Here is a 144,179-nt window from a genome sequence, read left to right as displayed (position 1 = left end):
TTGTAGACCAAAACAACCAACTGCTCCAGAAAAACCACGTAAACAACATCGTCTATTTAGATCTGATCAGTAAATCACAAACACATACATACTCACAATTGTGGTAAATAAACACACGCGTGGTGTCTGCGCGGTGGCGGTGACGGGACAGCGATGACATGCGCGGCGATTCGCGCGGCGCGGTGGTGACCACCCACTCTCACACTCTTAGTCGCTGAACCGCTCTATAACAATTCTGTCCCAGATTCGGTCTCACACACGGTTTGTCCCAGAAACCGGTCTCAGGTGCTTTGTCCCAGAAACGGCAATAGTATACCACTGAAGCCTATGTATTCTAATTAATCTTAGAGACGAAATGTTATTGCAGCCTTTAAAACAATTATTTACATTGACTTTTTATGCTGACTTGTATTGTTTATTTACAAGTTGTTTTCAAATAGTACATTCCTTTTACTATAAAACTATATTTTTTACTAGTTTAGAAATAATACACTCTTTAATAAAACACTGCAAACAGGAAGATTTCGCTTGTATCGCTGTAGAAAGATTCAAGAGTATAATATATTAATAGCTTAAAAAACCATATACTGGGTGTCCCACGAAGAGGTTTAAACGTTTGATTTAATATTACTTGCCCATTTATTCACCGAACATTTTCAAACTCTACACAATTCATTAAATTGGTTTTATAAATATGCTGTGAAAATTTCAGCTCTAGTTAATTTTGAAAAAAAAATGGTGGCATTTTGAATAACTATACTTTAAAAACAGTAAAAAAACAGAATTTGTGGTTTTGTCAATTGTTTATTGTCAAATTCTATATAAATAAAACATTTCAATCAGAAAAGTACAACATAGCATATTAAAAAAATTACAAGTACAGTCCACAATTATTCGAACTGTAATCCATCCACAGCGACATACTGATAACAGCGTTTAACAATAATGAATCGTAAGCTCTTACAAAGTAATTATGTGAAATTCCAGATAAGTTCTTCTTTAATTGATTGTTTTAATTCCTCATCATTATTGAAGTCACGAGTATAAACTAGTTCCTTTAAGTAACCACATAGAAAGAAATCACACACAGTTAAACCTGGGGATCGGGGTGACAATTTAAAAAATCACATCCACGACCAATCCAACGGCAATGAAGGTAGTAATTTAGTAATCGCTTGACAGGATTTGTGAAATGAGGAGGAGCACCATCTTGTTGGAAGATTGCTTGATCCATTCCTGGAACCGTAAAATGAGGTGAGACTTGTTCATTTAAAACCTGTTCACAACTATTCCCAGTCATTGGACTGTCTGAAATGTCGTAAGATAGCACCCCCATTTACAACTGAAAGCTGCCCAATCAGTAATTCCTTTTGATTTCAGTAAAGCCTGTTCAAGAATATGTGGATTACCGGTGGTGTAATAATTACAATTATGCCTATTTACACCATTGCGGTAGAAAGTGTACTCGTCTGAAAAACCAATTTGAGTATACCAATTATGATCTAGCTCATGGATCTCAATAATATGAGAACAAATTTACACTCTCTTGTCCGGATCATCTTAAAGAAGGTTATGGACTAGTTGACTTTTGCAAAATTTAATTGAGTTTATCTTAATTATTCTCTGTACGAAAGACTTTGGAACACCAGTTTCAAGTTCAACCTTCCTTAGTGATTTCGGTTTACCTGGAGAGCGGAGCATTGATGCGCATACTAGTACTTCTCTTTCCTTCATGTGACACTCCAGAGTACTTTTTACGACACTTCCAGTTTCTAACAAAAGCTTTTTCACTTAGTTATTGTTAGATTGCTAGGTGGTTCATCTTCTGGGTAGGCAACGTGAAATTGTCTAATTCCTTATGTAATATTGCCAAAAGCAATAGCCCACGCACAACACTTCACTTTTAGTTCAACATTAAAAGCCGGAGGAGGTTAGGTTATGTTTTTTATAGCACAAGCAATATTCTTCAATCAAACAGCTGTTTTCAACAATGAGCGTTATTAAATAGCTGTTCTTTAAAACTGCAACGCAGTAATCAAATCAGGTGGGGGGTGGGGGGGGGGGGGGGTGGGGGGGGGGGGGGGTGGGGGGGGGGGGGGGTGGGGGGGGGGGGGGGTGGGGGGGGGGGGGGGTGGGGGGGGGGGGACACCGGCACTGTCAGTCACAGCTCACAGCCGTAGTGTGAAGGTGATGCGATGTCGCTGGTGTAGTGATGCGGTCGGCGAGCTACCTAGCCATGGTACTCTTTGTAGTCGGGGGACAGCGGTCCAAGGGGTTGTCCGACCATGACGACGACCTCCTGGAGGACGACTTTGAGCTGAATATCACCGGTAAGTCCGGCACTCACCCGAGCATAGTACGAACATCAAATAACATTTCTGATGTGATGGGGCAGGGTTCAAGACGGCATAGTGTTTTTCTGATTCTGATGTATACCTAATAATCTTTAACTGGATTTTCATTCAACAGTATTAGAATATAAAACAAATACTTTGCAAACAGTAAATCTGTTTATTTTATTCGATTTCCGGGCTTAAAACGGATATTAGTCAAATAATACTAGAAAGTTGAATTTTCACTGAAGGATTTACCTCTACAGTGTGTAATTGAGTAATGTACTAGTTAGCATATTTAAATACCAGTAATATAATATAGGCGTGCCAATGTTTAGTAATCGGGTAGGAGCACTTTTAGAATAGTATAGAGGGCGAAAATCAGGCCTACCTCGAGATTTAAAGACGGAGGCTTGAACCCACTGACTAGGACATGCAAGTATTAGTGTGCAGGAGACGACGCGATAGCTAGCAACAAACACTGGTAGTCGATACCCAGAGAGTGCTTGAACCCACTGACTAGACATGCAAGTATTAGTGTGCAGGAGACGACGCGATAGCTAGCAACAAACACTGGTAGTCGATACCCAGAGAGTGCTTGAACTCACTGACTAGACATGCAAGTATTAGTGTGCAGGAGACGACGCGATAGCTAGCAACAAACACTGGTAGTCGATACCCAGAGAGTGCTTGAACCCACTGACTAGACATGCAAGTATTAGTGTGCAGGAGACGACGCGATAGCTAGCAACAAACACTGGTAGTCGATACCCAGAGAGTGCTTGAACCCACTGACTAGACATGCAAGTATTAGTGTGCAGGAGACGACGCGATAGCTAACAACAAACGCTGGTAGTCGATACCCAGAGAGTGCTTATAAACCCTAAGTGTTCTGAGGTGAACGCTATTTGTTATCATTCGTTTACGAGTATATCGTGATAACAGGTATATTCGCATTCATTTGAAATAAATTTTCACAAAATAACTATTACTCGCGTATGCCTAGCTAGCTAACCCGGCTAATGCGCGTAATACTGCAATAACTGAAACGCGAATTTAATTAAATCCGTCATCTCGTGAGCATTACTCTTCCCCTCGATTGTTCTCCAGCTGTGGCATAGCATCGTTGAATCGTTGGGTCGTGTTGAAACTGACTGTCAACGAGCTGAGGGAAGAATCAATTAAAATATTCGTTTACTAACACTTTCCATATTTTCCTTACATTACTTTTCTGTACACCTCTTTTCACTATAATTTGTGTTTCGCATATTGCAGTTTTGATGTTTCCTTTTCGGCTTGAAGGTAGACGAATTGTACACAGTCTATTGGCCGATGTTATTGTCTAATGTTGCTCCTATAATGGCTAACAGGGTATGTGTAATATTTTGTACATCGACTGTGACTGTACAATACAGTAACAAGTCTCGTAACAACGGCTATAACCCTTATTTAGTGAACATTTCGATATGTCGTGGCCTACTTATTGGTGGGGTAGAGCCACCTGAGCTCTGAACAATACGTGATATAAGTGCGATAGGACTTAACTGAGAGTATACGATATCTACATCTGAGTGAAAAAGTGAGGGGGCGAGTCCACGGCTCGATTCCTCGAATCTTTCTCAAGTCAACTTGACACGTCCCGTTAGTTTTAATTTAAATTAGTTCATTTTCAATAATAAAAACAGAACTTTAGAGGACATACTCGATGGTTACGTTTAGCCGAATACAAATCTAATTTTAAAATGTTTTTTTCTACGGCCACACCGCTACGAACAAACAGATAATAACCCCTATTCGTGTTTATACAACGATTATATGAATAGTGATAATCTTTTTCATGAAATGCAGCTGTTATTAAAACTGCAACAATTAACCTTCCTTGGTTATCTAAAAGGTGTTATTCAAATAATATAATTAGCATCTTCCATTAAATTTTCGTTGTTGCAGTTTTGTGTAAAACTGATTTTAACGAGCTAGATGATTTCTATTCGTGAGACATGTAATTACTATTAATAAAACTGATGCATCAACAAGAGTTGGGATAATTATCTGTTACTGCACAGCGATAAAGTCATATAGTCGATTTTGTATTCTATTTATATAGTTAATTGTACTTTAGACTAATTCAATTAATTATATAACAGTGTAATAATTTTTAAAATACTACTAATAAACAAGTTTTTTCTTCTAACGCAAAAATAGTTACTATTAGAAGCAAAAATAGTTTAAACGCAAAATTAGTTTGGTTTGCAAAAAGGAACAGACTTAAGTAGCATATCATGTGTCTTATGTTTGAATTTAAATTTTCGAAATTTTATAATTATAAATGTTTCAAACATTTGGCTTAGACCACAATAAGAATTATATTTGGAAATTATCATGCTGAATACTAAAATAAATTTGAGTTAGTTCTGAAAGTAAAGATGAAAATAATTTCTTTTAGACAGCTACTCTCATTGTAGTGTCATATGGAAGGTTTGATTTCACGGTTCTTTTTTTCATTAAAGTGTTTGGTTTACATGCTGCTTAAAACAATGTATAACATGACATATATTTATATTTGACAAATTCGAGAATTAATTCTCAAACCTATGGATTTTGGGACACCACTTTAAACGTTAATGTAAATAATAAACAAGGGTTAATTTGTAGGGAAACAGTTCACTATTCTACGAAGAACCCGTTCACTCACAATCGATTCGATACAGCTTGTACTCTGTGTTCTGTTTAATAGATCGTACACTCCTATTGTCACGAATAAATAACGGCCACTTCGAAAAGACCACTGTAGTCAGTAGGTTGTAATGACTTCCTTTTCCAAAGTTGTTTGTTGCTTAAATGTAATATAGTTGTTGGCATCCTCTAATAGTTTGGAATAAGGAACTGCAATTCGATAAGACTACTTCAGTCAGTAGGTTGTATTAATAATAATAGTAATATTTATTGACGTTTGACAATATGTACATTGTATTGCAAGCGTAATTTGTTTTTACTCCTACAGCTAAGGCATTCTCGCATACAGTCAAACGTACACAAGTGATCATTCATTCTCTCATTCAGTACTATTAGGACCGTCAGACCAGCACAGAAATAGAGACTAATTATCCCAGCGGTTTGTCAGGAACCCACGACAGAGTAAAAGGCATTTGACACCAAAAGGTGTTTCAACTGAACTTTGTAATTATTAAAATGTTGAGTGCGTTTTCGCTCTTCAGGGAGGCCGTTAATTAATTTGACGCTAACTCTTTGGGAAGGTTCGCAAAAGTAAGAGGTCTGTGTTGCTGAGGTGTAAGATATCCCTGCCTCTAGTCCCATAACTGTGGACCTCCCTGCCCTGCACTAAAGTGCACCGTGAGATGCAGTATAATACCACTTCAAGAATATAGAGGCAGGGTAATGTCAGCAACCCAATCTCCGTGAAAACATCTCTACACGACTCTCTGTAGTTTAACCCAGAAATAATTCTAACCGCTTTCTTCTGAAGTCTGAATACTCTCAACAATTGTTGTTGGGAACAGCTTCTCCAAAGTATATCGAATTGCGTACGAAAGTTGAGAATAAACAAGGCCAAAATGGCCCATTCGTAAGAATTCCGTAGAAAATGTTTTTGACTAGATGCGCAATGCCTGACGTTACCTGAGCACAAACTTTGTTAACGTCATCATTCCAAGTCAGGCCTTGATCAATGTGCATTCTTAGGAATGTTGTGGAGTCTGTAACTTCGAGGACAACATCTTCCACAAACACGCAAGGTTCTGTTGAATTTTCCTGACGGTTTTGAGTGAACATCATAACTTTTGATTTTGATTCGTTTGTCTTCAGTTTAATTTCGGAAAGATTTTGAACGCAAGAATTTAGTTCTATAACAGAATCAATTTCCAAATCTTGAATAGTTTTAGATGAAATACAGAGAGTCGTATCATCACAGTACTTAACCATTCGTCCATTTTGGATCGAGGATTTAAAATTGTTTACATATATCAAAAACTAAACTGGCCAAAGGATTTATCCCTGAGGGACATCGTAAGGCATATCAACCTTTTCTCATATGACATTCCAAATCATATGATCCCTGTCTTTGAGATAAGACGAGAGCCATGCAAGCGGCAGACCACGAATGCCATACGATTCAAACTGGAGCAGCAGTGTCTCATGATGCACGCAGTCAAAAGCTTTTGACAGGACAAGAAATATGCTTAGCACATGTTTCTGCCTGTCCAGGCCATCGGCAACCGATTCTATAAGATATGTAATTGCATCTATAGTCGACCTGTTTTTCCAAAATCCAAAGTGTTCCGGTTCAAGCATGTCCAGGTGTTCAAAAAAACGCAACAGTCTCTCAAGAAAGACCTTCTCATAAACTCTACTCAAAACAGAAAGAATTGAAATTTGTCGATAGTTACATGTTTGAAATGAAACGCCCTTTTTAAATATTGAATTTACTTTAGATAATAAAAATTGATGGAAAAATTTCTTTTTCAAAAGAACCATTTATCAATTTTGTCAGCGGGACTAAAATGTGCTTGTAGCATTATTTGAGCAGCCACACATACATACCAATTTTGTCACAGGATTTTTTTTTACTTCAGTCCCTGCACAACACAGGACACCTCCACCTCGATAACAGGATACAATGCCGTGGATGACAAATGAAAAAATCTTTAAAAAAGGGGGATAGGATAAGCAACCGATGCAAAAACTTTGTTAAATTCATTTACCACTTATTTTGGCTCATCGGTAAATTTTTTGTTGACTTCAATTTTAAATTTCACATTTTTTGAGAGATGGGAGGTTTTTGTAATGTTTATTAATAATGTTCCAAGCAGTTTTAGAAAAGTGTTCAGCCTCTTTGATGACGCGACTTATCTCATAACCTTTAGCATTCCTGATGAATTTTCTGTATACTCTCTTATAGGACGTATGAAAGGTCCTGAAATTGTTGGCCTTAATTTTAATAAAGAGAGAGTGATTACATTTGAATTAATCCCGTGATAGAAGAATACCCCGATCGATCCAGGTACTTTTGAAGTATTTTTGTATTTTTAACATTTATGAAAGAAGATATGTCCAAGTAAAAGGTTAACATTCATAAAATAATTAAAAATGATCGTCTGGAGTTACATGTTCGTTAAGACAATTCAAGTTTACAGCTTTAAGACAACTGATTAACTGTCGAATGTTCATTGTATGACCTCTACTTAAATGTGATATAATTGATGGCACTGTCTAATTGTCAGGAATAAGGATTTGGCAGTTCGACAAGACCACTGTAGTCAGTAGGTTGTATGACCTCTACTTAAATGTGATATAATTGATGGCACTGTCTAATAGTCAGGAATAAGGATTGGGCAGTTCGACAAGACCACTGTAGTCAGTAGGTTGTATGACCTCTACTTAAATGTGATATAATTGATGGCACTGTCTAATAGTCAGGAATAAGGATTGGGCAGTTCGACAAGACCACTGTAGTCAGTAGGTTGTATGACCTCTACTTAAATGTGATATAATTGATGGCACTGTCTAATAGTCAGGAATAAGGATTGGGCAGTTCGACAAGACCACTGTAGTCAGTAGGTTGTATGACCTCTACTTAAATGTGATATAATTGATGGCACTGTCTAATAGTCAGGAATAAGGATTGGGCAGTTCGACAAGACCACTGTAGTCAGTAGGTTGTATGACCTCTACTTAAATGTGATATAATTGATGGCACTGTCTAATAGTCAGGAATAAGGATTGGGCAGTTCGACAAGACCACTGTAGTCAGTAGGTTGTATGACCTCTACTTAAATGTGATATAATTGATGGCACTGTCTAATAGTCAGGAATAAGGATTGGGCAGTTCGACAAGACCACTGTAGTCAGTAGGTTGTATGACCTCTACTTAAATGTGATATAATTGATGGCACTGTCTAATAGTCAGGAATAAGGATTGGGCAGTTCGACAAGACCACTGTAGTCAGTAGGTTGTATGACCTCTACTTAAATGTGATATAATTGATGGCACTGTCTAATAGTCAGGAATAAGGATTGGGCAGTTCGACAAGACCACTGTAGTCAGTAGGTTGTATGACCTCTACTTAAATGTGATATAATTGATGGCACTGTCTAATAGTCAGGAATAAGGATTGGGCAGTTCGACAAGACCACTGTAGTCAGTAGGTTGTATGACCTCTACTTAAATGTGATATAATTGATGGCACTGTCTAATAGTCAGGAATAAGGATTGGGCAGTTCGACAAGACCACTGTAGTCAGTAGGTTGTATGACCTCTACTTAAATGTGATATAATTGATGGCACTGTCTAATAGTCAGGAATAAGGATTGGGCAGTTCGACAAGACCACTGTAGTCAGTAGGTTGTATGACCTCTACTTAAATGTGATATAATTGATGGCACTGTCTAATAGTCAGGAATAAGGATTGGGCAGTTCGACAAGACCACTGTAGTCAGTAGGTTGTATGACCTCTACTTAAATGTGATATAATTGATGGCACTGTCTAATAGTCAGGAATAAGGATTGGGCAGTTCGACAAGACCACTGTAGTCAGTAGGTTGTATGACCTCTACTTAAATGTGATATAATTGATGGCACTGTCTAATAGTCAGGAATAAGGATTGGGCAGTTCGACAAGACCACTGTAGTCAGTAGGTTGTATGACCTCTACTTAAATGTGATATAATTGATGGCACTGTCTAATAGTCAGGAATAAGGATTGGGCAGTTCGACAAGACCACTGTAGTCAGTAGGTTGTATGACCTCTACTTAAATGTGATATAATTGATGGCACTGTCTAATAGTCAGGAATAAGGATTGGGCAGTTCGACAAGACCACTGTAGTCAGTAGGTTGTATGACCTCTACTTAAATGTGATATAATTGATGGCACTGTCTAATAGTCAGGAATAAGGATTGGGCAGTTCGACAAGACCACTGTAGTCAGTAGGTTGTATGACCTCTACTTAAATGTGATATAATTGATGGCACTGTCTAATAGTCAGGAATAAGGATTGGGCAGTTCGACAAGACCACTGTAGTCAGTAGGTTGTATGACCTCTACTTAAATGTGATATAATTGATGGCACTGTCTAATAGTCAGGAATAAGGATTGGGCAGTTCGACAAGACCACTGTAGTCAGTAGGTTGTATGACCTCTACTTAAATGTGATATAATTGATGGCACTGTCTAATAGTCAGGAATAAGGATTGGGCAGTTCGACAAGACCACTGTAGTCAGTAGGTTGTATGACCTCTACTTAAATGTGATATAATTGATGGCACTGTCTAATAGTCAGGAATAAGGATTGGGCAGTTCGACAAGACCACTGTAGTCAGTAGGTTGTATGACCTCTACTTAAATGTGATATAATTGATGGCACTGTCTAATAGTCAGGAATAAGAATTGGGCAGTTCGACAAGACCACTGTAGTCAGTAGGTTGTATGACCTCTACCCAAATGTGATATAATTGATGGCGCTGTCTAATAGTCAGGAATAAGGATTGGGCAGTTCGACAAGACCACTGTAGTCAGTAGGTTGTATGACCTCTACTTAAATGTGATATAATTGATGGCACTGTCTAATAGTCAGGAATAAGGATTGGGCAGTTCGACAAGACCACTGTAGTCAGTAGGTTGTATGACCTCTACCCAAATGTGATATAATTGATGGCACTGTCTAATAGTCAGGAATAAGGATTGGGCAGTTCGACAAGACCACTGTAGTCAGTAGGTTGTATGACCTCTACTTAAATGTGATATAATTGATGGCACTGTCTAATAGTCAGGAATAAGGATTGGGCAGTTCGACAAGACCACTGTAGTCAGTAGGTTGTATGACCTCTACTTAAATGTGATATAATTGATGGCACTGTCTAATAGTCAGGAATAAGGATTGGGCAGTTCGACAAGACCACTGTAGTCAGTAGGTTGTATGACCTCTACTTAAATGTGATATAATTGATGGCACTGTCTAATAGTCAGGAATAAGAATTGGGCAGTTCGACAAGACCACTGTAGTCAGTAGGTTGTATGACCTCTACTTAAATGTGATATAATTGATGGCACTGTCTAATAGTCAGGAATAAGAATTGGGCAGTTCGACAAGACCACTGTAGTCAGTAGGTTGTATGACCTCTACTTAAATGTGATATAATTGATGGCACTGTCTAATAGTCAGGAATAAGAATTGGGCAGTTCGACAAGACCACTGTAGTCAGTAGGTTGTATGACCTCTACTTAAATGTGATATAATTGATGGCACTGTCTAATAGTCAGGAATAAGAATTGGGCAGTTCGACAAGACCACTGTAGTCAGTAGGTTGTATGACCTCTACTTAAATGTGATATGATTGATGCACTGTCTAATAGTCAGGAATAAGGATTGGGCAGTTCGACAAGACCACTGTAGTCAGTAGGTTGTATGACCTCTACTTAAATGTGATATAATTGATGGCACTGTCTAATAGTCAGGAATAAGGATTGAGCAGTTCGACAAGACCACTGTAGTCAGTAGGTTGTATGAACTCTAGTTACAAAGTTGTTTGGTGTTTAAACGTCATATAATCCCTTTATGTACTAAAAAAACTACTCTTTGCATTAAAAGTATTTGCTTATTTTAAATATATAACCTAACCACCTTTATAAAAAATAAAATTTTAAACCAATTGGGATTCTAATGATTTATAACGTACTAACGACATCGGTTATATGTTTATATTGCTACTGAAAGCATTTTTAGATATATGATGTAATGTATACAAATATGTGAGTATGAAATACACTTGCGTTATCTTAACACTTGTGAGTCATTAGGAACTCGAGTTGTTTCCAAAGAACTTCGATCATTTTTAAAATTTCTAAACTCCTTAAGCAGCTAGATAACTTTAATGACATATACAGCATTAAGAAAAAAATTACATGTAAAAATAGTGTCGGTTTGATGTGAAGGACATCAATAAAGTATTTAATATCACTAAAACACCTTGGAAAAGTTAAGCGTTGATTGACACTGATTTGTTATGGGTCGAGAACAGTAAATATCCGAACACATTATAGTATTAAAATTGCAGTAAAATATAGCTTATAAACAGTTTGATAAAAAGGAATAGGGGTGAATGATTTAAAATTTACGATTGAATACGATTACGAATTTTCATTGAAATCATGGGCTCTGACGCTTTATGTAATCTACTCTCTCAGACTTTTTAGTCTCTTGGTGATGTTCTATGTCTTTAAGTGGCTATTGTCGGGCTCTGACGTTTGTAATTCTCTATGCAATGTATTCTCTTAGACGTGTTTGTCTCTTTGCGATTTTCTGTGTCTTTAACCGACTCTTGTCAGGCTCTGGCGCTTGTCATTCTCTATGCAATGTACTCTCTCACACGTGTATGTCTCTTTGCGATGTTCTATGTCTTTAAGTGGCTATTGTCGGGCTCTGACGTTTGCCATTCTCTATACAATGTACTCTCTTAGACGTGTTAGTCTCTTTGCGATGTTCTGTGTCTTTAACCGACTCTTGTCGGGCTCTGACGCTTGTCAATCTCTATGCAATGTACTCTCTCAGACGTGTATGTCTCTTTGCGATGTTCTGTGTCTTTAACCGACTCTTGTCGGGCTCTGACGCTTTCATTCTCTATGCAATGTACCCTCTTACACGTGTTTGTCTATTTGCGATGTTCTACGTCTTTAAGTGACTATTGTCGGGCCCTGACGTTTGTCATTCTCTATGCAATGAACTCACCAATACGTGTTTGTCTCTTTGCGATGTTCTATGTCTTTAAGTGGCTCTTGTCGGGCTCTGACTCTCGTCACTCTCTATGTAATCTACTCTCATAGAGGTGTATGTCTCTTTGCGATGTTCTATGTCTTTAAGTGGCTCTTGTCGGGCTCTGACGCTCGTCACTCTCTATGTATTCTACTCTCTCAGACGTGTTTGTCTCTTTGCGATGTTCTATGTCTTTAAGTGGCTATTGTCGGGCTCTGACGTTTGTCATTCTCTATGCAATGTACTCTCTCAGACGTGTATGTCTCTTTGCGATGTTCTATGTCTTTAAGCAACTCTTGTCGGTCTCTGACGATCGTCACTCACTATGTATTCTACTCTCTCAGACGTGTTTGTCTCTTTGCGATGTTCTCTGTCTTTAACTGACTCTTGTCGGGCTCTGACGTTTGTAATTCTCTATGCAATGTACTCTCTCACACGTGTATGTCTCTTTGCGATGTTCTATGTCTTTTAAGTGGCTCTTGTCGGGCTCTGACGCTCGTCACTCTCTATGTATTCTACTCTCTCAGACGTGTATGTCTCTTTGCGATGTTCTATGTCTTTAAGTGGCTCTTGTTAGGCTCTGACGCTCGTCACTCTCTATGTATTCTACTCTCTCAGACGTGTCTGTCTTTTTGCGAAGTTCTGTGTCTATAACCGACTCTTGTCGGGCTCTGACGTTTGTCATTCTCTATGCAATGTACTCTCTCACACGTGTATGTCTCTTTGCGTTGTTCTAAGTCTTTTATTGGCTCTTGTCGGGCTCTGACGCTCGTCACTCTCTATGTATTCTACTCTCTCAGACGTGTATGTCTCTTTGCGATGTTTTATGTATTTAAGTGGTTCTTGTAGGGCTCTGACGCTCTTCACTCTCTATGTATTCTACTCTCTTTGACGTGTCTGTCTCTTTGCAATGTTCTATGTCTTTAACTGACTCTTGTCGGGCTCTGACGCTAGTCATTCTTTATGCAATGTACTCTCTCAGACGTGTATGTCTCTTTGCGATGTTCTGTGTCTTTAACTGACTCTTGTCGGGCTCTGACGTTTGTCATTCTCTATGTATTCTACTCTCTCAGACGTGTTTGTCTCTTTGCGTTGTTCTATGTCTTTAAGTGGCTATTGCCGGGCTCTGACGTTTGTCATTCTCTATGCAATGTACTCTCTTAGACGTGTTTGTTTCTTTGCGATGTTCTGTGTCTTTAACGGACTCTTGTCGGGCTCTGACGTTTGTCATTCTCTATGCAATGTACTTTCTCACACGTGTATGTCTCTTTGCGTTGTTCTATGTCTTTAAGTGGCTCTTGTCGGGCTCTGACGCTCGTCACTCTTTATGTATTCTACTCTCTTAGACGTGTCTGTCTCGTTGCTATGTTTTATGTCCTTATGTGGCTCTTGTCGGGCTCTGACGCTTGTCGCTCTTTATGTAATCTACTCTCTCAGACGTGTTTGTCTCTTTGCAATGTTCTATGTCTTTAACCGACTCTTGTCGGGCTCTGACGTTTGTCATTCTCTATGCAATGTACTCTCTCACACGTGTATGTCTCTTTGCGGTGTTCTATGTTTTTTAGTGGCTCTTGTCGGGCTCTGACGCTCGTCACTCTCTATGTATTCTACTCTCTCAGAAGTGTCTGTCTCTTTGCGATGTTCTATGTCTTTAAGTGGCTCTTGTCGGGCTCTGACGCTCTTTACTCTCTATGTATTCTACTCTCTCAGACGTGTCTGTCTCTTTGCGATGTTCTATGTCTTTAAGTGGCTCTTGTCGGGCTCTGACTCTCGTCACTCACTATGTATTCTACTCTCTCAGACGTGTTTGTCTCTTTGCGATGGTCTGTGGTTTTAACCGACTCTTGTCGGGCTCTGACGCTCGTCGCTCTCTGAATTCTACTCTCTCAGACGTGTCTGTCTCTTTGAGATGTTCTGTGTTTTTAACCGGCTCTTGTCGGGTTGTGCCGCTTGTCACTCTCTATGTATTCTACTCTCTCAGACGTGTTTGTCTCTTGGCGATGTTCTATGTCTTTAACCGACTCTTGTCTGGTTCTGATGATTGTAATTCTCTATGCAATGTACTCTCTTAGACGTGTTTGTCTCTTTGAGATGTATTGTGTCTTTAACCGACTCTTGTCGGGCTCTGACGTTTGTCATTCTCTATGCAATGTACTTTCTCACATGTGTATGTCTCTTTGCGTTGTTCTATGTCTTTAAGTGGCTCTTGTCGGGCTCTGCCGCTCGTCACTCTTTATGTATTCTACTCTCTTAGACGTGTCTGTCTCGTTGCTATGTTTTATGTCCTTATGTGGCTCTTGTCGGGCTCTGACGCTTGTCGCTCTTTATGTAATCTACTCTCTCAGACGTGTTTGTCTCTTGGCGATCTTCTATGTCTTTAAGTGGCTATTCTTGGGCTCTGACATTTGCCATTCTCTTTGCAATGTACTCTCTCACACGTGTATGTCTCTTTGCGTTGTTCTATGTCTTTAAGCAACTCTTGTCGGTCTCTGACGCTCGTCACTCACTATGTATTCTACTCTCTTAAACGTGTTTGTCTCTTTGCGATGTTCTGTGTCTTTAACTGACTCTTGTCGGGCTCTGACGTTTGTCATTCTCTATGCAATATACTCTCTCACACGTGTATGTCTCTTTGCGTTGTTCTAAGTCTTTTATTGGCTCTTGTCGGGCTCTGACGCTCGTCACTCTCTATGTATTCTACTCTCTCAGACGTGTATGTCTCTTTGCGATGTTCTATGTCTTTAAGTGGCTCTTGTTAGGCTCTGACGATCGTTACTCTCTATGTATTCTACTCTCTCAGACGTGTCTGTCTTTTTGCGAAGTTCTGTGTCTATAACCGACTCTTGTCGGGCTCTGACGTTTGTCATTCTCTATGCAATGTACTCTCTCACACGTGTATGTCTCTTTGCGTTGTTCTAAGTCTTTTATTGGCTCTTGTCGGGCTCTGACGCTCGTCACTCTCTATGTATTCTACTCTCTCAGACGTGTATGTCTCTTTGCGATGTTTTATGTATTTAAGTGGTTCTTGTAGGGCTCTGACGCTCTTCACTCTCTATGTATTCTACTCTCTTTGACGTGTCTGTCTCTTTGCAATGTTCTATGTCTTTAACTGACTCTTGTCGGGCTCTGACGCTAGTCATTCTTTATGCAATGTACTCTCTCAGACGTGTATGTCTCTTTGCGATGTTCTGTGTCTTTAACTGACTCTTGTCGGGCTCTGACGTTTGTCATTCTCTATGTATTCTACTCTCTCAGACGTGTTTGTCTCTTTGCGTTGTTCTATGTCTTTAAGTGGCTATTGCCGGGCTCTGACGTTTGTCATTCTCTATGCAATGTACTCTCTTAGACGTGTTTGTTTCTTTGCGATGTTCTGTGTCTTTAACGGACTCTTGTCGGGCTCTGACGTTTGTCATTCTCTATGCAATGTACTTTCTCACACGTGTATGTCTCTTTGCGTTGTTCTATGTCTTTAAGTGGCTCTTGTCGGGCTCTGACGCTCGTCACTCTTTATGTATTCTACTCTCTTAGACGTGTCTGTCTCGTTGCTATGTTTTATGTCCTTATGTGGCTCTTGTCGGGCTCTGACGCTTGTCGCTCTTTATGTAATCTACTCTCTCAGACGTGTTTGTCTCTTTGCAATGTTCTATGTCTTTAACCGACTCTTGTCGGGCTCTGACGTTTGTCATTCTCTATGCAATGTACTCTCTCACACGTGTATGTCTCTTTGCGGTGTTCTATGTTTTTTAGTGGCTCTTGTCGGGCTCTGACGCTCGTCACTCTCTATGTATTCTACTCTCTCAGAAGTGTCTGTCTCTTTGCGATGTTCTATGTCTTTAAGTGGCTCTTGTCGGGCTCTGACGCTCTTTACTCTCTATGTATTCTACTCTCTCAGACGTGTCTGTCTCTTTGCGATGTTCTATGTCTTTAAGTGGCTCTTGTCGGGCTCTGACTCTCGTCACTCACTATGTATTCTACTCTCTCAGACGTGTTTGTCTCTTTGCGATGGTCTGTGGTTTTTAACCGACTCTTGTCGGGCTCTGACGCTCGTCGCTCTCTGAATTCTACTCTCTCAGACGTGTCTGTCTCTTTGAGATGTTCTGTGTTTTTAACCGGCTCTTGTCGGGTTGTGCCGCTTGTCACTCTCTATGTATTCTACTCTCTCAGACGTGTTTGTCTCTTGGCGATGTTCTATGTCTTTAACCGACTCTTGTCTGGTTCTGATGATTGTAATTCTCTATGCAATGTACTCTCTTAGACGTGTTTGTCTCTTTGAGATGTATTGTGTCTTTAACCGACTCTTGTCGGGCTCTGACGTTTGTCATTCTCTATGCAATGTACTTTCTCACATGTGTATGTCTCTTTGCGTTGTTCTATGTCTTTAAGTGGCTCTTGTCGGGCTCTGCCGCTCGTCACTCTTTATGTATTCTACTCTCTTAGACGTGTCTGTCTCGTTGCTATGTTTTATGTCCTTATGTGGCTCTTGTCGGGCTCTGACGCTTGTCGCTCTTTATGTAATCTACTCTCTCAGACGTGTTTGTCTCTTGGCGATCTTCTATGTCTTTAAGTGGCTATTCTTGGGCTCTGACATTTGCCATTCTCTTTGCAATGTACTCTCTCACACGTGTATGTCTCTTTGCGTTGTTCTATGTCTTTAAGCAACTCTTGTCGGTCTCTGACGCTCGTCACTCACTATGTATTCTACTCTCTTAAACGTGTTTGTCTCTTTGCGATGTTCTGTGTCTTTAACTGACTCTTGTCGGGCTCTGACGTTTGTCATTCTCTATGCAATATACTCTCTCACACGTGTATGTCTCTTTGCGTTGTTCTAAGTCTTTTATTGGCTCTTGTCGGGCTCTGACGCTCGTCACTCTCTATGTATTCTACTCTCTCAGACGTGTATGTTTCTTTGCGATGTTTTATGTATTTAAGTGGTTCTTGTCGGGCTCTGACGCTCTTCACTCTCTATGTATTCTACTCTCTTTGACGTGTCTGTCTCTTTGCAATGTTCTATGTCTTTAACCGACTCTTGTCGGGCTCTGACGTTTGTCATTCTCTATGCAATGTACTCTCTCACACGTGTATGTCTCTTTGCGGTGTTCTATGTTTTTTAGTGGCTCTTGTCGGGCTCTGACGCTCGTCACTCTCTATGTATTATACTCTCTCAGAAGTGTCTGTCTCTTTGCGATGTTCTATGTCTTTAAGTGGCTCTTGTCGGGCTCTGACGCTCTTTACTCTCTATGTATTCTACTCTCTCAGACGTGTCTGTCTCTTTGCGATGTTCTATGTCTTTAAGTGGCTCTTGTCGGGCTCTGACTCTCGTCACTCACTATGTATTCTACTCTCTCAGACGTGTTTGTCTCTTTGCGATGGTCTGTGGTTTTAACCGACTCTTGTCGGGCTCTGACGCTCGTCGCTCTCTGAATTCTACTCTCTCAGACGTGTCTGTCTCTTTGAGATGTTCTGTGTTTTTAAACCGGCTCTTGTCGGGTTGTGCCGCTTGTCACTCTCTATGTATTCTACTCTCTCAGACGTGTTTGTCTCTTGGCGATGTTCTATGTCTTTAACCGACTCTTGTCTGGTTCTGACGCTTGTCATTCTCTATGCAATGTACTCTCTTAGACGTGTTTTCCTCTTGGCGATTGTTCTCTGGCTTTGATCGTTAGTTTAGAATAATACATTATAATAATGCTGTTTCTGCATGCCCTTCTCAGTACAACTGCTCTAGAGAATAATATTCATGTCATCTTACACTAAAATGTCACATCTTAACCGATAGCGTTAATAAATACTAAAAACCAGTTCAACAAAGATGTATTATAGTACAGTCATAATTTTTATCTTATTATTAAATACTGGTAGAGCAAAAATTTACAGTTTTCTGTGGAGGCCATTTTACAACCTAGGGTCAAAGTAGGAGAAGCCTCTTCTCCCAAACCCATCCCTAAAACTGGAAAAGCGAAGCAGATCGCCATGGCAGATATTACGTTGAGAGACTTCCTCCCGGAAACGGAGTCTTTCGCTCAGGTACTGCCGTTTGTCTTGCACAAGTACCTTGTGGATCGTTCCTCATGTCAGGGACCTGCATTCATTTTCCATTGTGGGCAAACTGACGGCATCTCGGAAGGGTGACACATGATCGAACTGCACAGTTTTGCAGCTTTTGAATTCGATCCATTACTCCCGTAGGCAGGAATACAGTAAATAAATACAGATAAATCAAGTGAACGCATGAGCTGGAGCTTAGCGCATTCTGGCAGCAGACTTCTAATTCTGTACAGACCCTTCAGCCTAGCAAGGGTACGCTGGATAGCAGTAGTGACAAGATCAGAGAAGGTGAGCTCAGTGTCCAGCACAACTCCGAGAATACTTACTGACTCAGAGACAGACAGGCTCTCCCCACCGAGCCTGACTTCCACCCCTCTCTGACCAAGGGCCTGCACCGGATTGTGTGGGGCAAGATGAAGGATAGAGCACTTAAATATATTCAGACCATTGTTAACCTTCAACGTGTTAATGTTCACTAGATCGAAATTTATTTTATCGATAACCTTATCAATGGAGTCAGGCTCGTATGACAAGTGCAACTGAAAATCATCTGCGTACAGGTGTGCTGTACAGCTTTAAATACAACTGGGGAAGTCAGACGTGTATAAGAGGTACAAGACAACTACCCTGAGGCACATCTCGCCGTTCGACAAGTGCAACTGACAATCATCTGCGTACAGGTGTGCTGTACAGCTTTAAATACAACTGGGGAAGTCAGACGTGTATAAGAGGTACAAGACAACTACCCTGAGGCACATCTCGCCGTTCGACAAGTGCAACTGACAATCATCTGCGTACAGGTGTGCTGTACAGCTTTAAATACAACTGGGGAAGTCAGACGTGTATAAGAGGTACAAGACAACTACCCTGAGGCACATCTCGCCGTTCGACAAGTGAAGTTGATGTCTCACTTTCCATCTTTGTAGCCTGACTTCTGTCTCCTAGGTATGATTTTACCCTCTTGATTGAACTGTCATAAAAGCCATCAAACTGCAGCTTAGCACATAACAGTTCATAGTTGAGGGAATTAAATGCTTGAGAGTAGTTTAGCATTACCAGTGAATTACAAATCCCTTTATCTTTCATATCAATTAAGTCGCTAAACAGATGTACTAGAGCAGTGCATGTGCTATTCTTTGTAAATCCAGATTGTGTTTGTGCCAATATATTTTTCTTCGTTCATATACACGAGGTGTAACTATCTTCTTCAGAATATTTGATAGTGCTGGTAAAATCGAGATTGTTCTCAATTATTGGGCACTTTTAGGATACATTACTTTTGGCAATGAATGAAAAATACTCATTTTCCATCTCTGCGGAAACACCCCGTTCTTAAATGATTAATGAGATGAGTAATGAGACACCCAAGGCATAGGGAGTTACGGCTTTAATAATTTGGATGGGTGTTTCATCGCTAACAACTGCTCTTTATTATATTTCATTTAATGCTGATTTTACATAATCTTCCGTGACATTAGAAAAGTTAATTTTATTCGTCGATTCAGTTCTCTTACTAGTTAAATACTTAAATTTCTTCAATATTGGCTTCATTTCCATTCCCCACATCGACACAAATACTGATTGATGTTATAAAATTTCAGCTAGTGCGATGCTTTCATTTATGTTTTACATTACTGCTTTAAACTATATCACACTGCTTTAAAAACGTCCAAAATCTTTAGGGTCCTTGTAAGTGGATAAGTTTCTAAGCGAAAAAAAGCTCACTTTTATTTCTATACCGATCCATTTAATTCATTCCATGTTCATTTATAGTTCTCCCAATCTTTATTACTCTTAGATTTTTCAATATATTTTACTGAGTTTGTTTTTTAATTTAGCCTCCTTGTTTTTACATAAATTCTCCACAGATACCTCTTTTTGATTGCTTTCTTACATTCGATTGGAGGACGTGAATCAAATACCTTTTGACATAGGTAGTGATAAAGCGCTCAATATTATCCACTCCGTCATCAATGTGTAAAGCTCTCTCCCAGTCAATCTCAGCTACTGCTAAAATAACACATTCTGGGTTGATTTTTGAAACACCAAGAGTCAAGTCTCCCAGTCGTGTTTGCCTCTAGGCGATGTTTTGTGGCTTTAACAATCTCGACCCTTGCTGTGACTCTCGACGTTCAGCAAGAGAAAAGCCTCCCAGTCGTGTTTGCCTCCAGGCGATGTTCTGTGGCTTTAACAGTTTCGACCAGGGCTCTGTCGGTCGACGTTCGGCAAGAGTGAACTCTCTTAATCGAGGTTGCCTCTTAGGTATGTTCTGTGGCTTTAACAGTGTCTAGTCATGCTCTGTCGCTCGACGTTCGGCAAGAGTCAACTCTCCCAGTCGTGCTTGCCTCTAGGCTATGTTATGTGACTTTAACAGTCTCGAGTCAGGCACTGACCCTTGACGTTCAGCATGAGTCAACTTTCCTAGTCGATTTTCGCCTCTTGGCTATGTTCTGTGGCTTTAACAGTGTAGACTCATGCTCTGACGCTCGACGATCGGCAAGAGATAACTCTCCTAATGGTGTTCGCCTCTAGATGATGTTCTGTGGTTTTAAAAGTCTCTAGTCAGGCACTGACGCTCGACGTTCGGCCAGAGTAAACTGTCCTAGTCGATTTTCGCCTCTTGGCTATGTTCTGTGGCTTTAACAGTGTAGACTCATGCTCTGACGCTCGACGATCGGCAAGAGATAACTCTCCTAATGGTGTTCGCCTCTAGATGATGTTCTGTGGTTTTAAAAGTCTCTAGTCAGGCACTGACGCTCGACGTTCGGCCAGAGTAAACTGTCCTAGTCGATTTTCGCCTCTTGGCTATGTTCTGTGGCTTTAACAGTGTAGACTCATGCTCTGACGCTCGACGATCGGCAAGAGATAACTCTCCTAATGGTGTTCGCCTCTAGATGATGTTCTGTGGTTTTAAAAGTCTCTAGTCAGGCACTGACGCTCGACGTTCGGCCAGAGTAAACTGTCCTAGTCGATTTTCGCCTCTTGGCTATGTTCTGTGGCTTTAACAGTGTAGACTCATGCTCTGACGCTCGACGATCGGCAAGAGATAACTCTCCTAATGGTGTTCGCCTCTAGATGATGTTCTGTGGTTTTAAAAGTCTCTAGTCAGGCTCTGACGCTCGACGATCGGCAAGAGATAACTCTCCTAATGGTGTTCGCCTCTAGATGATGTTCTGTGGTTTTAAAAGTCTCTAGTCAGGCTCTGACGCTCGACGTTCGGCAAGAGATAACTCTCCTAATGGTGTTGCCTCTAGATGATGTTCTGTGGTTTTAAAAGTCTCTAGTCAGGCACTGACGCTCGACGTTCGGCAAGAGTAAACTGTCCTAGTCGTGCTTGCCTCTTGGCTATGTTCTGTGGCTTTAACAGTGTAGTCATGCTCTGACGCTCGACGATCGGCAAGAGATAACTCTCCTAATTCGTGTTCGCCTCTAGATATGTTCTGTGGTTTTAAAAGTCTCTAGTCAGGCACTGACGCTCGACGTTCGGCCAGAGTAAACTGTCTAGTCGATTTTGCCTCTTGGCTATGTTCTGTGGCTTTAACAGTGTAGACTCATGCTCTGACGCTCGACGATCGGCAAGAGTAAACTCTCCTAATCGTGTTCGCCTCTAGATGATGTTCTGTGGTTTTAACAGTCTCGAGTCAGGCACTGACCCTTGACGTTCGGCCAAGAGTAACTCTCCCAGTCGATTTTGCCTCTTGGCTATGTTCTGTGGCTTTAACAGTGTAGACTCATGCTCTGACGCTCGACGATCGGCAAGAGATAACTCTCCTAATGGTGTTCGCCTCTAGATGATGTTCTGTGGTTTTAAAAGTCTCTAGTCAGGCACTGACGCTCGACGTTCGGCCAGAGTAAACTGTCCTAGTCGATTTTCGCCTCTTGGCTATGTTCTGTGGCTTTAACAGTGTAGATTCATGCTCTGACGCTCGACGATCGGCAAGAGATAACTCTCCTAATGGTGTTCGCCTCTAGATGATGTTCTGTGGTTTTAAAAGTCTCTAGTCAGGCACTGACGCTCGACGTTCGGCCAGAGTAAACTGTCCTAGTCGATTTTCGCCTCTTGGCTATGTTCTGTGGCTTTAACAGTGTAGACTCATGCTCTGACGCTCGACGATCGGCAAGAGATAACTCTCCTAATGGTGTTCGCCTCTAGATGATGTTCTGTGGTTTTAAAAGTCTCTAGTCAGGCTCTGACGCTCGACGTTCGGCCAGAGTAAACTGTCCTAGTCGATTTTCGCCTCTTGGCTATGTTCTGTGGCTTTAACAGTGTAGACTCATGCTCTGACGCTCGACGATCGGCAAGAGATAACTCTCCTAATGGTGTTCGCCTCTAGATGATGTTCTGTGGTTTTAAAAGTCTCTAGATTCATGCTCTGACGCTCGACGATCGGCAAGAGTCAACTCTCCCAGTCGTGTTTGCTTCTTGGCTATGTTCTGTAACTTTAACAGTCTCTAGTCAGGCTCTGACCTTCGTCGCTAAGCAATAGTCAATTTTACTGACATATCAGAGCTGCAGTCTACTCAGAACACTAAGTTGTACCAGTGAGGTTTAAGGTGAGCATGGAACCCGTAAAGCAATGGCTTACACTACAGACGTAGATACCAGCACTTGCTGGAGTTACTAAATTAATAAATCGGCGAATAAAGTAAACACATACTTTTAATTTTGCTAAAACAGAACCAGGATAAACACTGAAACAACTAATAAATCTAAAATGTCGGCTTATAATAAAATAAAATATTTCATGAAGTACTTTTGTATCTAGAAACACGAATAAGCAATACGTTTACAGATATTTTTCCATCACTACGGCTGATAAATGAAGGAACGGCGCGTGGCGCTAGCGCAGGCCGAGTGGCGCACAACCTTTGTGAAGGCGCTCCTTGTTTTCTCGGGCCAGCGATCAAAGGTTTTTAGTTCGGCTCTGGTTTTATGTGGAAAATACAAAGCATCGTTATCTTAATTTGCTCCATCCCACAAAATTCTAAAATTTCTCTTTGAATTTAATAAAATGTACAACATTACAATAGTCTTTAGTAGTGTACCTAGCTGGATATCATATTATAGAATATCCTAGTTCATATTCAGAGTGAGTAGAAAGTAGGAAAACTGCAATGGATTATAATTTGTAAAACATACATTTGAATGCATACGGTTTGAGTGGGATACTCCACAATTATGCACGAGACATGTATAATGCAATCTATTTAGTCACTTAATTTAAGTAGGTGTCACTTCATCTAAAATTCAAAATATGACTGTTGAAAAACTAATAAAAACCTCTCACAATTACAGAAATATAATTCTAGCATAATCTGTACTGAATAGAGGGAGTAATCAAGATTACTTACCTTTCTATTGGAGAATTAATGCAGATAACTCGGACATAGGCTAAAATTTTGTTATATTTAATAAGTTTTCGGTGGCTGGATCTCTGCTACTTCCAAATCAAATTTCTTGTCCGATTGGAGGTTCATTATTTTAAAAAACTGCTCAAGATGGATTTTAAATAAATACGCTTTATAATAATAGGGTGTCATCAAAATAGTTAATAATAGTAAGTATGATAGTTAATATTCATAACAAGAGCAGATGCAACAATGACAGGGATGAAATTTAATAATACAGTAACAATACAATAAATATAAAAGATACAAAAAAAAAAAACAGTAATAAAAGCTATAACTATCCTGACGAATCTGACTTGTACTCGCTTGATGTCCTTCAAGCTGGTCATTTTCAGATAGGTTAAAATTGAGAACAATACTTCAATCACGAATAACACGCCAGTTGACAAATAGGCACGTCTCTGAACAGTAAATCTTGAAGTATTTAACTATCCTGAATATGCAATCGTTCAAACATAAGACACACAGACTCTCTTAATACGCTGTGTGAGATAAAAATATAATTGGTTGAGCATTAGTGAGGCCTATCTCTCGACGGTCTAGGCAAATGTTATTTTTTGTCTTTCTCTGCTCATTTCTATACAAGCAACATCGATTTCGATGGACTACGAATATAATAAGTGTAATCTAATCGAGCTTATTAGATAGTGCACGTAAGTTTATATTTTCTGTGACTTTTGAAGTCAATATAAACAAAGAGGTTTAGCAGAATGTTTATGAAGTTTTACTTTGACATTAGGGCGTTTACTGATACCATGTTAACATGTAACTATGTTATCATTAACAAAACATGTGACACCTCATGCCCTATATGTAGTATTACAATTAGAAAACAAATCATATCCAGATATTTTGTAAAACATAACTCTTCAGTAATGATCAGTATTACGCTCAATACAATAAAACTAATGTTTTCTCTTACGCGGTACAGTTCTAAACAAAAATTATCAAGTTTCCTCTCATGTTTCTAATATTTGTGTAAATAATATTAAAACCATTAAACCGGTTATAAAACTTAAGTAAAATCCAATTTAGGAAAGAGGGGCAATACATCGGTTAAGCTCACGAAAGTATGGTAAAATGTAGCCGCTAGTTGGTATACAACCGAGCAAGGAAAGATAAAACAATTCTTTGCATCAATTATACATTAATTAAAGACAATAATCTACAGATTATAGCTACTTCATGAAAAAAGAACAGCCGAGATTAAAAATACAAAAACAGAATACCTATAATTTTGAGCATGATGGCAAACGAAATAGAGGGCCTATTTGAGTGAACATCAACAACTTTTTTTATATTTTTCACCTTGACATCTTTACACAAACAAGTTCCCGTTCCTGCACTATGCACAAGAATAAACAACCTCTTGACAGAAATGCCTTATGTTCTGTGGACAATATTAGAATATCCTCCGAGTATACCACTGTATGCTGCCAACTTTAGTCACGCTGTAGGTAGAGGAACTAGTTTTTATTCCCGGGTAGTTTAAGGTCCTACGATATGAATAACACCTTGTTAGTTACAAAATGCCGAAAGTAATTTACCGGTCCTTAGTAAATTAGAGGTTGTGTAGTTTATTCTTTTACTACTATTTGAGTAAGGGAAGTGATTTAATTTGGGTTACAAGATTATTTGTTAAAAAGATGGCATATTGGATACATAATTCCTAAAATGTATGAATTCACTATGCTTGTTTGTTTGAGTTTTCAAACTCCATAAATAAGATTCTTTTAACATGAAAAGACAAGTTTTCCTATCAAAGTTCTTAAAACAGTTTTCTATGTTAATAACTCTTACAGCCAATAGCGGAGCTAAACATCGGATCAAACCGTACCCGAATACAAATTATTTTCAAACAATTGAATTTTGATCTCGTTCGGAAATTAAATTGAATTCGTAAATTTAATCGCATCCATCAGCAAATGTAGACCATCCATATTTCCAGGACATTTTCAAAACGATGTACAGAGTGTCCAAAACGCATCAGCCTTAACTTTCAAAGGATTCAGAATTTTCAAATCTCCTTTGCAAAATGTAATGTCATTACATGAAGGCATGTTTCATCAAGTCGGAACATGTGTTGCCAAGTTTTACGTTTGCAATGAGCATTTATACAACAGTAGATACTTAGTAGTATACTATACTCGTACTAGGTACTATACTTTGGCTCTGTATTAGATTATTCACAATTTGTTGAATTATTTAAAAAAATTCAAGCCATTGTTAAGGACAAACATATTTGATTCAAATTTTAACTTCTCATTCAAATTTACTCAAAATAATGTTTAAATATTTTTATGGGATGTACATCCACGCCATTTTAATGTGTATGCATATGGGTTTTCACAACAATTTAAAATTTGTCTATGTATTTAATAATAGAAAATCGCGGTAGATTTAACGTTAAAAATGACCTTAAAATGTCAAATTTAAAGATTTCAGAGATTTTCTGTTACATGAACTGCTATTCGCATCGGTGTACAAAGCTTCAACTCGTGGATACAGCATATGTTGATCATGTATATTATACAGTGATTTAATTCAAACAATATTTTTTGTCATTACTTTATCTGTAGTCTGGTTGTGCATTCCATTAGTAATGGCTGCAAACACCGACGCCAAAAGCCCGTTCAATGTTTTCCTTTTTGTAAATCAGAAAACATTCATATTAGGATGTTGTGTATAGTATATAGGAACCCATCGATAAATAATCTGTAATTTGTTGGGACCCAAGATTGTGAATGGTAATTGTAAATATATTTATTGATGGAAGTAACCAAACATTCATCCTAATAACTTAATGTTTTAGTGATCACAGCTCCATGTCAAGGCATAAGAGCAGCATATATTCCAAATGTCGTGTCTTACGTCAGCTATTTTGTACTGAAGTAGTATTTTTCTCATCTGAGAAAGTGTTTGTCCGTATGTGCCAGAAGTATAAAAATAATACATTTTTATTTAACTATACTACTCCTTGTAGTTAACGATATACCTTCTGTTTTTTTTTTTCAGAACAATTCGGCAATCAAAAGGTTTACACATTTTCTTCTGAATTGAACTCAAGGAACTTTTAAACCCCTATAAACTTTCAAATAAAGCTCATTTAACATTTCCTGGTCATAAGTAATAAAGTCTTGAACATTCTTTCAGTAACACTTGGCAAAGTTATAACGCCTTAAATTATATTTACGTGGTAACAAACTCATAATGTACTAGAATAGAGAAAACCGTTAAATCCTTACATTTAACGTAGGAATGAACGTTCAGAGGCAACACAGTATAACATTAAAATAAAATTAATTTGTATGAATCTAACACAATATTTGCACATGCATAATGCATAAAAATGTACAGTGTATAGAGCAAAGTCTGCACATCCACTAGTCTATTTATGAAGAAAACAGTTTCTCTGTCGTTGCAAAATAGGGAAGGATGGGTAGAACGTGGAATCATGCAAACTTTACAGTTTACTCTCATCCAAGAAATAACAAAGGATGAGAAGTCGTGTTTCTTCGTAATAGTATTTTATAACAATCCCGATTTCCTTGTTACGGCTCCCTCGTATTGTTTGGCGGCCCACTCCCACGGGACCCGAGTATAGGAGAACATGAACAATCCACACCTGTTCCAAACAAACCTTTCTTGTCTTATACATGTCGCTTCCGTGTATCACGGTCCTCGGGTGACCTGTCAGTCTATCGCGGCAAGTCTGAGTTTAAACTAAAATGTGTGAAAAGGCTACGGGATAGAACTTTAGATTTAGTTTCTATAAATTGTTCCTTGTTAAATCTATTATTTCCTCAATATGTCCTGAGTGAATCAACACAGCTAATGTAATTTTATTTTAAGTGCATTTTACACATACGTCCAGTAAACTATCATACCCAGTTGTTTTACTGTTTTGTTGAACATTTGAGAGAAATAGTTTATGTTCAGATAATACATTTAAATGGTCTTTGAAAGATTGTTTTAATACGTGCTCCATAGTTGCACGAAGACTTTTCGGATATGAGGGTTAATATTATAAACGGTTTCATCTTTAACCTTAGACTTTATAAATCGTTTTAAAAATGCTTACGACGCATATACGTTTGTAAACGTGTATATGTCCATAATGATTGCAGCGACTACCGCGGGATACTGGCTGCCAACCTCCACAAGTGGGGCATAAGTTCGCACTGCATTAACCAAACAATGTTCTCAAATTTTTCGCAATCGGAACGGGAATCACACTAATGTATATATTTAATATAAATACATCTTTATTTCAATTTAAAATGGAATCAAAATCATTCCACATTGATTCCCACATTTGTCAATATGTACAATTGGATTGCAGCAAGAAAACTGAAACGTTAGTTCAAAAACTATTACTTTTAGCCAAAGGTATAATGTAATATGTATAGATTGATGCACGGATAAAACTCGATGTAAGATAAATAAGATTTCCTAACGTTTAAAAGACATCCTGTTACACCGATAAACGTGTGCACTGTAGGTGCCACAGGTATGTAGGTATACATAAAGACGTTCTGTTACACTGATAAACGTGTACTCTGTAGGTGCCATATGTAGGTATACATAAAGACGTTCTGTTACACTGATAAACGTGTACTCTGTAGGTGCCACAGGTATGTAGGTATACATAAAGACGTTCTGTTACACTGATAAACGTGTACTCTGTAGGTGCCACAGGTATGTAGGTATACATAAAGACGTTCTGTTACACTGATAAACGTGTACTCTGTAGGTGCCACAGGTATGTAGGTATACATAAAGACGTTCTGTTACACTGATAAACGTGTACACTGTTGGTGCCACAGGTATGTGGGTGTACATAAAGACGTTCTGTTACACTGATAAACGTGTGCACTGTAGGTGCCACAGGTATGTAGGGTGTACATAAAAGACGTTCTGTTACACTGATAAACGTGTACTCTGTAGGTGCCACAGGTATGTAGGTATACATAAAGACGTTCCTGTTACACTGATAAACGTGTACTCTGTAGGTGCCACAGGTATGTAGGTATACAGAAAGACGTTCTGTTATACACTGATAAACGTGTACTCTGTTGGTGTTACAGGTATGTAGGTGTACAGAAAGACGTTCTGTTATACTGATAAACGTGTGCACTCTGTAGGTGTTACAGGTATGTGGTATACATAAAGACGTCCTGTTATACCGATACACGTGTGCACTGTTGGTGTTACAAAGGAGTGTAGGTATACATAATGACGTCCTGTTACACCGATAAACGTGTGCACTGTAGGTGTTACAGGTATGTGGGTGTACAGAAAGACGTTCCTGTTATACCGATAAACGTGTACACTGTAGGTGTTACAGGTATGTGGGTGTACAGAAAGACGTCCTGTTAAACCGATAAACGTGTGCACTGTTGGTGTTACAGGTATGTAGGTGTACAGAAAGACGTCCTGTTATACCGATAAACGTGTGCACTGTTGGTGTTACAGGTATGTAGGTATACAGAAAAAACGTCCTGTTACACCGATAAACGTGTGCACTGTTGGTGTTACAGGTATGTAGGTGTACAGAAAGACGTCCTGTTATACCGATAAACGTGTGCACTGTTGGTGTTACAGGTATGTGGGTGTACAGAAAGACGTCCTGTTATACCGATAAACGTGTGCACTGTTGGTGTTACAGGTTATGTGGGTGTACAGAAAGACGTCCTGTTATACCGATAAACGTGTGCACTGTTGGTGTTACAGGTATGTAGGTATACAGAAATGACGTCCTGTTATACCGATAAACGTGTGCACTGTAGGTGTTACAGATATGTAGGTATACATAATGACGTCCTGTTATACCGATAAACGTGTGCACTGTTGGTGTTACAGGTATGTGGGTGTACAGAAAGATGGACAGATAAACGGACAAATATGCGCGCTTTGTAGGAGAACCTATTACGTTAAGGACAAAAAGAGTGATAGATGTATCGTTAAAATGTACACTGTGTAGCTTTTTTAATGTTGTGATTCACTTATAGTATATATATATATATAATATATATATATATATATATATATATATAATATATCTACTATTACTATGTATCTGCTCACAGCTTATCTCAAGTAAATCAACTTGTACATTCATGTTTTACTAGTACAAGGTGTATTTCCATTCATTCGATATATGACTAAAAGTGGTGAAAGCACAATGGAAGCTTGAGGAGACTATTACACAAAGCCCCTAGCTTTCATTCTGTCCTTTATAATTGTGAATCACACATATTCGAAACAGATGGAAATGTTCACTTAACACTTTAGTATATGTTCAATCAATTAGTAATTATGCTGCATAAACCATAATAATCAAGTAATAATAAAGGAATATTCTAAACTAAAAAAGAAAATGAAATTAGACTGCTGAATAAACTGTGAGTAGCGATGGAAAAAATAATTGAATTGTTTATTTTGTACTTCCAAGTACTATATAAAGCACAAAAAAAATTATTGTGCTTACAAATTGACTAGTTATATTTAGTTTTATTGTTAGTAGGTAGATAATCAAGGCCTATTGTACCATTATAATCAGAAGAACAAAATAATTTTAAAATTTAAAATAAATTGTGGGTTTTTAATCGTTTGAGTGATACTGAGTGAAACTTACAATATTTATACATTTTAATCTTTTATTTTAATCAATTGAATTGATATAACATCTATAACAGTTATAAACGGGCTAATGTTGAGTTTAGATTCATTTCAACTTCCGCTTAATGCAGGGTCTGTAAACCGATCAAAATTCGCTTTGAATTAACCCTTCCCACTACAGCTACGATATGTGTTATAAATGTCTTACAAAATTCCATTTTTACGTCAATGATTGAAAATCAATAATTTACGATTAGTTAGTGAATCTGCTTACATTTTCATAAATATCTTTTGCGAGTATAACTTTGAAGTAGTCGAAAGTTATAGTTCTTTATTATTGACAATGAACCGTTTGAAAGTAAAATAGGATTTTGGATATTTGCCATAGTTGTATGTTACAAAGTGTATAGCACTATATTTTGTACCTTCGTCTTCTGGTGTAAAAAACTGGATGCATAAATATGTACTTAACGTGCTATGAAGTGCCGCTCAGGTTTTTTATCCTTCAAAGAGAGGGCCTCGAAACATAGCGTCATACATTTTGTATCAGATACCGATGCCAAATGTCCGAAAGTGTATTATATTTCCAGTAACGTAGAAATTGAATCAGTGATCATACATTTTGTATCATATACCGATGCCAAATGTCCGAAAGTGTATTATATTTCCAGTAACGTAGAAATTGAATCAGTGATCATACATTTTGTATCAGATACCGATGCCAAATGTCCGAAAGTGTATTATATTTCCAGTAACGTAGAAATTGAATCAGTGATCATACATTTTGTATCATATACCGATGCCAAATGTCCGAAAGTGTATTATATTTCCAGTAACGTAGAAATTGAATCAGTGATCATACATTTTGTATCATATACCGATGCCAAATGTCCGAAAGTGTATTATATTTCCAGTAACGTAGAAATTGAATCAGTGATCATACATTTTGCAATAACTATGATATTGTTTCATAAATTAGACACTCTTAAGAATATATGTCCTTTAAATATGAAAGTGCAGTGTTTCCTCACCCAAAACTAAGAAAGATGCTTTTAGACTTTTTGTGTCCAGTGTCAACAAGCATAATTATAACCATCTCGTCAGCTTCCAAAGTGTGCAATCTGAGAACTAATGTACGTACAGAATAAATCAATTAATATCGTATAACTTATATAAATAACGTATAAGGTTTTGTAGCGTTAAGTAAAAAAGGTTTGAGTATTAACTCTAGAGTGATATATAGGAGCAACTAATACCACTGTTCCGTTGTTTGTTTTGTATTATTGAACAGAACGTCGATAGTTAGTTATTGTGTTAAAGATACTATTACTTCTGCTGCTGTGCGTGTAAGGTCACCCGATCAGCGACTCCGCTAAGAGAACTTCAGATCACGTGTAGGTAAATAAATAAATAAATAAATAAGGCCTTTATTCTTGAGCGGATTTCAGTTTACAATCTGTTTTACAAATCGACTCACGTCAAACTAATCATAACAGTACAATTCGTATTTTAAAACTGTGACACCCAAATATTGCGTGCTGGTAATTTACATAGAAAATTCATACTTAAACAACAATACATCATTAAGGTACCTATACAGTTTTAACTTCCTTTTTGAAAGTTTTAACAGACAAAGTCTTTATAACTGGTGGTAAGGCATTGTACTCCTGGGGTCCAAAGTACGAGAAGGACCTTTTTGTAGCCTCCAACCGCACACGCGGCAGTTGCAGCTTGTCGTCCTGTCGAGTGTGCCGTTCTCTTAGAGTCGCTCGCGCCACTAGTTTCCGTCTCAGGTAAGAGGGTTCACCAGTTACCAAAACCTTATGCACCAATGTCACAGTTTGGAGCCTACAAACATCTTGAACAGAGTGTAAATTTGCTCTTTTGCGATAAGGTGAGACGTGGTCAAATTTTTGTAGATTATAAACAAACCTCAGCGCACTGTTTTGTATCCGTGCAAGGATGACATTTGCCTCTTGAGTTAAGCAGCTACCAAACACTGGAAGGGCGTAATATATTGATGGAAATACCAGAGAATTTACAATATGCAGCTTTGAAAGCATTGGAATTAACGCTCTGTATCTATTCAAAACTCTCAATTTACACATTGCACGTTGAGAAATCAATTCAACATGTTTAAGAAAGTTTAGCTGATTGTCAATTATAACTCCCAGGACTTTAACAAAAACACGATCCTCCAAACAAATACCCTCAACAGAAACAGAGAGAATACTCCTGTTCATGGTCTCTTTAATGGATGGTGAGCAAAAATGCACCACAGAACACTTATCTGCATTCAACTTTAGGCCATGTCCCTCCGACCACTCTTTAACCCTACGCAGATCAGCATTGAAACACTGCACCGCTTCATGGACACCTGGAGGGGGATATGTTAGAAGCATCTGAGAGTCATCCGCATAGGAGTAGAGTGAACACGAGGACAATGCAAGTTCAAGATCAGCAGTATATAAAATGAACATAACAGGCCCCAAACATGACCCTTGAGGAACCCCTGTATCCTTCGACAGCGAGGAAGAGCAGTTTTCTTTTACCTTCGTCACCTGACTCCGTCCGCTCAAATATGAGCCAAACCATTTTATAGCGATTTCATTAAACCTATAGAAATTTAATTTGGCAATAAACAGTTCATAATTCACTGAGTCGAACGCTTTAGAGAAATCAAGCGTCGCCAAAATACTTCCAAAACCCTTATCTTTCGCTACATGCAGCTCATCCATAATGTTTATCAAGGCGGAGGTAGTGCTGAAAGACTTCCTAAAACCAGACTGATGTACAGGAAGAATATTTTCAGCCTCAATGAAAGCTGTCAACTGATTCACCACTACCTTCTCAAGGATTTTTGACATGGCTGGAAGGATCGATATCGGCCTAAATTGGGAAATCACACTTGGATTCTTTATTTTGGGTATGGGCGTGACAAGACTTTGCTTCCAGCATGATGGAAAACACCCAGAAGCAAGGGACAGGTTAACCAAATGCGTAATAGCTCCCAAGCAATATGGGCTCATGGCTTTCACTAGCCTGATAGATATTCCATCAGTCCCCACAGCCACTGACGTAATGTTATTCATTATGCATCACCCTCAGTAACTGGCACAAAATTGAAACCATGCGCTAGATCCTCACAAACATTGTTTCTGTAGAAATTCAGTTTCTCGAGGCTAATCCCGCTTCCACCACCCATGCCTGCAAAGTACCTGTTGAGGTCATCAGCTGAGAATTTTATATCGTCATTATTACGGTCATTTTCCAGCACTCCACCGGACCGTAAAACACCCCAGAATGATTTAGAGTCCTTACAATTCAGCTTTTCGTGAAAGTAATTTCGTTTTGCTCTTCTGATGGCGCAGTTCAATTTATTTCGTGCCTTACAGTACAACGTTCTAGCAGCCGAAACATCACTATCATGCAGTCTGCGTTTGAAATATTTTTTTTCTTTTGTGAGCTCTCTTATCTCGTCACTCTGCCATGGGGCTTTCTTCTTGGTGACTCGCTTTCTTGTTAACGGTACGCAGGTGTCAAGCAGTTGGACAATGTAGGTAGTTAACAATTGACTAACTTCCTCGACCGAGGTCTTTGTCTCAATATCATCCCAATCAATACGTGACAATAAAGAAACATAAAGAGACACATCGAAATTGGAAAAATTTCGATAAGTTATAAATTTCTCCTTTGGCCTATAGTTGCCATACCTGAGATCACAATATACCAGGTGGTGGTCCGTAATTTGTTTACGTCTTGAATCAAGAATTTTGGACGTATCCACTAAACCAACTTTGACTATGTCTAGACCTTTATTCACAACAATATGGTCGATCAATGTCGAGGAGCTCTCGGTGACACGAGTGGTCTCTGTTATGAGTTGTACCAACCCTAACGATTCATACAGGTTTTTCAGGAATCTACAATCGGCCTTACCAGTATCCAAAAGATTTACATTAATGTCACCCAACAAAACAACATCATCAACATCCAACATCTGATCAATAAACAAAGAATACAAAATAGAACTCAGGGTGGAATATATAACACAGGGTGGTTTATATACCACGCACACACACAGCTTCTTGTTTCTCAAACTAAACTTGCCACAGATATATTCTAAGCGACTATCAACATTGTTCAAATAAACCTGCGTCATTTGCAGATGATTTGCAACCAGGAGTGCCACTCCTCCACTAGCGGCTCCCGGGAGACCCTCAGCGCCCTGTCTGTCCTTGCGCCATAAAGAGTAGCCATCTACAATGAAACAATCTGAGGAAACATCTGGAGTCAACCACGTCTCCGAGAGACCAAGAATGTCAAATTTGAAATAATCAATAACCGCACACAGCTCCTGGAAACCTGTGTTCATTGATCTCACATTTAAGTGCCCTACTCTGGAAAACAACTCGCCCCTCTGATGCCGTTTCCCGACTCCTTATGCTGAACAGAAGCCTGTGACACCTCAGGAACAGCTCTAAAGTCGCCAGGAACTGCGGAAACCGGCGAACATCCACCCGGAAAAGTTGTTCTCTCGTGCAAACACCTGAAAATAAAATTCCCGAACCAGAAATTTCCTGCCCTATTTAAGTGATGACCATCACGAGCAAGGTGATACCCCCTCACCAGGCGGTTCGCGTCAACATATGTGACATTAAAATTAATGCACATAACTTCTAGCTGTTCATTAAAATTATAAAGTGGTAGTGGTGCAATGTCTCGCCTAGTTAAAACACTACTCAACATAATGTCAGAAATTGGAAAGTGTTTTTTTGCGGTACTCAACAGGTCCGCCATGCTATGAAGTGCCGCGCGCTTCCCCCAACCGCCATTGTACCCAGGTCGTCCGTTATAACCATCAACAAGATTATTGGTGCCAACATGAATATAAATAATTTTTGGCTGGTTTGGCACATACTTCAAAAGCTTTTGCTTAATATGCTCAATTTTTGCACCTGGATTGATATCTAAGGTGGCCCCATTTTTCAAGCAGAGATTCCCAGCATATCGCAACAATGAGTCACCGATGACCAAGACATTCTTTAATGTCCCACCGCCAACCTGCCGATCAGTACCCCGCGACCGCTCAGGAGTACAACCCTCACTTACAAGTAATTGTTGGTGTTCACCGTTTGATCCCATTACAGAACATGCATAGGGTGAAGCCGGCTTTTCGGTTGACTCTGTTACTACATTTGCCCTCAGTCGTTTTATTCGCTTAAAACTATTTCTAGACTGAGATTTCTGTTTAGGTTTTTCTCTCCATACACCTGATACATTTTTAATAACTCTAATATCATTTTCACATGTTATATTATTTGAACCATCTAAAACATGATATCGATTTCTACATAGCGGCCCAGGCCTCTTTTTTACACAGTATGTTTGGGATTTATGACTAGTAGTCTTATTTCGCTTTCGTTTGACAACATTCCATTCACTGGGATCTAAATTGTATGACTCATAGTTTTGGCTATTTTTACATTCAGGTTGTGTTTTACTTAAATCTACAGTTCTATTTACATTATTTACAGGCAATGATTCAACCTTGCTAGGGCTTGCACAACACAGCAGGGGTAGCACTAAAGAACCATCAGGCAGTCTGTCACTAGACTCCCCGTCAGCAGTAAAGTCCGGCGTAAAGAAGTTCCTGTACCAGTCCATGAAAGAACATTGAGACGTGGGCCCCCGAGCACAAAACCCCTCAGTTACAAGTCTAGTGTTCACTAGCACACTTATACACAGCATTCAAAACTGTTCTTTTGTTGCATACAGCTAATTGCAGTAAAGTTACATTCTTCCACCCCCAACTTTGAGGCCGTTAACTTAGCAGATAAATTATTTGACTGGTTTAGGGAATCAAAATGATAAGCTGCTCCCTCAGCAACATCCACAAATAACAAACTCCAGTGCGTCCCTGAGTCGTCTTTCAGGGTCGCGACGTTGTTACTAACACAACAGAAAACATAATGCGAAGATGAAAGGGACACCTGCGACAGAAGCGCCTTAGCATCATCTTCTGCCCCCAATTTTACCATCTGAACAAGAGTTGGGCCCAAAAATAAGATTTTACAAGGTAGATCAGAAAAGGCTTTTGCAAATGTTTCAAAGTATGAGTCTAGGACTCTATCGTCTACCCATCTATTCATTAGCCACGTCCCGGCTTCTGCCGATTTTAGTTGATTTTTCAATGTATTTACCAAAGAGGATAAATCTGCGTGCTTTCTGTTTAACTCATCAATGTTACAATTAAGTTGTTTAATTAACATATCTTTTTCGGACTGCAATGCATTTACACATGAATAATCATTCATAAGTTCATCTAACTTAGACCTAAGTTTACTAGAACTAGTTTTTAACATTAAGTTCACACTTAAAATAGCGTCTTTCTCTTCTAAAATCACATCTTGAGCGTTCAAGGAGTCATTCAGCTCAGAACGTCTTTGACATTTCTCATCTTGGAGTTTTTTTTTCCAAGGCACCAGTATGCAACTTTAAATGTTCATTTTCAGAATGTAAGGTTTGACTCAAAATATTTGAGTCATTCAGCTTTTTTAATAATTCGCAAAAATCAGTTTCGAGCTCATCAAAATCTACGTTGGGAAAATTTACTCGCAATCTTTTTAATTGCGTACATATACGAGTAATCACGCACTCAGTAGCGTCGTCAAAACCCGTTGCGTCATTTAGAACAGCCTCAATTAATGAAAGCTGCGCTAAACTTGAACGGGTATGAATCACCATGTCGCCCGATGCGGAGCGATGCACGGCGCAGGCAGCGATGTCAGGCGGGACGTATTCAGTCAGCGGCAGGCGCAGCAGTAAATGCTCCGTTCCGCCAGCCGTGAGTTGAGCAGGTACAGGTCAGGCCGTGCGCGTGGCAGCAGTGGTTCACCGCGGCGCATGCGCCACAGATCAGTTTCGCCGATCAACAGACCAGCTACCTTCTACTGCATGCAGATCGATGATAATGTCGTAAGACAACCATCAGCAAAGTCAATAACATATTATGCACCAACTACTCACAGTTCCTCCGATCGACGTTCAAGCAGATTTCGATCGTGCATAAATAACCAGTTCCAGACAGCACGAATACAACACCCAACAGTGAGTAAAAACCACTCTTAATCAATAAAATTTCAGACACATAATTATGATTGTATTCTTCAGGCAATCAGTGTTGCCAACCCTGATTGTATTCGCGGGGTACTGATCGGCAGGTTGGCGGTGGGACATTAAAGAATGCAGTGACTGAGCTGTCTACCAGATCGGCTGTGATACTCGTAGAGAAGTTTCCATTCTGCAGTAGACCATCAGAATGTATCCGCTAAAAGTGTGTGTCAGATATCGAGTGATACTATAACAGTGCAGTATGAACAGGGGCTAGAGCAAACCCAGGACTCCGCTGACCGATGCTGTGTTGTTATTAACCATCTTACTGGTTCTCTTCGAGAGAAGGTCGAGTTTTGACATCGTCGTTGAAAATAAGGAGATGGGGAAGTGAAATCCTAAGATGACAAATTCACTCCGACCATGAATCCGTCTAACACCCGCACCCGACTACTTCGCAATAGCCTTGTGTGTTGCATGTTCTATCTAGCAACCGTGAAATGTTACCACTTCCACTCGAAATAGTTCAAAGCCTTCCTTCAATAAATTTAGTTTTAGACAACGTGACCAACAACTGAGACCAATTGTGTTTATGGATAATTTACTGATAGAGAAAAAAGAATCCACCAAATTTTTTGGAGTACACATTGATCGTGGGGTAACCTGGAACGATCACATTAATACCGTCTGTGCTAGAGTTGCCTCAGGCATTTATGCTTTGCGTAATTTAGCAAAGTATTGCTCCCTAGATATCTTAAAACTGGCCTATTCTGATGTGGGTTACTCACATCTGTCATACGGTGGGATTTTATGGAGATGTGCCAAATACAGACTGTAAAGGTTTTTCAGATCACAAAAAAAGAAATTAGCATTATGCTGAAAGTAAATTTTAGAGAGTCGTGTAGGGATGCGTTCAGGGAACTAAAACTGCTTACTTTATGTACTGCTGGACCAGGTGTACAGGGCCGAGACATCCACCAGTATGTAACGAGAGGCAGTGGCAACTTGCGAGTACAACAGCACAAGACGGCAGTATTTTCCGTCTAAACTTGGTGTTAGATTGATTAATAAACTCCCTGGATGCATCAAACAAACAGATAATCCAAATCACATTCGAGCTCGACTGACGCGCCATCTGTTGGCGAATGCGTTTTACTCGGCTGACGAGTTAATAAAGAGTCGCTGGGATAACTAATTGGTATTGGCCTCAAATCAGCCAAATTATGGATCTGGTGTACCAAATTGAATGAGTGTGCGTGTGTGTGACGCTTGTAAGTATGAATGGATGTAATTATTAGATTAGAATTATAAATTTCGAAAACTGACGTTGCAAAACAATGTGTTTAAGTTGAATTTGAATTGTAAACGCCAGCAATAGGGGATGAAGAGATAAGAGTGTTGCTGCATTCAGCACTTCAAAAATCGACTATACCGGTGCAAACACGCAGCTCAGTACGAGTAAATGGTCACAGAGTTATGGATTTTTTTATCCCTCTTGCATTTTCTGCCCAGAGTCTCATATTAGAAAACGCTAACACAAAACAAATACCGGAAACACAACTACTTTTCAGTTACTACTATCAGTTACTATATCAACTCCAGAATTATTACTCAAAGATCTTTTACTTAGCGTTGGAAAGCAACTTTTTTGCACTTTATCACTGACCGAAATAAGCTTTTATTTTGTTATTGAACGATACTTAAACTATTACATAAGTTTTAGTTTTAGCAAGTAGTGATTTCGTTCCAAAAATATGCAAGTGTACATTTAATAACTCTGTACAACATAAAATAATATTGTTTAGATACTTTGTTCGTCACGAAACCCGTGTACCAGAGGCAAGACAGTACGCTTCGTCAATTTCTTGACGCACTTGACAGTCATAATTACAGAGTCTTGTGACATTGTATGTTAAGGAAATAAAATTGGGATTATAAGACATTAAGAAATATGAGATATTCAAATCACTCAACGTTAAAATTTAAATTAGTATAATTATCTCTTTGCATTACATAATTATAGTAGGCCTATATATTTAAGTATAATGTATTCATGTTTATATTCCTAGCGTTTCCCAGGCATTTTTCAGGAGAAAACATTGTGATTATGAAAATAAAGTTTTTAAATGAAAATGAAAAACGTGTAAAATCTTTAATGATTTAAATTTATTTATTACCGTTTACAGTCCACTAGGTGACTATAAACGGTACATACTAAATCTCTCAACATTCTTGTTAAAACACTGTGAAAAATTATATCGGATAGTTATATCGGTGACCATGTTTTTTTTAAAATGTTTCCAATGTATATTTTGTTATCAAGTTACAAGTGCCTTATTACCAGTTCAATTTTTATCTTGTTATCTTCTCTTTAGTTACTTGGTTACTAGATCTAAGCATCAGTTACTATATGTTATTGCTCTTGATATTTCGTTCTTTATTCTAGTATTTTGGAATGCATTACTGTTATTCGTTCTATATTTATTACATGTATTTTTATGTCTTATTTTTAGGCGCCATGATACTAAAGACATTAAAATTCATGTATTTATTTTGTAATTAATGGCGTACCCATTAAAACGAACTAATTAAATAAATAACATGAAACCGCGACAGAGGCAGTTAGGAGTCCTTCATTGTGGCGCGTTATCCCCTGGAAATGTAAATATACATGTATAACGTAGAAGTGGTGTGCTATACAACATCGAGTATGTACAGGGAGAAAGTTTGTGTAAGTCTACTAACAATTAACTCAGTATCTCCCTCAGTGTCACACACTGTGACTGCGTGTGTGCGTGTAAGCGCGTAAACGTGTAAGCGTGTAAACGTGTAAGTGTGTAAACGTGTAAATGTGTAATCGTGTAAGCGTGTAATCCTGTATGTGTGTAAACGTGTAAGCGTGTAAACGTGTAAATGTGTAATCGTGTAAGCGTGTAATCCTGTATGTGTGTAAACGTGTAAGCGTGTAAACGTGTAAATGTGTAATCGTGTAAGCGTGTAATCCTGTATGTGTGTAAACGTGTAAGCGTGTAAGCGTGCATGTCCAGCTTCCGTTATTGCCATGGTTCTGTGCAAGTGTTCTTCATGGAAAGTGGCTATGAAAAATATTTACCTTACAACCGCTTGGACGCCAATCGGAAAAAAATTTAAACTTAATTTTATCACTTCTAGTGATAAGACACATAGAACAACGGCTCGGGATAACGATGTTAACATTGTACAGTACGTACATAACTGTAAAATACTTCCTAATGAAAATATCAAGAAACATATTTTCTTAAGTTGTCTTTATTAAAAAAGTTATTAAGTAATAAGTACTTAACAAATATGTCAGCTGAAGCTCTATCGCATATAAATACTGCTATACTACTATTGTGTACTGACTATGAATTCGTCTGTTTCCTGTGTTAAACCCTTGTAATACGTGGACCCGGGAACTGATGATGAAAACGATACCAGAAAAATTATTAAACAATGAAGAGTTACCTGAACTAGAATTTATTATTTGATAGATGCTGATTTACTCAATTATTACGAGTTTCTACGAATTTATACGTAAAAATTGCATATTTACATATACGTTAATATTTCATGTATAAAGTTTTGCTATGACTATCATTCTTCTAGAATGCCCACATCACGTTACAGTTAAAATTAACTGGTTTAAAAAAAAAAGGTAGAAGCGGTATATACTGACTTAAGCTGCTATTATTACTTTTCGTGTGACTTCTAATTCTCGATACAATTGCGTTGCCTTTGTCTGAACAACGGTGAGGCAAGCGTAAAATAAATAAAGAATGCTTATTACTTTGTCATATTGATTGTTAGATCTACTTGTTGTATTATGACCAAAACGTTTTTGTTGTGGTGATGTCAAGTTTGATTGTATAAGCTAATTATAGTTTTATTTCAATTTGCAGACTTTACCTGTAATGCACAATACCCACGTACAATCGAAATGAATCATTGCATTTTTTGTGGTACAGGATTATTTCTATAAAAATCTTTGAATTCTCGTTATATTTCACACCGCAATGGCGAGAGGATGTTCTGATTGCGGAAGTGCTGGTGTTCCCGACATGCAACTCGGGAGTGATATCAGTTGTAACTTCCGATTTGGAACACGCCACTGGTAACAACTACGTCATGTCGCTTATCATTATCGTTTAAATTTATTCTAAAATGGGCTAATGTGAAAACTTGCTATTGATAGGAAAACCCCAATTTCGCAGCAATGCTGTTTATTTAAAGTTTGTTATTGACGACGGATAATTTGAAAGGTCATTATGATTTCGGACATTTACCATCGTCGTACGTAACAAAAAAGTAAAACACTCCGTTTCAAGGATTGAAATCTACCCTCTTCTTCAGATGTAAAAATCCTAATACACTAAAAAGTGCGGCAATGGACTGCCACTAAAACATATAAACGTACCTCGGCAAGCAGTCCAGACTGCAGAGAGTGAACCCAAGCGATGTCACTGCACAGGAGCCAAGATCACAAACAGCACGTCACCAGGTAAGTCAACAGAGATTTATCAGCCAACTGTCTGTTTTCAGGTAGAGTATTACATCATATCATAGTAAGCCCAATTTGATGTGGAGACAAGGCGTTAACAAGTGGAAAGTTAGAGGGGTTTTGTTCAGGTAATAGTGAACAGTCGAATCAGGTAAGAATAGAACCAGGAGAGGAAAGAACGAAAGGAATGTCGCCGATACTAGCGGTACATCCTCACTAGAGTTGTATCTGTGAGTTTGAGTATTTAACTAATTATTGTAACTCTTCCGAGCAGGCGGAATAAAAGTAAATTCCAATAAGATCTAGTTATCTAGACGCTCTTGAAAAATACTTTAATAAATTGACAGGTATAAAACGATGGTAACTTGAATCAAAATTTACGTATAGAATCTGTTGTACTTTGTAAAGCAGCACTCGATTACAGTTTTATTTTTGTTCAACTTGAAGGATAGTAGTCTATCCGCCTGGTGTCGGTGAAGGATAGTAGTCTATCCGCCTGGTGTCGGTGAAGGATAGTAGTCTATCCGCCTGGTGTCGGTGAAGGATAGTAGTCTATCCGCCTGGTGTCGGTGAAGGAATGAGAAAACAGTACATGAAATACAATAATCAGTTCAAGAGTTGTATTTCTGCTGGAGGATCTTTAACTTTCCTTCTCTGCAGTATTCACATCACGTTTCTTAATATTTAAATTTTGAGGTTCGCTCTAAGAAAAGTAATTTATTTAAAGAAGTGAAATTAAATAGCTCCTGTCACTCGTGTTCACGGCTGTTTAGCTCTTGTGAATGAAATTATTATAACAAGTTTCCTGCCTCTCGTGTTCGTACAATTCCATCTAATATTCGTTAACTTTATAATTGAATTTGAAATCGGTCCCATCGTACTATACGTAAGGTCACTGACTGAGATGAAAATTTCGAAATATTCTAAACTAACGAACAAATTGATTTTCACCCCACTCTATACGTTTGTACATCGCCTGACAAGGCCTCAATTTCAAAACTGTGTTCGGATTATTGGTATTTTTCCCCCTGATGTTGACATAGGGTAGGGACCGGGATCCTGAATTGACATCTCTTACACGGTTGTGGTACTTATGTAGATCTATTGCTCGATAATAATACATGAATGTTCCATTCCCACAAAAGTAATTAATTCTATATCTTACGTATGTACGAAAGCTTAACAAATCCATGCGACATAGCCGTGGTGGGTGGGAATGGTTGATTCAGTATAAATGTCCAGTTCACCTTCCTCTTAGCGCAGTGTCTGGTATCTGACGCTGTCACAGACTTGACTCCTGGAATCTGGAGTCATATTCGTCTGAAGAAATAAAAAAGCAGGAGACGAAGAAGATCAAAGCGACGTCTTTTTCATCGTTTCGAAATCAGACACACCTGGGCCACAAACTCAAGTGTAATCTAGGTGAAGAAGTGTTCTCATTGTCTCATCAGGTGCACAACCCTTTATCTCTGGATGTTTTAGTCAAGATTCGAAAGCAAGGCGTAGCAACCTAGTTTTCTAACGCGCTCATATTAATTGAACTCTTATTTAACTAATTACATATGCATTTAGCTAAGAATTAAATACTTTACATCCTACTGTAGAAACTATAATTAATTTCATTATATCTAACTGTAGTATATTTTGTTTAATCGCACGGCTTAATTCATTGTCATAAGCATGAGCTGGAGGATCGTACAATATACCTAACACGGTACACAGTTGTCTATTGATAACTTGGGTGAAAGATCCAATTTCACGAGAAAACCGAGGCTTTGGTATATATAGGAGACCGGGGTAATACCCATATTCTTGACCATGAGCAAACAGTGTTGTGAACTCATACTAATAACCAAAATAACTTTATCAATGTGACAATACGTTCTATACCTTCCTAGCCATAAGTGGTAAAATGTTACATATAAAAATCTTGGATTGTCGGAATTGTCGAAAGGGGTTGAAACGAAGAGTAAATTTGTACATTTTATCAGTTTTATTGCAACTACCCTAAACCAAAGATCTAGCCCTAAAATTGTAGAATTTAAAATAAATATATATTGAAATTGAAGCTATAATGTTCAATGCCATTTTGGGCTGCTGGAAAGAGTTATTGAGATATGGAAGGTGGGATATGAAATAAGTCAGAAAGAAGAAATGCAAAATCGTAGTTCTCTCTTTAAGTTTATTAAATGCATACGGCAGTTTGATTTCACGAAGTTACTGACTAAGTTGTTCTATCTTCGTGTTACCTATTCATCGAGTCTGTTGCATCTTTCATTGGAACGAAGTGTGATGTGGTGCAGATACCAGATATTTTATCCATGAAGGTAAAATCTTTTGCTTTACCCTTGTTGTAGGATGCAGACTTCAAGGAAATGTGGGATAGGGTGAGATATTTGATAGCCCACCCGATGACCGCCAATGATGTCAGAGTGCACAGAGACATTAACTCATAGGTTACTATTGAGGAGAGTAAGAGAAACCCTCTCTTTAGCAACTCTGTTCGAACAGTCGAGAATTACGGACCTAAGGCTGCCAGATGGGTGTGGAGTTTCCCTCCAGATATCTCAGTCACATATCTCAGAATGGTTTCAGAATCACCCATATAGAGATATCCAATGAAGCTTCTGCTAATGATGACCTCTCTGAACTACTGTGGCAAAGCACATGTGATTTGGAGAGAGTTCTCTCAATCGTCGCAGACAACAAAAATGCTAAGGTGATAAAGGCTTTACGTTAAGGCGATATAACTTCTGAAAAACTATTATCTTGTCGGCCCGTAAAAATAGGCGATGATATTCCTGTTTAAAACTAAGAGCTCTTGTTATATATAGAGAAATCGCGTATGTTTGGGTGAACTAAATGGATTTCAATCATCGAAAATTACTATCTACAGAGATGAATGTAGTAATTTTGATGTTTCTTCTGAAACTTTGTTTAGCAAATTTAAGCTTGCTATGGAGGGAAAAAACGTGTTACAGTGCCCTTGACTGATCTCTGGACTGTCAATACTTTGTGGTGACACCCCCTAATAATATAATGGTTCTCAAGATCTCAATTACACTATGAAACAGTAATCTGCGCAGAGAGGGTCCTGTTACAGTTTACTCGGAGTTATGGAGATTTGAATCAAAGACCATAACTCACTTCAAAGCGTACATGGATTTATCATGCTGTCCAGATAATAATCTATCTTACGTTTTTCTAGAGACTTTAAAATTTTATATGACATTCAGCTAAACAGGAGATATTGTTTTATTGTCTTTCCGATTATCATCACCGTCTCAGAAAGAGGGATAGCCGATGAAATCCGGTTGCCACCCGGAGCCTCCAGGTTATAGCAAGTGAAGCGCAAGAATCTAGAAGTGGTTGTATATTTTTATAGTAATTCATATATGCTTTACAGTTTTACTACAATGTGTAATTAATTATTATGAAAACAATATCCGTTTATACACTTAATTTCTTACTCAAAATAACCACAAATAAGTTTCCTTTTAATTTATGTGTGAAATTTAAAAATACATTAATATTAATTAATATTAGGATTATTTAAGTCTTTAACAACAGCATTCACAAGGCTTTATTTATTTAGAAACGTTACTAATAAAGTCTTAAGAGTTGTTCTCGGTTTGAATTGGGAACATCAGTTAGCTTACAATAGAATACACTCATTCTAAATAATATTAAATTTTAACACGACTTAATATGGCTTGGTCGGCTTTAAATTTTTACTTTAGTTCCCTATAGTATAGTCTAAGAATTTCAATGTCAGTACGTTTAGTCTCATATGCACTGAAGTGTGAAAGACTGAAGCCTGCTAACAAACGTGATCAGTACAAGCCACAGTGTTGAATATTCACAGCGTTTGTAGTGCTGAACCTCTATGCATACTGTTCTGTGAGATATCCCTGATTCGCATCATCTATGGATGCGATGACACATAATCTAACTTATTATCTTTAATTAGATTTAGATGTTACTTGATTTGCAACATTGTGTTATTTTGTTCCGCATCTCATAAGAGTCGTTAAGTAACGACTTTGTTCAAATAATGGTAGATCTGAACCAAAAACTAAATGCATTATGCAGTTCATTACAAATATACATTTGACTATACTAGGAATTGAACCGAGTGTTTAGAAAACGAAAAGATTACGATTTAACAATTAGAGAGCTTGTCTTGATAAATGGTGCCATAGCATTAATAAATTATTTACATCCGTGTCAGAAAAGAATTGACAATGTCTTAAGTAAGAAATGCAGCCACAAAAAAACCTAAAAAGTTTTGTTGTTTATTCTGGTTGATATGCTTATATTTATACACAAATTGTTTACAAGGAACAGTATTATTCATTGGAAATCCCTGTCGATTGTTTCACTGATCAAGTAGTTTGTTACATGTTATGTGAATTGCAAGCGGAGGTGAGAAACTCGAGCAACTGATACTGGAAAAACAGTGTAACCGTTGTGAATGTCAACGTACAATTGTATGAACACAGTTTCAAGTACGTTAGGATGAATTTAGGGAGAGAATAGTTTTATAATAACAAATTCGTTGACCTTTATATAGATGAAACTGAATTAGTACGTTATCATGGCAAACTCTCAGATTAGATCTTCTGGAAGAAAGCCTCTGGTGTAGCTTCATCGTATCTGTATTTCCTGTCCGTCTGTAAATAATATAAATAGTGAGAGTTTGAGATGAGGACAACTGATGACAACCACGCAATGAGCAACAATGCCGGTGACGTTACTGGAAGAGTTTGATATTAATCTATTTTAAAACAAGCAATGAATGAATGAAATGGAGTGCTGATGTCCACGACTGTTTATTCACATGTGTCAACTCTTCCAATGCGAATACTGAGTTCAACTAAACCAAGGGAAATCTAGATGAAAAGGTGTTCTCATTGTCTCATCAGATGTGATACACTGTTTCAGACACGACACGAAGGCACGGTGGAGCTTTATATTCGCAACGGTCGTCTAGATTTGTAGTCTTGTATACTTAATTTTGTAGTCTAGGTGTCTCTGATGTCGGAACGATATAAAGAGTTCGTTTAGAGCTTCTTCGTCACAGACCGAGAGTATCAGATACGAGACGTTGCACTGAGCGGAAGGTGCAAAGGAGCTGAACTCGACTTTGGCATTGAACCAACCCTTCCCACCATAGCTACTCTCTTCCAGATTTGTATATTACACGTTAAAATAATATTTAGGATGCTAACCAAACCTTCTATGCTACTCGTAAATTATATACAAAATTAAATAAATACTTCCCTTAATATTAATAAAGTAAATCAGAAGTAAACATAATATATGTATGATGTAGTCCTACTAAAATAATATATCTAACGTAATTAAATTGAAACTCTCATTTGAACTGAGGACAGGATTGGACATGGATAGGTCCATCCGCAGTAACTGAAGTGATACACTTAAAACAAATTTCAAAAGATTAGTGTTAATATTAAATTAATCTAACATGAATACGACAACAGAACACACTTGTCGTTAAACAAAATTTTAATTTATCACTGTAGATTATAAATCTCTGTCCAATTTGGAGATTTTAAATTTGGACCTCCATCTACTGACAATTCGCACATCCAACAACTGCAAAGCGCTGGTAAGTACATGGACCTGATTCAACTGCGATCAGAGGTAACTAGATACCAGGCAAATGTTTGTTTCGGAAATTAAAAACTTCAACATGTTCCCTGCCACATGAAATTTTAAATATTTACAAGAGATATTTTTACTTTATACAATCCATAGTAGGAATATGATTGTTACAAATGCCACAATGAAATATTTAGGAGCAGGTTATTGGAATAACAGAATAATTTCAATTTATATTTTAAAATGTTATATTCTGTTAAATATGTATTGATGAGATGAATTAAATGTTTTAAAGCACAGCAATCTTTATTTACTACAAATACTGTATAAATTGTTGTTAAGAAATAGCCATATGCCATCTAGCGTTAAAAATAAAACTTCTTCGATTACTTAAGACGAAGAAATGCTAAGTAATGGAATTAAAAAACCATTAAAAATTGCAATTAGTAATTATCACAAATATTTGGCGGTGATAAAAATGGTCATAATTGGTTCTGTTATCAGAATGATGAGTAGTGATTTGCTCTTAGCTAGGTATAGCTCGAGACCGTACCACAGTTTTTCGTCACACAGCTCCGACCTCATCTGCTTGATTTCACACTGATAATTAAAGGTTTAACAGCTTGACCTTTACAACCACGTTTGCCTCCTTCAGAGATCGATAAGAGTACCTCTACATCTAGACCTGCTTGTATTCACGCTGGGCATTACAAGTTTAACACATCAACCTTTACTTTAGCACCGCCTTCGCCTCCCTCACAGATCGATAAAATACCTTTCCAATCTGGCCTGCATTTATTCACGCTGGGTATTAATAGTTTAATATATCGACCTTTACATTAGCACTACCTTTGTCTCCCTCAAAAGTTGAATAAATATTTCTCCAATCTGATCTACTTTTAAACACGATGGGAATTTAAAGATTAACAGATCGACCTTTATTTTAGCACCAGCTTTGTCTCCCTCACAGGTCGATAAAACACCTCTTAATCTCAACTGCATTTATTCACGCTTGGTATTAATAGTTTAACAGATCGACCTTTACTTTAACAGGGCCTTTGCTTGTATCACGGGTCGATAAAATATCTCTTAATCTGAACTGCATTTATTCACGCTGGGAATGAAAAGTTTAACAGATCGACCTTTACTTTAGCACGGCCTTTGCCTGTATCACAGGTCGATTAAAGACCTCTTAATCTGAACTGCATTTATTTACGCTGGGTATTAATAGTTTAACAGACCGACCTTTACTTTAACAGGGCCTTTGCTTGTATCACGGGTCGATAAAATATCTCTTAATCTGAACTGCATTTATTCACGCTGGGAATGAAAAGTTTAACAGATTGACCTTTACTTTAGCACGGCCTTTGCTTGTATCACGGTTCGATAAAATATCTCTTAATCTGAACTGCATTTATCTACACTGGGAATGAAAAGTTGAACAGATCGATCTTTACTTTAGCACGGCCTTTGCCTGTATCACAGGTCGATAAAAGACCTCTTAATCTGAACTGCATTTATTTACGCTGGGTATTAATAGTTATCAGATCGACCTTTACTTTAGCACGGCCTTTGCTTGTATCACGGGTGCAGTTGAGTTGCACATAGTGTAATGAGCACATGAAGGCTCAAGGAGTTGAGTTAAGCTTAATGTAAAGCGCACAAGAAGGCTCAGGCAGTTGAGTTGGACATAGTGTAATGAGCACATGAAGGCTCAAGGAATTGAGTTAAACTTAGTATAAAGCGCACATGAAGGTTCAAGCAGTTGAGTTGGACATAGTTTAATGAGCACATGAAGGCTCAAGGAGTTGAGTTGTACTTAGTGTAAAGCTCACATTAAGGCTCAAGCAGTTGAGTTGGACATAGTGTAATGAGCACATGAAGGCTCAAGGAGTTGAGTTAAACTTAATGTAAAGCGCACAAGAAGGTTCAAGCAGTTGAGTTGGACATAGTTTAATGAGCACATGAAGGCTCAAGGAGTTGAGTTGTACTTAGTGTAAAGCTCACATTAAGGCTCAAGCAGTTGAGTTGGACATAGTGTAATGAGCACATGAAGGCTCAAGGAGTTGAGTTAAACTTAATGTAAAGCGCACAAGAAGGCTCAGGCAGTTGAGTTGGACATAGTGTAATGAGCACATGAAGGCTCAAGGAATTGAGTTAAACTTAGTGTAAAGCGCACATGAAGGTTCAAGCAGTTGAGTTGGACATAGTGTAATGAGCACATGAAGGCTCAAGGAATTGAGTTAAACTTAGTATAAAGCGCACATGAAGGTTCAAGCAGTTGAGTTGGACATAGTTTAATGAGCACATGAAGGCTCAAGGAGTTGAGTTGTACTTAGTGTAAAGCTCACATGAAGGCTCAAGCAGTTGAGTTGGACATAGTGTAATGAGCACATGAAGGCTCAAGGAGTTGAGTTAAACTTAGTGTAAAGCGCACATGAAGGTTCAAGCAGTTGAGTTGGACATAGTGTAATGAGCACATGAAGGCTCAAGGAATTGAGTTAAACTTAGTGTAAAGCGCACATGAAGGTTCAAGCAGTTGAGTTGGACATAGTGTAATGAGCACATGAAGGCTCAAGGAGTTGAGTTGTACTTAGTGTAAACTCACATGAAGGCTCAAGCAGTTGAGTTGGGCATAGTGTAATGAGCACATGAAGGCTCAAGGAGTTGAGTTAAACTTAGTGTAAAGCGCACATGAAGGTTCAAGCAGTTGAGTTGCTAAGCCACTAGTCCAATTAATAAATCAGTCATTCGAAGAAGGAGTTTTTCCCTCGCTCCTAAAAATGGCAAAGGTGAGCCCAATCTTCAAAAAAGACGACCCATGCTCTGCAAATAATTATCGGCCTGTCTCTATTTTGCCTGTTCTGAGCAAAATTTTTGAAAAAATCTTTTTACAAAGAATGCTTCAGTTTTTGAATAATCACAACCTTCTTTCTGAACACCAATTCGGTTTCAGAAGGGGCAAGTCGACAATTGATGCAATTGTGAGTCTTGTTGAAATGGTGGTAGAGGGATTAGAAAGTCGAAATCTCACTTTAAGTGTATTTCTCGACTTAACTAAAGCATTCGACTGTGTCGACCACGTGAAGCTGCTTGACAAACTTGAATCCCATGGCATCAGAGGCGTGCCTCTTCAGTGGCTTAGCTAATTTCTAAGCCGCAGAAAACAGCTTGTTCAAATCTCAAACAAATTTTCCGAGCCGTTGCAGCTGAGATATGGAGTCCCTCAAGGATCAATTCTCAGTCCAATTCTTTTTCTCATCTATGTCAATGACATAGACTCATCACTACTGCACGGGAAACTTGTGCAGTATGCTGATGACACAACACTTTGTTTTACCAGCAAATCCAAAATGATTCTGGAACAACAAAGCTTTCTCGACGTCAACAGTTGTGTCCAGCACTTCAATAGCCTCAACCTCAAAGCAAATTCTTCAAAGTCAAACGTCCTGACTTTCGCACTGCGATCAGGAAATCTCAATGACGGTGCAGCCGTATTATTGGAAGACACAGTGCTGGATGAAGTCGAATGTTCAAAGTTTCTGGGAATATTCCTTGATCGACGATTGACTTGGAATGCTCACATTGACCACGTTTGTTCCAGACTGTCCTCAGGCATTTATGTCTTGAGGTCTTTAGCCAAGTACTGCCCTACTCAGGTACTGATGACGGCGTATTATGGCTTGATCTACCCCCCACCTCACTTACGGTCTGGTGTTATGGGGAGCCAGCGCAAACAACCATTTCTTCCGAGCATTCAAAATTCAGAAGCAAGCGATTCGCATAATCGCAAAAATGAAATTCCGAGAATCGTGCAAAGAAGCTTTCAAAACGTTGCAACTGTTGACTCTGCCTTGTCTCTAAATTCTTGAGACAAGCTCATTTTGTTTGTCCAAATGTGCATTAACCCGGGGCCGTGACATACACGAGTATGAGACAAGAGGCAGAGATGCCTACCGAACTGGAAGACACAGGACGGGGGTTTACGAACACTTGCCCTCCCAGGCAGGTATTCGGTTCATCAACAAGTTGCCAGATCAGTTAAGAAATGCCCCAACGCCTAAGGTGTTAAAAACTCGTTTAAGACGCTTTTTAGTGTCGCAAGCATTTTACAGTGCTGACGAGTTTATGGCATTCGACTGGGTGACCGCACAATTAGCAAACTGACTACCGGCGCTGGAAATGGGAATATTGGCTGGATGAATGTGGAGTTGGCTGAAAATTTGTACGTTTGAATGTGGTTTGAGGCGATGTGAAAGTTATAAATTTTAGATATTAATTTTAGAAAATCTTGACTATTGCTATACATGTGATTATGTCCTGGCAATAAAAAAATTGATTTGATTTGATTGATTTGAACATAGTGTAATGAGCACATGAAGGCTCATTAATAATAATAATAATAATATTCTTTGTTGGAGGAAACAATTAACAATAATTGTATTGCAAGCGTCATATAGAAATAAAAGTCCTAATCTAATAACTAACACTCATGGGGTTGAGTTGTACTTAGTGTAAAGCTCACATGAAGGCTCAAGCAGTTGAGTTGGACATAGTGTAATGAGCACATGAAGGCTCAAGGAGTTGAGTTAAACTTAGTGTAAAGCGCACAAGAAGGCTCAAGCAATTAAGTTGGACATAGTGTAATGAGCACATGAAGGCTCAAGGAATTGAGTTAAACTTAGTGTAAAGCGCACATGAAGGTTCAAGCAGTTGAGTTGGACATAGTGTAATGAGCACATGAAGGCTCAATAATAATAATAATAATATTCTTTATTGGAGGAAACAATTAACAATAATTGTATTGCAAGCGTCATATAGAAATAAAAGTCCTAATCTAATAACTAACACTCAAGGAGTTGAGTTGTACTTAGTGTACAGCTCACATGAAGGCTCAAGCAGTTGAGTTGGACATAGTGTAATGAGCACATGAAGGCTCAAGGAGTTGAGTTAAACTTAGTGTAAAGCGCACAAGAAGGGTCAGGCAGTTGAGTTGGACATAGTGTAATGAGCACATGAAGGCTCAAGGAATTGAGTTAAACTTAGTGTAAAGCGCACATGAAGGTTCAAGCAGTTGAGTTGGACATAGTGTAAAGCGCACAAGAAGGGTCAGGCAGTTGAGTTGTACATAGTGTAATGAAGCAGTTGCACACATGAAGGCTCAAGGAATTGAGTTAAAACTTAGTGTAAAGCGCACATGAAGGTTCAAGCAGTTGAGTTGGACATAGTGTAATGAGCACATGAAGGCTCAAGGAGTTGAGTTAAACTTAGTGTAAAGCGCACATGAAGGTTCAAGCAGTTGAGTTGGACATAGTGTAATGAGCACATGAAGGCTCAAGGAATTGAGTTAAACTTAGTGTAAAGCGCACATGAAGGTTCAAGCAGTTGAGTTGGACATAGTGTAATGAGCACATGAAGGCTCAAGGAGTTGAGTTAAACTTAGCGTAAAGCGCACATGAAGGTTCAAGCAGTTGAGTTGGACATAGTGTAATGAGCACATGCAGGCTCAAGGAATTGAGTTAAACTTAGTGTAAAGCGCACATGAAGGTTCAAGCAGTTGAGTTGGACATAGTGTAATGAGCACATGAAGGCTCAAGGAGTTGAGTTAAACTTAGTGTAAAGCGCACATGAAGGTTCAAGCAGTTGAGTTGGACATAGTGTAATGAGCACATGAAGGCTCAAGGAGTTGAGTTGTACTTAGTGTAAAGCTCACATGAAATCAGTATCTTTTTTATTGCAGCGACAATATGTACATTGTATGGCAAACACCAATACGGGATTTCTAAAATTCCAGGCAATCATACACACAATACACATGCATACATACAATTTTACAATCACGCCTCTTTCATTCATCGCTAATGCAACCCACTTGCAACCCAGCAATAATCGTCCTGCAAAACAGTTACCAAAACTTATAACCCAATTTGTCCAAACAAATAAACACACGCAATGGATTATAGTTCCGATACTCCATAGGCACGATCTACATTGGAGCAACTACGTAAACTATCAAATAGATATCGTAAAAAGTAAACTTAAAAATCTCTATGGTACTTCAGGTGTCGATACAAAAGACTTTGGAAGAAGATTTTTTACCAACCACGGACTCCATCTTAATAAATACGGGAAAATTGAAATAAGCAGAAGAATTGCGAATTGTATACTGCAAAGTACAAAATTAAACTCTTCAACGCAGTCAGAACCAAGAGATGTAGCTACTTCGCAGCCTATAAATGAGTCTCTTCCTGTCCTTCGAGAAATACCCAAATTATCCAACCGGATCACTAACAGCATGATGTCTTCGACGCCTGCCTCAGCTCCTCTGAGGATGGACAATAGAACAACTCTTCCTTCTCCACCAGTATCCATGCAACAGTATGACACCTACTCTGATACCCTCGAGACCACCTGCAACAGTAGTCATGCGGCTGCGACGGAGCCGTCTGCAATTTCAACTGCAATTGATGTTTCTGAAAATAAATTTTAAAATCAGCGCTCTTCACAACTTCAATCATTGAGTACTCAATGCGTAGGTCTACCTGATCCAGATGTTGTTTACAACACCAATTCTAAAAACAAATTTTTTTTGTAAACGTAAAACCGCCTTTAACAGATATAAAGGATTGTCATCGCCCCTGCAAAGTGCATCAAGCTCGGGAATTGTAACTATTGTACACCAAAATGTGCAATCAGGAACTAATAAACTCCAGGAGCTGGAGTTACTCTGTGACGAGCTCAAACCGGATATTCTGCTTTTGTCCGAACACGGTTTTAATGACAAAAATATTGATCTCTTTGTTATAGAAAACTACACACTTGCCAATAGTCTTAATGGGGCCCACTTTAAAGGAGGCGGCGTTGCTGTTTTTGTCAAACCATGTTTTGAATTTAAAAGGTTGGATACAAAGTGGAGGAAAAGGTATTTGAGGTCTCGGGTATTTCTGCTAGTCTCAGTAATGGTCGTTCAATCTAGGTTTATGTGGTTTATAGATCCCCAGATAGCTCAGAAAGTAAATTCTTTGAATATCTTGAGAATATTCTAGTAGAGTTAAAGTCACAAAATCGAAGATTTCTGATAGCTGGTGATTTCAATATTAACGTATTGAATCAGGGTTGTAGCAAAACCAGAAAGTTCCGAGGTTTACTGGCTAGCTTCAATCTGGGATGGTTGGTGAATTCACCAACGAGAGTGTTTGGTGGTTCTCAGACAGCTATAGATAACGTTGTGACCGACATACCCGGGACGTTCGTGTCCGTTGTAGCCACTGCCATATCTGACCATGATGCGCAATTAATCAAAATCAGTCAACAGGTTAAAAAATCACAAGGCGTCACTGTATTTAGAAGAGATACACGTCCTTCTAACATTAACCTGTTAAACAAACGATTGAATCGATAACTTTGGTAATTCAAAAAAAATCCAAAACTGTCGGAAATGTTCGATTATTTAAACGATTGCTTCATTTACAATCTAAATGTATATTGTCCATTAAAAAATAATTTTAAAGAGAAAAGAAAAACTAATTGGATTACTCTAGGAATAATTATTTCTAGAAATAAGTGACGGTTTTATTGGGAACAATCAAAACTATCAACAAGTGTAGAATTCAAAAAATTTATAAAAAAGTATAAATTAACCTATCGAAAGGTTATTAAAGCGGCCAAACCCTATGAATATAATAAAACAATGAAGGAAACAAAAAATGTTCAAAAAACCGCCTGGGGTATAATTAATAAGCACAAAACTAAGGCATCCAATAAACCTATAGAAATTGAAATGAATCGGGAAATTATTAAGGACCATTCAGATGTGGCAAATATTTTTAATGACCTTTTTTCTAATGTTTCAAATCAAAATATTAGCTGTTCCTTTGAAACGAGTCAAACCCAAGTCCCGTCATGTCAATGGCGTTAACTCTTGTAACAGAGGAGGAAGTGGCTGACGTGATGCGTTCGCTAATGGTGTCAAAGTCAACTGACGTAAATGGCGTGTCGACATGGCTTTTCAAGCAATGTTACATGCCTCTGATGAAACAACTGACAATGATAATTAATACATCTTTGCAAGAAGGCATATTTCCTACGGCACTGAAAAGAGCTGTAGTAATTCCAATTTTTAAGAAACATGATCCGTTGAAAGTAAATAATTATCGGCCAATCTGAATCCTACCAGGGCTAAGTAAGGTTTTTGAAAAACTTTTCTTAAGCTGGATGCTAAATTTATTTGAGAAAAATAATATATTATCTCCAAATCAGTTTGGCTTTAGACAAGGTAAATCCACAATCGATGCAATCACGCACTTAATTGAGCTGATTGTTGTTAGCTTGGACAAGAAAACAGTAACGCTCAGCGTTTTCCTTGACTTGACTAAGGCTTTTGATTGTGTGGATCACACCATTCTCCTCAACAAATTGCACAGTAACGGTATTAGAGGTTTGCCGCTGAAGTGGTTTCAGTCATACCTCTCTGATAGAAAACAACAAGTATCAGTTCAAAATTCATTTTCACGTACAACCAGTCTTAGATATGGGGTCCCTCAGGGATCCATCCTCGGACCAGTTTTGTTCCTGGTATACGTACACAATTTGAATTCAAAGATTCATACAGGACACATAGTCCAATATGCAGATGACACGACTCTCTCTTTCACATTCAAATCAAAATTTCAAGTTGAAATTCAATCTTACGAAGAATTAAATGTATGTACCCAATACTTTGAAAACATAAACTTGAAACTTAATTGTTCGAAAACAAATTACATGATTTTTGGTGGAAGCACTGCACCATTTCAGTACAGACCTGCTGTGATGTTGGACGAGAAGGTCCTGGATGAAGTTGACTGTACGAAACTCTTGGGAATACACCTCGATAGAGGGTTGACTTGGAGGAACTATGTGGACAGTGTTTGTGCGAAACTATCAAGTAATATTTATCTCTTAAGTATTCTTGCCGAATACTGTTCAGACCAAATAATGAAAACTGCATATTACAGTTTGGTCCACCCACATTTATCCTACGGTATTATACTGTGGGGTGGCTGTTCAGATAGCGACTTCCACATACTCTTTGTCTTGCAGAAGAGAGCTATCAGAATTATTGCTAAATTAAAGCTCAGAGAGTCGTGTAGGAATTCATTTAGAGAGCTCAAAATACTAACATAAGCATACTCGTTAGCACTTTATTATGTTTATGAATATATACTATTATTATTATGTGACCCATGATATGAATTGTTAAATTGTTTCTGGCAATAAAAGTATATTTTATTGTATTGTACTTAGTACAGCAGAGTCAGTATTCTAATTGGGCGGTCTCCCAGTCGAATGCCTAAAACTCAACCGCATTATATAATGCTTGAGACATCAAGAAGCGTTTGGGGCGAGTCTTTAACGCCTTAGGCGTTGGGGCATCTTTCATTGAATTGGGCAGTCTGTTAAGGAAATGCACACCCGCTTGCGAGGGTAGGCGTTCATAAACTACCGTTCTGTGCCTCCCAGTCCGGTAGTTAGCTCTGCCACGGGTCTCATACATGTGTATGTCTTGGCCTCTGATTAAAAGGCACATTTACTCATACAAAACAAAGTTGTTTCCAAAATGTAGAGACACGGTAGAGTCAGATGCAATTTCTAGAAAGCTTCCCTGCACGACTCTCTAAATTTGATTTTGGCGATTACTCGATTTTTTTATTTTGGAGCCCGAATGCTCTTTGAAACTGAGTGTTTGCGCAAGCTCCCAAAAGGACCACTCCGTAGGCCAGATGGGGGTAAATCAAGCCGTAATACGCCGTAATCAGTACCTGACAGTATTTGGCTAAAGATCTTAAAACAAAAATGCCTGAGCAGATTTTTGCGCAGACATGGTCAATGTGCTTATTCCATGTCAGCCTCGATCCAGGTGTATTCCTCGGAATTTTTAAGAACTGATTTCTTCCAGTTTGGAGTCATCTAACAAAATGCAAAACGTTGGTTTTTGAAGAGTTTGTTGTTAGATTGAGGCTGTGGAAGTACTGGACACAGTTGTTGATGTCAACAAAAGCCTGTTGTTCCAAAACTTCGCTTGACATTGCATCGAAAAACAGAGTCGTATCATCGGAAAACTGCACCTATTTTCCACGCAGAAAACGATGATTTTATATCGTTAACTCGATGTAAAGGGCATATGATCCGGCTTGTCAATCCCAACTCTCGGTGAATGGTAATGAAGTTATGAATGATGGCCATTATAGAAGTATTAGAAGCTGATAATATTGATCTAAAATGTGAGATTGCGAAGCGCGAGCATGGGGTGGCGTTGGTGGGGGCTTATTGTCCCGCCTGACAACTGTCTAGATCGGCGAGTCAGCCTGATGTCTTGCAGTCACTTCATTTCGACGAGTAAAGTTTCAGCGGTCTCTGCCTGTCCTGGTCACCGAGCTAACATAGACGTACCTGGATTCAGGGAGACTTTGTTGATCTGTTATTCAATTGTTCGCCACGCTGGGAAAAAAGGTAAGAACAGGGGAGTACTTGGGAGTGCTGGCCCAAGATTCATGACGACAATAGGAGATATTCGAATCAAGAAGATTTGTAATTCTCCGTTATTTATTTGCACGTTGGTACAAGGAGGATCCAGGCTACAATGGTGGGTATGGATAGTATCAAGTTCTGTGCAACATGGATTTACTGTACCATTGAGAACTCGGTTTCCAAATTCTAAAGTCTTGGTAAACAGTGAAATAATTAGAGCGGACATCACATGCCGGGCCTTATTCAGTCTAACGAGTAACTGCAGTTAATATGCAATAACTTGTGGGGTAATAAATAATAGGGGTGGTTTTTGTGGAGGACACCTGTTCTGTCTCCCGTTTGGCAGCTGTGTTTATGTCTGTGTTCACCGTAGCTCTACAACAGGTGTCCCCAATCTCCGGTCACTTACACGAGTAAGCGCTCTTCACTCGGCCCTGACCCCGGTCCTCTAACTAGCCCTAGCCGGGTTGAGGATATCTCCCACAGTACAGGTAACGGACACATAAATATTCGCTGTCTGAATGTGCTCTAGATGTTAATTCTGTCATTTATTTGGGAGATACAAATATTGATAACAAAAAAATATCCCTGGAGAAACAACGAAATTGTTAGACTTACAAGGAGTTAAGATCAGCTCAAATATTGGAAAACTAGATCCAATGATAACTGAGAAGCCTATAAAAATTTCAGGAACAGTTTGATAGTTTGACACGTAAAGCTAAGAACTCTTCCTTCAATAAATTGGTTGAATGAATGGATCAAAGAAGCTTTGGAAATGCTTAGGACAGGTTGATGTAGTAGAAAGATATATAAAAATAACTTAAAATCACAGATAAAAATATATATTGTGTAAGCATGGGATCTGATTTTAACGCCAACAGTGAAACAAAGAATTTTTACGTAAGTAATACGTATGATGGCTTGAAAGGAAATTGTGAATTCAAATTAGTTTCAGAAAGTGAAGTAAACTCGACTGTATATGAAGTTACATGAAAAATGCAGTTAGCAGTGATGACATATCTAGTGATTGTACAGGTCCATAAAACTGCTGTCTGAGTGTGACCATGTGACATATGCTTGCCAGCAGGCTCTAGGCATATCTAGTGATTGTACAGGTCCATAAAACTGCTGTCTGAGTGTGACCATGTGACATATGCTTGCCAGCAGGCTCTAGGCATATCTAGTGATTGTACAGGTCCATAAAACTGCTGTCTGAGTGTGACCATGTGATATATGCTTGCCAGCAGGCTCTAGGCACATCTAGTGATTGTACAGGTCCATAAAACTGCTGTCTGAGTGTGACCATGTGATATATGCTTGCCAGCAGGCTCTAGGCATATTGAGTGATTGTAAAGGTTCATAAAACTGCTGTCTGAGTGTGAACATGTGACATATGCTTGCCAACAGGCTCTAGGCATATCTAGTGATTGTACAGGTCCATAAAACTGCTGTCTGAGTGTGACCATGTGATATATGCTTGCCAGCAGGCTCTAGGCATATCTAGTGATTGTACAGGTCCATAAAACTGCTGTCTGAGTGTGACCATGTGATATATGCTTGCCAGCAGGCTCTAGGCATATCTAGTGATTGTACAGGTCCATAAAACTGCTGTCTGAGTGTGACCATGTGATATATGCTTGCCAGCAGGCTCTAGGCATATTGAGTGATTGTAAAGGTTCATAAAACTGCTGTCTGAGTGTGAACATGTGACATATGCTTGCCAACAGGCTCTAGGCATATCTAGTGATTGTACAGGTCCATAAAACTGCTGTCTGAGTGTGACCATGTGATATATGCTTGCCAGCAGGCTCTAGGCATATCTAGTGATTTTACAGGTCCATAAAACTGCTGTCTGAGTGTGACCATGTGACATATGCTTGCCAGCAGGCTCTAGGCATATTGAGGGATTGTACAGGTCCATAAAACTGCTGTCTGAGTGTGACCATGTGACATATGCTTGCCAGCAGGCTCTAGGCATATTGAGTGATTGTACAGGTTCATAAAACTGCTGTCTGAGTGTGACCATGTGACATATGCTTGCCAGCAGGCTCTAGGCATATTGAGTGATTGATTGAATAGGTTCATAAAACTGCTGTCTGGGTGTGACCATGTGACATATGCTTGCCAGCAGGCTCTAGGCATATTGAGTGATTGTACAGGTTCATAAAACTGCTGTCTGAGTGTGACCATGTGACATATGCTTGCCAGCAGGCTCTAGGCATATTGAGTGATTGATTGAATAGGTTCATAAAACTGCTTGTCTGGGTGTGACCATATGACATATACTTGCCAGTAGGCTCTAGGCATATTGAGGGATTGTACAGGTTCATAAAACTGCTGTCTGAGTCTGATAAATAGCAGATCATTCAGTCACTGGTTTTGTCGGTGATATGCTACTACTAAAATAGGGTGCAAACAGAATTCACATGGTTTGTCTGTAATCTGAGGAGATTTGACTATGTTTCAGCTCTCCGTAATCCCAACAGGTCAAAGTCTATGCAAAATTGGGCTGTATAAAAACGCCTTGGGAATCGTAAGCAGCAGCAAATCAGAAATGCTACAGTTAGATTTGACCATAGAACTCTGTGCCAGCGGCAGTCTTAGAGGTCACTATGGAACAGGGTTAAGGACATTTTTTTTATAGAGGTCTGAAAAAAGATCTTCAAAAGACACCGCCATCGCTAAACTCCACCATCCATCTTCCGGCAGAAATACGTGGGGGTAGTGTGGGATTCCTGCCAGCTGACCAGTTTTCTACTTTTTTGATCATATAGGCCACCAGGCTTGAGGGGGAGAGCCTGGTGCCTATGATCTCTTCAGTGGTGCTTCTACAGTCAATCCACCGAGCACACTCGAAGAATGTGTGTTCGACGTTGTCAATTTTGTCAGGCCAGTATTTGCACGTCGGTGTGGTGTGCAGGCCCATCTTGAAAAGATAAGCATTGAACTGCCCGTGTCCCGTCAATAACTGGGTCAGGAAGAAGTCCGTGTCCCCGTGCTTCCGAGAGACCCAGACATCGATGTTCGGAATGAGGCGCTCCGTCCATCTGCCTGTCTCCCCCGACGTCCATCGGTTCTGCCACTCTTGTTGCGTCTTGTTGCGTCTTCGATGTCACTATAGAACAGGGTTAAGGCCCTAGGTATTGGAAAATCAACTGTCTATACCCCTGTTTACTTTGATCTCAATATAATAAATGACTGTTTTGTATGTTTACCAATAGATGAATCTGCAGATCGCGATTATGTCGCCGAGCTGAGGGCTGCTCCACGGGATGCGGCCAGCTGTCGGTTCTCGTTTGCACCTGTGAGTGAGGCTGACGTACTTGACGCATTTTCGAGGATGACTAGCAACGCGGTCGGGGGGGATGATATACCTACGCTTTCTCAAGGATACTTTACCATTCACACAGCCTATTATAGTTGATATTTTCAATTGTTTATAGTTGTTGCCCTGGTTCGTCCTTTGAAGAAAATATCTAACCCTTAAACTCCTTCCCAATAAGCATTCTCTCGTGTCTCTCGAAATATCTCGAAAGAGTAGTCCACCGTTAGTTTTCTTCTTATCTTGATAAAAATAATATTCTAATCAAATTCCAATCTGGATTCAGAATTAATCACAGTAAAAATACAGACTTATTGAAGATTACTGATGACATCCGATTGGCAATGGATAAGAGACTAGTGACCATTTTAATATTATTTGACTTATCTAAGGGGTATTCGATTGCGTATACCACCCCCTCCTCCTTGTCAAATTAAAGAATTATGATTTCTCCAATGGTTGTGTTAATTGGGTCGAGTCTTACCTTACCTTACCTACTGGACGTTAGCAATGTGTGAAGGAGGGTAGTAAAATGTCAGACTGGAAACCCGTTACACGGGGGTCCCACAGGGCTCTGTATTTTGGCCCCTTTTGTTCTCACTTTATATAAACGACGTCACTTCAATTATAACACGTACACATTTCAATATTTACGCCAACGATTTGCAAATATACGTTCACTGTTTACCAAACGAACTAGTTACTTTTGTGTTACTACTCAACTTGGATACTGAAGCCATTAAATTTTGGGCAACACAAAAAGGACTAAAACTAAATGAAAAAAAAAACGAATGGAATGATAATTGGTAACTGGAGAATGATAAGCCGAATTAATCTTGAAACGGCACCGAAACTTAAACTTAACAGTTGTGAACCAAATTACCAAAACAAACTGAAAAATCTCGGACTCACTATGAACACAAATCTCAATTGGACTGATCAAGTTACGATAACGTTCAGATGAGTCCTTGCTGGTATCTACAGTTTGAATTGGTTTGCCTTGTACCTGCCATTCAATGTTAAGGTGATGCTCATTAAGACTATTATACTACCACACTCTGACTACTGTGATGTGATGAATGACATGACCGTTGAGCAATCGGACTCCAGCGTGCTCAGAACTACTGTATTATACAAGGTGTTTGAAAAGTCTGGGTACGGCTTAATATTTTACAAACCATAGCAGATAAAATCTATAAACTTTGCACAGTGTCATATGGCTACGTAAACTATTTTTCCTTGCTATTACCATGACATGCCAACCATGGGGGGACGGCCCACAGAGAAAAACATGGAAATCTTAAATTAAAGCATGGGTCGAGTGATACCTCATTTGAAAGAGCTCACTTAGTAGAGTTGAATGCCGCAAACCGCATCTCAAAAGGTTTATCCAATCAGAAATGGCGGGTTTTTTTAGGTACACATTGTGAAGTACATTATGCGCTGCCATTTCTGACTCGATCGTCGTATTCTGATGCGGTAGGCGGCGTTTCACTCTACTAACCAATGGTTTCACTGATCACTCGACCCATGCTTTAATTTAAGATTTCCATGTTTTCCTCTGTGGGCCGTCCCCCCATGGTTGGCATGTCATGGTAATAGCAAGGAAAAATAGTTTACATAGCCATATGACACTGTGCAAAGTTTATAGATTTTATCTGCTATGGTTTGTAAAATATTAAGCCGTACCCAGACTTTTCAATCACCTTGTATTTATTTTTAATCTCAGACGTCATGAGCACGTTACAATTTTCAGCAATTGTCACTCATGAGACTTCATCAACTACGTAAATTCCACAGGCTTTCTATTCTATATTTAGTTATCAAAACCAAATATCCTGTTTATCTTTCCGATTATTTCTACTTTATCTCTGATATTAGTGAACAAACTACAAAAAGCGGAGCCAAATTATTATTCCCATTCATCGATCATAAATTTTTAATAGGTCCTTTACTGTTGAAGCTATAACAGGCCCTTTAAGCGTCTTTGAAACGCTCTCCTCGATGATATTAGATGTACTGAAGACTGTGCACACTTCGGGGCGGGGGTTAGGGCTTGCTGCTGGGGGTCCTGTGGGGGTGACGGGTAGTGATGCTTGTTGCGGTCATGTGGTCAATCGGTGTGTTAGAGTGATTGACTGTGTCTACTTGTTCTTTATTTTGAATTTTTCTGGTATTTAATACTATGTATATACCGGGTGTCCCAAAATTCCCACCCCCCTTCTAACTTTTGAACGGAATTAAACAAACCAATATACTCTGGGGGGTAGTTATATAATGACATATAATGATTGTTGCGCTACATGAGAACTAAAACCAAAATGGGGGTTTGGGGGTCAAGTAAAAATTTTTAAATGCAAACCCCTATTAAATGACACTTCATTTTAAAGGTCTTTATAAAAGAAGAACAATGCTACAGACTAGAGGTCTCTATCTCAATCCAGTACGAAACAACGGCTTGTCAAAGTTTTATTGAAAAGTTACGCATTCTTAACTCATTAAGGTTCTTATCATTATATAAGTAGTTACTAGTTATATGAGGTGTTAATGTTGTATAAAAAACAAGTAATACTTATTTAAAATATTTATTTCAAAATAAATACTTTAAATATTATACAATTGAACACTGTTGTATTTACGAGTAATAGTGCAACTTGTTGCTTGGTCTGTGTTGGCAGCATTGTTACTTCTTAGTGATGATTGTAGGGGTGCGGAACATGGGTGCGGTCCTGTTGAAGAAGTTCAGCCTGCGGTCATTCAGGATGTCCGAATCTACAAAAGTGACGTCATGGTGCCATCCATAACTGTAACCCACAAATAATTATTGTTATGGGTGTAACCGAGTTTTACACCGATAGAAACATCACTAAGGAGGTATGCGGAACATATTATGAAAACTCGTCATGTAGGGGACATTGATAATCTAACTTTAGTAGAAACATTGCAAGTCTCAATATATAAGGTTTTGTGGGTTCTGTTATTAGCAATTACGATATGATACTTTAATAAAGATGCGCCTAAGACAGGGCGTTTCCAGATATCATCATTTATCTTATAAAATCTTGTCTTAACTTGTTTTCTACTGTCCATCCTAAACTTGAAAATGATGACTTTTTGATAATGATATGATCCCAAAGATCACTACCATAGTAGAAGCAATGCCCTGACGGTTGTTGAATTTGGTGTTTTTGAGTTATGTACATGTCCCCCCCATCATGATGTGTGTGTGTGTTATGTTATGTGTTGTTTGATTACCCTTATTTTTTGAATCAATTGTAGCGATTTCTGAACAGTGACAGTACTTTCATAACCCAGTTTCTATAGTTAACGTGTTCTGTCGTGTTTGTGTGCGCTACCATGATCATAATCGGGGTTAAAAACAAGGAATACAAATTAAATTTGTGAAAATATGTGAAGTATAAATTTTCCTTTGTTATCCTCAACTGTATAGATAATAACTTTTAAATATTAAAAAGATTGGCAGAATCCTTAATAAAACATAAATGTTTCCACACGACTAATTTTAGGTACGCGTGTGTGAATCGTTCTCTTACAAGGAATATATAATTCATTTATCTAGCTGCAAATTGACCCTTCCATTAATGCACCTCTAAATGTTTTTCAAGCAATAAACACAATTTATTTTTTCTCTAACATGTGGTAAAAACACACATTCTCGAATCAAAAAACCCTCCTGAAAACATACAAAAAAGCACACAGTGCAAAGTTTCCGATCCACACTCTTAAACAGCAAAATAATTCTGTTGCATTCTTCCGAATCAAAGACAGAAAACATACAGCTACCTATAGTCTGAGTCACTCTCTTTTTTCCCACTTATCTCTGGTCATTCTTACTTCACAGCCGGTCGGAACACACCCTCACCGCCTAGATCAAAGACGACAACATACGGCTACCTATAGTCTGAGTCACTAGCTCTGGTCTTACTTACTTCACAGCCGGTCGGAACACACCCTCACCGCCTTGATCGAAGTCGAGAACATACAGCTACCTATAGTCTGAGTCACTAGCTCTGGTCTTACTTACTTCACAACCGGTCGGAACACACCCTCAACGCCTTGATCGAAGTCGAAAACATACAGCTACCTATAGTCTGAGTCACTAGCTCTGGTCTTACTTACTTCACAACCGGTCGGAACACACCCTCAACGCCTTGATCGAAGTCGAGAACATACCACTACCTATAGTCTGAGTCACTAGCTCTGGTCTTACTTACTTCACAACCGGTCGGAACACACCCTCAACGCCTTGATCGAAGTCGAAAACATACGGCTACCTATAGTCTGAGTCACTAGCTCTGGTCTTACTTACTTCACAACCGGTCGGAACACACCCTCAACGCCTTGATCGAAGTCGAAAACATACAGCTACCTATAGTCTGAGTCACTAGCTCTGGTCTTACTTACTTCACAACCGGTCGGAACACACCCTCAACGCCTTGATCGAAGTCGAGAACATACAGCTACCTATAGTCTGAGTTACTAGCTCTAACCAGTCGGAACACACCCTCACCGCCTTGATCGAAGTCGACAACATACAGCTACTCTAGGGAAGTTATAGCATGACCGGTGGGAGGAGTGGAGGAGTTGAGCGCGTGGGGGCACAATCTAAAGTAGGGGAGTGAATACGGTGCTACTAACCCTACTGAGAGTTTTCGGCTCCCGGCTCATAGTGGTGGCGGGAGCCGAATATTGTAGTGTTTGCCAACATTTCTAGACCCTTACGTTCTTACCACGGTAGTCTTTTATGATGAGCAGTTTAATATAGGAGACCTTGAGAATATTTGAACATTTCTAGACTCTTTTGAAGTTACGGCGACGGACTTTTATGATGGGGAATTCAATACAGGAAATCTTGGAAATATTGGGACCGGATGTACGTGATCTTAACAATGACTATGTTCTGCCGAAATTGTGTTTATAGCTCACCCTTCTTAATGAGTTCGCAGTAGAGATACCTGGTGGTAAAAAAGGGTTCTCATAAATTGGGAAAGGGTAGGAATTTATATTATTCTTGATCTCCAACGACGACAACAGTTCAGAATTGTAATTGTTACGCTTTGTTAGCCATTAAAATTCAATTTATCATATACTAACCGTGTAAGCTTCAGGATTTACAATAGTAGATACAATTATACACTACAAAATTTTCAACTGACATAGCCTAGCTGCTAAATTAAAAATTAATATAAAACTGGTTAAACTAATTTGTCAATATACACAGTAGAATAAGAAAAAAACTCAGTTTTATCTACCAACTTGTATCAAGTTAATTTAATGATGTATACTTAAAATAACAATAACGCCAACGATCTACACGCAATAGTTAACATAACAAAACCCCGTTGTCGATGAAAATTATTTATTGTTCTTCAAACTACACCCAAATCAAAATTGTCCAGATTACTTTTAGTATGTTTGCGTTTTCTTACTTTGTTGGGCGTACGGTACTAAAAGAATTGCCAATTGGACTTATTTTTTTTCCTCCTTCAAAATTCGTCTCAGCGTACTTTCAGAAATTCCAGTTGCCTCTACGACACGCTGTTGAACTTTCTTCAAATTTATAAGTGTGTTGGTTTCTGCTTCCCGTTTCATAAAATGGGAAGCACTTCTCTTGTTTGGCCGTGTATAACCTTTCTACCTTTAATTTTACTTTTTACATTATGATCCATCTCAAACTCTTTACTTAAAACGTAATGAGCACAACGCAATTAATTCACAAATTGTATTGCAACTCGTGAATTGGCACAAGCGAATGTTTTTTGGGCGGCACGTATAGAAGACTTGAGACCGAAGTTCACAAGGCTAAATACGGCAACAAACTGAGCCGCTCCACCCCCCACCACTTTAGTTCCGTCTTTGCCTACGACGCATCTCGAAGTCACCGGTCATGCTATAAATTCTCTACTATACCGATAGTCCTGAGTCACTAGTCTGGTCATACTTACTTTACAACCGGTCGGAACACACCCTCAACGCCTTGATCGAAGTCGAGAACATACAACTACCTATAGTCTGAGTCACTAGCTCTGGTCTTACTTACTTCACAACCGGTCGGAACACACCCTCACCGCCTTGATCGAAGTCGAAAACATACGGCTACCTATAGTCTGAGTCACTAGCTCTGGTCTTACTTACTTCACAACCGGTCGGAACACACCCTCAACGCCTTGATCGAAGTCGAGAACATACCGCTACCTATAGTCTACGTCACTAGCTCTGGTCTTACTTACTTCACAACCGGTCGGAACACACCCTCAACGCCTTGATCGAAGTCGAGAACATACGGCTACCTATAGTCTACGTCACTAGCTCTGGTCTTACTTACTTCACAACCGGTCGGAACACACCCTCAACGCCTTGATCGAAGTCGAAAACATACGGCTACCTATAGTCTGAGTCACTAGCTCTGGTCTTACTTACTTCACAACCGGTCGGAACACACCCTCACCGCCTTGATCGAAGTCGAGAACATACGGCTACCTATAGTCTGAGTCACTAGCTCTGGTCTTACTTACTTCACAACCGGTCGGAACACACCCTCAACGCCTTGATCGAAGTCGAGAACATACCACTACCTATAGTCTGAGTCACTAGCTCTGGTCTTACTTACTTCACAACCGGTCGGAACACACCCTCAACGCCTTGATCGAAGTCGAAAACATACGGCTACCTATAGTCTGAGTCACTAGCTCTGGTCTTACTTACTTCACAACCGGTCGGAACACACCCTCAACGCCTTGATCGAAGTCGAAAACATACGGCTACCTATAGTCTGAGTCACTAGCTCTGGTCTTACTTACTTCACAACCGGTCGGAACACACCCTCAACGCCTTGATCGAAGTCGAGAAACATACGGCTACCTATAGTCTGAGTCACTAGCTCTGGTCTTACTTACTTCACAACCGGTCGGAACACACCCTCAACGCCTTGATCGAAGTCGAAAACATACCACTACCTATAGTCTGAGTCACTAGCTCTGGTCTTACTTACTTCACAACCGGTCGGAACACACCCTCAACGCCTTGATCGAAGTCGAGAACATACCACTACCTATAGTCTGAGTCACTAGCTCTGGTCTTACTTACTTCACAACCGGTCGGAACACACCCTCAACGCCTTGATCGAAGTCGAGAACATACAGCTACCTATAGTCTGAGTCACTAGCTCTGGTCTTACTTACTTCACAACCGGTCGGAACACACCCTCAACGCCTTGATCGAAGTCGAAAACATACGGCTACCTATAGTCTGAGTCACTAGCTCTGGTCTTACTTACTTCACAACCGGTCGGAACACACCCTCAACGCCTTGATCGAAGTCGAGAACATACCACTACCTATAGTCTGAGTCACTAGCTCTGGTCTTACTTACTTCACAACCGGTCGGAACACACCCTCAACGCCTTGATCGAAGTCGAGAACATACAGTTGGACAACATGATTGATGATTGTTTCTTTAGTCTTTAGGACAATTCTATTTGTTTACCGTGTTTGTTTTAGAAGTTTAAGAAATCGACAAGCTTATTCTTTAGAATTATCTTTACAGAATAATAATAATAACACATTTAATTGCAGCTTACATAGAAAACCAACTACACCAAATAATCAATTCAGCCTTATACCGTCCAATATCCAATAAATGTTGTGCCAACTATTATATGATACACTGATTATTAAAATCCTGTTTAACCAAGGAACTAATTACAATAAAATATTTGCAAAATCCTATGGTTAAAATGATTAATATGATTAATAAATTAATTAACACACACAAGATTAATAAAAATATTGAAGTTAACGCGTGTAATAAGAAGAAAAATATATACTTTTTGTACTGAATTTAATTATTTCGAGCAAACTACTAATAAAAAAATCAGAATTGAAATGACTGATACAAATATGGACTTTAAACAAGAAATAACCTAAATAATATATTAAACAGTACTGAGGAGTTTTGCCACGTACTGCATAACAATGGAGTGGATACGAAATACAATGCAATGAATTTCCCCAAAAAATACATAGAACAAGGCGGTCATTAATTCAAAGTAAATACCAGATCACCACCCAAATCCAAAGTTAAATAAACAAAGGTCTACATTCTCCCAACATCTGCTACACGAGAATAACAACAGGAGGGAGGTGGGGAATGATCTAGAAGTAATAAACGGCTGTACCACGGGTAGTTTAGTATGAACATTGGAAAATGTGAAATTTATGCCGCGTTTAAGAACGAGGCGGTAATAATCTGTTAGACGAAATATTACAACTTAATAAAATATAATCGTCACCGATGTTATCAACAATAGAAGAATGTGAAATTTATTTGGTACTAAGGTCTGACCGATGATGGAAACCGTCCGAAACATGTCGCCATAGAAAATGAAACGTCAGGTGTACCCATATGCGAATATGATCAGGGCGGCACGATTATGACCACCTGCTCGGTGCCAGCAGTAGTATCGGGCAGGGGAATATCCTCGAGGGAGGCGTCAATAAACATCTACTCACCGGTGACTCTCCAGGCGGGGACTGTGGAACAGCTGTCGAGGACCCAGGCTGTAGGCCCGGTTTACCGCCTCCACGTCTGGTTCCTGCTGACACGAAGATTCCCTGATACTGTAGAACTTACCGGTCACCGCATGCACTGTAACGTCACACTGTATGAGATACACGATATACAATATACAATACGAGACATGACATTAGTAGGTTATTCAGATTATTATACATCGATTTAAGAAATTATTAGGTGGGATTCCTAAAAGTATTTTCATTTGAATGCCAGTTACCATTATACACTAAACAGTCTCTTCTAAATTGCACGATGAATAATATGCAAGGCAAGTGTGCGCGAGACTACTCTCACGGACAGACAGGTAGACAATGAGACAGTGAAGAATGTTTACAGCCTGAGGTAGACAGAAGAGGAATTGTACCAGCCCACCGAGGGATGAGCTTCAATGACGGAAGGTGTAATACATCGGTATCAGTCTACGTGTCAAAAGAATAAAGTCGAAAAGGTAAAGAATGTCTCATTTCACTAAGTGAAGTTAGGTCTAAGAAGCCTTTTCTGAACCTACCTATAAACCAATCTAAAAAGCCAGTATATGTTAGTTTTCCACTATTTAAAGCCAATAGGGCCTTTCTGCGAAATATAAGGTACTTCCTAAAGCTTAAGACATTCCCTTAACCTTACGATTGCAGTGTAGCCATACCAAAGCCCCGGTGGTGACAGGGGGATATGTCAGACCGCCCTCGCACTCTGGCGAGTTTGAAGCACACTTTGAAAGGTGGTCGTCCTGGAGGCGGCTTAGCAGGTTCCGGCGTCTTCTCCCCACCCGTAGGTGTGTCCTCTGAGTCTGCAAGCATCCAGGCTGGAACAGTAGGACAAATATAACTCACGAGACACCAAGTGACCCAACTGAACGTACTACTGACCGTTATTGAATTCAGGGTTTAAGTTCACGCCTGACCTACCGACATGGTACCGCAACTCACGAGACACCAAGTGACCCATCTGAACGTACTACTGACCGTTATTGAATTCAGGGTTTAAGTTCACGCCTGACCTCCAGACATGGTACCGCAACTCACGAGACACCAAGTGACCCAACTGAACGTACTACTGACCGTTATTGAATTCAGGGTTTAAGTTCACGCCTGACCTACCGACATGGTACCGCAACTCACGAGACACCAAGTGACCCAACTGAACGTACTACTGACCGTTATTGAATTCAGGGTTTAAGTTCACGCCTGACCTACCGACATGGTACCGCAACTCACGAGACACCAAGTGACCCAACTGAACGTACTACTGACCGTTATTGAATTCAGGGTTTAAGTTCACGCCTGACCTACCGACATGGTACCGCAACTCACGAGACACCAAGTGACCCAACTGAACGTACTACTGACCGTTATTGAATTCAGGGTTTAAGTTCACGCCTGACCTACCGACATGGTACCGCAACTCACGAGACACCAAGTGACCCAACTGAACGTACTACTGACCGTTATTGAATTCAGGGTTTAAGTTCACGCCTGACCTACCGACATGGTACCGCAACTCACGAGACACCAAGTGACCCATCTGAACGTACTACTAACCGTTATTGAATTCAAGGTTTAAGTTCACGCCTGACCTCCAGACATGGTACCGCAACTCACGGAAACCAGAACGTATTTCTGGTATATTCCTAGTCTTGAAGTGGTAAACAATGAAACCTGAACATACCTGGTTAGTAACTATTTTGGTGCAGAATAGCACTATTTGCCTTGGAATATAATCAATAAGCAATTTGAACATCTGATTGTTCCGAGGGCGATGCCATTTTACCGCATGAAACTAATCACAAGGCACGATGGTTAGGTCAGGATTAAGCAACTATTGTTCTATACCTGGAATCAGTTCACACGTTACCCTACTAATCACAAGGCACGATGGTTAGGTCAGGATTAAGCAACTATTGTTCTATACCTGGAATCAGTTCACACGTTACCCTACTAATCACAAGGCACGATGGTTAGGTCAGGATTAAGCAACTATTGTTCTATACCTGGAATCAGTTCACACGTTACCCTACTAATCACAAGGCACGATGGTTAGGTCAGGATTAAGCAACTATTGTTCTATACCTGGAATCAGTTCACACGTTACCCTACTAATCACAAGGCACGATGGTTAGGTCAGGATTAAGCAACTATTGTTCTATACCTGGAATCAGTTCACACGTTACCCTACTAATCACAAGGCACGATGGTTAGGTCAGGATTAAGCAACTATTGTTCTATACCTGGAATCAGTTCACACGTTACCCTACTAATCACAAGGCACGATGGTTAGGTCAGGATTAAGCAACTATTGTTCTATACCTGGAATCAGTTCACACGTTACCCTACTAATCACAAGGCACGATGGTTAGGTCAGGATTAAGCAACTATTGTTCTATACCTGGAATCAGTTCACACGTTACCCTACTAATCACAAGGCACGATGGTTAGGTCAGGATTAAGCAACTATTGTTCTATACCTGGAATCAGTTCACACGTTACCCTACTAATCACAAGGCACGATGGTTAGGTCAGGATTAAGCAACTATTGTTCTATACCTGGAATCAGTTCACACGTTACCCTACTACTAATCACAAGGCACGATGGTTAGGTCAGGATTAAGCAACTATTGTTCTATACCTGGAATCAGTTCACACGTTACCCTACTAATCACAAGGCACGATGGTTAGGTCAGGATTAAGCAACTATTGTTCTATACCTGGAATCAGTTCACACGTTACCCTACTAATCACAAGGCACGATGGTTAGGTCAGGATTAAGCAACTATTGTTCTATACCTGGAATCAGTTCACACGTTACCCTACTAATCACAAGGCACGATGGTTAGGTCAGGATTAAGCAACTATTGTTCTATACCTGGAATCAGTTCACACGTTACCCTACTAATCACAAGGCACGATGGTTAGGTCAGGATTAAGCAACTATTGTTCTATACCTGGAATCAGTTCACACGTTACCCTACTAATCACAAGGCACGATGGTTAGGTCAGGATTAAGCAACTATTGTTCTATACCTGGAATCAGTTCACACGTTACCCTACTAATCACAAGGCACGATGGTTAGGTCAGGATTAAGCAACTATTGTTCTATACCTGGAATCAGTTCACACGTTACCCTACTAATCACAAGGCACGATGGTTAGGTCAGGATTAAGCAACTATTGTTCTATACCTGGAATCAGTTCACACGTTACCCTACTAATCACAAGGCACGATGGTTAGGTCAGGATTAAGCAACTATTGTTCTATACCTGGAATCAGTTCACACGTTACCCTACTAATCACAAGGCACGATGGTTAGGTAGGTCAGGATTAAGCAACTATTGTTCTATACCTGGAATCAGTTCACACGTTACCCTACTAATCACAAGGCACGATGGTTAGGTCAGGATTAAGCAACTATTGTTCTATACCTGGAATCAGTTCACACGTTACCCTACTAATCACAAGGCACGATGGTTAGGTCAGGATTAAGCAACTATTGTTCTATACCTGGAATCAGTTCACACGTTACCCTACTAATCACAAGGCACGATGGTTAGGTCAGGATTAAGCAACTATTGTTCTATACCTGGAATCAGTTCACACGTTACCCTACTAATCACAAGGCACGATGGTTAGGTCAGGATTAAGCAACTATTGTTCTATACCTGGAATCAGTTCACACGTTACCCTACTAATCACAAGGCACGATGGTTAGGTCAGGATTAAGCAACTATTGTTCTATACCTGGAATCAGTTCACACGTTACCCTACTAATCACAAGGCACGATGGTTAGGTCAGGATTAAGCAACTATTGTTCTATACCTGGAATCAGTTCACACGTTACCCTACTAATCACAAGGCACGATGGTTAGGTCAGGATTAAGCAACTATTGTTCTATACCTGGAATCAGTTCACACGTTACCCTACTAATCACAAGGCACGATGGTTAGGTCAGGATTAAGCAACTATTGTTCTATACCTGGAATCAGTTCACACGTTACCCTACTAATCACAAGGCACGATGGTTAGGTCAGGATTAAGCAACTATTGTTCTATACCTGGAATCAGTTCACACGTTACCCTACTAATCACAAGGCACGATGGTTAGGTCAGGATTAAGCAACTATTGTTCTATACCTGGAATCAGTTCACACGTTACCCTACTAATCACAAGGCACGATGGTTAGGTCAGGATTAAGCAACTATTGTTCTATACCTGGAATCAGTTCACACGTTACCCTACTAATCACAAGGCACGATGGTTAGGTCAGGATTAAGCAACTATTGTTCTATACCTGGAATCAGTTCACACGTTACCCTACTAATCACAAGGCACGATGGTTAGGTCAGGATTAAGCAACTATTGTTCTATACCTGGAATCAGTTCACACGTTACCCTACTAATCACAAGCGGATTTCGTTCCGTTCGCCTGACATGTTACACACACTGTGCTCCGCGTTATAATCAAGCCAGCCAACTGTGTATTCCAACCGTTGCGAACTTGATGTATATAACTAATATCCAGTCGTGATATGAGGAATTAAATGGCTGGGCCAGGCACAGACAACACTTTACACTGGCCTTGAGATACAATCAGAATGAGCAAACATGTCATGTGTGTGTTTTAATTGTTGCATTATTATTGTATAATGCTCAGTTACGTTTTGGGCTGCCCTTTTTCTATTGTGGTCTGATTTCAATTCTTTAAGGGTACTAACTAAGCAAGACCTTTAAAATTATATGTTACAAGACTATAAGTGATTCCCCCTCTGTCTCCCGACGGTTAAAAATTTGTCGACAATTTCTGTACAAGTAAAAAAGATTAATATGAACATAATGTCCTATCTCGCTACGTTTAGTGTCTGTCTGTGTTTTATTAAAAAAAATAGTATCTCAGAAGCCGTTGTAGTAAATAACATGAAACTTGCCTATTATGCTAAGCTAATTAAAAGGGGGGAATGATATATCAATATAATTTTCCATTTCAAAATGGCGGCATGTAACATTTTTCAAACTTTGATATTCTAAAAACTGTCAGTGCTACATAAAAATTGCAAAAATAAATTTATATTTCAAATTTAATGACAAAACTAACAATACCAAATGTGTTAAAATCAGTCGAGCAATAAAATAATTACAAGAAGTTTAGTTGGTGAGTGTTTATGCTTTCTTACATATATAAAGTATATTTTTAGGTACAAGTACTAATTGTTCGTTATTTATTGGTATTCGCATCAATACCAGCTGTTTTCGAGCTAATAATAAAAAAAATATCAATTATTTCCTTAACGATAATATTTATTGAAGATGGTTTCATTTCAAGGCTACGACGTGTTGTTCTTTTAAATTCTTTTACATTTGGTTTTTGATTAGCGTTCATTGGCACTATTTACTGCATTAAAATAGTAATTATTTGAAAGGTGTCTACGTACAGCAATGATAAGTACGCGTTTTATAAGAGCACTTGAATTCTATGGTAATATTAATTATATATTGTTCGAAACGATAAAAAAAACTGTATTGCAAAAGTAATTTTAAAAATATTAAACATTAATTTTACCTTTGTTAATCATAGGTAAACTCAGTTCAAACAGACTTGTACGAAACATCTCTCTGATCTCTGATCTCTGACCTCTGACCTCTGACCTCTCTGACCTCTGATACATAAGATCTGTGATGTACGAGAATTGTTCCATGTGTAAGGAGGATGTAACAGCATAAGGGCTACTCCTGGAATCTTTGAAAAACCAAGAAATGCTTTAAACCGCCGAACTAAATCATGCATTGTTGAAAGAGGGCATCACATAGATCAGAATTTGTAACTTTAAATCTTAATGTAAGTTATATGTAAACATAAAACTTCTTATCCATATACATGTTTCATTAGATTTAAAAATAAATTTTGTCATACAAAGACCGAGAAATACCAAACATTGGTAGCGGTACTTTGAAAGAAAGTATAAACACTCACAAACTAAAATTGATGCAATTATTTTATTTCTAAACCGATTTTAGGACATTTGGTATTATTAGTTTTGACATTAAGTTTGCAATAAATAATTTTTATTAAAGGGATAATAAGTATTTAATTTTGATGTAATTTTCGCTTTAATTAGCTTCGTATCTGCCAAGTTTCATGCTATTTACTCCAACGGCTTCAGAGTAACGGTTTATAAAATAAAACACACATATAAACAGACTGACACAAGATGTAGTGAGGTAGGACATATGTGCATATGCTTTTTTGCTTGTTTTTATGTCTACTATCACATCCCGAAGCTGTGCCGACCTCTCGCGAAACAACCTGTATATATATATATATATATATATATATATATATATATATATATATATATATAAACCAAAATGCAACTATCAGAGATGACACTATGCAGAACCATAACCTAGGCCAAGAAGTACTCACCTCACGTCCTGGAGTTCACTGACAGAGTGCACTGACGTGTCTCCACGTGTACGGCTCGTGACGTCAGTGTGACGTAATACGCGTGACGTCAGTAGCCTTGTCGTGGTTGTGTGATCGATAAAACCCCCTTTCTATTACTACCCCCTCGTGCTGGATGGATCAGTGGGGGCCGTTGGGGCGCTTCTCGAACAGTAAATCATCGGTTAATGCTACTTTTAGGTTCCTTCTACAAGTAGGCTCTTCACTACAAATACAAATACTTATATAATACTAAAATAAATAGTCTTGTATCGTCATTTCCTTTCATGCAGGGAAATAGTGTAAAGCTACGCACTACATACAAAATTAAGAATATATTTTTATTTGAATATTTAAAAGCAAAGTAATCAACAGAAAAACCTACCCTCAAATCAGTTGCCAGTATTTGGTTAGTATGTGCTGACCTATTGCGGCCTGTATCCTGTAGTTCAGTTCATAATCAGTGTTTTATTAAGTGTGTTGCATCTGATACATAGGCAATTCACAATATATTTATTAAATACTAATTTCTTATTTTTACTGAAACCCTCGTGGTTTGTCACCTGTAACAATGTCCTTCAAATTTTCTTTAATGATTTTTTAAGGATCTTTCAACATCTCAAGGAAAAAGCTGTTTGTATCCATATAACAAAGATTCATAAATGGATCATATTTTTTAAATTTATCGCAAGAAAACTTGAACATGAGCAATTTTGAAAGGTCTAGTACAGAAAATCCTATGTAGAACGGTTTGTTAAATTTTACCTGTTGCTTGTACATGTGACTCGCAATTAAGTTTTAAGCATATATTTTGAAATATTTGAAGTTTGTTTTCTTCGCTTCTTTCATAGAGAATTCTTCATTCCCTAATTTTATATCACATCTATTACGAACATTTTCCATAGATTTCCCGGAAACTAAGTTGTTCATTAGCTTGTTAAAATCCTTCTCAACGTAACTCGTAGACTTGTCCTCATATTTGTGTTAAAATCTATGTATTCTTTTATGAAAGGTTTTTGGTCAAATGCGATCACTCGATTGACTAGTTTTAGTACAATTTCTCTTCATAATTAGTGTTTCTTTATTTAAAAACCAGGAATATTTTGCAGAAGTTTTAAATTCATATTACAAGTTGTATGAGTTGTACGAGCAGTTCAAGTTCAAGTTAAAACTCATTTATTCAGAAAAAAGACATGTTACATTTATGTACTACCCCAAGGCACCTTGCAAGGCGCGTGCGGGAATGCATTTTACAAGTCAAAATGTTTAGTCTTTATGTTGGCAGACCAATAACAATGCGAACTAATTTTTAATAAATAGATACTACTTATAACTAATAGACAGATTAGATTCTAACAAATATAACAATAAATATGAATGACAATTATAGTAAACAACAATATTGAATACATTTGTGTACATATGTGTAAATTAAAACAGCAACAACTAATAAATAAATAAATAACAATAACAATAATAAATACAACATAGAAATCATTAACAGGCATAATATAACATAAGGTGTGATAAGCATGCAAGAAATAAATAAACAATTTTAATAAATATAAAAAATAGAAATAAATTATCAAGGATTAAGGTTTAATACAAACTGCACAGCTTTCATTTTAAATTTAGGTTTACAATCAAGAAATACACTATTACCATATGCTCTAATAAACCTGTTAAATAAAGTTAACCCTGCATAACAAAACTGGTGTCTACATTTTTCTTTTGCATAATTTGGCACATATAGGAGATCATATTGAGCAGTTCTCGTTAATCGAGATGTCTGTCTTTTTGGATACTCATCTAAATAGCCTACTTGTAAATATACATCCATACACAAACTATAAAACAGAGAAAAATTAAGAATATTATTATCATTAAAAAAACTTATTCTAACCATACGCCCAATGCCAAAAAACTGTTCTCAATGCATTTCTTTGACACATAATTATAGGATTCAGTATGGTATTATACGTGCCACTATAATGTATGACACCATATCTTATCATGCTTTCAAACCAGGAGACATACAAATACTTTAAAAATTGGCTATTCAAAAATCCTCTCATGTGGTATAAAGAATGATTAATCTGTCTTAACTTTCTCCCCAAGAACTGTATATGGTCACCCCATTTGAGATGGCTGTCTATGTACAACCCTAAGTATTTAATTGAACCAACTATTTCCACACTTGGACATTTACACACATACAGACACTGATGACTATGGCAAAACATTTTAAACATATCTTCTAACTCGCATTTAGGCTTATCGTTATCAAAAAATAATACATATTTGGTTTTTGAAGCATTTATCAATAACTTATTAGTAATTAACCATTCAGATACTTTCACTAAGTATTTATCAACTTTCAATTTAAGGTTATTTCTGCTGCTAGGTGAACAAACTAATGCTGTGTCATCAGCATATGCAAATATGGAAGAGTTGAGGTCGATATCCAGTAAGTCGTTAATATAGATAAGAAACATGAGTGGACCAAGTACTCCCCCCTGAGCAGTCCCGTAGCATAGGTTTAAGGCGTCACTCTTGATGTTATTTATTCTAACAACATGCTGACGGGATTTCGAAAAAGATGTTAACCAAGCCAATGCAGAGCCTCCAATCCCATACCTCCTGAACTTATGTACTAAGATATCTATATCCAATACATCAACAGTTTTTTTTAATCTAAATAAATAGCTAGAGTAAATTTGTGAGAGTTAACTGCATCTGTAATACAAGTTACATGTTTCTCTAAGGCTAAATCTGTTCCCTTATTAGGTAAAAATCCATATTGATTACTAGACAAAAATTATACTGCTGAAAGTGGTCCAGTATCTTTTCTTTAATTAATGTTTCAAAAATCTTAGCTATAGTAATTATGAGAGAGATCGGGCGGTATGAAGACATTTCTGTGGTGGCCCCTGCCTTAAATATAGGTACCACCATAGCTACTTTAAACTTGTTAGGAAATATACCTTGCTCTAGAGACTTACTATAAATATTATAAAATAACGGTACAAAAATATCTATGTTATTCTTAACTAGTACAGTGCTTATGCCATCTATGCCAGTGCTGTTCTTATTTTTCATTTTACTTATTACTCTGTAAATATCAATAATATTAATCCTAAATGAGTCTAATAAAACTTCAGCCTCAACATGTTTCTGAGGAAACGTGTCAAATCCGTGTGCCTCCTCCTTTAGGGATGGCAATACCTTTGTAAAATAATTATTAAAGGCATTGGCTACGATGGTTTCATTTCCCGTCACCGCAAGCAAACGATCACCTACCTTTATGGTTGCGTGTTATTTTTTTTTGTTTAAGATTTTTTTACTACACCCCAGTATTTCCTAGAATCACCATTACAATAACCTAACAACCTAGAATAATAATTTAATTTTTCTTATTTAATACATCTATTTACGAATTTAGCCGTGTTATCATATTCTTTCTTTAAAGTTACATTGGATCTATCCCTACTATATCTTTTAAACAAATTATTCTTCCAGTTTACCAGATCTATCAATTTCTCTGATATCCACTCCTTTCTTTTTATATTTCTACAATTTAATTTCTTTAATATACACGAAGCTTCGTAACATAAATTATGCACACTGTAAAAAGCCTTGACCATACTATTTACGTTATTGCCGTTAAACACCCCGCTCCAGTCTGCCAAGGTTAGCTGCCTTTGCATCTTTCTATAATCGAGACTTTTTACAAAACCTGAACTAGTAAAATTTGATGTTGTAACCTGAAATACCCAGCTTTAATGCATAGTGATCAGTTATATCAAGTTCCATTACATTACATTTAAAATCAAGTCGTTTTGAGTTTCTTACAGGAACATGGTCAATACAAGACGAGTATTTATCAACAACTCTGGTGGGACTATTAACTAGGCTTTCAAAACCATGTGCAGAGATCAAATTTAAATAATTTGTACCAGAACCATGTAATTTATCTTTCAAAATGCATATGTTCAAATCACCAATAATAACTGTGGGATCGTTAAAGTACTTCAAAATATTTACAAAATCATCCTAAAATTGATTATATGTAAATTTACACTGTCTATATATACCGTACAGGGACAGTCTAGTGACGACGTTGTTAATTCTGACATCAATCAGGACGTTGACCACCTCGGCTGTAGGCATCAAGATAAGGCGGTGTTCACAGCGCAGTGCAGAGTCCACGTACACAGCGACTCCACCGGCCTGGTTGTCTGGCCTGTCCTGCAGAAACATATCGTAGCCTGTCATCTGGTATTTCGCCTCCTCGCCACTCTTTATCCACACTTCAGTCAAAATAATTATAGTTATTTTTTCAGAAAGAGTGGACAAATACAAAATGAGTTCATCAAAGTGATCTCTGCATTCTTGTGTGTATCATCATGACAATCATTTGGCTTACAACCTAAAATGTGTTTTGTATCTTAATAAGAATATTCTTCACAAATGTAGCAAATATTTGAATTTTTATATAAAATCTCCTATTTGTCGGTTGATTTCATAGGTTTTTCTAGAGTTGTATTTTTTAGCTGCATGTCGATAATTTATTGAGATCTTGAAACAATTTTGCCGAAACATCAGGCAAATGTTCCTAATTTTTTGCCCTTTATCATATAGGTTTGTATATACGATTGGTTAAATTCGAAACCAAATACAGAGTAAAACCATAGATAGGGAATATGCTTTTGAATCTTGGTTGTTGACAAACTTTGAGGACTATTTTTACATGTTGAAATTTTTTCTAAAATACTTTTAAAATCCATATAAACTATGTACGGATGAGGATAATTGTTAATTAATAATAATAATAATTTATAATGGTTTAATAATTTCGTCTTATCTATAATTAATAGCATGACTGAATTACATACTTCGCATTGCTTGCAAATCTAAATGATCAGCTAAATCTCCAGATTTGTAGAATTGGCTTAAAAATCTCCTACATTTTGTATAATTTTTTTGTGTTTGTGCTTAGATAATTCTGAAGAAACAAGCTTATTTAAAGCATTAATCAAAACAAAATGGGATTTTTCTTCAGTTTTACACAAAGGAGATCAATATTTAATTCTGCATCATATGTTTCCGAAATTTGCAACGGAATAATATTGAATTTTTCATCATAACTGTAAATATTTATGAACATTTTCGGATATCTTTATTTTATATCAAAACTTCGGTCTTCAGAGAATATTACATCATTGAACTAATGATAATGATAATGGATAGTCAAATCCAAAAAATATTTATTCATTCACAAAGGTTTCATATTTTTTATATCTATCAGCAGTTTTACATGTTTTTAATAGCGCATCTGATTGAGTAAATAAAGCAAAAATTGTCTTTATTTTTAATATTCACACAACCTTTTTTTAAGTATTATTTGTGTTTTTCACCAAACATTGTCATGCGATTTTCCTCAAACATTTTTGGAAATAATTTATCTATTTCTCGTAACATTTCAAAATTATCTTGATTTTCTATCAACTCATTTTCGATGACGGTTACAAGTTCATTTTCATTTCAAAAGTAGATATCAGTGTTTTACAAAAGTTTTGAAATTCTAGTTTATAATAAATTTTTATTTTTAAGTTGCTTGAATGTTGGAAGCTGTAGTGACTTTGGGAATTCATTTTTAGCGCTTGTTTGTACTAGACAACGTTCACTATATATATATATATATATATATATATATATATATATATATATATATATATATATATATATGATGCCAAAATTATGCGGAACACTGAAGTTATACTTTTATATAGGCTAAGTATCACTACAATATAAAGCGTGTGTGTTGTGATTCCATAATTAACTCCACCTTTCCCAAAATAAAGCAAGGAGAAAGGAGAAAACTAAAAGATTAGAAATAAGATGAGCCACCAAGTAAGTGTGGTACCTCAAATGAAAGAGAATGTTGATTGCACCAAGAAACCTAATTTCAAGTAACTCAACCTCTCCGAAAATAGATTAAGGAGGTAACTAAAGTATTTGAAGTATTTGAAACACTCGTAATATTATTTAAAGTGTTTGTTGATTGCAGCAAGAAATTCATTTCTTATAACAAATTGGTCACTATGTTTGATGGATTCAACTTAGTTATATTTCACTATCATCCTTCTTTTATCAAGACCTTCGACCTGCTGTAAGATTTCACGTAATAAAAATACTAGTTACAAACTACACCTTCCTGTAAGTGGGGTTTGTTAAGATTTACCGAATGGACAAAACACAAGGGGTTTGAGATTTCTGAAGTCGTAGTAATATATACTCGGCATTGCATAGATTACTTATAAGTTGAATTGTGCCAAATTACACATACAAGCACCACGTTTGGTGTACTTAAAAATCAGAGTTTACCACGTTAAAATTTAGTAATAATGAACCTAAAATGATATATTAAGTGGGGGTGGACCAGGTGGTTCCAATGTTCTTTAGAATTTTGTATACGAACTGAATCACGTTCACGAATCAATGCAAACACTTTGCAATTGACTTCCCTTCAGGTTGATGTCGACTCACACACCGCGACGTCAGCTTCTTGGTTCGACACTGCAGTTAAAAGGGAGGTTAGAAGACTAGAAGTCTTAGTACATGAATACTGGAGGTACTCGAAGTTGAACAAGAAGTTGAAGAAGAACTCGCCTAAAACAAAATCGCGACGGTATTAGCCATTTATTGAAATGACTTATAATTACGAAAACATGGTCTCGTCAGAAAAACATCACCACCACTTAAATCTGTATTAATCTGGCAAATAAAACATCATCACAGGTATGTTACTTTATATTACATTAAAAATAGATGTCTCGCATAGAAGGGTTAATTTATAATAAGAAAAAGTAATTTTTACCTACGGACAAGGCGCGCGTGGGGTTGCTATTTAGCAAGATATTCAGCTACAAAGTTCAAGAGAAAAGATTTTTATTTACGTAGGGGGCATTTGCGCACTCCCTTGCGGACTACCCACTAAACCCCCTATGGGCCACGGTGAACCCTGGCCGGAACCCTTTCGGATGACATCTTGCCTGGTCCGTGTGTCTTATGTCCCATCCAGGATAAAACTACTTGTTTCGGAAGATAGGGGTCAGCCAGGCTTCCGTCTTCACGCTTCTGATGAAGGATCGCATGTACATGAGTAGTGACTGCATTCCATGCGTCCTCACTCTGCAGCATCGGCTCCACAATGGTGTCTGCCAAAACATCGCCAACTGTGGTGACGAGCGTTCGCCTGGCCTCGGTGAAGCGCCCGCAAGCGAAGAAGGTGTGATGAACATCATCATCCTCCTCCTGGCAGTAAGCACACCAAGGCGACCGACTTTTCCCATCCTGTAGAGGTACTTCCTAAAGTAACCGTGCCCCGTCAGGAACTGACACAGGTAGAAATCTATCTCCCCGTGGCCACGATATATCCAAGGTTGAAGCTCTCGAATGAGATGGAAGGTCCAGTAACCGTCCAATCCTTCCTTCCACCTCCGCTGCCAAACCTGCAGAATCTCCACCCTGGCAGTAGATAAGGCATCCTCTCTACCCCGCTCGGCAGCCTCCCGAAAGACGGTCTGTCTCTCGATTGCCAGCAGATAAATAGGAATCAGCCACGACCACTCCGGCCGAACCGGAAACGGTGCGATAGGCACAGGCGACCCTAAGTGCTGCTCTTCTCTGTACCGATAACAGCCTTTGACTGTATCGCCTTATATTCATGACACCGGCCCAAACCTCTGCGCCATACAGAAGGGTTGAGTTTACAGTAGAAATGAGGAGGCGTCTCTTACTTGACCTAGGGCCTCCTACGTTAGCTATCAGCCTGCCGAGAGACAAAAACCACCTTAGAGGCTTTGTCGCACACCGCCTGGATGTGCTCCCAATACCGAAGACGGCAGTCGAGTAACACACCCAGGTACTTCGCCGCAGTCCTTGTCCGGACTTCGACACCCCCAACATTCATAGAGATCAGAGTGGGGATTCTGACCCGAATCATTACCTGATTAAGGCGTAACTGTGCCAAGTCCGGAGTACTCGCCGTGATGACTGCAGCTACGTCATCGGCCTAACCCACGTCGTGGGGCATCTCGAGGCAAAGCAAACCATCGTACGAAACATTCCATAGGTCTGGGCCGAGAATAAACCATTGAACCGCACCGGCAGTGACCTCTTTTGTTCTTCTTCCGTCTTAGGTAGTCCTGCACAACGACCAGGAGATAGTCGGGCACGCTGAAGTCCCGCTACAACGCCTCTAGCATGTCCTCCCACCGAGCAGAGTTAAACGCGTTCTTTACGTCAAGGGTAACCAACAGCACAATCGGCCGAGCCTGGTGACAAGCTGTTTCGGCTTGCTGGACGGCACTGATCACCTCTGTAATGGCGTTCAGAGTTGAGTGTCGCCTTCGAAAGCCATGCTGCCGGGAAGATAGATCTCCGGCGGCTTCGATGGACGACTGTAATCTGGGTTTTAGCAACCTTTCATAGAGCTTCCCCGAGGTGTTAAACATACACAGTGGCCTGTATGCCTACGGGGAGTTCGGGTCACCTTTCAAGAGAAAAGATTACTTCGCGTGCAAATTAGGTTATAATTCCACCTAGAATTTAGTTCAAAAAAATTGGAGATAAATGATACTAACTAGCAACGTGTAACAGGGTTACGAATATATATATATAATATATATATATATATATATATTATATTCGTATATTATATATATATTATATATATATTTTATATATATATATATATATATATATATATATATATTATATATATATATATATATATATTGTATAATGCAACTAAATAACGGTACAAAGATGAGTTCAAGATTTTTATGGGGAGCCCTGTCATGAGAAATGTTTAGATCTTAAGAACTGGTTAGTAATATAAGTATCTAAGTTGACTTCATCGTCTAATTGAATTTAGTGTTTTACTTTTGTTCGCATAGTACTCATTTTAAACAAAGTGGTCAAGAATGTATTGCTCTTCATGGTATTGTTGGTTCAGTAACAAAACGGCCTTTAATTTCACGTATTATAATCAGTCAAACCATTTAAAATGTAGCTGACGCCCATGTTCGTAGAAATTGCGAGTAATTTTAAATTGCATAAAACGTATCCCCAGGTTATGTTACTTCAAATTCCATAAGAGTACTTGAAATGTATCAACCGTTCAAAGGTGGAAGAGAAGGCTCTCGCGACATGCAGTATAGTTAACGCCTTGTAAAGAATCTTTATACTCCTTAAAACAACGGCAATTTAAAATGATTAAGAATAAAATGTTGTAATAACGTAATGCGAAACACATCTGACATCTGAATTACCTGGCCACCCAGTAGTGTACACATTCAAAATCCCACGAAATATCAGCATAGTTTGTACACAATATACAAATTGGTTATTATTTTTACCCTCTTTTATTATTCCTTTATTTATTAGTACATTATCTACTTATCTGTCAGAAATATTTCTGTTCTTTTCCCATATCAGTGAACGACATAGCCTATTCGTAGGAGAGCATGTCTTCTACCATTCGCACTCATCATTCCAGCCTCTTCAATTCTGTTTCTGGCTGCTGACTGTGCATTGCACTTCCCGAAGACGTCAAAAATCTTGTATACGTTACCGTTTCAGGGCATGGGTTGTGAAGATGTTACGTGGACGGCGGGTGTGATGCGGTGTGTGTCTCGGTGACTTGCGTTGAGGCTACATGTGTGAATGATTTGAATAAATAATGTATTAATCATTTATAAATCAGTATGCAATACGAGAATTGTAATTTAAGATTAAAGTTATTCATAATAAACTTCCGTTCAATACTATTATTCCAAGATGTTTTTTCAATAATATATTTTTACTTATGTTATATTGTTCAATTTTAATGATCTTTTCAATTATTTACTGTGTTTATTTAACACGATAAACTGTGGTGATGTTACATTGAAGAGGAGTTTGCAGTCCAATAAACCCAAGTTCTCATTTCATTCCTTACATTCACATAAATTTCAAAATTAAACTTGTTTCATTTGGGATAAATCGGATCATATAGTGTAATGTAATAATATAGGCTTCATGTGGATTTGGACTGCGAATCACCGAGCTCAACAAAAAAGCATATTTTGTCGAATTTTCCCCAGTAGTAAAACTAACATCTCCAAAGACCTTCTTAATGATAGCCGAGGGATGAAATAAGCGCTCCAAAATATGTGAGCGAGACTTTGACGTTTGATTGATTCTTACGCACTGCTGAATAATCGCTCTTCCAGAAGAAACAATGGAAATTTTGGACAGGAAAATACTGCAATAGAGTGAAATTTTTATGATGATTTATTTCGCCTCGTGATATACGTATTGTTGATCTTCCATTAACCATCGAAGGGTTAGGATTGAACTTATCCATTTAACGTTCGCTGCAGTGTGAATCGTATACGATACCCAAAGTCTTGTAAGTTTGGGCCATGTGTATCATTTTTAATACACGCAAGGATCTGTTCTAGCCCAGATGTACCAGTAATGCACGTGTTTTAATGCTTTTCTAATGTTCGGGTTGCAGCTGGGGTAAAGGCATACAACAAACAACAGCCCAGTTATGGCCTAGCTTCATCCCATATTCTCTGTAAAGTATGTTGCGACTAAGTAAAATAACAAGCAATGTTAAACATATTTAGGTACAAGTTAGACTTCATATATTATAAGTTTTTACACCTTTTAAAATGAAACATAATCTGTTGTTTTATTCATCATTCAGCAGTTGTGTTTCATTGTTAAAACACTCCCGACAACGATCCGGTTATCCGTCACAGCTTTCACAAACCATATAAATTTGTTTAGCATATGACGTCGTCCTTGTCTGTAAAAAGTTTTGTTATGTATATGCATAAATGGCACACGTGGTATATAAAAACTACTGTGCGCATAAATAATAATATGGCTTGTGATGAAACTACATCGATAATTTGCATATACCAGGCGTGTGTATCATATATTATATACATATAATAAAAACTTCTATAGAATTATAAATAACTATCACGTACCTCTCTAAAATACCGTTATATTTAGTCCGATATATTATTAAAAGCAATTAGGCGTGTGCTTGCGAAAAAATTCCAAAAAACAACTGGATCACAGCGGGTATTTTAGTTTCTAGAGACACACTTTAAATGAAGAATTTAAAAACTGTTTTCAAGAATTATAAAAAATATGCAGGAAAGTGATCTAACTTTCAAAAGCATATGATGTCTCGACATCTATTCTCTCTTCCAAACACGTTTAAAAAAAAAAACTTGTGGCATCATCAATAATAAAACAAAAACTCACAAACAAGTCAAAATTAACATTGGGTCTAGGCTTTTTGAAGATGAAACGGTGATTGCCGATCAGTTTCATGACTTTTTTGCATCCGTTGCTGATGGACCATCTGAACCTCAAGTACGCCCCTCGCGAAGACAGAGCCCTACATCGTTAATGGTGTTGGCGCCCGTCGTTGAGGATGAGCTTCACCGAATTATTCAGCAGCTCCCAGCCAAAAAATCAAACCTCATTATAATATCTCCATGACTCATAAAAAAATGCTGCAAGCATTTAGTGAGACCCTTAACCCAATTAGTAAACTATTCATTACAAAAAGGAGTGTTTCCCTTTCTCCTGACAATTGCTAAAGTTATTCCTATTTTTAAGGAAGACAACCCAGCTTCATTTACAAACTATCTTTCTGCCTCAATTTTGCCAGTGCTAAGCAAAATATTTGACAGTTTTTTCTTATAAGAATGCTTCACTTTTTGGAAAAATACAATCAGCTCTAAAGTGAAAAATTTGGCTTCAGAAAGGGCAAATCGACAACAGACGCAGTTGTGAGTCTTTTCGATATGATTGTAAAGGGGATTAAATGTCGAAACCACACAATGAGTGTGTTCTTAGACCTGTCCAAAGCATTCGACTGCGTAGATCACGGTACACTGCTCGACAAACTTGTGTCCCACGGCATTCGAGGCGTGCCTCTTAAATGGCTTAGCTCGTTCCTAAGTCAGAGATCCTAAGTTGTCCAATTATAAAATAAATCATCCAAACCAATAGACCTGAGATATAGAGTCCCCCAAGGGTCGATATTCAGTCCTGTGCTTTTCCTGCTTTACATAAACAATATAAAATCATCGCTTCTGCATGGAAAATTTGTGCAGTTTGCCAATAATACCACACTGTTTTTCAATGCGATTTCAAGCGAAGTTTTGGATCAACAGGCTTTTGTTGACATCAACAACTGTGTCCAATACTTCCACAGCCTCAATCTAAAAACAAACTCTTCAAACTTTGTCTTGCGCACTGCGGGTAACCAGTGTGGGCCAGCCATCTTGTTGGCTGACTCCACACTGGAAGTCAGCTCTTCAAAATTCTTAGGAATGCACCTTGATCGAGTGCTGATGGAATGAGCACATTGACAATGTTTGCGCAAAAACATTTGCTCAGGCATTTTTGTTTTGAGATCTTTAGCCAAATACTGTCCAAGTCAGTATGTAAAGTGATGGCCTAATTAACCCACACTTTGCATTTGGAGGGAGACTTTGGGGAGGCTGTGCCAAAAACAAATTTGAGCGGGTCTTCAGGCTCCAAAAAAGGCTGACAGAATAAGTGGAAAGTTAAGTTGTGCAGGGAATATTTTAGGGAGCTTGAATTTCTGAAATTGCCCTGCCTCTACATATACGACGTAATCATGGTCCGCGGTGAGGACCTTCACCGATATGAGAAGAGGCAGGGACAACTATCGAGCCCAACACCACAGGATTACACTTACGCAGCATTTGCCACAACAAGTTGGTGTCAGATTAATCAATAAGCTCCCGGAAAGTATAAAGAACGCCAACAATAAAAACTAATTCAAAACATGTATAAAACGCCTATTGGTGTCTAGAGCGTTCTACTCTGTCGATGAGTTTATAATAAACAGATAGGATTTATGAGAGGCATAGGATCTGGGGTCAGTAAGAGTGTGCTTGAGTGAATGTGTGGAAGTGTAAAGTTTGGGTATACGCATGTGTGAATGAATAACTAATTACAAAAAGATTTACTGACATTTGCAATGCAATGTAAAATTGTAAAAATGCAATAAAATATGATTTCATTTGATTTAGCTAATAGAGTATCTTAAATACAGGAACACACACCCCCAACCGATCTTATATCACATGAGCACAAATCTCAACCCCGACGACTGCGCATCGCGCGGCCTTACTCCTATAGTTGTCTACTGTCTCGCCCGCTCTGGTGGTCAGGGCCTCCTCGGCTCAGCAGATCGTCTAGCGACTTCGCATCGCGCGGCCCTTACTCCTAGTTGTCTACTGTCTCGCCCGCTCTGGTGGTCAGGGCCTCCTCGGCTCAACAGATCGTCTAGCGACTTCGCATCGCGCGGCCCTACTCCTAGTTGTCTACTGTCTCGCCCGCTCTGGTGGTCAGGGCCTCCTCGGCTCAACCGATCGTCTAGCGACTTCGCATCACGCGGCCTTACTCCTACTTGTCTACTGTCTCGCCCGCTCTGGTGGTCAGGGCCTCCTCGGCTCAACAGATCGTCTAGCGACTTCGCATCGCGCGGCCTTACTCCTAGTTGTTTACTGTCTCGCCCGCTCTGGTGGTCAGGGTAATACGTTAATACGGTATTTAAATGACCGCCTCAATAAGATTTCCAGAGGAGGAAAATAAAACTTTAGTTCAGGAAATCCCTAGGTCTAATATAGTAGTTTCAAATAACTATGAGGCGCTGGAAGATTTCCGAAGGTAGTGAAAATGGGTTCACCAGAGTGGAAAAAAAAGAAGAAAAGAAGAAGGAAAAAGAAAACACGTAAACCGAAGTTGCAGCACACTACTTTTAATAATAAACAAATCATTAACACTGGTCACAAAAACGAATCTAAAATATCCCCTCATATCTCAACATCTACCGTACCAGTGGCTTTTCGTGCAGTAACTATTGAGGGTGATAGTCATGCACGCTTCATGGCTGGGATGGTCCAGTCCCTGGTGACCGCAGAGACGGCTGTGATCGGCGTCTGCAAGCCTGGAGCCGGACTGTTGGGTGTGGTTGAGGGGAGTCAACCTCCTCCCCCGGGAAGCTGTAGCGTTCTGATTGCCGGAGCGAATGACATCGGAGCCGGTCGGTCGTCTACTATCTACCAGCAATTGGAAAACCAGATCTCCATGCGCACCCGTACAGCCAAGGTCATGGTATCAACAGTGCCTTATCGCCACGACCTCCCCCCCTCCCACCTCGTTAACCAAGAGACGACTTGTGTTAACAACTACATAAGGGAGCTGTGTATCAGGTGTAAGGGGTCTGTGCTGCTGGATTTCAACGCCATCGGAAGGCGACACTTCACTCGTCATGGCCAGCACCTGACTATGAGGGGAAAGCGGATGCTTGCCGAACTGGTGGTGGCCGGCCTGAAGAAGGCCAGCTTAGCCACTGATGACCAGTCACCATCACCACCACCACCATCACCACAAACGTCTTCATCGCCACCCCCACCGCCTCCATCACCCCCACCGCCACCATCACCACCACCGCCTCCATCACCACCAGCGCCTCCATTACTGCCGTCGCCGCCGCCGTCTCTGCTGCTAACAGAATCTGTTGCCGATGTTGACCGTGTACCGCTTGGTCCTGATGGGCCTTGGACGCTGCCTTACAACAGCTACGCGGAGGCAGTAAAATCTCCACCGTTGATGACCAATGGACGCTCTGCGGATCTTGTGCAGGCTGGAATTGACTCGGTTTTTTTAGGGACCCCACTTTGAATCAGCGGACAAAATTAACTACTAAAAACCATCAGAAACACACAAACACTCACAGACAAACGGAAGTAAGGCTGCTTCATCAAAATTCCCAATTTGCAACCAACAAATTAGATCAAATCCAACTCATGTGCGAGGATCTGAAAGTAGATCTTCTTGTAATAACGGAAAACGGGTTCAACAAGGATAACATCGCACTGTGCAAAATTCCAAATTATAAATTGGTTTCCGCGTATTGCCGATCCCACTCCAGAGGAGGAGGAGTTGCCATCTTTCTGAAACAAAATTTTGCGTCTGCCCCCTTTCCGATCTAGGATTCAATCGAAAAAGATTTCGAAGCAGTCGGAATCAAACTACAAACAAAAACATCAAAATTCTTCGTGATCGGAATTTACAGGTCTCCCAGTGGAAACGAAGACACCTTCTTTTCAAAATTCGAAAAATTACTGACATGTCTGACTAACCAACGTCAGCATTTTGTCATTATGGGGGATTTCAACATCAACGCGTTGGACAACACTCACCATGCAACAATTCGTTTGGTCGATTTACTTAGGTCATTTCAGCTTGATTTGCTAGTCAAATCTCCAACGAGAGTGACGGCTGCAACCAAAACTGTAATCGACTACATAATCACCAATCACCCAAGTGTCGCAGTGTCTGTGGTGAATACAGCTATATCTGACCACTACGGCCAAGAGGCCGTCATTAGTGGGATACAACTCACAAGGGAGCCCAAAATTAAACAAACAATAAGAGACATAAGGCCAGAAAACATCGCTCACCTTAACGCTTCCCTTTCTAAAGAAAGATGGAATTTTCTAAATTCATCTCAACCCGTTGAGCAACAGTTTAAATTGTTTACCGACACTTTTAACTTCCACGTTAACACCTGCTGCCCTATAAAAACAATTAATGTATGTGACAAGAATTCAAAAAACAATTGGATCACACCAGGAATTTTAGTTTCTAGAGAGAAACTGAAATTTATGTCCGAAATTTATAAAAACACTTCTAATGAACAGTTCAAAATATTTTTCAGGAATTATAAAAAAGTATATAAGAAAGTGATCCAAGCTGCGAAAGCACTCAATGTCTCCAAATCAATTCTCTCTTCAAAAAACGTTTCTAAAACAACTTGGGGCATCATAAACAATAAAATAAATGCATACAAACAAATCAAAATTAAAGTTGGGGATAGGCTTGTGGAGGATGAGACTGAGATTGCCAGTCGGTTTAACGAGTTCTTCGCTTCCGTTGCTGACGGGCAAGGTTCTCGGCCATCTGACCCTAAAGTACGCCCCTCGCGAAGGCAAAGCCCAGCAGCATCAATGGTGTTGGCGCCTGTTGTTGAGGATGAGCTTCACCTAATTATCCAGCAGCTCCCAGCCAAAAAGTCAAACGACCTTAATCTGATGTCCCCATGGCTCATTAAAAAAATGCTGCAAGCATTTAGTGAGACCCTTAACTGAATTAGTAAATTATTCATTCCAAACAGGAGTGTTCCCCTCTCTCCTCAAAATTGCAAAAGTGGTTCCAATTTTAAAGAAAGACGATCCAGCCTCTATAAATAACTACCGGCCTGTCTCAATTTTGCCAGTATTCAGCAAAATTTTTGAAAAGCTTTTTCTTATAAGAATGCTTCACTTTTTGGACAAATACAATCAGCTCTCAAATGAACAGTTTGGGTTCAGAAAGGGTAAATCGACAACCGACGCAGTCGTTGGTCTTGTCGATATGATTGTAGAGGGGATTGAATGTCGGAACCACACAATGAGTGTGTTCCTGGATCTGTCCAAAGCATTCGACTGCGTTGACCACAATACACTGCTCGACAAACTTGAGTCCCACGGCATTCGAGGCGTGCCTTTTAAATGGCTTAGTTCATTTCTAAGCCACAGATCCCAAGTTGTCCAGATATCAAATAAATCATCCAAACCAATAGACCTTACATATGGAGTCCCCCAGGGGTCTATCCTCAGTCCTGTGCTTTTCCTGCTTTATGTCAACGACATAGAATCATCGCTTCTGCATGGAAGAACAGTGCAGTTTGCAGATGATACGACTCTTTTTTTTCAATGCAAGATCAAGCGAAGTTTTGGAACAACAGGCTTTTGTTGATATCAACAACTGTGTCCAATACTTCAACAGCCTCAACTTCACAATAAACTCTTCAAAAACCAACGTTTTAAATTTTTCTTTGCGCACTGCGGGCAACCAGTGCGGACCTGCCATCTTGATGGCTGACTCCACACTGGACGAAGTCTACTCTTCAAAATTCCTTGGAATGTACCTTGATCGAGGACTGACATGGAATGTGCACATTGATCATGTTTGCGCCAAAATCTGCTCAGGTATCTTTGTTCTGAGGTCTTTAGCAAAATACTGCCCGAGTCAGGTACTGATTACGGCGTATTATGGCTTGATATACCCCCACCTGGCCTATGGAGTGATCCTTTGGGGAGCTTGCGCTAACACTCAGTTCCAAAGAGTTTTCAGACTCCATAATTCGAATCATCGCTAAAATCAAATTCAGAGAGTCGTGCAGGCAAGTTTTCAAGAAATTGCAGCTGTTGACTCTGCCATGTCTCTACATATTGGAAACAACTATGTTTTGTGTGAATAAATGTACCTTAACCAGAGGCTTAGTCATACACATGTATGAGACACGTGGCAGAGCAAACTACCGAACTGGTAGACACAGAACGGTGGTTTATGAACGCCTGCCTTCACAAGCGGGTGTTCAATTCCTCAACAGACTGCCCAATCCAATCAAAGATGCTCCAACGCCAAAGGCGTTTAAGACTCGCCTAAAACGCTTCTTGGTGTCTCAAGCGTTTTATAATGCAGGTGAGTTTTTGGCTTTCAACTGGGAGGCCGCCCAATTTGAAGAATGACACCGCTGTTCGAAGTGGGTTGCATTGGCGATGAATGAAAGAGGTGTGACTTTAAACATTGTATGTCTGTATGTGTATTATAGTATGAATGACTGAAATTTTAGGATGTTATTATTAATTGACGTTTGCCATACGATGTATTATTGTCTCAGCAATAAAACAGATTTGATTTGATTTGATTTGAAATGCGTTAATCTGTTTAATAGTGCTTCTTAAAACAATCTTTAATAAATTTCCGCTTGCTCTCCACCGAAACGACAGAGACTGGAAGAGTAAGGCATATTTGGAGCAATGTTGTGTTTTTTGGGTAACTTTCTTCTAAGTGTTGCTCATAGATAATTATAAAATTATAATAATTTTAAAAATCGTGTGAGGTATAACATTTCTTAAATTGTTATCTACTTCAAGGCCATGCCATTTAAAACATTCTATTTATTTGACCAGTTTATTTTTGTTTAAATGTTCCAGATGACTGTCAGCCAATGTCTTTGCTCTGATTTTAAGCTCTCAATCAATTTCGTTTATCTGAGATCAGTGGCATGGCCAAATAAAACGCCAAGCGGAACGCTGTCATTGGGATTAAAGAAGGCTGGACACACACTACAGAAGCAATCGTGAGTCCTTTAGTCGAAAGCATTTTGACCGTTTGCTCCTCAAGTGTATGATAGCTTGAGAAAAATACACACTTTGAATCGAGAGATCAAAAATAACTAGTTGCCTGTTAACTTTATATGAATGAAAGTATGTAATGGTGCAGTGTTTACGTAGTTTGCCAAATGTTGGATATGTATCCCTCTGGCAGAGATGATCTTTATTTGTTATGTCGTATAGCTAATGGCATTAGCTTAGCCTCTAACATTACCTAACATTAAAAGTTTGCCAACATCCACCAAGTCGTCAATAACTTCTTCTGAAATTTCGAAAGGAACCCGTGACACAAAACAAAAAAACGATGCACTAAATTAAGGTTAGGTTAATTTGCCGCTGTATGCGCATTATGATATGCGCTTTTACTTCCGATGATTACCGTGAGACATAAAATTTGAGTAATACTAGGATAAAAGTAATACTTTTAGCACTGTTTCAGGTGGATCACGATGCCTCAATACTAACTCTACGTTACCTCAAACTTCTTGCCCTAAGATAACAAAAACCAATTTTAAATGTATTTAAACATCAAAATTTGAATATTTTTCTATTGCAATGAGTAGGCTAAATTTGTCGCTATGAATTTTAAAATGTAAGTATAACATTTAAAACTTTATAACATATAACATTTGTACTTATCTTTTACAAAAATTTGATTTTAATCAGATCTAAAACTTCCGAGCTATGAATTGTTATAGTTGCAGTTTCTCTGACATTTATAATTTAATGTATATGACTACTCGCAGAAATAAACAATCTAACTTTCAGTATGACTCTGGTTATTGTAGCTCTACGATTTATTCTGTGGTTAAGGTTAAAACTCAGGCATATATACTTTATGATCCTTGAGTATAGATATTCGCGTGGAGACTGAGACAACTACACGTAAACAGTTGTGACGCAACGATTCAATCTTCTGTATTTCTGCCGCTCCTAAAATATTGCCGCCCGGTGCACGATCCCCCTGCTCCCCTCTAGCTGTGGCTCTGGCTGTGGCACAAACTTAGTAGGTGCGACTGCTAAACCTAAAAGACCCTCCAAGTACTGTTTAAAGAACAAAAACTGGACTTTATGCAGAAACAATCCACATTAACTTTCAATTTTTACCACCACATTCCCCACATCAAGAAGGATTATGGGAAAGAGTAGTTAAAATTGCAAAACATCACCTACATCGTGTGGTTGGAAATCACATTTTAACCCATGAAGGCCTTGAGGCAATGTTGAACTCAAGACTTGTGTAGCTCTCCGCAGACCTGGAGCCTCTAATCCCCCCTTACACTTCCTGGTTGGAGAGCCCCTCACATCCATCGTGGAGCGTCAGCTTCTCACTGCACCTTCAAAAAGACTGCGAAGAAAGAAAGAAAGAAATTTATTTCTCAAACAACACTTTACATACATACATACATTTAATAAGTATATCGTGAGAAATATTTAATCCTCCAAGGCTTAGCCTGATTGGAGGCTTTATTGCAATCCTAAATATCACCATTCATATGGCAACTAAATTATATAAACAGAAATAAAGTAATTATACTTAAATCTATAATACACAATCAAATATATAATAAATACTACTCTTCCAAACTGCTACAATTTATAATACGATCACTTACAAAATCATTAGACAAAACAACTTAAATACTTATTGAGAGAATTTATTATTTAATAACTATAATACTTATCATAACTATAATAATTATAATACACGGCAATATACAGTAAGTAAAGCAAAGTACAGTGGAGTAAAGTAGGAGGGAAAACTAAAACAACTAATTACAAATATAAAACAATAAATCTTCAATATTCTGAATTGTAAACAACCATAGTCTTAATTTTCCCTTTTACTGCCGGACACTTTTTTTAGTTTGTTTAAAAATGCCAGACTTTAATTTTACTGACTTGCTAAAAATGCCGGGCTGAAATAGACTAAAATGTAATGATTTTTTTAAAAAATCATGGATTCATTATTTTTTATCATAAATTGATAAACTTTATCTTGTTTTTTTTCCTTATAAGTTGAAATTTGCTACAAAAAATAATTTAAACATTTTCTGTCATTAAAAAATATATATATTATGTCATGAAACAAAAATTTTAAATAAATAAAAATTATTTTTTGAGTTTGCACTTTAACAACTATATTTAAATATTAAACCACCACCATAATTATACTGTTTTATTGTATAGTAATTATATATAAACATTCCCAAAAAGTTTTAGGAACATACCTTGAAAAATACTGAAGCTGTGATGAATTTTTGAAATTGGTGCAATATCCTCGAATTTCAAGATAACACTTATTGATAACACTATATCACTTTATAATACATAAATCACTTTATTACATAAATCACTGTCCATTGATATGCAAATATAATATATAATAGAAAATTAAAGTTAAAAGGCACTTTGATCAATATTTACAAAAATATATATACATTTATAGGTTCATAGGCCTGCTGATTAGCACTTGTGTTCCCCAAAACATGTGGGATGAACACCTTTTTTGCAGTTTTTTGCAGGTGACAGGTGATCTTCTCTTACTCATTTTATTAATCGTAAAAATATGTAGATTTACAAATATAAATGTCAAATAAAGTGTAAAACACGAAACAACACAAGTGGAACTCACGACTAACGAGATCGACCATAACCTTACCAAACCAAACTCGAGTTATAACCAACGACGTTCAGTAACAAGAATGGCTTCCATAGATTATAAAACCTGTTTTCTGTGTATTGTCCATATAGTAATGAATAACACAGCTGAATTTCGATGCATTTGGACAACATTGAAAACCAGTAAAAAACAAATACGAGACGGCTTTTATAGCGCACGTCGGCGATTTCCGCACAAACGGCAGAGTGCGCAAATAAGCACGTCGGCAGTAAAAGGGTTAAGAAAAACATTTATATTACTTAAATCTTTTATGTTGTTTGGCAATCTGTTAAATAATGTAGGTGCTAAAAAATTAAACGATTTTGTAAAATACGTGTTTGTTGGCTTCGGTACGAACACATTTTTATTACTCAACCTAGATGACAGCTAGTTCATATGTTCGCCCAGCACATCTGGGGCAGATGGCAACAAGGTTACCTCCAGACGCTACAGTCCAGATCCAAGTGGAATACTCTCCAGGACAACCTAAAGATTGGAGACCTAGTTGTCATCCATGACTCCCAACGCATTACCTCTGACCTGGAAACTCGTTCACACCATCGTAGTACTTCCAGGAGCTGACGGCGTAGTTCGTGGTATCCAGCTAAAACCTGCAACGGAAAATCTTAGCAGATAAGCTATCATGTTTCACGCTTACCTCTCAAGTAGAAGCTAGCTCAGCATACCCCCCAGAATCTATATGTTTATTTATTTATCATTCTAAGGGGGATTATATTTTCTCGTATACCATTCTTCTTAAATACAGTATTCCAAAAGGTTTGTGCTGTTTACCGGCATTATTTCTTTATATTTCTTCTTTTCAATCTTAAACATTTCTTTACAAATCCACCCACATCATATCATACAGTTCAAATCAATCTTCACAGCCCCGGCCTAACTAATGCCTTCCAATGATTACTGACCACGCTAACTATCGCTAAAATGAAACAAAAATAATTTCCTACAGACTCACCAGAAGTGCCTTTAACGGCTTATCAAGTCAAATTGGTTATTTGGATATTTAATCTTAGTGGCTGCTAGTTTTACATCTCTTTGCCTTTGTCTCTAGGTAAAACCTGAAAATTAGCGCATTATAACACTGACAGAGCCAGAGATACATATTTTATTTTCGTTTTGTCTATTTTTTAAAATTATTACATATTATTTGTAATGAAGTATTTTTCTATCCTTATGTTCACTGTTGACAAGCTCCGATTATTTGCAGAGGGAAATACAACTCGCTACAAGCACTGGCAACGTTCAGGTGATTAATATTGATATAGAGATTTTTGTCTTTACTATTCCATGATTCTCCATAGACTGCTCTGTAGTGTCATCTCTTAAAACTGACTCCATGATTCTCCATACAGTGCTCAGTAGCGTCTCTCCAAACTGCCTCCATGATTCTCCATAGAGTGCTCTGCAGAGTCGTCTCTCCAAACTGCCTCCATAATTCTCCATAGAGTGCCGTGTAGTATCATCTCTCCAAACTGCCTCCATAATTCTTTATAGTTATTTGTAGTATCGTCTCTCCAAACTGCCTCGACGATTCTCCATAGAGTGCTCTGTAGAATCGTCTCTCCAAACTGCCTCCATGATTCTCCATACAGTGCTCTGTAGAGTCGTCTCTCCAAACTGCCTCCATGATTCTCCATACAGTGCTCTGCAGAGTCGTCTCTCCAAACTGCCTCCATGATTCTTCATAGAGTGATCTGTAGAGTCGTCTCTGCAAACTGTCTCCATAATTCTCCATATAGTGCTGTGTAGTATCATCTCTCCAAACTGCCTCCATAATTCTTTATAGTTATTTGTAGTATCGTCTCTCCAAACTGCCTCGACGATTCTCCATTGAGTGCTCTGTAGAGTCGTCTCTCCAAACTGCCTCCATGATTCCCCATACAGTGCTCTGTAGAGTCGTATCTCCAAACTGCCTCCATGATTCTTCATAGAGTGATCTGTAGAGTCGTCTCTGCAAACTGCCTCTATAATTCTCCATAGAGTGCTTTGTAGTATCGTCTCTCCAAACTGCCTATATGATTCTTCATAGAGTGATCTGTAGAGTCGTCTCTGCAAACTGCCTCTATAATTCTCCATATAGTGTTGTGTAGTATCATCTCTCCAAACTGCCTCCATAATTCTTTATAGTTATTTGTAGTATCGTCTCTCCAAACTGCCTCGACGATTCTCCATTGAGTGCTCTGTAGAGTCGTCTCTCCAAACTGCCTCCATGATTCTCCATACAGTGCTCTGTAGAGTCGTCTCTCCAAACTGCCTCCATGATTCTTCATAGAGTGATCTGTAGAGTCGTCTCTGCAAACTGCCTCTATAATTCTCCATAGAGTGCTTTGTAGTATCGTCTCTCCAAACTGCCTATATGATTCTCCGTAGAGTGCACTGTAGAGTCGTCTATCCAACTGCCTCCATGATTCTTCATAGAGTGATCTGTAGAGTCGTCTCTGCAAACTGCCTCTATAATTCTCCATATAGTGCTGTGTAGTATCATCTCTCCAAACTGCCTCCATAATTCTTTATAGTTATTTGTAGTATCTTCTCTCCAAACTGCCTCGACGATTCTCCATTGAGTGCTCTGTAGAGTCGTCTCTCCAAACTGCCTCCATGATTCTCCATACAGTGCTCTGTAGAGTCGTCTCTCCAAACTGCCTCCATGATTCTTCATAGAGTGATCTGTAGAGTTGTCTCTCCAAACTGCCTCCATGATTCTTCATAGAGTGATCTGTAGAGTCGTCTCTGCAAACTGTCTCCATAATTCTCCATATAGTGCTGTGTAGTATCATCTCTCCAAACTGCCTCCATAATTCTTTATAGTTATTTGTAGTATCGTCTCTCCAAACTGCCTCGACGATTCTCCATTGAGTGCTCTGTAGAGTCGTCTCTCCAACTGCCTCCATGATTCTTCATAGAGTGATCTGTAGAGTCGTCTCTGCAAACTGCCTCTATAATTCTCCATATAGTGCTGTGTAGTATCATCTCTCCAAACTGCCTCCATAATTCTTTATAGTTATTTGTAGTATCGTCTCTCCAAACTGCCTCGACGATTCTCCATTGAGTGCTCTGTAGAGTCGTCTCTCCAAACTGCCTCCATGATTCTCCATACAGTGCTCTGTAGAGTCGTCTCTCCAAACTGCCTCCATGATTCTTCATAGAGTGATCTGTAGAGTTGTCTCTCCAAACTGCCTCCATGATTCTTCATAGAGTGATCTGTAGAGTCGTCTCTGCAAACTGTCTCCATAATTCTCCATATAGTGCTGTGTAGTATCATCTCTCCAAACTGCCTCCATAATTCTTTATAGTTATTTGTAGTATCGTCTCTCCAAACTGCCTCGACGATTCTCCATTGAGTGCTCTGTAGAGTCGTCTCTCCAAACTGCCTCCATGATTCTCCATACAGTGCTCTGTAGAGTCGTCTCTCCAAACTGCCTCCATGATTCTTCATAGAGTGATCTGTAGAGTTGTCTCTGCAAACTGCCTCTATAATTCTCCATAGAGTGCTTTGTAGTATCGTCTCTCCAAACTGCCTATATGATTCTCCGTAGAGTGCACTGTAGAGTCGTCTCTCCAACTGCCTCCATGATTCTTTATAGAGTGCTCTGTAGAGTCGTCTAATAATTGTTAATAAATAAATTGTTATGAATACGTCTATTCTATACTTGGCAACATACAGTTTGCCTATGTTTCTGCTTAAAATAATTATACACATCGCCACCTTACCCTAAATGTGTAGTAAATAAAAATAAAAAAAAAACATCAGCAATTAATTTTCGAACTGTTTCTGTCTCTATGACAAATTCGCCATTCAAATTATTTATGCGATTTATTTTTTTGGTTGTATGTATCAAGAATGTTTTTTGCTTTCGATGGGAGACAGAGTTTGAAAAATTGTTATCTAGAAAGAAAAGGAATTTTCGCGGAACACGACGTTCCACCGCATCTCCAGGAAACAATAGCTGCAGAAGGAAAACAACTTGAGACAGGAGTGTATAGTACCTCTCGTTTCTCTCAAGCATCTCCACCTTACAGGCGGGGTGGAGGGGAGGGGAATGGAGGGGCGATCATTTGTATGCCAAACCGGACTCAGATGGCACTGTTTGAGCGCCAACCGAAGTGACTAAACATAATTCAATTGTATTGTAGTTCTCATGAGAACATATCTTCATATCTAGCATCATTATATTAAAACATACTAGTTATAGTGGTATAAAGAATAATGTTGTCCCTGTCGACACATCATATTTAGCCTCTATTCTGTGACAGTGAGTAGTGTTTATATTCCATTAAACACTACTTATATTACCATACTGATATTACCGCACTAATATTACCGCACTGATATTACCGCACTGGTACACTGTATTACGTTTCGTGATGGAGTAAATGCAACCTTTCATAATCGACCATTTAGATGAGTAGATTTCTTAATGTAATTAAAAAACCCGTTTTAATGTAATTTTAATGTGATTATTGTCATTTTAACAATGTAAATAAATAGTAAAATGGCAAAATTAGTTAATGCAGTTTTCATTATTAAAAGTTTTGACTAAAAGTTTTTTGAGTAAAAAATTGATTAAATGTAAAATTTAAAAAAATATTTTATTATTCATGTTCACCTGGAATAGAATTTGGTGAAAGTCGGTGAACCGAACCGAAAAGATTGTTTGCGACACTTGCTCGTCGTGTTAACACATAAGCTGTTGTGGGAGTCAGGTACAAACTTCACACGTGAGACCACCAAACGTGTGGGAACACTACCTTTACTTGCAAGGACCTACGTGACTATTACACATTATTCAGCTCGTAAACGAAATATAAATTTACATCTTATGGTAACGACAATATTAACTGAACTATATTTATGTATAGTAAAAATGTTTAACAAGTGATTATTATAAACTATCTGCCGAATGTATTGAATATTTAAACAATATTTATTTTATTTCAAAATCTATTAACGTATTATTATTAAACTCGATTAGATGAATAACAAACGTTTGACATAGATCAATAGATAGCTTAATTATAATTATTTATAACTGAATTGTTATTGGTGGGCAAATAATAATACTCTTTACCGAAATTATACAATGAATATGTGCATGGACTTTTGACGTATATTTTACTAGGGTGGTATTTTTAGCGCAATATAGTGTAGGGATAACTTTAATTGTTTTTCATACTAAGAACTTTGACGTAAACTTGCAGCTATTTAACTAACTAAATCGAGAAGGTTCTCGTGTACAACCTTAGTTATATATATACTGACAACTGTTCTCTGCAGATAAATAGAAAAAGAAACCAGCATTTTTCTGTTAGTTAAGTTACATTCCGACCTCTCATAATTTAACTTAAATCTTACCTTAACCTACAATTTACATTAAAGTCGAAAATAACTACTTAATAATAAAATAACTTAATTTGAGTACAATGTTTATTATTCAATTTTCGAACTAATTGTGTTATTGTCTTAGCAATTGTAATACTTTGTAAATTTTTAAGTATATGCCAGCTTTAGAAAATATATATATATATATACACATAAAATTATTTATAAATCAAAAAACAATGTGGTGCTGAAGCGTTAAGATTTTACATCATTATCAAAACAGTAAAACATTTGACAAAATATCTCAGCAGTAGCAAATGTTTATTATGTTTATTTTATACTACAAAATGAAACATGAAACGACAGCCATATTCAGCTACTAGTGTATAAACATCAGTCACCGACTAGTACATACACGACAATTATAACATCACGGAATAATGAGTTTTTTATTTACGATTTAAGGAAATATATGTTTTTATACCAGGTATACTTAATTAAAATAACATTTTTATAAATAAACTACACATAATTCAATTTCGTCATATTTCAAGTAACATATCGTAAAAATTCAGATCATTCAGTTTAACAGTTTTTCTTTGGGCGTGATTAGGGGACGCTCTTACGTGCTGCTAAAACTCCTCTTCTGTACACCTGTAGACCTGTACACCTGTAGACCTGTACACCTGTACACTGTACACCTGTAGACCTGTACACCTGTAGACATGTACACCTGTACACTGTACACCTGTAGACCTGTACACCTGTAGACCTGTACACCTGTAGACCTGTACACCTGTAGACCTGTACACCTGTAGACATGTAGACCTGTACACCTGTACACTGTACACCTGTAGACCTGTAGACCTGTACACCTGTACACCTGTACACCTGTAGACCTGTAGACCTGTACACCTGTAGACCTGTACACCTGTAGACATGTAGACCTGTACACCTGTACACTGTACACCTGTAGACCTGTACACCTGTAGACCTGTACACTTGTAGACCTGTAGACCTGTACACTTGTAGACCTGTACACCTGTAGACCTGTACACCTGTACACATGTACACCTGTAGACCTGTAGACCTGTAGACCTGTACACCTGTAGACCTGTAGACCTGTAGACCTGTACACCTGTACACTGTACACCTGTACACCTGTAGACCTGTACACCTGTAGACCTCCTGTACACCTGTAGACCTGTACACCTGTAGAAACGTTTGCTGCCGCTGGACTATATTGGAATTTCGTGAACAAATTTATGCCGATCAGCTCTCACTGTACCACAGTTGAAGTCATATCTAATCGCATCTCGTCCAGGCTAACCCACCCCTATTGCATGTATGGGTATAGCTACCGACTTCCACTTACTTCTAACATTGTTTGCAATGTTATTTTTGACGATGGAAGGATAGTGAAGGAAACAGGATTTTTCCGGACATTTGCCATCGTTCAGTGAAAAAAGAAAACAGTAACACTACGTTTCGAGATCTGCAATCTGATCCCTTCTTCAGGTAAAGAACTAACCTAACACATAATTACAAACTAGGTTAAAATAAACAAATCTTACTAAAGCGTTGTGGCACGCCTAAGTCAGGAATCACAACCTACATGTTGTTGTCAACTTCACTAACACTAAAGACATGCACTTAATACAAAACTATACAAAACACTAATCATTAAAACTAAACTACGGAATACAGGTCACAATACGTCTCAGTATGTAGTGTCAATAACATCATCTGTTTTACCAATAATATGTCAGGCTTATTTTTTTATCATGGTTGCCGAACAACTCTCACTGTACCACAGTTGAAGTCATATCTCATCGCAACTCATGATCTTCTTGCTCAGTTTGGTGATTACAAATTCCTCTGTTTAGTAATTGTTATTATTTGAATAGTAAAGTTGGAAATAGCAGATAATTCTCTGAGCTATGAAATGTCAAGAAAAGGTTTAATGAGGACGAAGGGACTGAACATTGCACTGAAAACCTAGCGGTTACAAGAAAAGTGCCCATTGACCTAGATCCTGAAGAACTTCTTCGCTACTTCTTTTAATCCGTCAAACTTATTACTCACCCTGGGGATTAAATGATGATTTAACTGCTATCTATGTCATGTTAGCAATGTGATTTGTCACCAAATACAAGTTCTATACGATTAATAATTTGTCGAGATAATAAATGCGACCGAGTTAACGCTAACCCTGAGCTAAGTGAAAGGAAACACAATTAAACTAGTCCCTGCTTTATTCATGAGCCAAAATAACAATGATAAATACTAGCAACCAATGCCACTTTGTGACTTACAAACCAAATTATAAGATTGTAATAGAAGTACTAACTTTCAGCAATGCATATAAGAAAGTTCCCTACATATGTGCACCACTAATTCATTTTTATAAACTTAAGTCATGGTCCCAGTTTAGCTCAATTCAATCCCATTATTTTCAACAAAGATAGAAACAAACAAAAAAGAGCAGAATCGTATTATTTATTACTCACATCAAATCTGAATTTAAATATAATTATGTATGTATACATGAAATATTGGACTCACATAGTACTTCTGACCAAACCACAATAAAACTAATAATAATAATAAATCTTTATTGTTGGAACAATTTTAATTGCATAACAAGCGTCACTTTTTATATGCACAATATATATAATAGATACTCACGCAAACATACTCACACGCATGCATACATTTTGTTTCATTCTTTCTCACAGTCAATCATGAGTATCAGGACCGGAAGATGTGATGTTTTTAGTTTAATTTGCTAATCATCCCAACGGCCATCCACTCATCCACTCATCCACTGAATAGAATGCTTTTGACACCAAAAGATATCTCAATCGAGCTTTGAATATCTGGGGGTTGTTCAATTTTTGTATCTCTTCAGGAGGCCTATTCATTAGCGTTGGTCCCCAGGTCAAGTGTTAGAGAGGTCTTTTTAGCCCTAACTTCACCTGGTAAAATAACACATATTTACTATACTTTTCACTTTAACCACAATCCATATGTTAGAAAAAGGATATATGAGGCTAAAATAAGCAGTTTTTAATATGTGCAAAGAACAGAATTTGGGGAGGTTTCTTGGGGAGACGTACATGCCCGAGGAAACCCTTTACACACCCCTGTCAATGTGTCAATCTCAAGTAAGCCTACGGTCGAGGTGCATTCCTAGGGACTTGGCGGAATCTGTGTCCTCTAGGAGAACTTCGTCCTGCATGACAGCAGACTGGTTTTCGTAATATTGTTGACACAGAGAAAATATGAAAACGTTTGATTTTGATTTATTTGTCCCCATGTTTAATTTTGAAAAGTGCTGGATGCACGCATTCAACTGAATGAATGGCTTGATATCCAAGTCTGCTTTGTTTTTCCTGCAATGCAAAGTGTCATCTCGTTAGAATATTTAATTATGTTTCCATTTTGGATAAATGAATTCAATGTGTTGTCATACATGAGAAACATGACTGGCCCTAAAATGTACCCCTGAGGTACACCAAAGGATACACAGGTCTCTTCCCCGAGGTAAGAAGAGATCCAGTCGTGTGCAAGACCACGAATACCGCATGTTTGTTACTGGTACAGAAGTATCTTATGATGTGCACTGTCAAAAGCTTTGCAGAGATCGAGGAATATGCTTTGTACACATTCTTGCCTCTCTAGGCCATCGACAACAGTCAATCAGTTTTGTCACAGCATCGATTTTCGATTCGTTTTTTCCGAAAACGAAAGTGATCGGGTAACAAGATTTGAAAACTTTCAATAAAACTCTATAATCTTGCTAGAAAAACCTTTTCGAATATTTTACTGAGCACTGGGAGATCGAGTCTGGGTGATAATTGTCTAAAAGACAAGAATAGTCTTTTTGAACAATGCGATGACTTTTGTTGTTTTCAAAAATGTGGGAAAAGATCCTTTGGCGAAAGAAAGATTGACTAATTTTGTGAGTGGTGTCAAAATGTGCTTGACGCAGTGTTTGAGCATCCAAGCGGACACGCCGTCGATGTTACAAGATTTTTTGGCTTGGGAGATTTAATGGGTTTTCTGTAACTTCTTTTGAAGTTTCTGTAGGAAGCTTTAAATTGTTTGTTATTTGTGAACCATTGGCATCTCTTTCTTTGTTTTCCTTGTTTAATTCTTTTTTAAGAACAAGTGATGTCTAAGTAAAAGAGTAGACGGTCATGAAAGGCATTAAATATGTCTTCTAGAGTTTCAAATCTGTCAAGAAACTGCAATGATTCTTCAACTATAAACTTATTTAAGACACAATGATTTGGAGAGTAAAACATTTGGAAAACTTTCAAAATGTTCAAAAAATTGTCACTACAACCATTGGCATATCTGTATAGACCATACACCATTTTTTGGCGAATTTGAGCCTCCTGTTCTGGTACCTTTTTTACAATGAAACTGTGTTTTTATATAGTGTCCATGGGTACTGTCTAGAAGCTCTTCAAAAAGTAGCACAAAAGGAGTACTGCATGGCTTTGAATTTTTTTATTTAGCTTGACCCGCCGAAGATACTTAAAGAGCAAATTAGCGAGAATCTGCTTGCCCTCAGTTTGAGACGCATCCCATGAGTGGTGAAAGTCTATCTTCTTATAACAGAAAAGTGCCGTGGCTATCACTTTTGATGTGGATAACAGAATAGCTTATTAATTCTTCATTTTCCGCAGCAGAAGTTTTTATTTGGGAACGATCAATCAATTGTGCCTGGAAATTAGAATTTAGTTTTCCTTCTTATTTTTTCTTTTTTGCAACTGTATTTCCATTGGTCGTTTTTTGTTATTGTGTTTCAGCTGACAAAGGTTCATACGTGTGCCCTGTAGATGACTTACGCCCCTCCTCGCTAAGGACAGCAGTCCACGCACTCCCGTCATCAGCTCCACCACATTCGGCTTCCAACGACTCGATTGTAGTTCTCAGGCTAGCGACAAGATCACGAACAGTCGGCCGTAGATGGACGGTCACACGTGGCAGCTCAATCAGTTGTGACAACGGCCTCCGCCTCAACATGTCCCGTCTTATGCACAAACATTTCATTTGTAAGTCGTAGGAGGAGCGTGTCCGACTCGATTGAATAATCAAGAATTTGCTTCAGCTCACTCTCTTGTCGGAGAATATCTTTCTCGAATATGTGGAGAAGAGGAGCAGACAGGGAGCTCAGAAGACTCGGTTATCAGATGACTGAACTCGGCTTAATCCAACGGAGAGTCCCTGTGAAAAAACAGTTCTCGGCAGAAAGTTGCTTTTTTTCAAGAAATTTCTCCCGGGAGCAAAAGCGATATCGTTGGAAATCGTAAACGTTCTACGCCAAAATGTGGCATCGATTTAGAATGAGACGTGTTACTTCTTGTAGTTAGCTAATATCTCCTCGACTTATTCTAGTTAACACTGAACACTCAGTTGTATTGATTAAAAATTAAGAACGCCAAGGCGAGGACCATTAATTAATCAATTCCTAAGCTTTATTAAATTTCTGACCGACATGACACCGACAACAACATTTAAAAGAAACTCGTCTCTTAGTAGACCTGGCATTTCAATTACTTAAACTGTTACTGTGATATTGACTTTGGTATTTAAACACAAATTTTATCATTGTTAACTTGGGAACGAAGAAAAATGTCGACCTTCGAAATGTTAGTTTTAAAACAGCTTAGTAAACTTCATATTGAGATTAATTGTTGATACAGCACTATTCGTGAACTGATACAGAAGTAGTTCGGGCTGCGCCCGGCCAAGCATATCATACTTAAAAACCAAGAATATTATGTGTGAAGTTGAAATCTATGGAATTTAAGTGCAACTGTTTGGGTTAATTTGAAGTCTTCGACAAGTCACATATCATACTTAGTTATTTAAATTACAATTATTGACCGTGATGCCATTAATAATCGCAGGAATATTAATATCTGACTTCACGGAGAAGGGTGGATGCTGTCAAGCAGGTTTAACTAGACGTGACGAATTCTACGTAACGATTTCTACGTGGCTGTTGTGGGAAGGGTTGTTCAATGTGAATGTTGAATTTGAGTTGTTGTTAAATGAATGTTGGGTGTGCACTAAATTATGCACCTAATGAGACAATGAGAATGCCTCTACACCTACATTTCACTATATTTTTATATTTTGTAATCTAGATGTCTCTGATGTCGAAACGATGTGAGTTCGTTTTGAGAGTCTTCGTCGTCGACTTTATTTGTATGTCTTTCAGGAGTTTCAGGAGTCAATTCTGTGACTGCAATAAGAGGAACATTGACATTAACGTGACCCTGCTGTCTAAGCCACCTCATCCTTAGCGGAACCGAACGGTTGCCTTCTATCGGGTGGGCTCGACCAGATTTGGTATAGATCAAAATATTCATAGCAATACTATTTAGTTTTGTTTTACATTTGTACTTTGTACCAGTATACGAGTACAGTCAATGGCATTGTGCTCTTTGACGTACACAGAGAAAAATACAATATTCTTTAGTGTTTTCATAGGAAATAAACGTTTATTTTATTGATTAGCTGAGCGTTTGCGAAGGCTACCACTCGTGGGGTCGAAACATTTCATTTCTGTATGTCTGTTCGCGCGATAAACAGAAAATTAACTTTAAGATAGACTTTAAAGATTGCGAGAACCTTAATCTTTTGTATAAGTAACACAGAGTTCGATTATGGTGCAAGTCACCCCATGGGATTTGGCTGAGCGTTAGCTAATCCTTCTATAATCCTTCCTAACACAAGCCTTAAATAACCTTCAAACACAAGTGTTTAACGCACTGGCCAAATCGAGTAGTGAAATGGTTGAGCTTACTAACTCCATGCAGTTTATGTCAGATAAAATGGACACAGCTAATTCTCTAATGCTTAAACTTAATAAAGAGTTTGCCGAAATTAAGAAAGAGAATGCTGAACTCCGTGCTGAAAACACCAAGCTCAAATCTGAGGTTATCGATCTTAAAGAGACAGTTAGGTCTCTTGAACAGTACTCCAGGAGGTGCAACATCGAAATAAGTGGCATTCCCGTAACCCCAAATGAAGATGCAACAACTATCGTAAAGGATGTCGGAGCAGCCCTAGGCCTACAAGTGGAGGATGCCGATATTGCAGCTGCCCATAGGATTCCATCCTTCAAGAGGGACCGACCTCCATCGCTGATTGTCCAGTTCCTGAAGAAGAATGTGAAGGACACTTGGTTAACCAAAGCTAGATCAATCAAACCCTTGACAGCTGATAAGGTAAATAATTCTTTTCCTCGACAGACTGTCTATTTAAATGATCACCTTTCTCCGAAGAATAAAATATTTCTTGCTGATCTCAAAAAGAAAAGTAAGGAGTTAGGCTTTGCTTATGCTTGGAATAGGGATGGAAAATTCTTTGTCAAGAGGGCTGATGGCGATAAGTGTATTAAAATTAATACGTATGAGGATATTCTTAACCTGGGTCCTAGGTAAATGCACATATATGGGAGCTAAATATAAATACTCTGTAAGTTATCATATGTCCTTTATTATTAAGCATATACTTAAGTTATTATTGCCTGTAACATTAATAAGTGGTTTTAGTTTTGTTATTCTAAATAGGCCTAAGCATACATTCCTTGACTTTATACTTTGAATTTTCCTAAGTCCGCTATAACTTACCTGAATGAATATAATGGATAAAAGTAGTCAAGCTCTCAGCCCAGACATTACACTCACAAGTTATTTTGATTCCCAAGGGTCCGAGCATTGTTATAGTTTAATTTATGCTAATATTAGAAGTATAAGGAAAAATTTTGATAGCTTTATTTTAGAATTAAGTAAGATTAAAAAAAGGTGTACGTTTATTGTTCTAAGTGAAATTTGGATAAGTTCCGACGAATTAGAATTATACAGTCTTCCTGATTACAACATGTTTGCATACTGTAACAATAACTATAGAGCTGGTGGCGTTATGTGCTTTGTTGATAAGTGTATTACTTCCTGCCAAATGGAAACTGCATTGATATCGGCTGATGTACTTCTTTTAAATATTAAGATTAATAATCTATTATTTTTTAACCTACTATGCATATATAGACAAAATAACTCTTCTGAGAAGGTCTATGTGGATGAATTGGCTCATATTTTAACTAACTTAAACAATAGCATATTGTATATAGGTGATATAAACTTAGACATTCTAGAAGATAACAGCTCAACTCGAAACTATCTCAGTACTATGAATAATAATGGATTAACTTCACTTGTTAATGTTCCGACTAGAATTGCTACGCATTCTAGTACCTGTTTGGATCATGTATTTGTTAGAAATAGAAATTTAAATAATTTCAATGTTTCAGTTTTTGATATTGGGCTAACTGATCATTGTTTAATAGGCCTCAAGATTTATTCAAATAACACGATAAATATTAACGATCGTATTATGAATATGTCCTCTCCGAATAAGTTTGTTATTGATTACGAAAAGGTTAGGTATAAATTGAGGGACATAGATAATGAAGATTTCTTCCAAACTGAAAACGTAAATTTAGCTTAAATGATAAATTTCATGATTACCTTGTTAAAATTGTTAATGGCAGCAGATTGGACCCAACTAATAACAAAAAAATCAGTAAGGCAAAAATACTTAGTCCATGGATTAATAAGAAACTTATACTACTTATCTCAAAGAGAACAAAATTATACAAAATTGCTAAAAAGCGACCATACGATATAAATTTTACAGCTTATTATAAACGTTTTTGTAAAAATTTGCAATTAGAGATAGATAAAACCAAAAATGAATTTTTCGCAAAGAAAATTAGTAATTGTAATGGAGATGTATCACAACAATGGAAAGTAATCAATGGTATATTTGGCGAGGCTTCAATTAAATGCGTTAACAAAATAGAGCTGTGTGATGGGTCAGTAATCTTAGAACCAAGGGAGATTGCCGAAGAGATAAGTAAGTACCTGATTAGAGTACAGACTGATCTAGTGAAAGAAGGGCCGACCTTGTACAGTCACAGCACCAAATACAACAACCTTTAACACACCCAACTCATTTTTCCTGATACCTACTACTATTTTCGAGGTAATTGGAATTGTAAAAAAACTTAAAAACAAAAAGTCCGCTGGTATTGATGGCTTTAATGTAGAATTGATTAGAAATGTCATCGATTTGATTGCTCCTGCATTGGTATACATAATCAATTTAAGCTTCCAAAATGGAGTTTTTCCTGAAAACCTCAAACAGAGCATTGTAGTACCAATTCTTAAAAAAACAAATTCAATAAAATTAGACAATTTAAGACCGATAAGCCTTCTTTCAGTTTTCTCTAAAATTATTGAAAAGATTGTAATAATTCGTCTAGTCTCTTTTCTCAATAATAGAAGATTTTTCAGTACATACCAGTTTGGGTTTACAAAGGGGAAATCAACAGAGGACGCTCTCATTGACGTAACTAACTTGATATACGGTAGCTTGAACAATAGTAAATTGACAACTGGTATTTTTGTTGACTTTAAAAAGGCTTTTGACCTGGTAAATCACAAAATACTCCTAAATAAACTTGAGTCAGCCGGTATCAGGGGTTCCGCCTTAAGCTGGTTCAATAGCTACTTAACTGGGAGAAAGCAACAAGTGAGAATAGGTAACCACCTTAGTACTCCCTCAAAAATTGGGACAGGAGTGCCCCAGGGTTCCGTTATCTCTGCGACTTTATTCTTAATTTTTATAAATGATTTATTACAAACTAATTTTAAAGGAAAAGTATTTGCATTTGCTGATGATTTGGCGTTATTTTACTCTCATTCTGATGTAAATTGTTTGGGAGATATTATAGATCATGATATCGCAAAATTACAAAATTGGTGTGAAGCTAACAGAATGATAGTTAATGTTGACAAAATAAAGTATATTAATTTTAGCCTTTCAGATTACAACATTCCGTTCACTTTAAAATTTCATGATTATAATTGTAGTTATATTGATTGCAACTGTCAACATATAGAAAAGGTCAATAACATTAAATATTTGGGTATAGTCTTTGATAGTAGGTTAACATGGGAAAACCATATAAGCGACCTTCATAAAAAAGTACGCATGTCAATAAGAAAGTTCTATTTTTTGAAAAACTGTTGTGATAAAGAACTATTAAGAACATTATATTATGCACTAATCCATTCACGGATGCAGTATGGAATAAATTGTTGGGGTGGAACGTTTAAATATCTAATTGAAAAATTAAGAGTTACGCAAAACTACTTCCTCAGAATAATTTTAAGTAGACAAAAAACTGACAGTTCATTTCCACTTTACGTTGATTTAAAAATATTACCGATTCAACATCTGTTTGTATACAAGGTGTTAAGTACCTTCTTCATTAGAAGCGGGAATAATGGAAACCAAAATTTGTTTTACTCTACCCGTAATGTACAACATGGTACAATAAGAATTCCTAAAGTGAAAAAAGAAATGTTTAGGCATTCCTTCCATTACCTTGCACCTAAATATTTTAATAAAATACCAATTTCTTTTAGGACTTGTAATTCATTTAAAGCAAATTGTGCTAAACTGTTCAACTGGCTTTTATTGCAGGAAGATGTTAATTTTTTAAATTATGTCCTCAGATAGAATGTAGTTCAGTTAGTTTAGCATGAAATTGAATTTGTATATTTACATATTATTATATTTATATATTTCTTATTTAATTATTTATTGTTACATGTGTTAAATGATATATTGTTGATTTGGTACGGTTATTGTTAAGATGTAATTGTTATTGTTAAGATTTTATTACTGTTATTGATGTGTCATTATTAGTTTAATTGTTGTTATTCTGTGTTGAGTTATTGATATAATGAATACCGACATGTATATGTGTGTATATATATATATATATATATATATATATATATATATATATGTATATATATATATATATATATGTATATATATATGCATGTGTGTATATATATGTATATATTGTATATGATCTACAGTAAGACTGAGTGCACTCAGTAACAAGAAGGAAGGAAAAGTTATATATTTGTTATTTCATTATTTATTTGTTACATGTGTTGAGTGATATATTGTTGTTTTGTTACGGTTATTGTTAAAATGTTATTGTTATTGCTAATATGTTATTGTTATTGTTAAGATTTTATTATTATTATTGATGTGTTACTAGTACTTTAATTGCTGTTATTATGTGTTGAGTTATTAACGTCATGAATACCGACATTTATATTGTATATTATGTTCTACAGTAAAATAAGTTAGTGCACTCAGTAACAAGAAGGAAGGAAAAGTTAGAACTGGATTAGCTTACCCAGATAGAGGTTAGTTACACACAACACAATACTTGTATCACTTGTATTAATTACCACACAATCACAATTATTAATTTTCACAACACAGCCACTTGTGACAGTTTAAACAAAATATAGGAAAACACAATATGGATAGGATAGTAAATTGTAAAAGGATAGTTTAGTATTTATTTCTGATGAATTATGTCCACGGAGTATCCTCCAGGATGGACGCCGGCTAAATTGCATGACTGAGTCAAGGCACAATTTTTTTTTTTTTTTTTTTCTTTTTCTTTTGCCACCTTTTTGTGGCGGCCGGCATTAAAAATCCATGAGGCCTCCGATGTTCACTTTTTGTGGTTTGTCCGTCCGTTTGTTGTAGGTAGTTTCTTTACAAGAAACTTTAAAAATTTTTACATCCAGTCTTCAGGTTTTTTTTTGGTAATCTGAAGAAAAAAAAAAAAACATTTAGATTCAAGTTAGTTACAACAATAATGGTACAAGTGGTAATATGTTTTGGTTAGTATTTATGTTAGTTACAATAAAGCTCAGGATTATTCATAAGGATTTTTGTAAGTAGATGGGTATCAGGAAGGGAAGGTGTAGGAATCTCTTATCTCTGCCAGGGGCCGATCAGGCAAATGTCCTAGCCCGAAAAAAAGGTAGGCCAAGGAAAGAAGAGCCCAGGATTGGAATGACATCTATGTATTGTGTCTGTGTATAGAATGGACTTTGTTTTTTTATATTTAAAGTTTTCGTTTGATTGCTTTTAAAAAAATTGTTGATTTCATTATACAATTTCATACTTTTCTGTTGCTGATTACATAGTATTGATTCTTGGAAAATTGTCACACTAATGATTTTTAGTTTTTTTTTTTGGAAGATAGTTATTTTCTTTCATGTCGTATATTTTGGGACACTGAAAGGATTAGATGCCTCTCAATGTTTTCATCCATTCCCATTGTGCAATATTTAAGATAACATAATGGTGTATTAAAATAACAATTTTAATTCTGTGAAGACATAGCGTTAACCATCTAGCGTGACCAAGCCTAATCCTACAGATATTAAAACTATTTCACCTCTCGACATTTTAGATATTATGCTTGTGAACCAAGTGGTGTCTTTGTGGCAAACAATTGCCTTGAATATTTTTGTACCAATTTCGCCTTTAATGGATGATTGTTTAATTTATACCAGTCCATTTCAGTCCTCAATCTTTTTTGTTTTGGGTGCGAATTTTGAAATCAGCATTTGTTAACATAGAATTTCGTAGCTGGTGAAAGTTAGGGACCTGGTTGATGTCTTTTGCCAATTTATCTAACGACGGCTTCGTTTTCTTTAATCCCACTATGGCCAGGTATCCCATTGTAAAGTGTTCGGTAATTATTTTGTGATTGTTTCTCATCATTTCCGCTATTATGTTCAAAGTCAGGTCCTTACTGTTATTATACCCCAATAATGCCTCGATCAACTTGCTTCGATGACAGATTTAACAGTCAGAGCAGATAACAAATTTCACTAATTTGTGATCTTTCCTAGTATTACTCAAACAGGGCTTTCAGAATTGCATACAATTTCGGCTGTAATAGCTCGAAAACGATATGGTTGAGGTTGTGAAAATATGTTCTTCGTCCATAGCACGGAATATAGTAAGCTGTCGCCAGAGCCCGAAGTCAATTTTTGATCGTCAGTGTAGATCCGATAATATTATCCTTATAGAGTTGTGTTTAACCATATTATACCATATCTTGTTGCAATATTTGATTGCTGACTTTCTTGTCAAGCAATCTACCATTAATTAGTGTATTGCAGCTTACAATTTACGTCAGTATATTTCAATAGGTTTGGTGGTTAACATCGTGGGGTACAGCAAATAATTTTAAGTTGTTTTCTATAGGGTTAATTGTTTGTACAAGGGCATTAATGGCTTGTATATATACAGGAGTTTTTCTATTTTGTTCCAGAAAGGGTTATTATTAGTCTAGCATGGTATAGAATACATGACCACTGTGATAGGCCCTGGGTCTGCGTTGTATTGCTGTTATTATTTTATAAATTAGGTCGCATCAGTAAGAGATAATCTTCTCAGGGATAGTGTAGGTATAGCACATACCAAATTGCATGCCGAAATGATAAGGGGGTAGTTTTAAAGGCCCCACTCGCTTTAATCGGAGGTGCCTTTGGTTTTTGTACTTTTTCAAGTCTTGTCAAGTATATAGTTGAAGAGCATGACCATAAATAAAAGAGCAGTAATCCAAATCTTGGATCTAATTAGACCTTTTGTATATACTCAGCACAAAATCGTGGGTTTGGCACCGTTTCTGCCACATGATACCATTTTTAAAATATTTAAGTCCTTCTGAACATTGCAAAATATAAGGTTGTTCTAAGTATGGTTTAACATTTTAATTTATTATCTATAGATAATACCTAGGAGTTTTAAATTTATCTTCCAAACTTCTTATTGTTTGGACCATCCAATATAAAAATTGTGTATTGAGGTGTTTGTAATTGACCTTTTTCCTAGTTAAAATGGTTATTTTTATGACAACTCTTATTAGGAGTTAGGCTTAGAGTTTAAATTCCTCTATAATAACTTTATTCATATTGTCTAATGAAATTGCATATTATATTGTAACGTTGTCATAACTTTTACCTATGAAATATAAGGTGACATCGTCAGCATACTGTAATGATCTTTACCTGAGTAGGGTAGACCATTTTATTTATAGTCTGATATATAATATCTCAATAGTTAATAAAGGGACTCAGGACACTACCTTTGCGGGATCCCTCGACCAAGTGGTCCTTTAGAGGAAATCTGATAGTCGGGGAAGGTATGATTGTCCAAGCTGCCCTATCAACCAGCCAGTTTGTGACAGTGGCACAATAAATTTCCCTAGGTATACCTTTACATGAACAAGTTTTTGTCCATAAAGTATGCAAATGTACATTGTCCATTACGCAACAGGAAATATCTTAAAGCCGTGCCAAAATAGTGGCATTCGTTGTGTGTAAAAAGCAGAGTTTGTATATTTGAAATTTAATTGCACACCAAATAATCAGCACCTCCGAGTGTGTTTGTCTAAAAGCGGTGTTGTGCATCAGGGATTTATTCTTTAAATCGTCTACAAGCCATACAAGTCCTATTTTTGATCATGTGTGTTCATGATTTTAATTAAAAACATGGTATTTAAGGAAATTGGTGCGATACGATGTTTTTCATTTATTCCTTATCTTTACCAGGTTTAAGGAGTTGGCAACATACCTTGAATATTTTTTCCAGCTGGTCAGGGGGAAAAATCCATTTATACCATTCCAAAATATTATTATAAATAAGTTTAGTACTAATAATATTCTTAGTGCCTCAGGTGGTTAGTTTTTTAAATCTAGGGAGCTAAGTTTGGTCAATACCATCTGCACTCTCTGCTGCCCAGGTGGAGGTGTCCTTTTGTCTAGATTTTAAGGGCACTTGTATAATTCTTTGCATGTTAAAATTAGTTTCAAGTATATCTGTGATTTATTTCAGAAAAATAAATGGGGGTTGAATTTCAGTTTTTGTGTGGTACATATTGGTCGGCAAAATGAGTATGCATAAATTTTTGTCGCAAGTTTTACAAAAAATATCTATCAATTTCAGATTTTGATTTTCAGATCATGTGGAATTTTTTAGTTTTTTAACAATATTCCAAGGCATATTTTTGGAATGGTGAGGGTTTATTGCCCTATTTTTTGGCACAAGGTTTCCCAACCTTCTCTTCCTTTTGCGTGCATTAATTACATCTTTATGTTTTTAATTGAGTTACTTGATAAAATAAGATATGTTGTTGGGGTCATTAGTTAATTTCTAAAAATTTTTAAAGGCCAATCTCCTTTGGTGCCAACAAATTGTGAACAATTTCTCCGTCCACCAATGTTTTTGTATAAAAATTTGGCTTATTTTATCGGAGCTGGGTATTAATATTTGCGGAATGGCCTTTTTCCGTGGCTTAAAATGTATTTTAATTCAAGCAAGCTTAATTAAACATGTATTTCACAGAAGGTAAGTTTTTCAATTAATTGTATTTGGTTTTGTATAGTTCTTGTGATAGAAGATCCCATATAAGCTTAATTTAATATTTGTTTTCTTATACAGTTGTTTCACAGGTGATTCATTTGTAGGCCCTACTATAGAAATTCAATTTGCATAGAGATAGGGAAGTGATGCTTCCCAGTCGGATCATTTTAAGACATTCCAGTTTGTGATGATGAGCATGTAGGTTTTGGGGTAGCAGAAAGTTCCAAATCATAGTAAGATTGTCTATTATACAAAAATTGGGGATGGTGGTGGTAAATGCCATTATTTATTAATCCATAATATAGCGGATTGAAGGTATTCCACCGGAAGAAAATGTCCTTAACCTCGGGGAGGTTTTTGCCTTAAAGCAGAACCAATAGGGGTGGTGGGCAATTTCATGTCACCGCATATTAATGAATATTTATTGCCATTTATAAATAGTTTGTTACTATCCAAAAAGGTGGGGTCAATTTTACTATCAGGCACAATAGATTGTTGTATATATGGATACCATTTACTTATATAAGTTTTTATTTTAATTTCCAGAAGTTTGAACTTGTATTTATCATTGTATTCGGATCATTTTTTCAACATGATATAGATGTTATGTATAAGGAAGGGCAGTACCGCCATATCCATCGAGCCTATTTACACTAATTATGTTGTAATTGCTATCAGATAGTTTTTCTAATTATCAGTTAAGCCATGTTTTCCTGATAAATGCTCCAATATGAAAATTGAGTTTTTAGTCCAAAAAATTGAGTGATCTCCAGGGCCACTTGGGTTTTAAGTGACCTGGCAATTCCATTGGAAGTATGTTTAGCTTTTCTGTTGTCATACTTTATCAGGGGGGGAGAGGTGCTATTTATTCTTTATTAGTAACTGAATTAAGTTATTGTTTTGGAAGTAGTATTTAAGCAGGTTTTTTAGGTCGTACAGTGTTTGAAATTATAAATGATTGCTAGTAGCCTCATCCTATAGTTTGTTTTTTTGGTTGTTGTAACAATTAGAAGTTTTTTAACCTCTATTTCTTTATTTCTGTTAATTAGTGTTTCAAAAGAGCCTGTAAGTGTTCTCTGGTCAACTTGTCTTTGTTTCTGTTAGGTTAGGTTTAGGTTTACGGTTAGCATATATTAGGTTTTGGTTGAGTTAGGTTTAATAGTTAGTAGTGAAAGTTTTGTTTGAGGTTGTGTGGGTTTGTGTTGAGGTAGGTTTTCGTATAAACTGTGTTGTTTGGAAGGTAACACCGGAAGTGGTGGGCGTATCTAGTACAGTGCTAAGGGATGAGTATCTATTAGAGATGGAAATTAGGCTTATTAACTTGGGAGAATATTTGTGGAAGATTTCGGATAGTGATTAGTGTCTGAAGAGGCTCGCAAGGGACTTGGATTTGCACTCGGCAAAAGTGTTTTTTTTGGGGAGGTCCTTTTGGGTCCCCTACTATTCATATAAGTGGGGACCGGGTAGGAATTGACTAGATGTAATAAGTAGTCCTCTCTTTATCTTAGGCTCATCCTTTCTTTGAATCTGGTTTTTTGTCTGATGAAATTTCAGGGCCAGTAATTTTAGAGCTTGCTGCTAGTGGGGGGCCTAGACAGATGAATACATTTAAGAGGGAGTTTGGCATGGTGATTGGGCTGAAGAATGATAATTTTATCCGCCACAGTCTCTGCAAATTCTCTCGTTTTTGCATGGCCGGAATTTTTGCCACTGTTGCCCTATGCAAAGCAGCGGTAGCCACTGTTTCACAGGGATTTATATAGGGGTTTACTTGAACCCTGACATAGTTTAAAATGAATGTAATTTAGGGAGAGTATCGGACATCAAAAGTTAACTTGATCATAAGCCCTCGCGTGTGTCACAAAGTTCGCTATTGATTCTACGCTATAATTACGTCCTGGCCTCAATTAATGGTACACGTCTGATTCAGAGTTTCTTTAAAATTATTTCCATCCTAAAACTGATACTAGGGTCTATATTCACTACACCATTTGGAGAGTTTTATTTCTAATTAGAAGGTACAAGAACACATTGTATTGGGGATATAAATGAACCGGGAAAATCGATCAATATTGTTTGCTGTTAGCCGCATTTTTGCACAAAATTGTATTACATTGGCGGCCGGTTGGACTTGTTTTAAACATACTCAATGGTCTAGTGTGGTGTAGCTTTTTAAAATCTTTCCTATATGATAAGCATTGAGTTGTAGTTTTATTATTTTTGTCCTGGAACAAATAATCTCAAAGGGAGGGCCTTTAATTTCAGGTTATATTAGTCATATCTGATTGTGAAAGGTTTATTTTTGGGTTTTAGGGGTGAGCAAATTCACTTTTTTGATTATGGTTTCTAAAGTCCAGAAGACTGACGATCATTTTTTTGGACGTCACGAAAAAGGGGGTGCTAAATAAATTCGGCGTAAGTGGCCGTGTCCGGGCCCTCAATAGAGCAACCCCCCCTTCGAAAAATGGCTTGTGAGGAATGGCCGCGTCTAAACGCGAGCCATGGCGACATCACTGAAGCTGTAAACCCAAGCGGCTATTCTCGAAATGGTATCTCCGGACCACAATGAAAACGGTACAGTTCGTATTCAATAAGGCCCATTTCTCTGTTGACTTCTACTGCCAGAGATGAGTGGAAATCCGCAAGAATAACATCCCAACAATAAGAAAGAAAGCTTTTGTCTTGGTTACACGGATGGCTCGCCTTTATTAACGGGTAGAACTGGATATGGAGTGTTTAGTCAATCTCCCTAGGAACTGCCCTTATCGGCAGTTATGGGGTCGGAACTGCTCCATATTTCAAGCCGAAAAAAACTCTATGGTATCCTAGCCTGTGCCAAACCTAGGCCTCACCAGAATTGGGACCAGGAAATGAACATCTGTATAATGTCAGGACATCAGGCAGCTCTTAAAGCTCTTGACGCCAACAGCATTCTCATCCAAGCTTGTGTGCGGGGAGTGCTTTTTAAAAAACACTCTCTGCAAGCTTGGAATCCACGCAACTGAGTGTGCGTCTCTTGGTTGGGTATACCGGGCCCACACAGGCATAGGTGGCAAACGAATGCGCCGACAGGCTTGCCAAAAAGGCGGAGCAAGCATCTGCCAGTACACCGGTCCAGAAACCGAGTTTGTGGTATAAGCAAGTCAGAGCCGCTTAATCAAAGTATAACACAAATGGGTCCAGGAAGACACAACCGCTTGCGGTGTCAGAGTCACCAAGGACAAGCACTCGGCTAAAAGACGCTTGGCCGATTCTAGCACCGGATTCACCAGATGGCTGATGGGGCTGAGGATGCGGATCGGGTTAAGCAAGTGATTGCCTTGAATCACTGGACAACGGCCAACTTCAGGGAAACACCTAAGACCACTCAAGGTTACGGAAATGAGGACGTCGGAGTGTAAACTCTTGCAATAAGTCTGAAGAAGACTGCAAAACACATAATACTGGACCTGTTGAGATACTTGGGAAGCAAAGGAGAAGGGCTCTTTTCGGTGAAAAAACAACCCATGCGAACGAACCAGATGCTAGTACATCGGGGAAAAGCTTTCCCTTAGCCTAATTAAGGGCACGAAGGATAGAGCTTACCCCTCTAACATCAAAGGGGCACACAAATAAGCTCAGGTTAGACGTGTGAGGATCAAGGAAATCCACCCCAATAACCCAAAGGAAAAAAAAAAAAAAAAAAAAAAAAAAAAAAAAAAAAAAAAGTCAGAAATGTCATCGTTTTCATGTTTTTCGTTTTATTATGGAATTTTTCATTAAGTTAAAAAAGAACTCTAATTGGCCTTAGAGGGTTTTCATCGTCCATCACGTTGCCGGCCAGACCTGACGACATGTACAGGTACCAGCCGAAAGTAATATTACTTATAAAATTTTATATTGGTATATACCAACAAAGAACAGTAAAAATAGATATGAATTGAATTAAATAAACAAATATTGAAGGAAAAAGGAAAATTATATGGTTTTAAATTACATGTTTATAGTGTTACACCAAGTCTCCAAAGGTTGGGATTGATAATAGGATTACAACAAAGAACACACAGCGAATCTACTTGCGGACAAACCACTTAAAACAACAGTGCCCGTAGTTACGACGTTCTGTTTCACCAAGGCGATGCCGAAGTCGAACTGAAGGCACAATTTGGACAAACCTCTGTCTGAGAGCGAAACTGAACTTTGCTCTCTGAGCAGGTTGGACAACCAATGAAAATAAAATCACTGCTGGCCGGCGTTATTCAACAATATTTGGATATTCATAGAAACCTATCAGCTCTGGTTCACGTCAGTAGTATTAAAAAATAAATAAAATAAAAAGAAAACACTACAATTGGAGGCTCGATTTTAAATAACTACTTAAGTTGCTGGACTCTAGATTAAGTGTATTAATATTATTATTAGATTATATCACTGGCCACACTACTGGTAATAGTGGTCAGTAAATTCCGAAAAAGTTATTGTGAATTATACTTTGTAAATTATTGATGGAATAAAATTATTATTATTATTATATTGTGTCATAGGTATTATATTCAGTATAGAGTAGAAATATGTTCAAAGTCAGTGATAAGATTGGTTTTTAGAGAACTCTTGCGTTGTAATACTACAACGCATAATAACAGTTTTGTAGCACTACTGTCTAGCTCACCACAACTGTTATTATTTTAACAGTGCCATGATACCTATCTTAAGGAACGAAAATGTGAATTGTGGCAAGATATTTCGAGATATACTTGTAAGGGACATGAAATTATTATTATAAAACAATTCATGACTAAAGTGAAACCACGTTCTCACCGTTGGAAAGAAAGTATATTAATACAAACCATACTACGAAGCGTACCGACTGTCTGGTCACACGATGGTATCCCGTGAGCGGGTACCGACTTCCGCTGACACGCAGCTCCTAGACAACAGGATTATTTTTAATAATAATAATAATCTCATTAAAATGCAGATAAAAAATATTGGTTCTCATCAATTGCCAATGGAGTTTCGCAATAGACGTGATCCAGCCTCCAGAGGACGTGGCGGTAGATGGTCCAAATACATAACCCTAGAGTGGAGAGAAGAGCAGTCAGTAAGAGCCCTCAGGAGTCCTCAAGAAGTACACGAATAATCGGGTGTGTGCGTGAGTGTGTCTCGTTCGGTGAAATACTTTACGCGAAAAAGTGTCTAGTGTTAGTGCCCAGTAAATATGTAAGTTAAGAAATTTTGTATTTAATTATAAGAAAATAACATTGAGTAATATAAGAGTTTTATCAATTCATATTAATAAGTTTCATTTAAATTTTCAAAGTACTTGTATCTAAAAGCAATCAATTTAAAGACCATGTCAATTTAATAGTTTGTTATAAAAAATATGTTTATAATTTCATATAAGATCTATAAACTGTTCTTAATTTGGACAAGAAATTTATTCCAGTTAATTACGTGAAGATTTATGTAATTGTTCAAATATTTAAAGAGAAGCATCTCTAATTGCTTTGTAAATGGAATTGATCTTAAATTACAAAATTGGAGTATAATATTTAAGCTAAACTCATTAGAATCAATGAAATTTAACTTGTTATTAGAAATAGTTATTACATTTTTACAAGATTAATATTAAATTATTATGTGTAAAAGAATACTTCTGATCTTAAATAATGTTTAAAACCATCATAAAGAAATAAGTTTTTGAAAATGAATCAAATAAAATATGTGTCAGTTCATGTGACATCAGTCTCTACCTTACATGGTGGTACCTTACATATTTCATCTACAGATTTTAAATATGGCATGAAACTTCATTTTACATAGGCAAGAAAGAGTTTTGTGATTGGTAAAGTCCAACTGAGGAACTTGGCTGAGCGTCATTCATTGCTGACGCTCTTTGCTGAATTTCTTTCTGTCTGACCGTCTGTCTGTCTGTCCGCAGGGCGTCTCGAGAATGAAATGATCTCATTGCAGCCTGTTGCGCAACAAGTGGTGTGGCGTACATTTAACTTGTAACCTAATTTGTAATATGATTAAACTAATACGTATTAGTTTGAAAGGGGTGACATACAAATACTTAATAATTTAGAATGTATACATTTGCTATATAAAGGAAACATAACAATTATTTACACAGAAACATCCCAGTATTTTATCATAAAATTAGTGTGTTTATGTAACAACACACTCATACGTAACAACACAAGTTATCAATAGCAGTATGTAATACCTTTGTTTCATACCAATTCAAACTTGTGTATTTCTAAAAAAACTGCTTTTTATTTATAACTCGTTTACAATTTAAAATAAATAATAAAATAAAATAATTCATTTGCATTTTGGGATTACAAATGTATCGCAAAGTTAGTGGTCCCTAATAAAAAATCCGATAGTAACTACGTACCTGATGGAGCTCACTGATTACCTCATAACTACGTACCTGATGGAGCTCACTGATTACCTCATAACTACGTACCTGATGGAGCCCACTGATTACCTCATATCTACGTATCTGATGGAGCTCACTGATTACCTCATAACTACGTGCCTGCTGTGGCTCATTGATTACCTACCTAATAACTACGTACCTATTGGAGCTCACTGATTACCTCATAAATAGTAACTGCTGTGGCTCATTGATTACCTAACTAATAACTACGTACCTATTGGAGCTCACTGATTACCTCATAAATAGTACCTGCTGTGGCTCATTGATTACCAACCAGATAACTACGTACCTATTTGAGCTCACTGATTACCTCATAACTACGTACCTATTCGAGCTCACTGATAAGCTGATAACTACGTACCTGGTGGAGCTCACTGATTATCTGATAACTACGTACCTGCTGTGGCTCATTAATTACCTACCTGATAACTACGTATCTGGTGGAGCTCACTGATTACCTGATAATTACGTACCTGCTGTGGCTCATTAATTACGGGTCTTTTTCGTTTAAGGGCCAGCACCTTACAAACATACTATACCTGACTGACAGTGCATTTAATCGTTTTTTTGGTGTTATTAGTTCGTAGGGCAGTAGTCCAGGTACTACTTCTAGTATAAACTCGTCTTATCTTATCAGTGATAAACGCGCGCCGCTTATATTTTGCCTGTAATGAAACCTGCGTTAGTTCTGTCTGAGTTTTTTGTTCAATAAAGCGTGGTGAGTTGATCTGGGCTTGGAATTTGCAAGCTCGAGTTAATTTTTTTTTTCTAAACGAGCAAGCATCGCGTGATCTGAGTTTTGAATAGGCAAGCTAGGGTCTTTTGTGCTGGCCCTTAAACGAAAAAGACCCTTAATTACCTACCTGATAAGTACGTATCTGGTGGAGTTCACTGATTACCTGATAATTAAGTACCCATAATGAAACCAATGAACTCAACAAAAAAAAACCTTTCCAGCTGCCCAATAACTAATCTAATTGTATAATTACTCAGTAATTGGTGGTGCCCAGTATAACGTATCATTTCTGTTGTAATTCAAATTGTAAATTGTAATGCAAAATTTCATTGCAAGTCGTTAAGGAACAATTTTAAATCGATTTAGAACTATCGTTAGTCGTGTTAGCTAATATTACTAAATTATTACTGTGGGATTAATGTACGTAATGTAACTTTGTAATTGAATAATAAATTGTTTCTAATTTTACCATACAAAAGATATAACAAGCAAAATATACATGAACACTTCCCTTAAACTCTACTTGTATCGTGGAGAAGTATCTATTTAGGGATTAGGCCTAAATAGCCTCCATCCTATACACTTTATACAGTCAAGTGTATAGTACCATTATACATGCCGCATCACTTCATATGTTTATAGATATAGAACGATTCAACTAAATTAGTTTTAATAATCATTTATCTTATTTTTCCATTGTTATTTTATTAAAATTGTTGAATAGTTACTCTGAAGATAGAAAGGTCATTCGTTTAAGCTGCTAAACATTATGGGGTAATAGATCGTGTTCTTAAAAAAACTCTGTATGGCGGTGCGATCGATTTCGGGTTTACTACGTTTTTCAACTTTTATAGTCATACAATCCTTCAAGATATTCTTTCTGAATAATATAAATACAAAAAGTTTTGTTGAATCACTTAATGAGGAATTATAAACATTTGAAGTAGTAATTTTTTGCCGTTCTAATAATAATCAGGCCCAATTAAAAATAGCTGAAGATAAGGACTTTTAATAATATAAGTATAAAAAATATATATAATATAATATAAAAATATAAATAAAAAGTTTTACGATATATATTTAAAATATGACCGGAGTGATTGACACATTTTTATTTTGAAAAACACAAGTTAGTTTGTCCACAATGTATAAATGTTTGAGGAAAAATATTCATTTTATATTATATTTTAGAATTTAAAATATTCCAATCCCTCTAGGAGAACGATATAGAAAATTTTGCGTTTTTAAAATTGTAAAAAACGCATTCATATAGATTCTGTGTTCATTTAAACAGACCTCGCGGTTTCGGATATTCAGTCTGCTTCCTGCCGCCCAGCTCGTAGAGGCACTCCTCCCCCACCTCAGGCGACCCCCCTTTCATGCCTTTCCCCTCTTGCTTCTCTATCTGTTCCTTCCTTCCTGTGCTCTGTACGTAATGTGTCCATTCTCTGCTCTATCATAACCAAACAAATAGTTGACAAGCCTAATCTCACTGAGTCTTTGCTCTGTACGTAATGTGTCCATTCTCTGCTCTATCATAACCAAACAAATAGTTGACAAGCCTAATCTCACTGAATCTTTGCTCTGTACGTAATGTGTCCATTCTCTGCTCTACCATAACCAAACAAATAGTTGACAAGCCTAATCTCACTGAGTCTTTGCTCTGTACGTAATGTGTCCATTCTCTGCTCTATCATAACCAAACAAATAGTTGACAAGCCTAATCTCACTGAGTCTTTGCTCTGTACGTAATGTGTCCATTCTCTGCTCTATCATAACCAAACAAATAGTTGACAAGCCTAATCTCACTGAGTCTTTGCTCTGTACGTAATGTGTCCATTCTCTGCTCTATCATAACCAAACAAATAGTTGAAAAGCCTAATCTCACTGAGTCTTTGCTCTGTACGTAATGTGTCCATTCTCTGCTCTATCATAACCAAACAAATAGTTGACAAGCCTAATCTCACTGAGTCTTTGCTCTGTACGTAATGTGTCCATTCTCTGCTCTATCATAACCAAGCAAATAGTTGAAAAGCCTAATCTCACTGAGTCTTTGCTCTGTACGTAATGTGTCCATTCTATGCTCTATCATAACCAAACAAATAGTTGAAAAGCCTAATCTCACTGAGTCTTTGCTCTGTACGTAATGTGTCCATTCTCTGCTCTATCATAACCAAACACTTAGTTGACAAGCCTAATCTCACTGAGTCTTTACTCTGTAAGTAATGTGTCCATTCTCCGCTCTATCATAACTAAACATATAGTTGAAAAGCCTAATCTCACTGAGTCTTTGCTCTGTACGTAATGTGTCCATTCTCTGCTCTATCATAACCAAACAAATAAATGCAAAGCCTAATCTCACTGAGTCTTTGCTCTGTACATAATGTGTCCATTCTCTGCTCTATCATAACCAAACAAATAGTTTACAAGCCTAATCTCACTGAGTTTTTGCTCTGTACGTAATGTGTCCATTCTCTGCTCTATCATAACCAAACACTTAGTTGACAAGCCTAATCTCACTGAGTCTTTACTCTGTAAGTAATGTGTCCATTCTCTGCTCTATCATAACCAAACACTTATTTGACAAGCCTAATCTCACTGAGTCTTTACTCTGTAAGTAATGTGTCCATTCTCTGCTCTATCATAACCAAACAAATAGTTTACAAGCCTAATCTCACTGAGTTTTTGCTCTGTACGTAATGTGTCCATTCTCTGCTCTACCATAACCAAACACTTAGTTGACAAGCCTAATCTCACTGAGTCTTTACTCTGTAAGTAATGTGTCCATTCTCTGCTCTATCATAACCAAACAAATAGTTTACAAGCCTAATCTCACTGAGTCTTTACTCTGTAAGTAATGTGTCCATTCTCTGCTCTATCATAACCAAACAAATAGTTGTTAAGCCTAATCTCACTGAGTCTTTGCTCTGTACGTAATGTGTCCATTCTCTGCTCTATCATAACCAAACAAATAGTTGACAAGCCTAATCTCACTGAGTCTTTGCTCTGTACGTAATGTGTCCATTATCTGCTCTATCATAACCAAACATATAGTTGACAAGCCTAATCTCACTGAGTCTTTGCTCTGTACGTAATGTGTCCATTCTCTGCTCTATCATAACCAAACAAATAGTTGTTAAGCCTAATCTCACTGAGTTTTTGCTCTGCACGTAATGTGTCCATTCTCTGCTCTATCATAACCAAACAAATAGTTTACAAGCCTAATCTCACTGAGTCTTTGCTCTGTACATAATGTGTCCATTCTCTGCTCTATCATTACCAAACAAATAGTTTACAAGCCTAATCTCACTGAGTTTTTGCTCTGCACGTAATGTGTCCATTCTTTGGTCTATCATAACCAAACAAATAGTTGACAAGCCTAATCTCACTGAGTCTTTGCTCTGTACGTAATGTGTCCATTATCTGCTCTATCATAACCAAACATATAGTTGACAAGCCTAATCTCACTGAGTCTTTGCTCGTGGTGAGTGAGGGCATTTATTTATTTAAGTGCCGGACGAAGATATATACGTATAACGTTATACACCTACTAAGAAGTTATAAAAACAATCTAACATCGTTAGTTATGTAAATACTATGGATTGGATGGACTTCGTTTGGGGCTTGACAACAAGGGTGCTTTTATACAGCCTAGCCCATATGCTTTATACAGCCTGGCCCATACGCTTTAAAATTGTTTACTATTTTTACCTAACGTAAAAGAATAATGGAAATTATCGTTCTTCTTTGATAATAAAATATAATAACAAAAACACACAACCCTAATTGGAATTGTTAACATGTTGGAATACATAGTTTAACTGGGGGTTTAAAAGGGACACTTCAACTCTTGTTGCAGTTTCAAAAACTGTGTTATGGCTTAAGGTAATAAAAATTCTCTATTAGGTTGATGTAGTAAAATAATTCATCGCCATTCTTAATAATTAATAATTGAACCATTGAAAGATTAAAATATGGATGGATATAAATTGTTTGTTTCAAATTGATAATTGACTATGATCTGTGGAAGTTTCAAAAAGGTAACATGATTTCGATACTTTTAACTAGTCACTAGTGCTTTTTGTCTAAACAAAAATTTATATTTGAATGCTTAATTTAATTTCAGTTCACCTTCCTTTTATTGGAGCGTCTGGTACCTGACTTGACTCCTGGAATCTGGAGTCATGTTCGTCTGAATAGATCCAAATAAAGCCGCCGACGTAGAAGCTCAAAACGAACCTTTACATCTGAGGCACCTAGAGTACAAGATACAACAATATAATGTTATCTAGCTGTAGTGGCAGTCTCATTGTCTCATGATATTTTCAACTGACGCTTCAATAAAAGGAAGGTGAACTGGTGTTAAATTTAATGCACGTTATGTGCAGAACACTCGGTTGCTCCGCCGTACTAAGAGATCGTGTCAGGAACATCGTAGTGCACTGATTTGTGTACCTGATGAGACAATGAGAATATCTCTTCACTTGGATTACACTATATTTTGTTGAGTTTAGCTTCGTTATGCGTACAAAACTCGGTTGCAACGCCGTGCTTTGAAATCTTGTCAGAAACATCGTAGTGCACTGATTTGTGTACCTGATGAGACAATGAGACCGCCACTTCACTAGATCATACTATGTTATTGATTCTTGTAGTGTAGGTGTATGTGATGTTGAAACGATGTAAGGGATCGTGTTTAGCTTTTTCGTGGCCTACTTTCTTTGGATCTCTTCAGACAAACATGACTCCGGATTCCAGGAGTCAGTTCTGAGACAGTGTCAGATACCAGACGCTGCAATAAAAGGAAGGTGAACTTGAGCTAAACTCAACATTCAAAATGAATCAACGCTTACAACATAGCTAAGTTATGTGTAGAAAACTAATTAATACTTAATATTTTATGGAATACTTGTTTATAAAATTGGCATAATTTCATAATTTTGCACAAATGCGTTTTGTCATCAGCTTGAAACCTTTTATAGGTTGAGATACTAGACTTTTTATTGGTGGAACATTTATCCAAGTAATGTGCAAGTATTGTCTTAGTACCAAATTTATCTTGAATTTCATAGAAATTATGGCAGTTCAGTACTATTTCCGCAATATTTCTGTATATTATTCAAAAATTCTTCGTTATATCTCAACTACTTACCAGTAGATACACGACATTACACCATTTTTAATATTAGGTAATCATCGACAATTTTTTATACTCATACTTTTTGACATCTTGTACGTTTTTAAGATCACAGCCGTACACGTTTTGGAAAAGGAATGGTTAGATCTCAATTTATAGTAGTTTATTTTTTAAAGTCGTAAAAAGCAAAATTAGCAACATTCTGCTATTTCACATATTTTCCCATACAGAATTGTTCACAACTGTACGTTCAACCTTATAAAATTAATATATATAACAAGACATGTATGTATATTTATATGTATAATTCTGAATGTTGTGAAGATAACCGTTCCGATTAATTATTGAATGGAGTATAACAAATATTTGTCATGAATTTCTAAAAGAACGCTTTCAAAACATGAAATAATAATGCCCTGCTTCTATATAAATTATTAAATCTATGGTTGACTGTTATGGAGAATTGGGAGAGCAGGAGGAATAAAAATAATTATTTGCCACTACACGAAGTAGGCCAGCGTGCTGTAGTATTGCAGAAACTGTGGACTACATGGAACGGTCAGAGTGTGCGATACTGATATATGGACAACCTTAAGTGCCCAGAAGTAACATAAACTGATATATGGGACAACCTTAAGTGATCAGAAGCAACATTAACTGATATACGGACAACCTAAAGTGTCCAGAAGTAACATAAACTGATATATGGACAACCTTAAGTGATCAGAAGCAACATTAACTGATATACGGACAACCTAAAGTGTCCAGAAGTAACATTAACTGATATATGGACAACCTTAAGTGCCCAGAAGTAACATTAACTGATATATGGACAACCTTAAGTGATCAGAAGTAACATTAACTGATATATGGACAACCTTAAGTGCCCAGAAGTAACATTAACTGATATATGGACAACCTTAAGTGATCAGAAGCAACATAAACCGATATATGGAGAACCTTAAGTGCCCAGAAGTAACATTAACTGATATACGGACAACCTTAAGTGATCATAAGCAACATAAACTGATATATGGACAACCTTAAGTGTTCAGAAGCAACATTAGGCACACATTAAGTCAGCTACTGATAATTTAGACATTTTGTGTATTAATCTTAACAGAACAACTTTAGAGTGTATATTAGCAGTCGAAACACCTAATACTTCATCATTTATTTACTTTATGAGTTTATAAACTAAACCTGAATTCGTTATCTACCAACCCCGTACAGGGTGTACCTTTCTTTACAATAATAGTTTCTAAAAGTTAGTCGTGTTTGAGAATGGCTCTTAAAAAAGTTGAGAAATGCATTATTTTGTAACAGCACAAAGAGATTTAACCCAGCAGGGTTCACTTCTGGCTGGTTTATACCTTCCAGTTAAACCCACCACTGGGCACAGCAAAAACCGATGTATCACTTAAATCTGGGCAACCTTATGGATGTCCAGGAGCAGCACATCGTTAACCGCAAATATTTGAGATTCTGGGGTGCAAGGGTCATTCGATAGGTCTAGTATACTTTGGGAAATGGCTGTTGGAGTTGGCGGAAAATTAGTGCCCTAATTCTTCCTCATGAATCTCGATAAGATTCATGACCCCTACCCCCTAACCTTGCCCATCTTGAATATCTTCACTTCAGAAGCAGCGCTAAGGTTCTTATAGGGCTAATTGTAATTTATAAGATTCTTGATCTAAGAGAACAAAAAAACAGTACAAAGACCGTGCTATTTTAGTGGTCCCTAATAAAAAAAAACAATTAGAGGTTATTGCGTATGGCCTGGTTTGTGTACCAGGACGGTACCGCCACAGCATCACACTGTACGTACACTATCGTTATGTTACCTTTTCACTTGAGGGAAATTAACTAGCCGAAATACAATAACCAAGCAAAACTACGCACAACCCGTCGGTATGAATGGACACTATTCAACGTGGTTCTACATGACTAACGTGAAATATTGATTACATTAAACGAGGTCTAAAGTTAATTTTGTACTATTAAGAAACTCGCATTTAAGTTCAATATAACCGAAAAAGAAGTCTTCTATAAAGAAATATTTTTTCGAACTATGGAGGATTTAATACATTTAGTATAAAATAATTTATGTTGACTTCTACTATCTGCTCTAGAGGTTTGTTGTTTAGTTGCATATACATTTTATATACCGGGTATTTCTGAAGTACACAAAGGTATTTAAGGGTCCACACACGATGATATATAACCATTTTCATTACTAAATGTTTATTTTTTTTATTCCAAAACGCAATGCCACGATATATATCTTTTCCGATTGTGAAGATATACATATTTAAAATATTTACTTTATTAATCGAATTGCAATATAATTCAATTATTTCAATAATATTACTTTTTTGTAATTTGTGTACATTACCTGAAATAATAGGTACTTTTCCAGCGTATATGCCCTAGTTTAAAGAAGCTAAAATGAGATTTAAATAAATGAGAATCGATCTCTGCAAATAAAGTAATATTAGTATTTGCCTTAAGGATGGATATTTGAGAAATTCTTGGTCTATTATATTAACATTGAGAAATGCTGCATAATTAGGTAGTAAAGAATATTGCACTATTTGTATAGAAGTTTTGGAGTTAATTTTGTAACCAAGCTTAGGCTGTTTAGGTTAGTAATTTAGATTTTGACACCTGCAATATAGCTTAGAGGATGTTGCCTAGCAACAGTCTCAGATCGATCTACTACTCCCCTCCCCCTCCCCACTACTTGCTAACCCTCCGTCATTTCCCCTCGAATCCCTCAAACTTCAGTAACGACCGTAGCTGGGCTCGTTAGACTCAGGGAATTATTAGCATCCTACAATGATTCGCTTGTGGCAGGTGATTTGCTTATATTAATTAACACAGGCATCTCTTCAGATAGGACTCTTAGATTTACATATTGTGTTACTTTCCGTAACCCAGTTTCGCGAGCAGGATTGAAACAGCTCCTAAAATCTCATTATACTTACAACCTTCCGTATTTCGTTCAGACAATCTTCTATGCAAACAGAATAAAGTGCAGTGCAGGTGGCTTCCTCGTTTTGGTAAAAATGTCCATTTTGTATATATTATACCCTACATATAATAGAATGTTTGTTCTTATGTGTAGGCTACTAAAACGATCGACCAAAACTGTTAGAACGATGTTTATTAAATATTTTGTAATAGGAAGCAATTTCTGAGTTTGTAGAAATGGCTTAGCTACCTCTGCCTCCTTAAATATTTTCCTTTACAAAAATAGATAAATTTTTTATTGGATTAAAATTCAATTACAATCATGATATCTAACGGGAAGTATATCACGATTACATTCGGAATGTACAGTATATTCTAGTTCTGAGTACTACCGAGCTGTTTATAGAATTTCTTTTAAAACACCGTTTAGTCGCAACTGTTACCTAAAATTCACGCTTTTATAAAACACTGTACCTAATTAAAAGTGCTCTGTAATGAGCATAAAAAATTATACTAGTACACCTCAGCAGACACCTTAAGAATGCTATAGGCATCTTAGTAGAATTACTAAAAGAATTTTGGTTCAAAAGTGATAGTATATTGGATTCTGATTAGAGATAGCAATGTAATGGAAACGATAACAAAGAAAAGCAGCGAATTATTCAACCATTATCACCAACCTGGAAGTAAAGCCCTGAAATTTGACAGATTCATGTAATTATTCAGTGACCACAGACCTTGGAAGTATAGATTATACACAAAGTATTTTAGAAAGAATAGTGAAATAACCAATGACGAGTTGAACACCACGTGTTGTCGCAGATAACTGAGGCTCAATCCGTTGTTAGGTCGGCCTACGTGCGGCCTACGTGTGTTATTACGTTCAATGGTTCACTCTAAATTTGCTGATCTATTACGTTTAGATAAGACTGATAAAGCTTGGAGTTGTGCACTGTTCTCACAACAGTTTTTACACCAAAGGGCATGGATTGTGAGAATAGATGTGATTTGTGGCCGAGTGTCTGGAGGGATCAGCCGTTTTAGGGTTCATATTGCTCAGAAGAACCAAACCGGTATCTGGCACAGGTAAGCCTTGGCCGAGGAGAGTGTGGAGGGATCAATCGTTCAGGGTCTCTTCTGACCAAAGGAGACAGATGGGTATCTGGCACAGGTAAACCTTGGCCGTGGAGAGCGTGGAGGGATCAAGCGTTCAGGGTCTCTTCTGAACAAAGGAGACAGATGGGTATCTGGCACAGGAAGCCTTGGCCGTGGAGAGTGTGGAGGAATCAAGCGTTCAGGGTCTCTTCTGACCAAAGGAGACAGATGGGTATCTAGCACAGGTAAGCCTTGCCCGTGAAGAGTGTGGAGGGATCAAGCGTTCAGTGTCTCTTCTGACCATGGAGACAGATGGGTATCTGGCACAGGTAAACCTTGGCCGTGGAGAGCACTATCAACAGTTCAGTAAATGAATGTACACATTATGCGGTAATGCAGGGGGTGAGGGTGTACCTAATAAATAATCTTAGTCTTCAGGGCTGATCATAATAATTTATTGTAACGCACAGATGTATGGCAATGCCACCATGGCTACGACGAATTCCGCCTTTCTAACATCGCAAACTTTCCCAATAGTTTTCCACATAAAACATAGCTTTCCTTTATTCCTTGCTTAAATTTTGTTATTGGCAATGGAAGGTGCCAAAGAATAACAGGATATCGGACATTTGCTATCGTTATGTTGCTATACGATAAGAAACGTGTAACACAACATTTCGATGATCGGAATCTACCCCCTTCGTCAAGTTAGGAGGGAGCAGAAAGAATAAAAGAGTTCAAACGTATCCGAAAGCTGCTTGGAGAAAGAGTCAGACATTTTCACTACACAGAATGCAAGTTACGAATACAAGAATGGCAGCCACACGTGACACCAGCAGTCAGTATCCCACTCTCACCTGTCGAAGGTACCCGAACTGGTGTTGCTCCCACGAAACTCGATGACCACGAACAACCTGAACTCGTTAGCTTTAAGCCGAGACAGACGAGTTAAGCACGTGCAACTTCACTGCTGGTTTTAATCCTTATAAGCAATAAGTAATAACTTAATTACTTTTATAACTTACTGTACAGGTAAGTTAATATTATTATTTATAAGAAGTTCTAAACTTGATAACCATTATATTACGAAAACTGAATGCTTCCAGACAGAGCTCCCAAGAATTCATCTTCATGGCTGAGCATCTACCGGACAACAACTTGTGCAGGAGTTATAACTTATCTATAGTTAGAACTTCAGCCACATATAACAATGGAGGGTGCTCAGTTCTGATGCTTTTATTATAACTTTCTATATTGTAATGGGTCAAACGTTTTGCCTATATTCTAAGTTTTCCTGTCAACTCCACACCGAAACGTCGCGAAATCACAACAAAGCCTCTCCAGCCAAAATAAGGTGAAAGCTTATTCTATATATTTTACTACAGCCTGTTTCTGTTTTGCAAGAGTTTTGAAACTTTTGCAAGAACTTAGAAGAAGAAAAATATCATTCTCAGGCTTACACATTTTTATATTGTTATACACCATTATATTTTCCAAGAAATTCACCATATAAAAAAATATGATAAAATAATGTCTAAATATTTAATGATTTTAATGCTGGGTGGGGGGGGGGGGGGGTGGGGGGGGGGGGGGGTGGGGGGGGGGGGGGGTGGGGGGGGGGGGGGGTGGGGGGGGGGGGGGGTGGGGGGGGGGGGGGGAAAATGAAAAATTTGGTCTGGAAATCAGGGAAAAGTCAGGGAATTTTCATTATTGGACTCCTGTAGCAACCCTGTTTGTGTATTCCTGAGATTATTAATATTTTGGTAAAAAAGTCTTGAATTGATTCAGATGGATTTAGTTTTGTGGTTTGTTATAGGAGGTTTTTTATTATTACAACCAGCATGGGGTGATTTTTTGGGAGGAGAAAATGGTATGGTGTGTGTAACTGCAGAATCAAGGGAGTGAACATCATCAGCTTCCACTTCTATGATGTTAAAATCTTCATCATCACTTGATTCAGATGCCTTTGAGGTTGTTGGGTGGCTGGATTTCCCTGTCAATCCAGTAGTTAACAGTTTTTCTTCCACAGTTTTAATCTGTTCATTATTATCAAAAGTGTCTGTCTTTGTGTATCCATAGGATGTTGTTTCTGGAATTGTTTAAGTTTAGCGACCTTTAATGAAACACTGAAATAGTTCTTCTTCCTTCTATTATATGGTGTATTATTTTGTTTGGTTGGCATGCTTTTTTTTAATTATTTTATGATTTTGAGTTTTGGGCATACTTTGTATTTCTGAGTTAGACGGAGGCTCAATATGTTTATTAATGATTTGTGCTGCCAAGTCCTTAACCCTAAACTATCTTGCCTTACTTTCAATTGAGCAAGTTCCATCAGCGAGTTTGAGTAGTAACTTGTTGGCTGAGAGATGTAATGAGGGAACGGTTCAGTTTGAGATTCATTGTTTGTATGATTCAAAAATTCTGATTGGTTTATTTCTTGTGAGCTTAATTTCTTCTCAAGCTAAGCTATATAACTGGTTAATACAGAACCCATTTTATGAACTTTCAGAGTTTTTTAGTATCAATGACATATATTTCTAGATTGTCCAATTGCATATTCCAATTTGTTAATCTAGTGGTTTAAAGCTTTCATCTGTATACTGGAATTATGTTTTATTTAACATCAAATCTAAAATATATGTACAGTACTTTTATGTATTAGAGTAATATTTCTTTTGACTATGCCACTTAGGTGTATTTATGACTTTGTCAATGCATTTTGTAAAATGACAATAAACATTATTCTATTCTATTCTAATTAAATGAAATATTTTTATTGTCATCAATCAACAGTAGTTGCAATAGACATAGTCAAACTTACACTTAGTCTTGGGATAGCCTTAATATCAGGTATTAAAGGTTACATGTCAAATTAAAATTGGTGAAATAAAATAAATTTATAATCAACTAAAGTGAATAATTTATGATTGCATGTATGAGTGAGTGTCTGGTAATTGAGCATTGAGTATGTATTCTCTCACAAACGAGTTGGCCCTGAGTATTATCATGTTGCAAATCCACCTTGGCTTTTCAGCAATATTTTTCAATGCCGATGTTTCGACAGTGTCAGATTCCAGATGCTTCAACATTCACATCGAATCAACCCTTCCTACCATAGTTAATGTCATGTGTAGAATATTTGTCAACATACGCCAGGCCTTTATAGGCCTAGAATATTAAAATTCATTTCCTAATTATAAATAATGACATCATTTAGCATCATTTATTAGATATCAACCTGTCACCTGGTTTCAATATACAGGGTGTGTAGAAAGAAATACATGCAACAAACTTGTATAGTGTGTTGTAAATGTCTATTTCTATAAAATGTGTTTTTTTAAATCATCCATTTGGTTTTCTTCCAAAAACATAGGGACAAATAAGTCACATATTTTAATAAAACTTGCAATATTTTGCACTTAGTAGAATATAGAAGTTTATTGTATGTTAAAACGCTCTCTGTGTCAAATTTCTTATTTAACTTCCACATATACTGTCGAGTGGGTATCGCGACACCTGGATATTTACCCCTAAATTCTTCAATTATTATAGCAGTATTTTTATTATGCTTCCACCACAACTGAAGGATGTAAACTCGTTGTTGGGTTGTAAACATTTTAAAAACACACACAAACAAATAACACATGCAAAGAGCATCACTTTACACTAGCCACTGGAACAGACAACAACGAACTTATTCCGTGTGGCTGCCAACTTAACATTGTTACCAGCCTATCAAAACAAAATATCCCAATTTGTAGGAAAACTGCCATATATGCCACCCTGTTGATACAATCCTAAAATATAATTTAAATACATTCAAATAACTTCATTGATGGAAAAGATCAAATGTAACGATAAAGTGATTTCTGGGTGTCTCCTGATGTGCATATATTCTTGACGTTTTTATAATGTTTTTCATACATATTCCACAGGGATGTTTTACTATTTTCCTTTTCATCGTATTGATAAAAAAAAATAAAAACTATCTAGTTGTGAATGAGTGGCAAATGACAAGTCTACAGGAATAACCTATTTAGTTAATAGTGTAAATAAAATCATAATACATGTTTTGAACTAAATAAATAGCAACATTTTGAAAAATAATAAAAGTTTGATAGATTTCAATATTATAAATTCGTCAAACACACTTATTATTAGTTTGGAGTCTTTGTTTATATGCAATCAAGCAACAGAGAGCTTGACAGTTCAAAGTGAAGAGTGATCCTGTTGTCCACAACTCACATATCTCTGATATCTGTAATTAAAGATATCACTATTGCTGATCAAGATATCCCTCATCTCTAAGTGAATTATTCTGTTCCTATAGGAAAAAATAAAATAGTTTTGTATGATAACTTTTCTGCAGTTATTATTATTTTTTTTTTTAATGTCACCTGATACTAAACCAAGCCAACTTTCTTCACAGATTGGTATAAAAAACTTATATAATTTCTTTTAAAAACCACATAAATATTAACCAAAACACAGGAGCAAATTTTGAATTGTAATGACTGTGGGCTCATCCCCCCAGATCAGTGACATCTCACCTCACCTTTTCGTATAGCACACTGACACCCGCTGCTCATGGTGATGGGTGAGGTGACGATCAACGATGCCGTTGCCAGCACCAGAACACACTCAGCAATCATGATACAGACTAACCTACTGTCGTTACACTGTTTACTTATAACACTCCCAGATTGCACGTGTGATACTGCTGTAATTTACAACTACCTCAGTGGTGTTTCATTTCTCTCTCATAATAATTCAATTCAGATAAGTCGATACAGGGTTTCTCGTCACCTTAGGTGCTGTGAGTACCGGCATTGTAAAATAATATTGTATCATGGGCCCGGGTAAGGACGGTGTGAAACATAATAAAGAGGACAATTTCTAATAGAAAATGGATTGACTGTACTGATGCCCGAGTCAAACACGGGTTTTAAACGAGCACTACATATTAACTTGTGCTCAATTTCCTTGTCAAAACATTATTTATAAAAATGTCAACCCTATTTATTAGAAAATTGTTGGCTAATCGGTTTGATAAGTACCATAGATTATTTTAGTGTAATTAAATCAAGATGGTACTTGTAGTGATTGTAAATCTATGAAAATCACATTTGGGCTGATAAAAATTGAACTTCTGTTGACAGAGCCAAGAATCAGCGATTGGGTGAAGGATGTCGACCAGAGAGTGAACTTCGGCATCGAATTCGGCAAGACCCGTAAATTCATCAAGGATCGTGACGTGGTGGTGGTGATCACCGGCTGGAAGCAGGGTTCCGGATTCACCAACACCATGCGCATTGTGTACGTAACGCCCCCGGTCCCCATTCCCCCTCCACCCCCTACACACATGGAATTGTTGAGAAAGGCGAGGATGAGGAAGCTGCAGATGGATGCAGGAAATGTAATGTTACTAAAAGAGGGTCCCAAAGGTATCCACAGAGTTCCCTCCTCAATTCCCTCCTCACTGCCCTCTATGCCGTCGACCCGCCGCATGCATCGTAGAGGGTTATCGTTAACGAGAACAAAACCCAAAGGAATGGTGGGAAGAGGAAGTCCCAGATCAGTCACTCCCAGATCAGTCACTCCCAGATCAGTCACATTTCGTGATTTTTAAAGGCTTTTAACAAATCTGGAAAAGACAGTGTTAACATTTTCCATTTGTTTATGTTAGTCTCTATTGTTAACACTGATCTCTTTTACAAATAATTAGTTCAAAGCTCAACATTTGTACCTGTGTTATTGGCCTTAATGTATGCCATACCCTTTCTATTCCTATTAATGTTTACTGTTCCTTAATTACTGTTTGTTTTTTCAAGGGAGATCCCAAGTAATTCTTTTTCATTTATTTTCTAAGAAGCCATGTGTAGGTATTGTTGTCCTCCTTACTTCAAAAGACTGTACAATACAGAATAAATGTATATTTTATAGGGGGCTGTTGTAACCAAAGAAAAGTTGTAGTTAACTATTTCACTTTGTAGAAAATATTCTGTAAGATAATATTGCTTGATATTAATCATGACTTTCTTTTTCAATTATTACATATTAGCAAAGCACTGCTTACAATATGTATGCTTTAGATAAGTTTAGCTTTCTTTAATAGCTTAGCAGTAGTATAAGCTGAAAATAAAACTAAAATATTAACTTTGTTCTTCTACCCAAAACTATTGCTTGTAGTTATGCTTCATTCTGAAACAAATGCATGGCAATCCTTAATATATTAACTAATGGTGCTAACACATTGTCCGTGCCTAATATTTGTGATGCACTTTATGTAATAGCTTAACTTTCAACACTACTGTTTATCTTAAACTTAACTTTTTGTACGTTAATTCTCAAGTTCCTAACCATTAGTATAGTTGTTTTGTTATGTACTTGTTATGGCTTGTTGTAATGTTCTGTGCTTGTAAAACATTGATTTGTTTGCTTAATAAAATGTTTATTTTGTTTGTTATTTTGTGTTTATCTGTGTGTTTTATACTTTTTTTTATATTTCAACTGTACATTCCGCTATTTATTCTACTAATAGCATAATTTGTGTTTTGAGAATAATCATAATAGGTTCTATTATTTAGTTAATATACCAAGCGATTCCACACTTACTACAGTAGAACCAGAGATCCACAAATTGATAATCTTAAATGTTAACAAAATAATACGGCCTCTTTTTGTAGGTCGTGAAGGCTGTTGGCTAATGTTTTATACTAACTAGCAATAATAGGATAATGACTTAATCACTACTTTTAGAACACAAACCCGTACTTAAAACTTTCATTTTTTGAGGTCCTTCGATAGCAAGGCTATCTTCGTCAGACACATCACAAAAGTAAGTACAAAACGTAAATTTGTTTTAATAGTAATTAGACATATTATTATTAAAATATGAAGACAATTCTTTTAATACAACATTGGCTCCAATCTATACATTTACAAGCAAAGAAGGTGAAAAGTTCATGCTTCTAATTAATCTACGTACGAATCAAAACTGTAACTTATTTTATATTCAAACTGATGGAACAGCAATGGGAAATCCCTTATCTTGCTACATTGCAAATATTTTCATGAGTCACTTCAAAGTTTTAGTTAAAGAATCTCTACCATACTTTCTTAGAATTTGGATTCTTTATGTTGACGATATATTTGCTGTGTTCAACAAAAATGAAATCCTTGATAAACTTTATAAATAACCTAAATTCATTTTATTGCATCATTAAATTTACTCATGAAATTAAATCCAACAACTCACTTCCCTTTTTAGATATGTTAGTAATCAAGAAACAATTTTAAAGTGATTAGAGTTTGATAGATATATATGTATATATCATAAATCAACCCACACTAATCGTTTTATAATCAAATTATCCACCAGCACAAAAACAACAAATTTAATTTTGTGATGTGTCTGATGAAGATAGCCTTGCTATCGAAAGGCCTCACTAAAATAAAAGTTTTAAGTATTGGTTTGTGTTTCTAAATCTAGTGATTAAGTTAATAGTAGCCAATAACAGGTTCATCTTCAACAATTAGGCTAATACTTTATTCTAACTCGCTACACTAGGTATATAATGTAGTTGCAATAGGGAATATATAGATAAGACACAAAGACGATTAAACTTAAGGATAAAAGAATACAAAAAAAAACACACAAAAGGGGCTAACAGAACAGTAAAAAATTGCACATCATTGTTGGTCTGGAGACCATCCTGTGAATTGGGATGAAGCCAACATAATGCATCACAACCAGATATTTTTAAAAGGAAATGAATCGAGGCTTCATATATTAAATTTGCAGACTAACCGACTAGTCATAATTACACCTTTTTGGTTGTCATTTCTGAAACATAAACTTACAAGGAAATCTAAAGTATAAAACATATTAGAGATTTGTAATAAACCTATGCAGAGTCACAGTATGGTTTTTGAGAAGTTCATCTAGAATGAACTAATAATAATAAAAAAGGACCCCCCCCTTTTTTGACGTCATCTTGTTTCTGCTGTGACGATTAGCTTCTGGTAAGTCGTAGTAGGTGGTTGGTCGCCGAGTGTACACATATTGTGACCCGTATTCTGTAGCTCAGTTTTAATAATTAGTGTCGTGTTTGTTTTTGTTAAGTGCATGTTTTAGAGTTATTGTGCATGAAGTAGTCACACAACATTGATTTTGTGATTCCTGACTTATGCATGTCACAATGCTCTGGTATGATCTGTGTATTTTAACATGATTATGTGTTAGGTTATTTATTCACCTGAGGAAGAGATCAGATTACAGATTTCGAAAGGTGTTACACATTTTTTGTATCACTGAAAGATGGCAAATGTCCAGAAAAATCCGGTTGACCCTTCTATTGTCAAAAGAAATACTTCAAACAAAGTTTTAGACTAACTTCCAACACTATGGTAATGTAATGCTTTACTAACCACCAACACTATGGTAATGTAATGCTTTACTAACCACCAACACTATGGTAATGTAATGCTTTACTAACCACCAACACTATGGTAATGCTAGCGCGATTTTCCTTTTTAATGTATTCAACAGATAAGCGCAAATTTCTTCATGGGTACTGGTTGTGTGAAGGGCCTACCAGACAATTATATCTGACCCATCACACGTACAAGACATTTGTGTTTTATATTAGTTTTACAATACAGTCAGCATTGTTAGTCTTGCTTAGTTTCATCAGATATATGCATAGTCCAGACAAAATGGAACTAGTATGAAAAACCTAAAGTGGTATTATGTGGATGGACGAGTGGGGTGAATACAACTTCTGTTAGGACCTAGTCGTGTTGTCATGTTGCTGTACTCGTATAGTGGGTGGAGTTCCAGAGGAAGAAGGAGGTCGTACCAGAGGACAAGACTGAAGATATGTTTTAATTGCCCTCTAACACAAGCAAGGTTAAGGTTAATTATCTTTCTTAATTTCTATGAAGTTCCTCATACCTCAAACCTTATTATAATCTTTTGCTATTATTATTTGTAACTTTTACTAAAACTGATTACATATTTATGAATTACAATAAATGAAATTTTCTGCATGAAATATTTATTTAAATAAAATTGAGCCAAATTTATGTTTCTAAAGAATTCATCTCACTTTTAAGAAAGTAACTTAAAGTTATTAAGCTGCTTGAAATTTATTCCAATTGATTTGTTTTTATCTCTCAGTAATATATGTATTTAGAAATGTATACATTGTAGAAGTTCCTATATGTCTGACTGTATCTAACCTTGTTCTATGTTTAGGACCGTGGAGTGAGAAGTGAGCACGGGGTGGTCTTAACAAGGCACCTGGGGGGCTTAGCAGTCATGCAGTTTTAAACTGACGACAATACACCCTAAAACCTGTGACCAAACAGCTTTTTTCCTGGAAATATTTATGTAAATGTTACTGCAACCCAGTTGTAAACTTATTTATTTCGTAGGTTATTGAATCATAATTTTGCTAAGGTATTATGAGAAGTGATGGAGAATTTAGAATTATTTTGAGATTATTTTCAATGTGATATAAAGATTAAAGATTATTAATAACAGTTAAACTGATCTTTTTATTTATTTTCTTTCTAGTCCTTTAATCTATTAATGAATGTACTGAAGGGGTACACTCAGCATTTGGTGTTTGGTTCTGTGTGAGGGACGAAGGCATCCTAAATAGTGCTCCTGTGCAAATACCAGTTCTGTATGACAGTAGACAGTAGACAGTAGACGAATGCTTTATTTAAAGAAAGTTTACAATACTTTTAAACATTACAAGAGCTCGCAGAGCTCACGCAGAAATACTATTAACACAAGAAAAAAATTTGTGGCATACATTATTAGTT

General features: G+C 37.6%; 2 protein-coding genes across 2 annotated transcripts; one reads left to right on the top strand and one right to left on the bottom strand.

The window, feature by feature from the left end:
- Nucleotides 1-63,829: 63,829 nt before the first annotated feature.
- Nucleotides 63,830-138,997, bottom strand: LOC124369699. The gene is made up of 7 exons (XM_046827752.1): nucleotides 138,896-138,997; nucleotides 126,437-126,593; nucleotides 122,804-122,883; nucleotides 80,383-80,536; nucleotides 70,499-70,657; nucleotides 69,792-69,927; nucleotides 63,830-64,064 (listed from the first exon to the last, which is right to left on the bottom strand). Exons 1-7 carry the CDS (start codon nucleotides 138,995-138,997, stop codon nucleotides 63,944-63,946), a joined length of 909 nt encoding a protein of 302 aa, XP_046683708.1. The 3' UTR covers nucleotides 63,830-63,943.
- Nucleotides 138,998-139,443: 446 nt separating this feature from the next.
- Nucleotides 139,444-143,897, top strand: LOC124370059 (pyruvate kinase-like). The gene is made up of 2 exons (XM_046828377.1): nucleotides 139,444-139,661; nucleotides 143,605-143,897. Exons 1-2 carry the CDS (start codon nucleotides 139,459-139,461, stop codon nucleotides 143,615-143,617), a joined length of 216 nt encoding a protein of 71 aa, XP_046684333.1. The 5' UTR covers nucleotides 139,444-139,458; the 3' UTR covers nucleotides 143,618-143,897.
- The last annotated feature ends 282 nt before the right edge of the window (nucleotides 143,898-144,179 follow it).

The sequence above is a fragment of the Homalodisca vitripennis genome, chromosome X (assembly GCF_021130785.1).
Source record: "Homalodisca vitripennis isolate AUS2020 chromosome X, UT_GWSS_2.1, whole genome shotgun sequence".
In the NCBI taxonomy this organism is placed as follows: domain Eukaryota; kingdom Metazoa; phylum Arthropoda; class Insecta; order Hemiptera; family Cicadellidae; genus Homalodisca; species Homalodisca vitripennis.
Note: the sequence above shows the minus strand (reverse complement) of the source record. Positions and strands in the feature narration are given on the sequence as shown.

Coding starts and splice junctions, on each gene's coding strand:
- LOC124370059 (XM_046828377.1), top strand. CDS start 139,459: ATGAAAATCACATTTGGGCTGATAAAAATTGAACTTCTGTTGACAGAG.
- LOC124369699 (XM_046827752.1), bottom strand. CDS start 138,997: ATGATTGCTGAGTGTGTTCTGGTGCTGGCAACGGCATCGTTGATCGTC. Junction 122,884..126,436: donor TGAATATCCGAAACCGCGAG/GTCTGTTTAAAT, acceptor CCTGTTGTCTAG/GAGCTGCGTGTCAGCGGAAG. Junction 80,537..122,803: donor TCGGTACGCTTCGTAGTATG/GTTTGTATTAAT, acceptor ATGTTTCTGCAG/GACAGGCCAGACAACCAGGC.